General features: G+C 42.8%; 3 protein-coding genes and 1 long non-coding RNA gene across 8 annotated transcripts in view; 2 read left to right on the top strand and 2 right to left on the bottom strand.

The window, feature by feature from the left end:
- Positions 1–13696: 13696 nt before the first annotated feature.
- LOC141986715 (toll-like receptor 1) lies at positions 13697–26158 on the bottom strand. Of its 2 annotated transcripts, none has more exons than XM_074951547.1 (2): positions 26021–26158; positions 13697–16244 (listed from the first exon to the last, which is right to left on the bottom strand). In XM_074951547.1, exon 2 carries the CDS (start codon positions 16175–16177, stop codon positions 14207–14209), a length of 1971 nt encoding a protein of 656 aa, XP_074807648.1. In that variant the 5' UTR covers positions 16178–16244; positions 26021–26158; the 3' UTR covers positions 13697–14206. The 2 variants fall into 2 exon arrangements, with proteins under 2 accessions (XP_074807648.1, XP_074807647.1); XM_074951546.1 differs by lacking the exon at positions 26021–26158 and adding an exon at positions 19399–19500.
- On the top strand, positions 21317–27081 carry LOC141986719 (uncharacterized). The gene is made up of 3 exons (XR_012639352.1): positions 21317–21383; positions 22814–23023; positions 26226–27081. It is a non-coding gene; the product is annotated as an uncharacterized LOC141986719 (long non-coding RNA).
- Positions 27082–28263: 1182 nt separating this feature from the next.
- Positions 28264–101952, top strand: FAM114A1 (family with sequence similarity 114 member A1). Of its 4 annotated transcripts, none has more exons than XM_074950116.1 (15): positions 28264–28528; positions 30116–30289; positions 34596–34945; positions 39687–39771; positions 66594–66716; positions 66885–66991; positions 69296–69430; positions 71932–72084; positions 74882–75005; positions 84872–84954; positions 86476–86637; positions 90419–90558; positions 91859–91931; positions 95252–95305; positions 98734–101952. In XM_074950116.1, exons 2-15 carry the CDS (start codon positions 30262–30264, stop codon positions 98833–98835), a joined length of 1719 nt encoding a protein of 572 aa, XP_074806217.1. In that variant the 5' UTR covers positions 28264–28528; positions 30116–30261; the 3' UTR covers positions 98836–101952. The 4 variants fall into 4 exon arrangements, with proteins under 4 accessions (XP_074806217.1, XP_074806216.1, XP_074806218.1 ...); XM_074950115.1 differs by having other exon boundaries at positions 84869–84954; XM_074950117.1 differs by lacking the exon at positions 30116–30289 and having other exon boundaries at positions 84869–84954.
- Positions 101953–118730: 16778 nt separating this feature from the next.
- Positions 118731–121830, bottom strand: part of TMEM156 (transmembrane protein 156) — a 25196-nt gene continuing 22096 nt past the window's right edge. The window contains 1 exon segment of the mRNA XM_074950114.1: positions 118731–118819. Within this exon segment, the coding sequence (XP_074806215.1) occupies positions 118731–118819 (89 nt within the window).

The following is a 121830-nucleotide window of genomic DNA, read 5'->3' as shown; positions in this document are numbered from 1 at the left end:
AATTTCAGTTTCACAGTCAAGATTAGTTGAATGAATGAATAAATAATGTTTGAGGCAGATGTTTATTATAAGGTATAGGTCATCCAATCACGGAACAGAAACAAGACTATATGACATTGGGATGTATGAATTCCAAACACTGAATCACTGACTCAATAATTGCTCTGAACTGCTTGTGAGAAATCCAAGCTCAAATAAATTAGTAAAAACAATTAACAAATTCTAGTTTCACAACCAAGTCTTGATGAAAGATTTTGCACAGCTCATAAAGCAGATATCCCTTTCTCATATGGCATAGTTATAACATTCAAGCCAACTCCGTCTTTACAGCTGCCCCTGGTTTTTTGTGTGGCCCCAATGCCAAATGGCAAAAGCAACCAGCTTTTCCTCCCTGAGTTCCTTTCCCATTCTAATCCTGCTCTCATTTCATGGTCTGGCCTATATTTGTTTTCCTCCCCAAAAATTTTGCTGTGGACTCAACTGGTGGGAATGTGTGCTCTTGAAGAGTAGGATCCCTACCCCTTGCTTGAAGTTCTGAGTGGCTATGGTTTGCAACATAATGACAAATGGAGCAGCAGAGGTGGCAACAGATTTCTTACAATACTGTATATTTTATTTGTATTATAGTAGCACCTAGAAGCCCCAGACTCATTGTGCTAGACATTGTATAAACACATCATAAAAATATAGTCTCTGTCCCAAGGTGCCTACAATCAGCAGATCTATATGCAGGAGTATAATAAAGCAACTAGTAATTGCATTGAAAGGTAAATTGAATATGTTTGATATCAAAGTTTAGGGAGGGAAAGGAGATAAACCCATCCCCTAATATACTTTGCAATACACTCCATTCCAAATCCTTCAGCTATCCTCAAAGCAATGATGCTGACCCTAATTAAACCAGCAGCTTTTCTCCAACTGCTACTGCTCAGCCATGGAGAGGGGGAAAGCAGCCAATAACAGTATAGCTTCTGAAGGAGTCTTTCTGCCAAAGAGCAGCATGGTGGAGCTGAGGAGCAACACAAGTGCTGTGAATTTTGTGGGGCTAGAGGCAGAGCTCCCCCTCAGATCAATGGAGTCCATGGTTTTGAAAGCCCACACCTGTTTCCCTTGAAAACCCCCAACCTTTTTTCTTCTCTTAGGGCAGCCTGCAAAGTACAGGCTACTTCACTAAGGCCTTGTCTGTACTACAGAGTTTTGTCAACACAACTTATGCCGACACACAGCCACCACTTTAATTAAACCACTGTTGCACATCCACGCTATGCTCTTTGTGTTGGCAGAGCACAGCCACAATAGCAGCTCTTGCAGTGACACAGAGAGCAGCGTGGGTAGCTATCCCACTGTGCAACTGGCTACAGGGTGCTTTGAGAAGGGGTTGCAATGCCTCATGGGGCAGGTACAGCATCACATGATGCAGGTTTCTCAATCCTATCGTTCCATGGGCATCCTACTAGAGTGCCAGCTGCTTTTCAACTGAAGTGGAGGAGAGAGAAGTGTGTGTGTTGGGGGAGAGTGAGTATGTCAGGCATGCCATCTTTTTAAGTTCACACAGAAGCTGGATGCAACCAGTCCTGAGGAAGGGGAAGGGGGGGGTACCTCCCACACACACACATCAGCCCCTGCCTCCCTCCCTGGCTTTGCACAGCGGAGCATGAGTCTCTTATGCAGTCTCTTATGCAGCCCACAATGATAAATACATTGAGAACCACTGCTTTATGTAGACTTACTGTATAATCTGCACACCTGGATTATCAATAATTGCTGTGCACAGCAGTCAGCACAGAAGCATATGGACCAGTGGTGGGCAACCTGCAGCCCATGCGCCACGGGCGGCCCTTATGGGTAATCTGCTGACGGGCTGCCAGACAGTTTGTTTACATTTGCATGGCCGCCCACAGCTCCCAGTGGCTGCGGTTCACCGTTCCCGTCCAATAGAAGCTGCGGGAAGCGGCAGCCAGCATGTCCCTGTGGCCTACGCTGCTTCCCACAGCTCCCATTGTCTGGGAACGGTGAACCGCGGCCACTGGGAGCTGTGGGCAGCTATGCAAATGTAAACAAATTGTCTGGCAGCTCGCCAGTGGATTACCCAGACGGCCCATGTGTAGCCCGCGGGCCACAGGTTGCCCACCACTGATATAGACCCTGTAGAAGCTTTCTGCTCAACTATAAAGCATCAGCATTACAGAAACTGAGGAAACAAAGTCATTAAGTGATCACTCTCCTTACAGTGTATATGATACATTGTTCTCCCATTGTTTCATGTTCTCTGTGTATATAAATCTCCCCACTGTATTTTCCACTGAATGCATCCGAAGAAGTGAGCTGTAGCTCACGGAAGCTTATGCTCAAATAAATTTGTTAGTCTCTAAGGTACCACAAGTACTCCTTTTCTTTTTGCAAATACAGACTAACATGGCTGCTACTCTGAAAAAAGTCATTCAGATTTCAGTGCTACACTATTTACCAAAGCCCTTTAATTATGAAGAATGCAATTGTGCTACACAGAAGGATTATAGAAGGCCACAAGGAGGGTGGAATAAGCATTTGACCATTAAATCCAGAGATTTAAGTAATTTTAAGAAGTGGGTGTGGATTTTACTGTAGCCTCAGGTGGCTGTGACCTACATGTTGCTCAGTTATGCCTGTAATGTGTCCGTTTACTGTGCTTTACAGAAAGAAATACATAGTTACCACAGCAAGAGGCTGCTTCAGAGCGTTTTTCTTAAAGACAAAGGACTAGGAAATGTTTCCTGCTTGTGGCCTGATTAACCCTGTTTGTTATGTTCCAGCTGATGCGCACTCAACACAGGATGTTCTGGGCAAGGTAGGGAAATGGTGGCTTTAAGCCCTCTTTGCGCTGATCCTGGAGATGGTCTGAGATTGGTCTTTCTTACGCCCGGCTACCTGTGGCCCCAAATGGACAATCCAGCAACATTGCAACCTGATCCCATAGACTGGGGGCAAGGGGAGTAGTGTCAGATTTGCTGTGTTGTCCCAATCTCACTTTGGGATGCCCCTACACTGGGGGTATCATGAGATAGCTGGTTAAACTTGGTTTCTAGCAGTTTTGTGTCACTGGAGCAGTGTGAAGAAGCCAGAGCGAGGACCAGAAACTCATACAAAGGCTTTCATGCACGGCACTCTGAAAACAGAAACAGACTGTTTCTTGTTCTGAACCAATATTAACAGAGGCAATTAATGATTGACGTCATACACAAGTTACTTACTTTTTAAAATCCTTTATAAAATTCTTTCAACTATCTCCTGGTTGGGAAAACTAAAAAACATGAATTTAAAACCAGTAACTAGACCTGATTTTAACAAACACCGTGGGGCCTGAATCCTGCCCTGAAAGCAAGGCCCACTGAGAGTTTAAGTCAGTAAAAATCTAAGTTATTGTAACAAACCTGTGGCAAGCTAGGACTTAGCCATCATCACTCTGCTGTAGAACAGGACCATTTGCTGTAGCAGAAGGGAGAGAACTCAGAGGCACAGGTACCTATTGTTTGAGCTAAAGGAGAATCTCCTTTAGCTGTTATAAGTATTGGGCTTAAGATACACAGCTGAGCCATGATCTGCCTACACAACCAGTGGTTCTCAACCTACGGCCTGCGGGCCACTTGCAGCCCAATCAGCACCCAGATGTGGCCCATGTCACATCCTCAGGGTCATACAGGTAGTATATATATTGTGTGGATGTGGCCCACATAACACACAGAGAGCTGCATATATGGCCCATAATGGTAAATAGGTTGAGAACCCCTGCTAGACAGTTCATTTCAGTATCAGCTTCAAGCTACAGACGCTCACATTTCTGAGTTAATTATTTTTCGGGCACACTCATATTTCATTTAGTGGGGATGACAAAAGTGAGTCCTCTAGGAAACATTTTGGCATTCACTGAGCTAATAAAACAGATTGATTTTTTTCTATGCCAAGCTTAACAATCATGCCAAGTTGCTAGTCATCTAAGCTAAAAGCTGAGGAAAAAAATGAAAAAATTTTCCAGTCAAGCCTGACAGTGTAAACTGTGACATTCCCCAAGCAGGTCTGAGGCACCTTGTTGCAGTTGAAACAAGAGATAGGACAAAAACAGAGCACACTAATAAAAAGAAAAGGAGTACTTGTGGCACCTTAGAGACTAACAAATTTATTTGAGCATAAGCTTTCGTGAGCTACAGCTCACTTCATCGGATGCATCAAATAAATTTGTTAGTCTCTAAGGTGCCACAAGTACTCCTTTTCTTTTTGCGAATACAGACTAACACGGCTGCTACTCTGAAACAGAGCACACTAGTGTCACTTCATATGAAAAATATTGACATTTTATCTTCTTGGCTATACAGATGTGGATGAAGAAGCAGAATTCCAAGTGTTAATGCTTCAGGCCTCAACAATGCTGCAGGCAGCTAGCTGGTAGTGCCAGACAGATAAAATGTGGGAATGTAGCTGGCACTCAGGCTCTGGGCCTGTTTAGAAATTGCACATGTGTTACAGAGTATTTATGATGGTGAGGCACATGCCAGCTGTAATGTACTTCTCAGGACTGTTAAAGCAATTGATTTAATTGCCAAACTCCTGTCTGACAATTTGTAGAAATGGGTCACTGCATTTGCCCGGTGGATTAGTGTCCAGAATGTCCTGCAAGGGCAGCTTTCCAGGACACTGGGCAGATGCAGCTGAGAATATTGGTTGGCACTCACTTCATTGTTCTTGGGCTCTTCTTACAAATTACAGAACATTCGGTAAGGCAATCAGCTCACTCTGACAAAGACCCAGTATGAGCTACCAGGCAGTGCAGAAAAGGAAGTCTGCATTACACTGAGAAAGTTACTCCTCACCAATAAAGGATGTGAGCAACATTTATAACTGAACCAATGCTGAACATTGTTAAACTGCAAGTGTAGACAAAGACACAAACTTCACTTAGATACTCAGGCAATCTTGGAACTATGAAGGCACTCCATGAAACAGACTGTCAGGAAAGGCTGTGGAATAGCCATCTGATGAAGTGGGTTTTTTACCCACAAAAGCTAATGCCCAAATAAATCTGTTAGACTTTAAGGTGCCACCGGACTCCTCATTATTAGAGATGTCCAGGACTAGACTACACAACAGTCAGTGATGATTTGGGAACACAGAGCCGCATTGGTGTCAGGTAAGTTCATTGCAGGATCAGGGATTTTCTTAGTCTATTCAGACGTTCCCCTTTTCAAGCTGAATGGTTAGTCAAATTGTGAGGCCCTCTTCCAGTTGGAAGTAGAAATTGATGGAGTCTGGTGTTTTCATATATTCAGTGTAAATAATCAAGACTGCATCACAGTCCTGCTCCTCCAAACATAGGAGGAACCAAGAACAAAAAGGAGCAGATTCTTAACTTACAGCGCCAACCCTCTTTAGCCAACACCAGACCCAAAAGCTGCCTTGCTAGTTTTTTCCAGGGTCACACTGTGCTCACAATCTACTGCTCAGCTTTCGTGCTTTTTGCCTCTGCCTCTCCACCCTACCCCCTTTGTCTGTTCTGAGTTTGTGTGTGTTCTCCCTTCATACACATACACACACAAAATACTCAGCAAACCCCCTGAAGTAACTGGGAGAGGAGACAGGCCCAGCAAATCAAAATCATTAGCACTTACTTTATTTTCAAAAGTTGTCAAAAGTAATATGGTATTGGGTAACTATACAGAAGAAACAAATGCACTAAAATAAGTCCCTACAAACAACAATTAAAATATGAAATAAATGAGAATAAAAGCATCTGTTTAGCACCAGTTCCTAATGGTTCCCATGGAACCACCTGTTAGGGGCATACATGGTACTATTTAGTGCTTATACAATGCTGTGCATTGGCAGATCTCACAGCACTTAGCAAAAATGAGTAGATATGTGCGTTTTACAAAATGGGAAACTGAGGCACCAAGAGGTAATTGACTTTCCAAAAGGCAAGCCCCGAATCACTGGTAGATATAGCTCTCAAATCTTTGCATCTTGAGTCCCATGCTCTAAGCAGCATGTTATGTTGTTTGCTGTACATGAACCTGCACATGGGAGATGTTCCTGAATGTGTTGAACTGGATAAGCAATTCATTACCTTTCTACTGTGACATTTTATTCAGAGGAAGAGTGTGCTTTATCTATTCTAACGCAAGCTATCCTTTAAGAGATACACAGGAAATACTCAACAACGATTAAACAGCTGGCCACTGGATGTCGCCCTTACTCCATATGAATACAGATGAACACAGAAAATGACAAACTTATTAAGAAACAAGTGAATTAATTACAATTAAAAAATGTCATCAGACATTTAAAAAATTAATCAGCTAGTACATCTAGCTTTCCCCCAGAGAGTCTGATCATGCAGTCTTTGCACACCCAGATCTCCTACTGTTTTCAAGATTGTACTCCCAATCTTTGTTAAATATTTATTTTTTGTTTATAAAATACACTTACCCTGTTCTCTGGTGTTGAAATTCACCCCCATGGAGAGGGCCAGCACAAAGGTGAGGCACCACTAAAATATCATGTACCACTTAAGATCTACGACCAGTGGTGTGCTGCCTATGTATGCATTGCATGGCCCACGTCCAGCTGTGTCAGCAGGGTAATTCCGTCCGGACTCCAGATGCACATGGAGGATACCATCGTGTAGAACAAAATAGTATCTGCTACACAGTGTGACCTCGCACACACCGTATGAGCAAGGTCACAGCATGGAGGATGCCATTTTGCATGCAAGTGTAGAATTGTATGCCTGACTCAAAATGTCACAGTGCTCCACTGCCTATGACTTAGTGGGAGCTGGTTGGTGCTCAACACTTGAAAAAAATCAGGCCTCTAAAAACTTAAGGAGAGAATTTCAATGGTATGAAGGGCATTTAGACACCCAACTTCTATTGAAAAGTCAATGAGAGCTGGGTACCTACATCCCCCTTTGTGCCTTTGAAAGTCTCTCCCTAGGAGCTAATTTTAGGCAGCCATTTTTTAAAGCTTGTGGCCAGGGCACATTTCCTCACTTAACCTATAAGGAAAAGAAAATTCTTGTGGCATTTAGCCAAAGCCAAGAGGAACCAACATTTTGTGTATCCCCTGGCCAGAAGCACACTGTCCTGTTCAATTTCAGAAAAACAAACTACATTTACAACAAATTACAAGAAACATTTCCAAAAACAAATTAAAAAAAAGTTTGCTCCTTGAGAGGGACTCTGCTCTGTATTGTAAATCCCAGTAGAGCAGGGTATGATGTGTAAACAATGAAATTAGCACTTTGCCTTTGAGTTGGACTTTTGTGGGAGGAAAGGAAAAGTATAGGAGAATGTTACTGGTTAATAATCATATTTGGAGAACATCAGGAATCAAATTATCTCTTTCCCAGCTACCTGCAAATTAGAAAGAAATAAAAAATCGTGTTTCCCAACAAACTAAGTTTGAGAGCTTCAGCAAACCAGAATACCAGAAATTAGCTAACAGGAAGAAATGTCTTGTTGATTTCACTGCTTTGCATAAGTAAGGAAATCTAAGTTAAGATTTTTACTTCTTCTTTTTCACATCTTGTAAACAGGACAGAATAAGTGCTGGTAAATGTCACCTCAATATTTTCAATAAAACTAATGATAATCATTTGTTTAATTTTTTTCATTTTGTTTTAGGTCTTTGGGAACAGGCAAACGTGTTTTAAGGTACAGAAGACTACATATTTTTGACAGATTGATAGTTTTCTTTGCTGTATAATTTAGTACTTGTAAAAGTCCTATATAGGTAGAGGCAGATGGCTGGCCTATGTTATTAATAACTATTAATATATCTGTTTGCTGTGTTGCTGTAGCTGTGTGGATCCGAGGATATGAGACACACAAGGTAGATGAGGTAATATCTTTTATTGGATGTCATCTTCGGTTGGCGGAAGGGACGAGCTTTCAAGCGTACATAGAGCTCTTCCAGTCCTGCCTTGTGTTTCATTAATATATCTGACAGTTATACAGCACCTTTCATGACACTGCAGTATGTAAAGTGATCATTATAGATGTCAGTCCATCCAGTGCTGAAATGCAGCCACCTCTGGAGTTTAGCCAGGCAGCTGTTTAACAGCATATAGCAATATTACACAGCACTTTAGGACAGTAAGTTAAGAATTCTGTATCCAAATCGACATTGTAGGGATGGGGGAGAAATTAGGTAGGTAACTATCGCAGCTGGAACTTGGCAGTTACACCAGAGGTAACATTGCTATTCTTGTGAAAAATTCCATCCAGTCTTTAATAACTAGGAGCGATCAGAACATTAGTTTTATACATCTTCTCTAGTCACCTCCAGGGGCTACATTACATTCAGTAATGACTCAGAGAGAACTGTGCCACATATTGAAACACCAATATACTCACCATCAGCACTAAACTCCCTTCTGCCTATGAAAATCTCCCCCGAGTCCTAAGTGGCTTGAATTTCAAGTATTGAGCACTCAGCCCAATGAAGTATGCACGCATCTGTTCCCACTGAAGTCTTAGGGTTGAATTGGTGTGTGATGCTTAAATAGTGCATCAGCTTGGTGCTGAACAGGAGTGAATTCTACCACAAGCCATTTCATGAACAGGTCCAAGACAAACATACAATATCCTCTTTCAGGCAAGACTTGATAAAATCTGTGACCAGCATTTTCAAACCTGGGTGCCTAGAACTAGGCATCTAAATTCATACTTATGCTCCTAATTAAATGGCCTCCTTTACAAAGATGCTGTGTGCCACTGAAGTCAGTGAGTAGTGGGTTCTCAGAACCTCTGAAATCAGGCCACCTTGAATTGTCCATCCAAACCAGATGAAAGATAGGAGGCCATGGATTGGTTTAATTAGGCTACAACTTTATTCACTTATAATATCTGGAATAATAACTAACAACAAATTGTACAACACAGGGAGGAGGGGGTTGGCCTCCCCACCGATCCCGACATAAGATCCCCATACACTCTTCCTCAGCTCCCTTAAAGGGGACCAGGGAAAGGAGGGGGATCAGCTCCCCACTGACAAGATGTAGGAGCCCCAAACGCTCCTACTCAGTTCCCATAAGGGATGCCTTCCTTCAAATTCTTCCGTACCAAGTACTGTACTGGACATCGGCCACATGGAGGCACCAGCAAAATGCTTGGCTGCCTCTCCCACTCTCACCGGCTACTCAGATATCCATAGATTCCATCCTCTTTTTTTTTTTTAAACTGAGGTGAACAATATTTGCATCTAGTGTCTGTTCCCTGGCTTTCAAAGAGTGTACAAGGTGCATCGGCTGGTCCCATAGCATGTCTCTTCTTCCATGCCAGCTCAGGGTTGCCTCACTCCCCAGGCCCAGATGTGAACTGCCCAATTACTTGGAGGCCCACCTATGCACCCAGGATGCAATACTATGCCTGCAAGTCCACACTACCACATGCTTGGCCTATTTGCATGATGATCCTCAAAGTAAGAGAAGAGAATTAGCTCTGATTCTCTACCTCGGGTCTCATGTATGTCCTGTATGCACTTGTATGCTATTGCCCAATTGCCTGAATTGCTGTAGCCCCCAGTTCTAGCTCGGCTGCAGTCATAGCAGTCCCTACCTGGAAAGTATGGGAACCAGATTTCTGACTGATAACATGAACTTTGTAACTGTAACATATTGTACGTTGTATGGGGCTTTCCATCACCCTAAATAAAGAGGGTCTCCTCTCCAATGGGCACCATTACTGTATAAGTCCTTAGTGCCCTTACAGTGTAAATCCTTGCCTCACCTCCCTCCTGTAGCCATCAGCAGCACATGAACACCCACTTCAGGGAGGCTAGCCCCGCAGTCCCACCCCCTCTGCCCCCATAACCCATCAGAGCCCACACACACACACACTTGGAGAAGCCTTGGCCAAACAGCACTGGGCTGGCAACCAGCCTGCCCTATCCTTGCTGGCTGGCCCTGAGCCCCAGCCCGACCTCCAGGCTGCCGGCCAGCCCCAAGCCACCCCACACTGCCGGCCAGCCCCAAGCCAAGCCCCTGCCAGCTTCGGGGGAGAGGAGGAGAGAGGGCAAAGCCTCTGTGTGGAGCATGGGTGGGGCCATGGCCTGGGTTAGGGGAGGCTTAGAACCCCTGGCCTATGATACCCACTGCCGGTGCCTGTAGCATTATGTACTCACCTTGCCTCCCCCCATCAGTTTTCGAGATCCTCACAGTTAAGATGACTGATTTCTCTTCCCATTGTAAATCCCTCCACTCCAAACCCCTTATAGAAATATCCCTTGCTGACCCACGCACAAATTTGCTTTTTGCCAACTCTAAAAGCTCCAATAATGCTACTAGGAATGCACCCTTGAACAAGGATGCCTCCTATCTTCTTCTATATTTGATTGAGAACTTGCACTAAGTCTCTATGCATTTGAATAGTGGTGTGGTGACATGGATCCTTTCTAGGGTCCATGTCCCAAGACCACTCCACTGAAATCCTCCAAACTAAGAACCTACTACAAGGATCTGGGTAAGCCCCTCATGCTACTTGCAAATATAAGGCCCGAAGGGCAAATGGAGATGGTAGCTGCTGCAAGCCCCCAGGTTACCAGAGACACCATGTATTGAAGCATCTGGTCTGGAATCAGCAATACCATCGCCAGGCTTTCCCTCCTCCTCATATTGCACAAAATTGTTAAAATTCCTGTCATAGGCCCTAAAGTTTCATGGTGATACCTGCGGTGTGGGCGCCTATGGATTTACCCCGCATCTTCTACCATATTTTTGCTTTCCCTTAAAGCTATAGCAGTTGTGGGCTGCATAGGCCCCAAAGCACAGCTTCTAGCCATGTTTAAATTTGTAGATGTTCCAAAAATCACCCACCCTCATTAAAAGTCCAGCAAATGTTATTCAGAGCATCAAGTCTCTAGTGGACATGCTGAGTAGTAAACAGGCCATTATCAGTGTGAACACCGGGTTCCCGTGGTGTCATGCATCCCAACCACCGCATATTAATCAGGATGTCCCATCAACTCCTAGTCTGAATTGCAGCTCTCAGTCTAAATCACTCATTATAGTTAAATCAAACCATGCCTCCAAATGTATTATATGCCCTCCTGATTATATCCAGGCTTCTTCCCAGCAATTGTTCTGAAATGACACCTGTGTGGATTAAAAATCTGCTTCCCAATTTTTCCAGGTTCTAGCCACCCTTGGATGCTTGGCTTGTCCTTGCTTTGCTTGTCCTGTCCCATCTTACTGTTTGTCATAGCTTCCCGGTGGAGCAGTGCTAAAATGTCTATGTATACACCTCTCAATATTGTATCTTCTGTGTTGCAGAACTCCCACTTGGTCTGACACGTCTGCATGATCATATTCTCAACTAACCTCTATGAAACCCTTAAAGTCCTGAGGCCCCCCCCCCACTGGATCCCAGAAGAGTGATCCTATGTCATGAATCAACATTCCCAGTCTGAGCTGGGATCCAATTTTTCTCTCCAACCCCTGAATTAATGACTCTGTGACCTGGCCCAGCTTCTCCCCCTCCAACAAGGAGGTTTATTTTCTTAACAATCAGGAAAGCCTCACTGATAAGTAAGTAACTCATTACTTAGCCTCAGGCTTCAGGGCGATCCATGCCAGGCATCTCTGGCACCCCTACTCCTGGAAGCTTCCCAGTTTCAGTCTGCTCCACTCCTTTCCTGAAGCAACAGCCCTAGGGTTGCTTCCATGAGTCCGAGTCCGAGCCTGAGCCCCTTGCTCCAGGGTCCCCACCACAGGAGCTAGCTGCACTCCAGTATGGCTTTCTATCCTCAGGGCATAGCCTGTCTCCATTCCTCCCCTCCAACTGCCCATTAGCAGCCCTGTATAGGCCCAGGTGTAGCCCAGCCCTCTGGATTGGACTTGCCTGCTCTGGTCCAGGGGAGCTTCACTTGGTCTCTCCATGGGAACAGCTACCCTATGGCAGACTCCAATCCCAAAGTGTGGGGTCTGCTCCATCTGTTTTTCTCCCATATCTCAAACCTGAACCCATGTGGGGTGACTGGGACCACTTCTGCCAAACTCCCCTCTGAGCAAACCTCCAAACTCTGACACAATTGTAAGATAGCATGCAACAGAAGTGAAAAGCTGTTGACCTCTGATGTAGCCACACTAACATCAGCAACCCCAGACCCTCCCCTCAGTATTGTACCCCTTCCCTTCCAAGCCCTGTGGCTAAATCCATTGTGGGTTTCCCACACATGCAAAGAGAATAGGCTATTAGAGTTAAAATACACTGTCTGGAGCTGAAAGGAGAACTACCAAAAATGAGAAGTTTCTGCATCAAAATAGTAAACAGATTGGCTAATTCAGTATCAGTTCTGCTTATCCAAAAAATCCCGCTAACTAGAACATATGGGAATTCCCCTTTTTAATGCATATTTTGCTTTGTTATTGATGTTCTGTAAATAAAAAAGACTTTAATACAATGTATGTAATACATTTTCTAAATATGTGCAAAACTATGTGTAGTCTCTCTGTCTCTCTCTCAGCTAAAAATAATGAAGAGTAATGTAGATTGTTCATTAGTTGCTGAAGGAGATAATTGGCTATAATAAAATAAAATGTGTTTTATAAATGAACAGGCCATTTATCATTTTTCCAAGTAAGGGCAATCTGGTCAATAAAGTGGTAAATTGAAAGAGTAAAGGACTCTTTTGTTCCTGTTATATCTTTGTCAATTCCTAATAGAAAACATGTTACTTTATCAAAATATATAGTAACTTCTTTTCATCAAAAATAAGATACAAAAAAGTGAGCTGTTATGGACTGATATGATCCTTGTAGATTGTAGCAATTTTGAGCATTACCATGTAAAACATTTTTCTTCATAACTTCAGGTATTAACTAATACACAGTAACTAATTAATAGAGATTTCTGAGAAATTTTCTACCTCCTTTGTAAGCAGATCTAGGCCAACCAGAATGCTTAAGTGCAGCAAAGCAAGAAGTATTAAAAGAGGAATATAGGGCCAAATCCTGTAGGCCTTACATAGGAAAGCTTCGTAATGGATGGGGGAAAGGCTCTGATTGACAAAAATGGGCTTTGAATCAGTCCCTTTAGTATGTGCTTAGCGTTTAGCACATGAATAGTTCCATTAAATGCAACTAGTTTGTGAATACATCATGCTGTTCATCTTAGAAAGGAGATAACTAAGGGGGGATATGATAGAGACTATAAAATCATGAATGGTGTGGAGAAACTGAATAGGGAAGTGTTATTTACCCCTTCACATAACACAAAAACCAGGGGTCATCCAATGAAAATAATAATAAAACAAACACAAGGACATACTTTTTCACACAACTCCCAGTCAACCTGTGGAACTTGTTGCCTGGAGAGGTTGTGAAGGCCAAAAATATAAATGGGTTCAAAAAAGAATTAGATAAGTTCATGGAGGATAGGTCCATTAATGGCTATTGACCAAGATGGTCAGGGATGAAACCCCAGACTTTGAGTGTTCCCAACCTGCCAGAAGCGGACATAGAATGGATCACTCAATAATTGCTCTATTCTGTTCATTCCTTCTGAAGCATCTGGTACTGGCCACTGTCAGAAGACAGGATACTGGGCAAAATGGATCATTGGTCTGACTCAGTATGGCCATTATGTTATGTTCTTACTACTTAGTACAGCTAAGATTTCCTCATAACTAAAAATCCAGTGATAGTCCTAAGAAAGAACTTTCTTTTATATTTTATTTAATACAAGCAAGAAATTCTGTAAGACCATAACTCCAGAACATGCCAGGCACAAAATTATTTGTAGACATATTTCAGCCTTAAAAAGCATGATGCTACAAAACTTCATTACATCCAACCCACTCATCATTTCCATTATTTTCAATTATGACTAGTATTAAAGGGAACACAGCTCCAGAAAAAAATTCACCCGGAACATCTGAACATGAAATAATTAGAACAGTAGAATTACTATGAATATTTTCTTCTCCTGCCCTTTCATAATAGGCAAACTATATAAGAACACTTTTTACACAATGATTTCACTAATAGAAGTGGAAATAATAATTTCTACATGTATTGCATGTATTTGTGGGTACACAATCAAATACTATGAGCAAGATAGTGATTTGGTTAACACAGGGTCATTCCATAGTAAATCAGTTGAGTTTCTTACACATCTAGTTGCATTATAAGCAAAATTAACACAGATAAAATCCAAGAATTGGTAAATTATCTTGCAGTCTACACCACAATCACTTCAGTGGACACTGGCAGGTTACTGTTAATAGTTGCCTTAAGGTTAGCCCAGAAAAGGCCATGCTTGCTTTTCTCCTTTGGCCACTCCAGGTATGTTCTCTTTGCCATGAGAGCTTTCAGCTTGTGATATCTGGCAGGAATGAGATACTGCGGGATTGGTTCCAGTAAAATGAGGATTAAGCTATTGGAACTTTCACTAAATAATTTGTGATGGGCAAAGTAAAGCTCATAGTGGCACCATTCACTCTGGACAAAATTGGGAGACAAAACAAAGATTGATTTGTGGCTTTTCTCAATGCAGTTGATAATGTTCTCAATGATGCTTTTGCCAGGAATGAAGTTCCTCTCATGCAGACAGATCTGTACAGACCCATCTTCCTTCTCCAGATTTGGGATCAGATGATTCTTCACCCAGAAGGAATCCCGTTCGCTGTATGAAATAAAAGCATGAAACTGTAAAATGCTTTGCAGATCTTCGGGGTGACTGTTCCAAACCCGACGTTTTGTTTGTGTCCACTGCCACATCATCTTCAAATACCACATTATATCAAAATAAATACACAGAAAGGATGTCACAGCCACTACCACCACTGTGACAACTAGAGCTATAACAAGCAAGAGAGTTGTATTGCAAGATAGTTCAGACAACTGAAAGTCCTTTAGCTGGGTTCCCTTTAAGTCATCCGGATATTCACACACATAAGACTCTGGCCAGCCAACCAACCTTCCGCCTGATTTTTTTTCCAAATTAACAAAGTCTCGTAGTTCACAAGAACATTGGAATGGATTGTGCCCTCCTCTGAGCGCTCTGATATTTTGACAGCTGTGGAAAAAGTCAGATGATGGGCTGAGAACTGAATTCTCTTCTATATTCAGTAATTCCAGACCCCTAAAATGACTACACCCAGGCAGCTCAGTTAACCTGTTAAATGCAATGTTTAGCTCTTTCAAAGCTTTCAGTTCAGTAATGTCTTTGGGGACAGTTCTGATTTGGTTATTTTGTAGATCGAGTATTTGGACACTGATTGGCAAACATCCAAAAACTGAGTCTGTCAATTTGTTTGAGGACAAATTCAGTTTAGCTAACGTTCCAACCCAGTGGCAGTGGTTCTCATTTTCATCATAATACAACAAGTTCCTACTTATGTCCAAGTGTTTCAGTGATTTCATTTTACTCGTCATGGAGCTCACCTTGGAAAGTTTTTTTAATTGATTCCTCTGTAGAATAAGTGTTTCCAGGAGATCTAATTTATTACAGCCTTGAAAAACCATATCTGTCAAATCATTGTTTGAAAAGCTTAAAAAGCGAAATTGACTTCGTTCCGAAGGGCAAAGCATATGTATTATCTTCGAATCAGATATAGTCAAGGCTGTAATGTTCATCTCTGAAAATATGCGGTATAGGTCATCCTGTGAAAAATAGAATACTTCAATGGAAACATTCGTTATTATCAGTGCTTTCATGGAAGTACCAGTGTAGTTGAAGGATTGCTTTTTAATATCTGACAACAGTTTCATCTCGAAGATATTGAAATATTCAATGGATGTATGCCACACAATCTGAAGAATTCTAATAAAGTTTTTCCAGGACGTTGTAATATTGTTCAGAGTAAGATTTTGTAATCCTGAGGTTTTGTTGAATTTTGACAATAATTGTATTAAATCACTGATTCCATTCTCTGGGATATTTGACAGTACTAAACTGTCCGAAGTATTGTGTACCACATCCCAACTGGAATGGTTTATTCTGTTATCTGCTGATGCAAACTGAAGCCTCTTTGTGTGTGAGAGCGGCAGGCTCGTGGTTTCATAATCAGAATGGTCTTCTAGTAAGCTGCTGGAATAGTTTGCAATAAATTCATTTTCATCAGATGGCTTGATATTGTTCCAGAGAGTTATTGTGAAGACACAACTACAAAGGAGAAAGTTTGTAAAGGATCTTCTGCTTTCTGCCATGTTGTTTTGTTATTCTTTATAGATGCTCGTTGCCCTTCTTCAGCATTTCTCCATACTGGTTCTAATCCTATAAAAAATTTACATTAAATCACTATTAGTAATGACTAAGTGAGTGTCCAATATAAGAGTTAGGGTCTAATTCTGGAAGGGGCTGAGTGTCCTTCTCTCCAGCTGATTTTAACAGCAATGGAGTGCACTCTGCCATTCAGTAGAGGCAACGCACATTGATGTTCATTCATGTCTGTTTAAGGGGGAAAACACACAATTACTACTTTTTAAACTCTTACTTTTTAAAAAATTAATATAATTATTGTAAAATGTGTCCGACTGACAGTTCAGGAGACTGAAATCTACTGTTTATGCACGAGCAGGGACAATGCAAGCTTCCCCAGACCGTACAAAATGCACCTCACTTTTGAACTAAAGGGACTAACCCTAGGAATAAGAGTTTCCGTGGTCATCCAGTCCTTGGATTCTTTCCTGAGGCTGCCAACAAGGAAATTAATTAATCTCAGTAGATAGAGGTTTTGTCACATAAACTTCTGTCCAGTAGGAACTGGATTGAGACCAACAACTAATTCATTTTACATAACCTGTCAAAGAGCTATCAGAAAGCAATACCTGTCTGTCACTGCCACCCTAGGCTGGAGGGAAAAGACTAGCTGGAGGGGAAAGGTCTCAGAGGAGAATAGGCTCTATCCCATTCCCAGTCTCACAAACCCTCCTTGAAATTATAGTTTATTACAGGGGTTCTCAACCTTTTTCTTTCTGAGCCCCACATGCTATAAAAACTCCATGGCCCACCTGTGCCACAACAATTATGCCAGCATTAGGGGGCAGCAAGCAGGGCAATTGCCCGGGGCCCCATGCCACAGTGGGCCCAGAGAAGATAAGTTGCTCAGGTTTCGGCTTCAGCCCCGGGTAGTGGGGCTTGGCGCCCCGGGCCCCAGCAAGTCTAATGCCAGCCCTGCTTGGCGGACCCCCGAAGCTTGCTCGAGGACCCCCAGAGGGCCCTGGACTCCGGGTTGAGAACCACTGCTTTATTAGAAGTAACATACTGACATTCCTTGCCAAACCTTTACTTATGTTAACAATTTTTAGCAGGTCACTAAGTAACAGAGGATCAACTCATTGACTTACAACACCTTTTTAAAAAAGTATGTTGAACCAGAATGAGAAACAAATTAGAAATCTTGGGGCTAAGAGGTGCAGCATTTTCACCTCCAGAGACCTAGGTTCAGGTTTTGGCTTAGGTGTCAAATTAAATTTAGTTTGCTTTTATCATGGTAGTCCCCAGTGGATACCTGGGCCTGGGCAGAGAATGGCAGTATAAATGCAATCCTCAGCATGGCATGAGACTGCATTAGCTATCTGTTCCCATATTAGGACTTACTCCAGCTACTAGGCATGAGTAACTTGGCTGCTCTGTACTACAGCTCAACAGGACTGGGCAAAGTAGCATTCACTGCCCCAACTTTCTTACTTTGTGCTTGTATGGACAACACTCTTTCTGTGTTGTGCAGGATCAAACCTTAAGTGAAATGCCCCCCCATTCATGTAAGTGATGCTACAGCACAGCTGAATAAGGCCCTGAAATATACATTACCATCTTTCTTTCCCTGCCCTTATTGCCCACAACATAATTTCAGCCATGTTTTATAGGTAAGTACCAGCTGAAAGGAGGCTATACATTTTCCAGCTGCTTTATTAAAATAAATCCTCCTTTATTCCTGAATGTTGATCATTAGAGTCAAATTATTTACATATACATTCGTACATTCTTTGTCCACTTTCTCATGCCGAGAGTTTCTTTTCGAGTCAGAATGCTCTGTAGTACAATGAAATTGATATGAGTTAAAACATGTCTGTGATCTTTAGGGTCTATAATTAATTGAGAACTAACATTTGACAGAGCCGTGGTCAAGGCAATTTTCATTCTGAATGATCCCAAAGCACTTAAACTTGATAAGCAGAGCATCAATAAAATGCAATCACCTCCTACCTGGTAGGTGCAGCCAGATAGGCAACCCATATGTGTGGTAGTGGTGAGGAATTTAAGCCAAGTTCACAGGGGCAAATATCTACTGTGTTTAAAGTTCGATAGGATCCTTATTATACACGGAGAACAGACAAAATCTTGATTTTTAAGGTCTCATCCAAAAGACCACTCACCACCCACCCAAAGTAAATTGAATAAAACCAATGTTAACTGGTGACTGACACAGCTGACAGTAGGCAGGCAGCTAGCTAAACCCGGCGGAATGCAGGCAGAGAGAAACTAAAAGCAAACTTTGCTACTGTTTTCTGAAAGAGACAAGCTTTCAAGCTCCAAACCACACAGCTCAAAAGCTTGTCTCTTTCACCAACAGAAGTTGGTCCCATAAAAGATATTACCTCATCCACCTTATCTTGCTCAACAACAACAAGGAGTCCAGTGGCACCTTAAAGACTAACAGATTTATTTGGGCATAAGTATTCGTGGGTAAAAACCTCACTTCTTCAGATGCATGGAGAAGAAGTGGGTTTTTTACCCATGAAAGCTTATGCCCAAATAAATCTGTTAGTCTTTAAGGTGCCACCGGACTCCTCATTGTTTTTGTGGATACAGATTAACACAGCTACCCCTCTGATACTTGTCTTGCTCATATCCTGGGACCAACACAGGCACAACGCTGCAAACTGTTGTTTCCTCCACACATGAACTCCAGGCACTCCTGAAATCATGGATTCTTGTCATAATTGAAATACATTTTAAATATTTAAGATTAGAACTCTCTATTAACACACAAAATATATGGAATATATTGAAAAGTAATTTAAGCATGGCCATATATTTTGTAAGATACCATTATAAGACACAAACCTGATGTAAAAATATATAATTGATACAGGTAAAATATATTGTTGCTTTGTCTCCAATCCTGAAAACACACACATGCACAAAAATGGATTTAGTTGAATTGGTGCAAACCTCTTGGGTAGACACAGTGATACCAGTATAAAGGTGTTTATATTGCTATAATTTCTTTCAGTGAATTTACTGAACTCAAATGAGGCTACGCTTGTCATTCACACACAGACTAGAAAGCAAATAATAAACTTTAGTTCATAAACGATTTACAAAACATGTCTCATTTTCTGAATAAGATGCAGAGTACACAACACTTTAAGTTAATCAGAGGTCTATTTAAAACAAACATAAATTAATAGTTCTTTCTTACCAGGAAGTCTTGCTGCGCAAATAAGCAGAAAAATTATACAGGAAAAGACAAAAAACAAACTTCCTGTAAAACGGCTCATTTGGATAACAACATTTAACAACACTCAAACCTTCCAAAAGTTGTTTGTGCCATCTACTGACTCCTTATGAAATTACACATTTTTTCCACAAATTTATATTTTTCCAGACATTATTGATATAACTTTTTGCTCATTTAATTATATTATTGAACTGCATGGTTTCATGCTTTGCAATAGCCTAAATAGGATAAATTCCTTAATCCTCATTTCAGCTGATCCATCAATTGCTTTCCCTTTCTATTGAATTTGTTTTAAAATAAATTAAATATTTCTTCTGTTGAACAAGTTTTATATTGACACCCAAATATCTTCTCCTGCAACTAAATAATAATCTAAGTCAAAAAGCATGATTCTAATTCTGGTTTTGAGCATTTTGTCATTTTAGTTGAAATAGTTTAGTTGTAAGTTCCTGCCACTGAATGCATCCGATGAAGTGAGCTGTAGCTCACGAAAGCTCATGCTCAAATAAATTTGTTAGTCTCTAAGGCGCCACAAGTACTCCTTTTCTTTTTGCGAATACAGACTAACACGGTTGCTACTCTGAAACCTGTCATAAAATGGTTTCTAAAAGTACTTTCTGTAACTATGTCCCATTTAAATTGCATATTGGTCTGAAAGGGAGAATGATAGATCTCTTTTACTTTAAAGGCAACAGTGCTAGCTACATTGAAGTCAAGATAAAAATAGGCCTATTATTATATTGTCACCCCTCTGTCAAGTGGTACAGATGCTGAGGCCCTGCAAGTCAGAATAATCAATGACATGGAGTCTGTGTAGATTCTAAGTATAACTAGTTTATTTACATGATACACAACAGTCCGTGAACAGAGGTGGTCACAAACAGCACACAGGAAAACCCATCTTTCTGAAACCTAAGCACAAGCTCACATGCCCAGCTCCAGCGAAGCAACTCTACACAAGAAATTGACTCTGTTGGAGAGATTAAGGCAAAGAACAAACTCTCATGCTGTTTTTCACAGCTCCCACGAAGAACCTATATGGCAAAACTAATTGTAACTCTGACAACCAGGATCTGTCAGCAAGCAGGATTGAACCTGGGATCTCTGGAGCTAAATGCATGATCCTTTATCGTGTGAGGTAAAAGCCACCTGCCTTTTAATTAAGGATGTAGCAGACTCATTAATTGCTAAGTGGTCTAGGTGCCACTGCAGGGGGACAGATCACCATTCCCATCAGGCATGGATTACATAATAACACAGCTTTTCTTCAAAGATTATACACTTCTTGCATGCTAAAACCAACAACAAAAACCTGTAAGACTATGACTTGTAAGACAGTGCCACTTGATGATTTGTGATATCTTAATTTTAAAAATTCCATAACACCATCAAAAACAGTCCCTGAGAACTTTACTTTCCTTGAGATCTAATTCAGAGACTAGATCTACCACCCTAACTCATATAGACTAGCACTTACTTAGTAAGTCATCCCACTGAAATCACTGGGCTTTTTCCACATCCTTCTAGTTTAGGGTGCCACAAGACAATGACCTGACATAATGACTCATGATGCAACATTGGTATAGCCCAGGAAGTCAAAGAAACAACCTTAAAAGTGGCTGGTTTTGGCTTAAACATCATTAGTCATGTTTTATTTCTGAAATTTAAGTCAAGCCTGGTTTGATAAATGAAGGGGGAGAGCTACCTTTTATGGACACCCAGCCAGCCAGTTAGCTATAAAGTCCCTCTTGGTGGCTGCTTGCTTTACCTGTAAAGGGTTAAAAAGTCCCTCAGGTAAAGAAAAGGGAGTGGACCCCTGACCAAAAGAGCCAATAGGAAGGCTAGAACTTTTTAAAATGGGAAAAATCTTTCCCTTTGTCTCTCTGTTGTTCTCTATGGGCTGAAGAGACAGGGGCAGCTGGAAAGCTGTCTAACGTTTGGACCAGGTATGAAAATTCATCATCCATACCTAGAAGGATTCATTGGGACAGGGAATGTTTAGATAGACACGATTAGGTTTATTTCTTTTATTTTCTGTAAGGCTTGTGGACTCCTCTGTGCTAACCCCAGATGCTTTTGTTTGCTTGTAACCTTTAAGCTGAACCCCCCAAAAAGCTATTTTGGGTGCTTAATTTTTGGAATTGCTCTTTTAAAATCTAGCAAAAGCCCAAGTTCCAGATGTATAGTATTTTTTTGTTTTTGTTTTAATAAAATTTACCTTTTCTAAGAACCTAATTGGTTTTGTGTCTTAAAAGGTCTGTGCATATGTTTTTCAATTAGCTGGTGGCAACAGCTGGGTTTCCCTTTTGTTTGTTTTCTTTCTCGGCTTCCCCGAGGGAGGGGTGGCAAAGCCGAGGGGCCTCAGGGAAAACTTCCCAAGTGAGTTTTTCCAGGATTTGCAAAAGGCAGTTTTTCACTTGGGTGGTGGAAGCATTTACTGAGCCAAGGTCAGAGAAAAGCTGTAACCTTCAGGATTTAATACAAGCCCGAAGTGGCAAGTATTAATTTTTTTAAATCCTTGCGGGCCCCCACCTTCTGCATGCCATTTTAGGGGGTTCAGCTACCACTACCCCAGCCGTGTTGTTTGACTCCTTCAATGGAGATGAAGGCAACACGGAAGCAGGTTTTGGGGACGAGAAAGATGATGATGATGAGGTTGTAGATAGCTCACAAAAAGCAAGCGGAGAAACCGGTTTTCCCGACAGCCGGGAACTGTTTCTCACCCTGGACCTGGAGCCAGTACCCCCCCGAACCCACCCAAGGCTGCCTCCCGGACCCGCCAGGCAGAGAAGGGACCTCTGGTGAGTGTACCTTTTAAAATAGTATACATGGTTTAAAAGCAAGGGTGTTTAATGATTAATTTGCCCTGGCATTCATGGCTCTCCTGGATGTACTCCCAAAGCCTTTGCAAAAGGTTTCTGGGGAGGGCAGCCTTATTCTGTCCACCATGGTTGGACACTTTACCACTCCAGGCCAGTAGCACGTACTCGGGAATCGTAGAACAACGCATTGCAGTGTATGTTTGCTGGCATTCAAACAACATCCGTTCTTTATCTCTCTGTGTTATCCTCAGGAGAGTGATATCATTCATGGTCACCTGGTTGAAATAGGGTGCTTTTCTTAAGGGGACATTCAGAGGTGCCCGTTCCTGCTGGGCTGTTTGCCTGTAGCTGAACAGAAATGTTCCCCGCTGTTAGTCATGGGGAGGGATGAGGGGCTAGCCCCGCAGTGGAGGGAGGCAAAATGCGACCTTGGAACGAAAGCACATGTGCTATGTATGTAATGTTAACAGCAAGGTTTACCATGAAAGAGTGTACCCATTGTTCTATAAAATGTGTCTTTTTAAATACCACTGTCCCTTTTTTTTCTCCACCAGCTGCATGTGTTTCAAGGATCACAGGATCTTCTCCTTCCCAGAGGCTAGCAAAGATTAGAAGGCGAAAAAAACGCACTCGCAATGAAATGTTCTCTGAGCTCATGCTGTCCTCCCACACTGATAGAGCACAGACGAATGCGTGGAGGCAGGCAATGTCAGAGTGCAGGAAAGCACAAAATGACCGGGAGGAGAGGTGGCGGGCTAAAGAGAGTAAGTGGCGGGCTGAAGAGAGGGCTGAAGCTGAAAAGTGGCGGCAGCGTGATGAGAGGAGGCAGGATTCAATGCTGAGGCTGCTGGAGGATCAAACTAATTTGCTCCAGCATATGGCGTTGCAAGCTTCCACAGGGCTATTGCCACTCGCTTCTCAACTGTGAGGGCTGCTCTCATCTTGGTATTCTTGCGCCTCAGGGCAGGGGAAAGCAAGTCACAATGTTCCATGAAAGTGCCCTTACATATGTGAAAGTTTCACAGCCACTGGGAATCGTCCCAGACCTGCAACACTATGTGGTCCCACCAGTCTGTGCTTGTTTCTTGAGCCCAGAATCGGCGTTCCACCACATGAACCTGCCCCATTAGCACCATGATGCCCACATTGCCAGGGCCCGTGCTTTGAGAGAAGTCTGTGTCCATGTCCTCTTCACTCTCGTCACCGCGCTGACGTCGCCTACTCGCCCGGTTTCGCTTTGCCAGGTTCTGTTGCTGCATATACTGCTGGATAATGCGTGTGGTGATCTGAGTGGGCTCCATGCTTGCGGTGGTATGGCGTCTGCACAGAAAAAAGGCGCGGAACGATTGTCTGCCGTTGCTCTGACGGAGGGAGGGGCGACTGACGACATGGCTTACAGGGAATTAAAATCAACAAAGGGGGTAGCTTTGCGAGAAACAGAATGGCCCCCTCAAGGATAGAACTCAAAACCTCAAGGATAGAACTCAAAACTGGGTTTAGCAGGCCGTTGATTTCACAAAGGGAGGGAGGGAGGAGAAAATGAATACAAAACAAATCTGGTCTATTTCTTGTTTTGAGCCATTTCATCTATCTTTATACATCTAGCTGGCAGCAGACCGTGCAGTACGACCGCTAGCCATCGTCATCTCCTGGGTGCTCGGCAGAAGACGGTGCAGTATGACTGCTGGCCATCGTCTTCTGCTGGCTGCAGATTAAAAGACACTGCCAGTAAGACTGAATCGCCATGAAATGAAACCCTAAAAGGGAAATGACCTGGCTGAGTCACTCCCATGTTTGCCCAGGTGCCCCTGACCTCATTGAGGTCAGTTAAAAGAGCACCCTGGACTACGTCGACGATGGCTACCAATCATACTGCACTGTCTGCTGCCAAAAGGCAATAAACTGCTGCTGTGTAGCAATGCAGTATCACGTCTGCCAGCAGCCAGGAGACATACGGTGACGGTTAGCTGAGCGGGCTCCATGCTTGCCGAGGTATGGCGTCTGCACAGGTAACTCAAGAAAAAAGGCGCAAAACAATTGTCTGCCCTTGCTTTCACGGAGGGAGGGAGGGAAGGGGGGCCTGACGATATGTACCCAGAACCACCCGCAACAATGTGTTAGCCCCATCAGGCACTGGGATTTCTACCCAGAATTCAAATGGGCGGCAGAGACTGCGGGAACTGTGGGATAGCTACCCACAGTGCAATGCTCCGGAAGTCGATGCTTGCCTCGGTACTGTGGACACACTCTGCCGACTACATGCACTTAGAGCATTTGTGTGGGGACACACACAGTCGACTGTATAAAAACGCTTTCTACAGAACTGACTTCTATAAATTCGACCTAATTTCATAGTGTAGACAAGGCCTAAATGGCCTAAGAACCAGCTATATCCAAACCACATCATCATCTATCCTCTGTCATGGCAATTATGGCCATCTGTAAAGACTGTGCTCTCTGATAAACTTCAGGAGGTAGGCAACATCCAAAAGTCTTGTTATAAAATGTCTATTGCCCTAGTGAACATGGTGCATAATACACTTTACTTAATCTGAAGGGGACGGTCATATATCAGAGCGGTTACGGTGAGGTAGCCCTGTGATTATAAGGCCAAACTGGCTGGCCATTGACACTGTTTGAATTCAGTACTCATACCTATATATTATCTGATTAACATATTGTAAATAAAAGTATAAATTAGAAAAGCGAAACAAGCACATTCTCATGAGTGCTAATGCACTGTTAACCATTATACTTCACCATGCTCATACATAGGTGCAACCATTTGCTGGAGCATGAGTAGGGAGGGTATGTCCTCCCAAGCCAGAACTACCTTGTTATGTCCCACTGAGGGCAGCAGCAGCACTAATGCACCTCTTGCACCCAGTACCTTCTCAACATTTTTTTTAAAATTTTGCAGCACTGAATTCATTCATTTCTTAAAGAGCAAGTACCATTCCTAGAAACCATAAAGTGCACATTAAAGAGACACTCAGGTCAAATCTAGCCCCAAATTTAGATTTAGAACAAACTTTTATTAAACTGAGACCAAAAGAAATGTTTCCATGACTTTCTGTTTACAGTTAATTTTCTGTGTGAACTACTTTTGAAAGAACTAAATATTCCTATGCATTGTTTGCAACCCAGACATTTCAGCATTGCACTAATTCATAAGAAACAATAAGTGGAATTAACTACTGTATTTTTATCAACTAAGGTGAGAAATGCAAAATCAAAATTTAAAACCATAACTACAGAAAAATAAATTCAGTTAAAGAAATCTCTATGCTTAAGAAAATAAATCATTACACTTAACAGCAGGACATATATCATTGGCTTATTCATTTCCAATACACATTCATCCTAGCTAAAAAATTTATATGTTTGTTTGTACGTTTCTGATCCACGCACAGGCTTCTACAGAGTTTGTAAAACTGGCACTCTAAGACTAGCTTCCTTGTCAGTCCGAAACTCCACCATCCATCAAGAGTAAAATAGATCTCCAGTTACTGAGCTTCACTTATCTTCTTCAGCTCATGTCAAAAGAGTTTTTTTTTTTAATTCCACCAAATCCACTACAAAGCAGAGGACAAGCCTCTGTATTTTTCAAGATTTAATTGTCAATATATACTATATGTCAAAAATCAATAAAAACATATAAAATATGTTGGTAATAATCATTGGTCTGCACTGATTTTTCTATCCTTATTAAAAATGCCCTGGAAATATATTTACTCAATATTTATTCTGGTCTCACCTACCTTAAAATGGGAACTTCAGAGTACTTTCCTTAATAAATTTATTGAAAAGTTGTTTGGTTTTAATGGTGCTTCTATGAGCACCACAACGTATTTGGGGGTACTGAGATACTTTTCTGTTCGTAAAATTCCTTAATGAATCGTAACGTATTTCTTTATGCTCCTATAGCAACACTACACAAGAGTAACTATTTTTCTTTTTCTCCAGCAGAGGAAGAACAACAAAAGTGGCAAAAAGCTCTGATGATTCTACACACTAACTTTCCATAGAATGAAACTGAAGAGTCCTGCCCTACAATAAAATGAGGAAGGAAGTGGAGGAATAAGGAGACAAGAACCACAAGTTGTTTGGCAAGAGCCTGCAATCAACTTTCTCTTAGTCAAAAGATGATGCAGAACTTGTTTCACAACATTATTGGTACCCAAAGTGAACAGTAACTTCCTGGAAATTAGTATGAACAATTCTGAATTTTTTTTTAACATCCTGGTTCACTCAATGCAGAGATTGAAAAAAAATAACTAGGGCTCCCAGCCTTGCAAATACTCATGTATTATACTGCAAATACTCCTGCAAGTACTCAACATACTTAACTTTATGCACATAGGTAGTCACATTTATTTCACTGAAGGATCAGAAAAAGCAGAAACAAAAAGCAAGAAATTGCAATCTACCAATTTTTTTTGATACTGAAAGATGATGCATTTAGCTAATATTGTGTAATTTGTCCAGTGGTGTACAGCTGATACTGTATGAGGGTGTCATCACTGCCTCAAAAAACATATGAGAATTAATCAGTAAACACAAGGGTCTGACAGAAGCTGTTTCCCAGCTCCTACTCTGTCATAACTCCATTGTGTTGACAGCTCTACAAGGCTTCCACACATTTCTCCTCCTCACTTTGATTTCAATTTTCTACAAGGAATTTAATAATTAACTGGGGCTTAGAGGTGCTACCACAAACAAAAATATAGATAAGAATAATTGAAAATATTGGCAAGTATACATTTGGCCCTGTTGGAGAGGGGCATCGATACACATGACATTTTTGGTGCCATACCATGACCTACACAGTCCTGTCATGTAACATCTGGTGCCAGCATAAACATTAAAACATAATTACAGGTATGAAAAACAGCTTGTTAAGGCTATTTATTTATTTTTACATTTTGGTACATTTCTCAAAGTAGAAGAAATATGCACTGTGATAAATCCATTTGTTTTAACAAGGAGAACTGTGTTAGCCTGAGTCCCACTCAGTTCAAGCCTTTGCTTTTTCCTCTGAGTTACAACAAGCCTGTAACACTAGTTAAAATCAATTGAAGCTGAATGCACATATCTGAGGGGAAATCTTTGGGCTTTAAATTTTATATTGTTATGTAACAAAACCCTGACATAAATTATCATTACCTATACCTGCATTTCTGCTCATAATTCTCACCACTCTCCCTTGGACCACTTCTGCCAATGAATCCCAGCTAACCCTCCCCCCCTTCACCTTTCTCTCCATTTTATCTTCTCGCCTGCTGCTACACTGCCCTTATGTGCAGAGTTTAGGTTGTGACTCCTTCCTTCTAGATAAAAACACTCACTATAGCTATCCTTCCTCCTCAGAGGCTAATCACTTTGAAATGACTACCCCAAAGGGGACAGTCCTCTCCTCATGAAAGGAATGAGTTTTGTTTTTTTAGGTGCCTAAAGTTATAGAAATAAACCTTACAAAAAAGAGAGCTGGTGAATCGTGAAAGTGATCAAATGAGATCACAGTAATTCCAATGCATTGGGATAGCAGGGCAATAGCTCCTCCAACGTTCCTGCATTTAAGTCGCAACAGGGCTTGTCTACACTACCCGCTAGAAGGGCAGGCAGCGATCGATCCAGGCTGAGATTTTCAAAGCTGCCTCCAGGATTTGGGTGCCCAATTCCCATTACAAGGAGCCGCTTGGAAAATCTCAGCATCCATCGCTTAATAATCTCCCTCAGTCTATGGGTCAGCATTACAGGCACAGAAGAAAGACCGGGGGGGGGGGGGGCGGGGGAAATCCCTGAGGCAATTGCACAAAAAGTAGCAGGGCCAAACAAAGAGAGGGTCGTGGCGGGTTGCTTCTTTTAAGGGTTGTTCGAATACAAAGGGCTGATTTCAGCTCGGAGAAGCTTAAAGCCCGGGGGAGGGAGCACCCCGCAGCACCCCGAGGGGCGTCGCTGTGCGCGAGGCTACGCGCCCTGGGCTCGACCCGCCCCCACTCCAGCGCCTTCTTCAGCCGCTGCGAGCCACGCCGTCCTGTCCAGCCCGCGGGGTTGCGCTGGCCCGAGCGAAGCTTGGAACGCTCGAGCGAGCCCTTGGCACGAGGCAGCCGCTCCAGCGAGCCAGGGCAAGAGCCCTCCCTCCGCCGGCCAGCAGCTGTCCGGCTTCCTCCTCCTCCGCCCTGTCCCAGTGCCTGCCGACGTGGCGGGGCGGGGACGCGGAAGGAGCCGGAGGCGCTTCGGCTCAGGCACAGCTCAGCTGCGAAGCGGTAAGGAGCTAAGCGATTTCCCCTTCTTCCCCCACTTCTGAGACTGTCTTCCAGAGAGATTTCAAAGAAACTTTCCCTGCCCCGGGGGAAACTCGGTCCCACCGGCTTTCAGCGGCCCAGAGTTCTTGCCGCTCCTGTTCGTGCCCTGAGAGCCGGGCGCGGGGTTAATAATAGCAGTCCTTCCAGCAGGCTGCTTTCCCGGCTTCGTGGCACTTTGCACTGAAATGGGAGCTGCCCCCTCGCCCCCGAATATCTTTCCACCACTTCTCCCCTGCAGCCGATATTTCCCTGGGGTTCTCTAGAACCCCATCAGCGTCAAGTGTACAATTAATTAAGGACCCTAACCAAAGGGGAAACAGCTGCCGCTTAAAAACATGCCCTGACCTGACCATTTACAAAATACCCGGCGTCAGTGCCCACAGATTTATTTTGAAAGGCCGCTCTGCAGTTGTGCTTTCAGCCTTGCTTTTGAGGAAATCTGAACTATGCGCGTAAAACTGGAAACCAGCAGGGGGCAAGCTAATCCCAAAAGTGAACTTCTAAACTCCTTGCTGCTGGTACTGCAGTGTTCTTTTCAAAGTCTGGTGTGGCCTTCAGGGTGACAGCAGCTGCAAGACAACAGGAGACCTAGCATTTGGAATGCACTCAAGTGCGGAGCTATCTTTGTTTTCTTACAGCTTCGTGTCGCTTTTCCTAACTTTACACCGGATTTCAAACTGGTATAAGTGGATGCAGCTCCACTAACATCAACAGAAATGTCTGTTTGCAGCATGTGTAAACATGGCCCTGAGTCTTCCTTGAAACCTACAGAAGAATATAGTTCCATGTACTTGGTTTAGATAGAGAGGAGCTAACTGATTCAATTGCTTTTTAATGTGAATGTAGGCTACTTTTTTGTAAGATCATATGCATGACCACCTGAATTACACATTATGCTGGGTTGAAACAGGGATTTTCATTGCTTTTTGTTTCCTTTCATTCTGCAAACTATTTTTAGCCCCTGTCTGGTAGAATGCTGTATACCTACCTAGCTCATTGGGGAAGGGGTTTAACTGACCAGCTGCACTTACGATGAACTTGAGTGAGTTTCCAAATATAGGATCCAATCCTGTAAAGTCTTATGTATGCATGTATCAGTCAAATTTACAAGTGTATATAAATCTTTGCTAGATTAGGCCCATAATGAAGCTATTAGTGCTAAATTGTGCAATCAGGATATACATGCACATAATTCCACTGAATTCAATGGAAGTTGCGTGCAAATATCTCTGGATAGAATCTGTCCTTTTAACTAGAAACAAACTATTTCTCTTCATGTAATGCCACCAGAATCATCAGCCAGTGAGCACCATTAAAACCTAGACAGAATGTATCTGTACTTCAGTATTTGTGGTATTTGCCATACTCATAATGGCAAACATTGCTAACACTGTGATAAATTTACAACAGTGTGAGTTGTAAATGCGTTTTTCCAAAGATAAGTAAATTACAATATAAACAAATAATTAAAATGTCACCAAGTGCTTGTTATTTAACTGTGACTTTTATTGTTCATGTACTGTCAATGGTATCCATGGAACTGTACAGACACAGAGGAAGACTCAGTCCCTGCCTCAAGGATGCAACATTGAAAATTGGATAAACAATACAGTTCAAACTCCTAAATTTACTGAACAGGATTTGAATTCTCACCTCCAGTATTGCTGTGGCTGCAGCTTTGAATACAAACTTTAATGAACCACACCATTTTCAAGAAACAAGGTGGGTGAGGTATTATCTTTTATTGCACCAAGTTCTGCTGGTGAAAGTGACAAGCTTTGAGCTACACAGAGCTCTTCTTCAGGTCTGGAAAAGGTTCTCAGAGTGTCACAGCTGAATATACGGTGGAACAGATTGTGTAGCATAAATAATTAATGCACATTCTAAGTGTATGTCTATATTGCAATTAAAAACTAATGGCTGGTCTGTGCCAGCTGACTTGGGCTCATGGGGCTTTGTCTCATGGGGCTGTTTAATTGCAGAATAGACATTGAGGTTCAGAGACCTTGCGATGGGGGGAATGTCCCCCCAAATGTATACATCACAATTAAACAGCCCCTTAGCCTGAGTCCTGCAAGCCTGAATCAGCTGACACAGGCCAGCCATGGGTGTTTAATTGCAGTATAGACACCCTAAGCGACCATTCAAGGTGAAGACTAAAAGCTCCTGGGAACAGGGATTGTGTCTTCCATGTGCAGTGCCAGGCATACTGTTGGTGCTCAACCAATAGATAGCTGTGATCCCTGTACAGTACACCCTTTGGACTCTGCCATTGCCACTCTTTCCTCAGCTGCAGTAATTGCTGAACAGTCACTCCTTTCCCCTCGTGGATTTTCATTATACAATCTGCACAGCATTCATAGGACTTCTCTACATGGGATGGTTTGTTTTCTTTTAAATTTCCATCCTAACTCTTGTGTAGTTCCTGTTCAGACCAGGAGTAGATGTCATGGCCATTAAAATGCTGCTAGTCACTCTGCCCCAGCACTCTATTGCTCCACCTGTGGAAGGAATAATGTGAAATTTTAAGAAGAGGTCCAATGTATACACGGCCGTAATCTTTTCTGGATGAGTCAGAGAGACCAGATTCAGGAATTGATAACTTTCTCTGTTTACAATGAACCATGGTCAGAAATGTTAATTGTCACCCATGTTACTCTCTTTTAAGTAAGAAGTGCAAGTTAAAAGCTGCATTACACAGCAAGTCAAGTGCTACTGAAAACAACTATACCCGTTGTTTTTTTCAGCATGAGCACAATTGGAGGAGGAAAGTAATTCAGTGAGGTGAAGGGGAAGTGGGAAAAATAAATACTATTTAAATGTATAACAAAAAATGACAATCCTGCCCCCAAACAAGCATACTGCACCCTCAATAAAAACCAACAAACCTGGGCTCTGCCCAGCCATCTGGAGATGTGAGTTACAGAACAGAGAGCTTCTAGAACCACTTGGAATTCTAGGAGCAAACAAGGAGCCCCAAAACACCATTCAAATAGCAATGATCTTGAACAAATCATGGAGAAGTCATCTCAGTAATGAATGCCCGCTGAAACCATGCCCTGACCTGCCCTCCAGTTCTCTCCCAACCCAATGCACTAACATCACCGCTATTTCATTAAGATTAAGCTTCTGACAGCACCCTCTGATCCAATTCTTAATCAGCTGGCCAGGCTCTGGAAACTATATTATCTGGGACTGATGAAAATGAAACCCAGAGCCTGTATGTCCCCTGCATGCCAATGGCACTGCAGCCCAAATCCTCTCTCCCCCCCAATGGCCTTACATTTGCCTCTTTGGGACAAATGAAAGTAAATCTCTGTGGTAGCTCTCACATGAGATCCTTCAGGACAAATGAACAATTCCCCCCAAAATACTCTCTGGGGCCTTTTGGAGAGAGAAGAATGGAACCACTTGTATGATGTCCTCTGTACTTCTCAGGATGTGATCTTTCAAGCTGCTTAGAGCTTAGGATCAGACTCCAATCTATCTACATTTTTTTTTTTGCATACATGCAATTTCATTAATTTACAATCATCACATGATTTTAACTTCAAATGTTGCTATTTCCTATTAGACTATAAAGGACTGAAAATGAGCTAACGTTAACAAGAATTAACTGAAAAGTGAAGGAAAAAGTTTTAATTTCAGATATATAGGGAATAACTCTCCTCTCTCTTTTTCTACCAGTTTAACTCTTCAGTTAAGCTACTCCTAATTTACATGAGTGTAAGCAAGATCAGAATCCAGCCGGTTCTGCTTAAATCATATCAATCAGATTCTTTGTACAGTCTTAATCATTACAAATATATCTATATAGAACTCAAGTAGCCAAAACCCAAAGTGTGAATTACCAACAGTTAAAACGAATTACATTCCTAAATTATATGACCAACTTCATATACCAGAAAAAGCTTGAATGGGGGGTTCACTTATTTATTGCATGTAAAATTTTCTATCAGTTTAATTACTGGTATTAGAAATGTCAAATGAAAAAACAATCATTAAAAACATGAGAGAGCACCATATTTGTGTGGGACAGAAGTACATTTGGGTTTAAAATGAGGAATGTACCTACTAAAACTATACACTTGATAGGTATGTATTCATATTTGAAAACTCACTGTCGTAAATCTGAAGTAACTCCATGGGAGTTAAAGATCCTACATTTGTGTAAAAATGGTAGGAGAGAAGAATCAAGCCCAGTATATCTGAAAAGCAGTTCTCCTTCATTAGTCTTCCAAGACCTACATTCAGGTAAATTCTCTGCAGCAGCTGATGGTATTACAAACTGCTACATTTCAATAGTGTTCACTTATGTAATAAAGAAGAACAGCTCCCTTCACTACCAAAATTACTGGGTGAAGTTTTCTGGACTGAGTTATACATACAGTCAGACTGGATGATCAGAATATTCCCATCTGTCCTTAAAATCTATTAATTATTTTCCAGTGCTCTCTCCCCTGTTGTGCTTCATATGGTTGTGTTCTCAGCAACCTTGCATGTAAAACAGACTTCTGAACTGTCAAGTCATGTCACCTGTGGCTGTAGATAATTAGTAAAGAGCTGAGTTTTAATAAATACATCTATACTCTCTCTCTCTCATATATCCTGCTCTAAGTTCTGAATAGTTTCTCAGTTTTTCTTTAAACGCTTTCCCCTCAATTTTTCTGTGTGCATCAGATGCTTACGCTCATTATGCCTGATTCTGAGAGGCTCGATGAGATGAGATCAGGAGGTGCAGCAGAGAAAGTGCAGTCCAGGAGGAATATCACGCAAAGATGGCTTTATACCATCTTTTTGTCTCTTGGACTCCAGGCTACTTTGGGAACCAGAGCAGTCCCCAGTATAAGTTACAGAGCAGCCCCAGTGTCTGCTTTTACCAAGCATTACCCAGGCTAGCCAACCAGACCCGTCTGGGAAGTCTCTGGCCCAGGTCTGCCCACAGTATGCTCCTGTGGGGGGCTTTAGGGCTCAACTGATGACTTTTCAGAGAAATTCCCCCAGGGCCCATTGCAGGGTCCCTTTACACCATACAGTGTAAAGGGGCCATGAGCTGGAATCAGCCCATTGACTTCAGTAGGGTTACTCCTAGTTTTCATCAGTACAAGTGAAATCAGAATCAGACCCACTGTAAGTGGGATTTGCTAGAGCTGGAAGAGTCACAAAATACACTTGTAAGAATGGACTGCGTGCACCCCCACAGCTATTGAACAGCACAATTTTATACATCAGAATGCATGTTTTACAGCAGTTTTCATACAAATAGTACTTGAAAATGCTTTACAGAGTTAAACTTTGAATCAGAACTGCATTATTTAAAAAATGGCTGTAGAAAAGAAAAATTCAGTTTTCACATGAGATTAGAATATGAAATGGCATGTAGGACGGATACTAGAAACATTGTTCCAGATGTCAAGGTTTACAGAGAGGCTGCTCTTCTTGCACTTGCATTGGTGAGATAATGGGTGGGACCTAGTGGAAGCCAATGCTAAACAAGCAAAGAGAATTTCAGTAACTCAGCCAGAGGCTATGGACCTACTACAGGAGTGTGGGTGAGGTTTTTTGGCCGGCAATGTGCAAGAGGTCAGACTCGATGATCATGATGGTCCATCTGGCCTTAGAGTCTATTACTCTATAATGTGAAGAAAAGAAAAAGTCTGGGGCAAATCTATGTAGGGTTTTAAATCTGCAAGATTTCTTTAGATGAAGCAATCAGTGTTCATTACATGGACTATATGTCCTCTCCTTGATCGCCACCTGAGTCTCTCATTGACATCAATGGGAGTTCCTACAAGATCAAGGGCTATAACTAGCCTTCCCAAATGGACCCTGATGATTTCTGTAGATGAAACACTGCAAATTTACAATGCAGACTTCTGTAGTCTTCTGTATCATTATTAGCATGCTGTGGATGGCGAGGAAGGCTATATATTTCAGTGCCTTTGTGTCATTTAAGAGTTTATGGGATTTGAAATTACTTTGATTAGCTAATATAAATATACTAATTTCTTTGCTTTTTTTTAAGCAGAAATAAAAATGTCTGATGGCGCAAGTGATGCAATACCCGTTGAAGGAAAACCTGAAGTAATGGCAATGCTTAGCAGTTATGTGTTGTCCAATGATGCAGCAGAACACAGTGAAACAGCTGGGATCTTGCGTGGGTCTTTCCAAGATGAACAGAGACAAGTTTCTCATAATACTAGTAATGAACAGGAAGGGAACATGGTTATCAATGAAAATCCTTTGACTGCAGAAGTAATTGCAAATCAGCCTTCCAGTGGAGAGGTGACTGAAAACATACCTACTGACTGCAGTGAGTCTGTGAGCCTTGATCCAGAACCTGGATCAGAAGTGACACCAAAAGAACAAAGCAGTCCTGTAAGTAATCATAGAATAGAATCATAGAATATCAGAGTTGGAAGAGACCTCTGGAGGTCATCTAGTCCAACCCCCTGCCCAGAGCAGGACTAATCCCCAACTCAATCATCCCAGCCAGGGCTTTGTCAAGCCTGACCTTAAAAACTTCTAAGGAAGGGGATTCCACCACCTCCCTAGGTAACGCATTCCAGTGTTTCACCACCCTCCTAGTGAAAAAGTTTTTCCTAATATCCAACCTAAATCTCCCCCACTGCAACTTGAGACCATTACTCCTTGTCCTGTCATCTGCTATCACTGAGAATAGTCTAGATCCATCCTCTTTGGATCCACCTTTCAGGTAGTGGAAAGCAGCTATCAAATCCCCCCTCATTCTTCTCTTCCGCAAACTAAATAATCCCAGTTCCCTCAGCCTCTCCTCATAAGTCATGTGTTCCAGACCCCTAATCATTTTTGTTGCCCTTCGCTGGACGCTCTCCAATTTCTCCACATCCTTCTTGTAGTGCGGGGCCCAAAACTGGACACAGTACTCCAGATGAGGCCTCACCAGTGTCGAATAGAGGGGAACGATCACGTCCCTCGATCTGCTGGCAATGCCCCTACTTATACATCCCAAAATGCCATTGGCCTTCTTGGCAACAAGGGCACACTGTTGACTCATATCCAGCTTCTCGTCCACTGTCACCCCTAGGTCCTTCTCTGCAGCACTGCTGCCTAGCCATTCGGTCCCTAGTCTGTAGCGGTGCATTGGATTCTTCCGTCCTAAGTGCAGGACTCTGCACTTGTCCTTGTTGAACCTCATCAGATTTCTTTTGGCCCAATCCTCTAATTTGTCTAGGTCCCTCTGTATCCTATCCCTACCCTCCAGCGTATCTACCGCTCCTCCCAGTTTAGTGTCATCCGCAAACTTGCTGAGGGTGCAATCCACACCATCCTCCAGATCATTAAAGAAGATATTGAACAAAACCGGCCCCAGGACTGACCCTTGGGGCACTCCGCTAGATACCGGCTGCCAACTAGACATGGAGTCATTGATCACTATCCGTTGAGCCCAACAATCTAGCCAACTTTCTACCCACCTTGTAGTGCATCCATCCAGCCCATACTTCTTTAACTTGCTGACAAGAATACTGTGGAAGACCGTGTCAAAAGCTTTGCTAAAGTCAAGGAATAACACGTCCACTGCTTTCCCTTCATCCACAGAGCCAGTTATCTCATCATAGAAGGCAATTAGATTAGTCAGGCATGACTTTTTCCCTTGGTGAATCCATGCTGACTGTTCCTGATCACTTTCCTCTCGTCTAAGTGCTTCAGAATTGATTCCTTGAGGACATGCTCCATGATTTTTCTGGGGACTGAGGTGAGGCTGACTGGCCTGTAGTTCCCAGGATCATCCTCCTTCCCTTTTTTAAAGATTGGCACTACATTAGCCTTTTTCCAGTCTTCCGGGACTTCCCCTGATCACCATGAGTTTTCAAAGATAATGGCCAATGGCTCTGCAATCACATCCGCCAGTTCCTTTAGCACTCTCGGATACAACGCATCCAGCCCCGTGGACTTGTGCACATCCAGCTTTTCTAAATAGTCCCGAACCACTTCTTTCTTCACAGAGGGCTGTCCGCCTCCTCCCCATGCTATGCTGCCCAGTGCAGTAGTCTGGGAGCTGACCTTGTTCGTGAAGACAGAGGCAAAAAAAGCATTGAGTACATTAGCTTTTTCCACATCCTCTGTCACTAGGTTGCCTCCCTCATTCAGTAAGGGGCCCACACTTTCCTTGGCTTTCTTCTTGTTGCCAACATACCTGAAGAAACCCTTCTTATTACTCTTAACATCTCTCGCTAGCTGCAACTTCAGGTGTGATTTTAGCCTTCCTGATTTCACTCCTACATGCCCGAGCAATATTTTTTTATACTCATCCCTGGTCATTTGTCCGATCTTCTACTTCTTGTAAGCCTCTTTTTTGTGTTTAAGATCAGCAAGATTTTCACTGTTAAGCCAAGCTGGTCGCCTGCCATATTTACTATTCTTTCTTCACATCGGGATGGTTTGTCCCTGTAACCACAATAAGAATTCTTTAAAATACAGCCAGCTCTCCTGGACTCCTTTTCCCCCTCATGTTATTCTTCCACGGGATCCTGCCCATCAGTTCCCGGAGGGAGTCAAAGTCTGCTTTTCTGAAGTCCAGGGTCCGTATTCTGCTGCTTTCCTTTCTTCCTTGTGTCAGGATCCTGAACTCGACCATCTCATGGTCGCTGCCTCCCAGGTTCCCATCCACTTTTGCTTTCCCTACTAATTCTTCCCGGTTTGTGAGCAGCAGGTCAAGAAGAGCTCCGCCCCTAGTTGGTTCCTCCAGCACTTGCACCAGGAAATTGTCCCCTACAGTTTCCAAAAACTTCCTGGATTGTCTGTGCACTGATGTATTGCTCTCCCAGCAGATATCAGGATGATTGAAGTTGCCCATGAGAACCAGGACGTGCGATCTAGTAACTTCTGCGAGTTGCCGGAAGAAAGCCTCGTCCACCTCATCCCCCTGGTCCGGTGGTCTATAGCAGACTCCCACCACGACATCACCCTTGTTGCTCACGCTTCTAAACTTAATCCAGAGACTCTCAGGTTTTTCTGCAGTTTCATACTTGAGCTCTGAGCAGTCATACTGCTCCCTTACATACAGTGCAACTCCCCCACCTTTTCTGGCCTCCCTGTCCTTCCTGAACAGTTTATACCCATCCATGACAGTACTCCAGTCTCTTTCTTCCAAAACATCTTTCCCTGATGGTAATTATCTTTCTGTATGACAGAATCATGAACATGTTTCCCCTCTTTGTGCGAAGGACAGGATTCTGTAAAAATAATATATATTTATTGCATTAGCATTTTGCTATGAAATAATCATGGTCAATTTTCTACAAAAACCTAGGAAATTTAAAAAAAAAAAAAAGCTGTGTTAAAATACTATTTAGGTTGCAGTGAAGCACTCCAAAGTTAGGAAGAGTCAGATTTGCCCATGTAACATAAATTTGACCCCCTTTTGCGTATGCACTATGATTCATTCAGTGCACAGGATGGACCAAAAAGTGGGCAGAATTGGGTCACACGTACAATCATAAATTTGGTGCTTCCTTATTTCTGAGTTCTTGACTTTGCAACCTATACAGTGTCCTAGGGATGTGTTTGTTTTACATTGTGATAGCACCTGGAGGCCTCAATCGGATTTGGGTCACATTGTAGAACTGTACAAACATGATAATGACAATCCCTGCCCCAAAGAGATGACAGTCTAAGGCCAGGCATTTAGGTATGTGCTTAATCCCTTTTGAGTTCAGTGAGACTTAAGCACAGTTTTAAATGCTTTGCTGAATAGGGCCCTTTAAAGATAAGACCTGACAGATGGACAAACACGTGAGCTCAAAAGCAAGAGGATGTTTTCCTAAACTAGCTGTATTTGTTGTTCTTAGCTAATTGGTAGTCATAGCCACAATTCACCATCTGTCTAACCATTATCAGATGGCATTTCTATTATATGTTCCATATAGCTCATTTACAAAATCTTGAAATATTTCAGTTATTATTACTATTGTTTTATTTATATTACCCACTACTTTGAAAATTATAGTTAATTAGCCATAATAAAACAGTGAGACATCCCTGAAATTAAAGTGTACCTGGTTGTTGCAGGTTCTTTTCTACTTCAACTGAGTGCACAGAACTGCTTACGTTAGTAGCAATATTGCTATTGCTTGTGGATACAGTGTTTGTTACACCTGTAAAAGCAAAAGTTGTTTGTTTTTTCATGTCAGCAGAATAGAATCCATGTCCAATCAGGACACACTCAGCAGCTTCTTCATGTTCTATTGTAAACTAAGAGGATGTCTGCTCAAATTACAAACAAGGAATTGTAGGTCAAGGACTGGAGGAAAGAGATTATTTACTCTGTCCCTTTGAAGATGCATGAAGAGGTTCAAGCACATAAGACATGTACCTTTTCTAATGAACCAGTTTTCCTGGCCGAAGGTCTAATACATATTGAAGCTAGGTTACAAAGAAGTAGTGTAGAGGTTCTAACAAGGCCATTGGTTTCTTAGCCTTATTAAAATGTGAATTACTGAAAATAGTCTAATACTATAATCTTAGCTGTTACAACTTATTTTCTTGAGAAAGGGAATGTAGCACTGTGCACCAGAACTATTCTCTTCTCCACACCTGCCACAGAAGCTTAAGCTTTCATCAGAAACCTCAATTTAAAGTATCATTCAATGGGCAGTACATAAAATACTGTAGCACTGCAACATCACCATTGCATAGAAGCCAGTATCTTCTCTTGGGTTTATCTTCCCACAGATTCCCTGATGGCATTACTATTGAATCACAAACCTAATTATATTAAGAAAAGGAGTACTTGTGGCACCTTATTGACTAACCAGTTTATTTGAGCATAAGCTTTCGTGAGCTACAGCTCACCTCATCGGATGCATCCACTGAATGCATCCAATGAAGTGAGCTGTAGCTCACGAAAGCTTATGCTCAAATAAATTGGTTAGTCTCTAAGGTGCCACAAGTACTCCTTTTCTTTTTGCAAATACAGACTAACACGGCTGCTACTCTGAAACCGATAATTATATTATATTTTTTCTGCCTGGTGTCATCATTTATTACATGCTGGATTCTGTTTTCTAGTGTTGGTGGTTTTTCCTCCTGTCTTTGGGTAACAAATTTCTGACAGTGGACTGAATATTTTCTACTGTAGGATTTGGACTCTCCAAAAGGAAGTGGATGGGGAGCTTGGGGATCGTGGGGCAAATCTCTGCTGTCAACAGCATCTGCCACAGTTGGTAAGTGTTCAACCATTGAAGGTTGTGGCATCACTGAAAAGTACTTTTAAATCAGCGTTTTAATGCAGGTTGGCATGGTTAAATGTCAAAGTGGTTGCTTACATTTTGTAAGATTTATAGGCAATCTTATCCTGATTTGAATGACAAAATTACTGGGCTATCATGACTTCTGTAATATGGAAGAAAGATGGATTTTCTTCTTGTAAATCATTTTGGCTTTCCAAGGTACCCCATTGGGTTTCAGCGCGTAAGGAGATCCTGAATCTTTTTTTTTTTTTTTTTTAATTGTAAGCCTCTTTTAACTTCTAATGTGCCTTCTAACTTCAAATCCAACCTAAGTCACCAGTGACCAAAATATGTTACATTATCAATTTCTTATGTGGCATGAGTTTGTGGTTTCAGGTAGCCATATTACAAAGACACCAGTCTAATTTTCATCCTTACTGGAAGTCTCAAAAGAGAGGCTAAGAGCTGAGTGGGTTTGAAGACTGAATTAACTCTTCAAGATGGTATCCGAGTTGAAGCAAATTGAGAGGACCGTGTTGGAGAAGCTTTTACTGCTGTTGCCCATTCATATCCTTCATTTTCTTTGGGCTGTCTGGCCAACATCTTTCACAAACAGTGAAGGGTTAAAAAGTTACCTTTTACCCATGCTGACCATAGAGTCATAGATGAGAAATCATGGTATTTTCATTTGATTATGTTCACACAAATCACCATTTAAATCCTGGATTCTTGGGAGTGGGCTCTACTAACATCCAAATGTACTATCTTTCTTTGAATTAATGTAGGTTTGATAAAATGAATAAAACATAAGCTATGTAAAGTAATAGGCATTACACATTGAGAATTTTCTATGTAATAGTAAGCTCATGGCACAAGCAGGGACTTTGTATGTTATGATTTAGATTATAACTAATAGGCATCTCAAGGAATTTAAGAAATGCATGCAGTGAGTTTAGTCATGTTAGATTAAAACAAAAATGTGTATGCTTTGAACAGAAAGGAAACACAATATTCCTCTGTTTATACTTTACATACATATATAGCATTGCTGTTACAAATAACACATGAGCAAAGTCTTTCATATAAGTACTGTTGACCTATGATTGTAATCCTCTAATACAGTGATTCTCAAACTTTTGTACTGGTGACCCCTTTCACATAGCAAGCCTCTGAGTGCAACCTCCCTTATAAATTAAAAACACTTTTTTATACATTTAACACCATTATAAATGCTGGAGGCAAAGCGGGGTTTGGAATGGAGGCTGATAGCTTGCAACCCCCCTACATAATAACCTCACAACGCCCTGAGGGCTCCCAACCCCCAGTTTGAGAACCCCTGCCCTAATAGGTAGTTTCTTGCATGGGGAAACAAATAAGTAATAATCTTCAATCTAATAGAGAAAGGTATAAAATGATACCATTGCTGGAAGTTGCAGCTAGACAAATTCAGACAGGTATACATTTTTGACAGTAAGAGTAATTAAGCATTGGAACAATTTTTCAAGAGTCATTGTGGATTCTCCATCACTGACTATTTCTAAGTAAAGACTGGATGTTTTCCTAAAAGATCTGCTCTAGGAATTATTTTGGGGAAGTTCTTTGTTAAACAGGAGGTCAGATTAGATGTTCACAATGATCCCTTCTGTCTTGGAATCTATGAATCTCTTAATATAACCAAGGAATATGCAAGAGATCTGTGGGTACTGAAATACAAAACATGCTTTCAAGCAAGTAAGATGTGCCATTCAATAGTCTTCTTATTTCAATTACCCAATTTGCTTACTATTATTATATCAGTATTGTCACACAGTGTTCAGAAAGTTTCTGTATTTGATGACATAATGGCTAGCATGCATCTGTATCACTGTCTGTCTTTTTACTAAATGAAATACAGTAACTCCTCACTTAACATCCTCCCAGTTAACGTTGTTTCGCTATTAGGTTGCTGACCTATTAGAGAACATACTCCTTTAAAGTCCTGCAATGTTCCCTTACAACGTTGTTTGGCTCCCCTCGCTCCGCCCACACAGCGCTCCTGTTGGGGAGCGGGGTTGCGGTGCGGGGGCTTGACCTGCTCCGCCTGCCCAGCATTCCAGCTGGGGAGTGGGCAAGCCCCCACAGTGCTCCCTGGCAGGAGCCCTGGGCAAGCGGGTGGAATGGGACAAGCCCCCACACCCACTCCCTGGCAGGAGCCCCGGGCGGGCAGAACGGGGCAAGCCCCCGCATCCCCACACCCACTCCCTGGCAGGAGCCCCGGGCGGGCAGAACGGGGCAAGCCCCCGCATCCCCACACCCACTCCCTGGCAGGAGCCCCGGGCGGGCAGAACGGGGCAAGCCCCCGCATCCCCACACCCACTCCCTGGCAGGAGCCCCGGGCAGGCAGAATAGGGCAAGCCCCCGCATCCCCACCCCACTCCCCGGCAGGAGCCCCAGGCAGGCGGAACAGGGCAAGCCCCCGCATCCCCACCCCACTCCCTGGCAGGAGCCCCGGGCGGGCAGAACGGGGCAAGTCCCACGCCATGACCCCGCTCCCCAGCTGGAACGCCCAGCAGGCGGAGCAGGGCAAGCTTCCACGCCCCGATCCCGCTATGCCCCTGCCTCAACCAAGCTTCACAATCCTCACTGGTGAGTACAGTATTAAATTGTTTGTTTAAAATTATTTAAAACTTATACTGTATAGGTATATAATGTCTTTTGTCTGGCGAAAAAAATTTCCCTGGAACCTAACTCCTCCTATTTACATTAATTCTTATGGGGAAATTGGATTAGCTTAACATCCTTTCACTTAAAGTTGCATTCTTCAAGAACGTAACTAACACGTTAAGAGAGGAGTTACTGTATTTACTCCACTATGTGATCAGGTTATTGTCTAATGCAGATGTGGGCAAACTCCGGGTCACATCTGGCCAGCGGGACCGTCCTGCCTGGCCCCTGAGCTCCCAGCCCCCTTCCCTCCCCCGCTGTCCCCTGCAGCCACACCACTGCGCGGGTAGCGCTCTGGCCCACCGCTCCTGTCGGGCACGCAGCGGCGTGGCTGGCTCCAGCATGGTAAGGGAGCAGGGGGGTTGGATAAGGGGCAGGGGATCCCGAGGGGCGGACAGGGAGCAGGGGGCGGTTTGATGGGGTGGAAGTTCTGCGGGGGGGGCAGTCAGGGGACGAGGCACAGGGGGTGTGGATAGGGTCGTGGCAGTCAGGGGACAGGGAGCAGGGAGGGAGTTGGATGGGGGTGAGGTCCCAGGGGGCAGTTAGGGGCGGGGGTCCTGTGAGGGGGCAGTCGGGGTTAAGGAGCAGGGGGAGTTGGATGGGTAGGAGGTACTGACGGGGGTGGGAAGTGGGAGGGGGTGGATGGGGGCAGGGGCCAGGCTGTTTGGGGAGGCAGTCTTCCCTATCCGGCCCTCCATACAGTTGCGCATCCCCCGATGTGGCCCTTGGGCCAAAAAGTTCGCTCACCCCTGGTCTAATGTTTCTTTTGCACTGGCTGTAAATCTTATCACTACTGCAGCTCAGTTCAATTCCCTTGTGTGTATGCATTATGATACAGTCTTTAATTACAAGATCACATACTATTTTTTCCACAGGACCCCTGCCTCATTCAGTGCACAGGATGGACCTACTCTAGGGATGAATCAGGGTTGTTAGTGAAGGAGGCTGCTGTCTGTAGGACCCCTCCTTCATTTGTTTCTGAAGTTGAATGTGTGTAATGAATGAGGCAGGGGATTGCAAGAAGAGAAGGGATAGTCTCATGCTTAAGGCAGTTGAATGCTGCCCTGGAGAATCGGATTCTAATCCTACTTCTTCTGCCCCAGAGTTCCTGTGTAATGTTAAACCTAACAATTCACGTGTGGTCACTAATTGTATTTCCTAATTTTCTGGGTGCTTGATTTGAGACCCTGGGGCCTGATTTGCAAAAGTGCTGAGCACTCACCACTGCAGCTGAAGAACTGGGAACTGTGCTTTGAATATATAAAGTGCAATACAATGCTCCATATTCTGAAAAATCAAGTGTTAGGCATCTCAGATTGGATACCCGAAACTAGTAGATACTTTTGATTTTAATCTCTCTGTGCAACAGTTCTCCATCTATAAAGTGGGGTTAATACCACACCCTAATCTTACAGGGTATTGTGAAAATAAATGAATTAATAATATTAATAAAGCACTCAGTTACTATAGTGAAGAGAACTACAGAAAAGCCCATTAGGAAATTAATGTGTCTTCAGAGCAGGGTATGAATAGTGTATAGTAACTAAGACATGGGGCCACACTTTGAAGAATGAGGAGAAAACAAAATATTGAATAACTGATCATTAAGAGAGCACCATCCATCCCATGCACTGAATGAAGCAGGGATCCCATGGAAAAAATAGCATGTAATAAAGACAGTATCATAATCCAATTTCCTAGAGTGCTGAAATAAGGTTACACAGGCAACCTGTCTTGTGGTATTTCCTAATGTAAGTGTGCTTGACTTTGCAACTTTAATAATGTTCTTTTAACATAGGTTTTGTGTGTGTGTGTATGATAAATATATCTAATTAAAAATGTCTCCCTCTTTGTATATGAAAGGCAGCTGGGACTGGATGACCTCTAGCCTTTCTTATTGTGTACCGCTGTCTCTGAATTGTATGCTGAAATTATCTAAGTAGGGCCAAATCCAATCCTTTGTTATATATTGGAAATAACTGAGGTTGCAGGCATGTAACTGAGAGCAGAATTTAACTTGCAAAACAGAATTCTGGCCTCAGTTGCACATGTACATTTCTCATTAAGGTAATTAAGAGAGACACCTTTATCTGATGGTAAAATGTGGCCCTTCATACCATACATCATGTCTCTTTTTTAGTCCTGAAGAGACATTAAAAAGAATGGCATTGTTCAGAGAGAAGATGGGTATGCGGGATATGGTAAAGTATATAAAATAATTAATGGTATAGAGAATATCATACTGTTAGATTATTAGATTAGGTGGTTATTCTATATGTCCCTTGCAGTCCCTTCTAATCCTATGATTTTATACTTACCCTCATAGTTACCTTTTCTCATAGTAGAAGAACAAGGGGACAGTCAATAAAATTGAAAGTAAGCACATTTAAAACTAGTAAAAGGAAATTTTTTTTTTTAAACACATAATTGACCTGTCTAACTCACTGCCACAAGATATAATTGGGGCCAAGAGCTTCGTATTGAAGGGTTTAGAAAAGGATTAGACATTTTTATGGATGAATACTCACGGTTACCTCAGATAAAATTGAAACATTGTTATATGAGATATAAGCCCCCATGCTTCCAGGCGTAAGCCAGACTCTGCCTACTTGGGGTTAGAAAGAAATTCCCCCTACAGACAGGCTATTTCTTAATTGTCCATTATAGGAATTTTTGTTCCCAACTCTAAAGTATTTATTGTTGTCCACTGTCAGACAGGGTATTTATTGGACTAGATGGACCACAGGTCTGAGCAGTATTATAATTCCTGTATAGAGAGGAAATGGAGCAAAGCTTTTTCTACTATCAGTAAGGAATCCTTGCAATGTAGCTTCCTTTTATTGAATATTTATTATTCTCAAAAATATTCTGTTGAGTAGCTGAGTAATTCATCCCATACTTCCTCTTTCATCTGTTCCAATATAACAGAAAACAGACATCACATGATTCAATCCACTTGAATGTTGCTCATTCCCTTAATGTAGCAAGTACTAGAAACAAAGCCACTTTTCTCATACTAAAACTAGCAGCAACACCTTAGATTTGGACTTTTATTTCTTAGTAATCTCATTTCTGTAACAGGCTTGCTTGTTCCCAGTCAAGCATGACAAATCATAGAATCATAGAATATCAGGGTTGGAAGGGACCCCAGAAGGTCATCTAGTCCAACCCCCTGCTCGAAGCAGGACCAATTCCCAGTTAAATCATCCCAGCCAGGGCTTTGTCAAGCCTGACCTTAAAAACCTCTAAGGAAGGAGATTCTACCACCTCCCTAGGTAACGCATTCCAGTGTTTCACCACCCTCTTAGTGAAAAAGTTTTTCCTAATATCCAATCTAAACCTCCCCCATTGCAACTTGAGACCATTACTCCTCGTTCTGTCATCTGCTACCATTGAGAACAGTCTAGATCCATCCTCTTTGGAACCCCCTTTCAGGTAGTTGAAAGCAGCTATCAAATCCCCCCTCATTCTTCTCTTCCGCAAACTAAATAATCCCAGTTCCCTCAGCCTCTCCTCATAAGTCATGTGTTCCAGACCCCTAATCATTTTTGTTGCCCTTCGCTGGACTCTCTCCAATTTATCCACATCCTTCTTGTAGTGTGGGGCCCAAAACTGGACACAGTACTCCAGATGAGGCCTCACCAGTGTCGAATAGAGGGGAACGATCACGTCCCTCGATCTGCTCGCTATGCCCCTACTTATACATCCCAAAATGCCATTGGCCTTCTTGGCAACAAGGGCACACTGTTGACTCATATCCAGCTTCTCGTCCACTGTCACCCCTAGGTCCTTTTCTGCAGAACTGCTGCCTAGCCATTCGGTCCCTAGTCTGTAGCGGTGCATTGGATTCTTCCATCCTAAGTGCAGGACCCTGCACTTATCCTTATTGAACCTCATCAGATTTCTTTTGGCCCAATCCTCCAATTTGTCTAGGTCCTTCTGTATCCTATCCCTCCCCTCCAGCGTATCTACCACTCCTCCCAGTTTAGTATCATCCGCAAATTTGCTGAGAGTGCAATCCACACCATCCTCCAGATCATTTATGAAGATATTTGAACAAAACCGGCCCCAGGACCGACCCCTGGGGCACACCACTTGACACCGGCTGCCAACTAGACATGGAGCCATTGATCACTACCCGTTGAGCCCGACAATCTAGCCAGCTTTCTACCCACCTTATAGTGCATTCATCCAGCCCATACTTCCTTAACTTGCTGACAAGAATACTGTGGGAGACCGTGTCAAAAGCTTTGCTAAAGTCAAGAAACAATACATCCACTGCTTTCCCTTCATCCACAGAACCAGTAATCTCATCATAAAAGGCGATTAGATTAGTCAGGCATGACCTTCCCTTGGTGAACCCATGCTGACTGTTCCTGATCACTTTCCTCTCATGTAAGTGCTTCAGGATTGATTCTTTGAGGACCTGCTCCATGATTTTTCCAGGGACTGAGGTGAGGCTGACTGGCCTGTAGTTCCCAGGATCATCCTTCTTCCCTTTTTTAAAGATTGGCACTACATTAGCCTTTTTCCAGTCATCCGGGACTTCCCCCGTTCGCCACGAGTTTTCAAAGATAATGGCCAAGGGCTCTGCAATCACAGCCGCCAATTCCTTCAGCACTCTCGGATGCTGAATGCTGAATGTTTACTGTCCTATGCTTTTTGTTATAAATTGTTCTTTGCAAAAATAGCTGAAATGGTTGCACAGTTGTGATTGACCAGTTAACATTTTAAAGGGCTAACAGCTCTCTTCAAGGCTGAATGAAATGGATGTTCATCCCTGGCGGTTTCATTATCCTTCAAGCCCTGATTTAGCACTTCCAAATGGATTAGCATTTTTACAGTATGGCAGTAATTTGCTTAGCGTTGTTGTTGGTGTCTAGCAGCATTTTCAGTGTGGATTCAATCTTCTTTCTCTACTTAATTATTTCTACATATTGTGACGGGGCAAGGCCAGATGGCTATAGAAAAGTAGTGGGAGATAGATATATTAGCTCTGGGCTAAACAAATCCCTGGTACCAGATTAAGTGAAATGGAAGCTGCTCCAGGTCAATTAAGACACCTGGGGCCAATTAAGAACTTTCCAGAAGGCAGGGAGAATGCTAGGTTGATTGGGACACCTGAAGCCAATCGGGCTGGCTGAAACTAGTTAAAAGCCTCCCAGTCAGTCAGGTGGGTGTGCATGTCAGGAGCTGTAGGAGGAAGTTGCGCTGTTGGAGAGGCTGAGTAGTACACACCATATCAGGCACAAGGAAGGAGGCCCTGAGGTAAGGGTGAAGTGGAGCTTGAGGAAGTGAGGGCTGCTGTGGGGGAAGTAGCCCAGGGAATTGTACATGTCATGTTTCTAAAAGGTCAGCTACCATAGCTGATACTATTAGGGTCCCTGGGCTGGAGCCCGGAGTAGAGGGTGGGCCCGGGCTTCCCCCCCCACCACCACCTTTGCCCCCTGATTAATCACTGAGACTGGGAGACAACAGAGACTGTGCAAGGAAGGATAACTTCTCCTCACCTCCCTTGCTGTCTTATGATGAAAATGGCTCAGTAGACTGTGACCCTTGTCTCTAGAGAGAGAAGGGTTATGTGGAGGGTCACAGTGAGCCTCTGAGGCTAGCAAAATCCTCCAGGAAACGCGGGACCCACGGAGGCAAGGACAGAGCTTTGTCACAACTGGTGTCAGGAGTGGGACTTCATTCACAGTGTGGCAGAAGAAAGAGGTTTAAAAAAAAAGTGCACTGGGGTTTTGGATTTCTTTTTTGTTAGTTTGCTTTGTACCACAATGGAGGAGGTGGTCAGAGCTCTGGTGCAAGCCACAGCAGCCCAGCAAGAGGCCACCTGGGTTCAGGCAATGGCACAACAGGAGTCTATGCGGCTACAGCAGGAAACCAATCAATTATTGATGAGCCAGGCGACCCAAGATCATGCCCTCTTGAGAAAGAGGTGGTGGACCAGCTGAAGATCCTCACCACCCAGGCCTGGGGGTCCGATGGGACGCGAACCCTGAGGGCCACTGGTTGTCTGCCAAAGATGACATCAGGAGGTGACGTAGAGGCATATCTCCTCTCATTCGAAAGGACTGCTCAGCGTGAGGCATGACCCCAGGAGCAGTGGGCCAGCATTCTTGCCCCTTTTTTGTGTGGAGAGGCCCAGAAGGCCTACTTTGACTTGCCTGCCACGGATGCCACTGACTATACCTGTCTGAAGGCAGAGATCCTAGCACGATCAGGGGTAACAGCAGCGGTAAGGGCCCAGAGGTTCCATGAGTGGAAATACCAGGAGAACAAACCCCCGAGGTCCCAGCTATTCGACCTCATACACAAGTGGTTACAGCCCGAGGTGTGCAGGCCGGAGGAGATTTTGGAGTTGCTGGTCATCGACCATTACATGCGGGGACTGCTGCCGGATCTCCGCAAATGGGTAGGCCAGAATGATCCATCCACGTACGACGAGATGGTCACACTGGTAGAAAGACGGATGACAGCCAGGGAACTGACCCGACTACCCAAGGAAGGCCCCTTTCGAAGTAAGCACCCGACCCCGACCCTGGAAGGTTGGGCAGCCAAACCCCTGGGGAGTCCTAGGTGGAAGAAGGGGGGGCCAAAAACCAGCGGGGACCCCAGAAGGAAGGGATTGGCCTGAGTGTGGGGAACTCCGGGACTAAACCCTCTAACCCCCAGGATAGGGGAGTGATTAAAAGCAATTTATAGATGTTATGCATGTGGGGACACATAGCAGCACAGTGTCCCAGCACCGAGGAGCCTATGCAATGTAATTTGGGGGATTGGGAGGTCCCATGCTCCCTTATCCACCTCGTGGGGATCGCATTAGCCCCACATAATTACACCAGGCCAGTGAGGATAAATGTAGCAGAGACTACAGCGCTTGTGGACTCTGGGAGTGCTATCACCCTCATATCAGGTAAGCTAGTAAAAAAAATAGTCAGCTGCTACAAGCCAAATGCGTAGCAGTGACATGTGTGCATGGGGCCGTGAGCCATTACCCCACCATCCCAGTGGAGATAGAGGTTCAGGGAAACCCCACTGAGATGACCGTGGGCATAGTTCCTAAACTTCCATATCCTGTAGTCATTGGGAGGGACTATCCAGGGTTTGATAATTTACTCCCCCCGGAGAGGCTGGAGGGAGGTGGGGACCCTGAGGACAGCGACTCTTCACTGGGGGAATGTCAACCCCCAATGTTCACTGAGATTTCTCAGGATCTGTTCTCAGCCCCCTGAAAGACCCAGAAGACAAAAAAAGAGAGGAAGGCTGCGAAGGCCTTGGACCCCGGATCCTGACCCAGGGCCAGAAGATCTCCCTAGTAGGCAGATGGACGTGAGCAGCCAACAAAGAGAAACTTCCACCACAGAAGGTGAGCCAGAAGCTGCCCCCAGCCATGACGGCGGTGAGCCGTTGGAAGAAGCAGAAGCCGGCCCCTGGGAGCTTGGGCAGGTTAGTCCAGGGAGAGAGACTTTTGGGTGGGACCAGGTGGAGGACCCCAGATATGATAACGCCAGGAAAGAGGTGGCCGAGATCGATGGGATACCCGTGGATGGGAAGGTCCGGCGTCCCGGACCTTACTTTATAGTGAAGAAAGATCTCCTGTACCGCATGGTGCAAATGCAGGAGCAAGAGATACAATAAGTTCTGGTGCCACGAAAACATCAAAAAGCCATATTGAGTCTCGCCCACAGTTGCCTGTTTGGAGGACACCTAGGGGTAGAGAAAACCCAGGCATGGATCCTGTGGAGATTCTTCTGGCCAGGAGTACATGAAGATGTCCGGCGATACTGCACCTCTTGTCCGGAGTGTCAGTTACATAGCTCTAGCCCACACTTGCAGGCTCCTTTGATACTGCTTCCAATAATAGAGGTTCCTTTCGAACGGATAGCCATGGATCTGGTAGGGTCCCTAGAGAAGACAGCTCGGGGCCACCAACATGTGCTTGTTGTACTGGACTATGCAACCCGGTACCCGGAAGCTGTTCCCCTGCGCAACACAGCTTCCAAGACAATAGCTAAGGAGCTAGTACAGATCTTTGCCCAGGTTGGGCTACCCAAGGAGATACTGACTGATCAAGGGATACCTTTCATGTCCAAGTTGAACAAAGATCTTTCATCATTGCTCTATGTACAAGCCCTACAGACCTCTGTATACCACCTGCAAACAGATGGCCTTGTGGAAAGGTTCAATAGGACCCTCAAGGCCATGATCAGGAAAGTGGTGAGCAGGGATGGGAAAGATTGGGATACCCTCTTGCCTTACCTCATGTTCACCATCCGGGAGGTTCCGCAAGCCTCCACGGGTTTCTCTCCATTTGAACTACTATATGTGCGCCACCCTCGGGGCATATTGGATATAGCCAGAGAAGCCTGGGAAGAGGAGCCAAATCCCAGAAGGAACATAGTTGAGCATGTACTGCAGATGAGAGATCGGATAGCCCGAGTTACGCCCATTGTACGGGAGCACTTGGAGAGAGCACAGGAGACCCAACAAACCCATTATAACCACCAACCGAAGCTTCGACGGTTCCAACCAGGGAATCGGGTGATGGTACTGGTGCCCACAGCAGAAAGTAAACTGTTGGCCTAGTGGCAGGGACCCTACGAAATAATGGAAGCCGTGGGAGAGGTGAACTATAAGGTGCGGCAGCCAGGCCACCGGAAATCGGAGCAAATTTACCACATCAATCTTCTAAAACCTTGGCACGATCGAGAGGCATGTTTAGTCATGCAGGAGACCCTTCCCCAGGAGGATAACTTACACGAGCAAGTGAGGATATCATCCGACTTGACGCCGATCCAAAAGATCGAGGCAGCTGACATGATTAATCGCAACAGAGATGTGTTCTCTACAAAACCAGGGTGGACGACTGAGACCTATCACCATATCTGCACGATCCCCGGGGCCAGGGTAACATTGAGACCCTACCGAATCCCAGCAGCCAAAAGAGAAGAAATCAAGGCCGAAGTAAAGAAAATGTTAGAATTAGGGGTTATTGAAGAATCTTACAGTCAGTGGTCCAGTCCAATTGTTCTAGTGCCTAAACGTGATGGTACCATGAGATTCTGTAATGACTTTCGCTGACTGAATGAAATATCCCAGTTTGATGCATACCCCATACCACACATTGACGAACTGGTTGACCGACTGGGTAGTGCCCAATTCTTGACTACACTGGATCTGACAAAAGGGTACTGGCAGATTCCTCTGACCAAAGAAGCTAAAGAAAAGACAGCATTCTCCACCCCGGATGGGCTATTCCGGTACACCGTCCTCCCTTTTGGGCTACATGGGGCCGCAGCCAGATTCCAGCGCCTCATGGATAAGCTGCTGCACCCCCATACTAGTTATGCAGCTGCATACCTAGATGTCATCATCTATACGCCAGACTGGGGAACCCACTTGGAGAAAGTTGAGGCAGTAATGCGCACCTTAAGGCGGGCTTGCCTCACTGCTAATCCCGCTAAATGCGCCATAGGGCTAGCAGAGGCTAGGTACCTGGGATATATTGTGGGAAGGGGCATAGTGAAGCCCCAAACGAATAAGCTAGAAGCAATTCAAAGCTGGCCCCTGCCAACCTGAAAGAAGTAGGTCCGTGCGTTCCTAGGTGTGGTAGGCTACTACCGATGTTTTATTCCCCACTTCGCCACTAGGGCAAGTCCCCTAACAGACCTGGTGCAGGCCCAAGGTCTAGACATGGTAAAGTGGACCGACGCAGCAGAGGGGGCATTTACAGACCTTCGGACGGCCCTCTGTAATGACCCTGTACTCATAGCCCCGGACTTTAACAGGGAATTTATTTTACAAACAGACGCTTCCGAGGTGGGGTTGGGAGCAGTTCTGTTGCAAATGGTGGGAGAAGAGGAACAAACGATCCTCTACCTACGCAGAAATCTTCTCCCAAGAGAACAGGAATATGCAATAGTCGAGAGAGAATGCCTTGCTGTCAAATGGGCTATGGAGACACTGCGTTATTACCTCTTAGGCCGGCGATTTACTCTTGTGACGGACCATGCACCCCTCCAGTGGATGCAGCGGAATAAGGAAAAGAATGCAAGGGTCACCAGGTGGTTCTCATCCCTCCAACCATTCCAGTTCTGCATATGGCACAGGGCTGGATGCCACCATGGCAACGCTGATGGTCTGTCACGAGCATACTGCCTGGCGTCCCAAGTTGCCCAACTTTATGGTGTTGGGCGGGGGGAATATGTGAGGGGGCAAGACCAGATGGCTATAAAAAAGTAGTGGGAGATAGATATATTAGCTCCAGGCTAAACAAATCCCTGGTACCAGGTTAAGTGAGATGGAAGCTGCCCCAGGTCAATTAAGACACCTGGGGCCAATTAAGAACTTTCCAGAAGGCAGGGAGAATGCTAGATTGATTGGGACACCTGAAGCCAATCAGGGGCTGGCTGAAACTAGTTAAAAGCCTCCCAGTCAGGTGGGTGTGCATGTCAGGAGCTGTGGGAGGAAGTTGCGCTGTTGGAGAGGCTGAGTAGTACACACCACACAATATCAGGCACAAGGAAGGAGGCCCTGAGGTAAGGGTGAAATGGAGCTTGAGGAAGTGAGGGCTGCTGTGGGGGAAGTAGCCCAGGGAATTGTACATGTCATGTTTCTAAAAGGTCAGCTACCATAGCTGATACTATTGGGGTCCATGGGCTGGAGCCCGGAGTAGAGGGTGGGCCTGGGCTCCCCCCCCACCCCACCTTGCCCCAATTAATCACTGAGACTGGGAGACAACAGAGACTGTGCAAGGAAGGATAACTTCTCCTCACCTCCCTTGCTGTCTTATGATGAAAATGGCTCAGTAGACTGTGCCCCTTGTCTCTAGAGAAAGAAGGGTTACGTGGAGGGTCACAGTGAGCCTCTGAGGCTAGCAGAATCCTCCAGGAAACGCGGGACCCACGGAGGCAAGGACAGAGCTTTGTCACAATATACAAACAATATATAATTTTTTTTTTTAAGAAAATGTCCTTCATCTCCAAAGTAACCTTGACATTTAACTGGTCTTGTTGGGCTCCCCCTCTTCTCAGCACCCCCACTAGCATTGTTGTCGGTGAAAGAACACTGTGACACAGTGCTAAACAAAAAGCTTTCGTAATGCCTTTTGATTGGTAACACATACAACCTGAACCATGGTCAGTATTTGACACTAGATGTCATACTAATTAAATGTTTTAGGCTGTGGGAGAAAGAATGAAGTAGGTTGCCATTTAATGAGGTAAGAAGATTTTTGTTTAAAAGCGTGCTGGTTGTGAGTCTCTCCTCGCTGGCACCAGCATAAATTGAGAGTAGCTCTGTTGAAGTCACTGGAGTTGAACTGGTGTAAATGAGAAGAGAATCAGTCCCACTATGGCGTGAACAGCATAACTGCATTGTGTCATAAAAAGAACCATTTTCTTTGCCCTTTTCCCCTCCCTCTCTAAAATGGTCGTGTTTTTAATGAATCCACAATAGTGTACCCAGACGTTTTATTGCTTTATATTAGTGCATTACATAAGTTACATATTTGCTTCACTTATGATGTTGGACTGGTTGCCTATCCTACCAAAGCCTATTCCCTAATTTATGGCATATATGCACAACACACCACATAAGTTGTAAAAATCAGATGCCCACGTTTAAACTTACATATCCGTTAATATGCCATAATACAGTGAAAAAATATTTGGGTTTCTATTCTGCCACTGTTTAACTTGAAATATCAATTAATTGATATTAGAGAGCTGCATAAGGTGTCTCTTTACACATTGCTCATATTCAGTATTCTGCTATCTTGATTATTTTGTCCATATCTGTATTCCTCTTCCAGTTCTTTATCCTGCATAACAGTACACTGAAATATCAACCACCATAAACCTTTTCTTTGTGCTTCCTGATGTCTCTCTGTCATTTGGTATGACAAAATGAAATGTAGCTTGCTGATGTCACGGTATGCATGAGTGGTTCGTAGGTATGTGTAGTAATCAGTGTTAAATTTCATTATGTGTGGAACAGAAGTGGAAATGCCTGAGAAGATGTGAAACTGAAACACTGAGATTCTGTGAAAAGCTGTACCTTCCCCTAAATACATTATTCCCTTCGTGCAGAATAAGAAATAACATCAACTGCGAAGGCTGGATGTTATGATCATACCTTATCTGGTCATAAAAAAGACAACTTAATCTCTTCAGAAAATATCTCTTTCATTACAGACATTAGAGCTGATTGGACATGATATGTTTAAGACTGAAATAACATGGATGTTAAAAACCGCTTTGGAAATAACACACAGATGATTAAGCTGCTGTAAAAAGAATACATTTTTTACAGTTCTTACATTATAAAGATATTTAATAAAGTTCATGCTTTGCAACCTGTTAGTCCTGAACAGATTTCAGGGGGCTGCAGCCATCTTCCCTTTCTTTGTTGCTACATGGAGCATGAAATATTTTTTTCTCTTATAACATGGAGTCGTGACATGGAAAAGGTTGAGAATCACTGATACAGTTTACAGTCCTTCATGTCAGTTAAGAACATAAGAACGGCCTTACTGAGTCAGACCAGTGGTCCGTTTAGCCCAATATCCTGTCTGTTAGGGGGCTTATTCCTTCACCCACTTACTTCCCTGGTCCTTCTCGCATGAACAGAGAGCAACAATACCCAAAGTCCAAAGGTGCAAACAATTCGATGTTTATTGGGGTGAACTTCCAGCAAGCGTGATTCCAGTTTCCTTCCTTAGTGTCCCCCTTCCCAGCTTTGACACCACAGAGCCTTACACCTGTGTCCCTGTTCCCATTCCTGCCCTTAGCCAAACATGATTCCAATTTCCCCACCCCCATTCCCTGTTCCCATTTCCCCCCACACACTCCCACTCACTTCCTGATTGACTGCAGACTATATAGTAAAACTTGAGTTTGCTTAGCTATACCTTAACCAATCATTTTCCTGAAATTTAACTAACCGATCCTAACATATTGTAACATGATTATGTAACCAATTATATCCCACCACCTTAATTAGTTTACACCCAGCAAAATTAATTATACAGCAGACAGAAACAATCACAGAACCAGACAGAGATTATACAGACAAACAATAGCAAAGTGGGAACTATAATGACAAAACAATACAGAAGTGAGGATTTCACATCCCAGCTATTGATAAATGAGTTCTTGCCAGACAGGATGCTATCAAACTAAGTTTCCTTTTACATTTTCTAGGCACTTCCCTTTCTCTGGAGGTGATAGGCACTATCAGGAGAGAATTGTATTCCTAACAGCCCAATAGCACCTTATTTCAATGTGACTAGTTTGGAATGTGAGGATGTGACCGGTTGCTTCCCAGCTTATGGCTGCCTCTGGTGCTTAGCCAAAGGCCTTAGCCTAAGAACAGGGCCTCAGACTGTCACAGTAAGAGAAGGCCCTTACACCGGCAGACAGTGATTTTGATTCTTTCTTTTATATCTCTATAACTAGCCAAGTGATAAGACTACATCTAAATTCTTAGAGTATAGGCCTTTACAGACAGGCCTGAATATCTGTATCCTAACACTGTCTTCCAACAGTGGCCAATGCCAGGTGCTTCAGAGGGAATGAACAGAACAAATAATCATCAAGTGATCTATCCCCTGTCACCCATTCCGAACTTCTGGCAAACAAAGGCTAGCAGCACTTCAGAGCATGGTTTTGCATCCCTGCCCATCCTGGCTAAAAGCCAGTGATGGACCTATCCTCCATGAACCTATCCAGTTCTTTTTTGAACCCTGTTATAAGCTTGGCCTTCATAACATCCTCTAGCAAAGAGTTCCACAGGTTAACTGTGCATTTTGTAAAGAAATACTTCCTTTTGTTTGTTTTAAATCTGCTGCCTACTAATTTCATTTGGTGACCTGTAGTTCTTGTCTTATGAGAAGGAGGAAACAACACTTCCTTATTTACCTTCTCCACACCATTCATGATTTTATAGAGCTCTTTCATGTCCCCTCTTAGGCCCCATCTACACTGGCAAGTTTCTGTGCAGTAATGCAGCTTTCTGCACTGTAACTCCTGAGGTGTACACACTGCCAAGCCACTTAGTGCACAGAAACTGCGCAGTTGTAGCGCTCTAAAAAAAGCACCCCGACGAGAGGCGTAGAGCTTTCTGCACCGGGGCTACAGTGCTGCGGTGCCAGTGTAGACACCGGTGATTACAGCGCTGTGATTGGCCTCCGGGAGGTGTCCCACAATGCTTGTTCTCGCCTCTCTGGTCATCGGTTTGAACTGTACTGCCCTGCCTTTAGGTGAACAACCATCATCCCCACCTCGTACATTCCTTTGCAAATTTGAAAGTCCCCTTCCTGTTTGCTCAGTGATGCGTACAGTGGTCTCAGCGCACCTTTCCAGGTGGCCATGCCTGGTCCACGCACTAGGTGATCCCCCTCTTGAAGCAATGCTGAGCTGCTAGACCTCATCAGCATTTGGGGAGAGGAAGCTGTGCAGTCCCAGCTGCGCTCCAGCCATAGGAATTATGATACCTATGAACAGATTTCACAATGCGTGATAGAAAGGGACCAAGACCGGGACTTGTAGTCCTTGTAGTGTAGGGTAAAAGTGAAGGAGCTGCGGAACGCCTACCACAAGGCGCAGGAGGCAGACCTCTGCTCCGGTGCTGTGCCCACGAGCTGCTGGTTCTACAAAGAGCTGGACACAATACTCGGTGGCGACCCCACCTCCACTGCGTAGGCCCCTGTGGATACTTCTTTGGCTCATGTGCCAGTCGAGAGTGGACCAAGCCAGGAGGAGGAAATCTTGGATGAAGATGGGGAGGGGGACCCAGAGGCAGAGGATAGCTCGGAGACCAGAGATGCATGCAGACAGGAGCTCTTTTCTACCCTGGAGGAACCTAGCCAGTCATAGCAATCAGATCTTGCTGAAGCGCATACAGGAGAGGAGGCCCTTGGTAAGTGGATCTGATTTTGGGAATTGCTGAAGTGATTTGTTGGGAGCAGGAGGGTTGCAGAAATCAGGCTTGTCTCCTACCGCATGCCTAATCTGAGCGGCGGAACAGGCTGTTGATAGACTCCCTCACTTCACGGGAATCTCCCTCACAGATCTCCAGGAAACTCATGGAGATACTGGGCAATCTGCTGCCGCAGGTTCCTTGGCAGAGGTGCTTTGTTTCATGCCCCATTAACGGTAACTCACAATTTTGGGGGGTCTTGTGGCTCACGTGTGTTTGCCTGGGGTCAGCCGGTTAGTGACAGGTGTGTGAGGACTGTCTGTATTTTAAAGCACTGAATCAGTGTTGTCTGTGTTGCAAACAATACAGCTTCTGTAAAATGTTGCATTTAAACTTCACAGAGATGACCTTGGGAGGCCAGCCTCCCTTATCGGCAGGAGAATGGCTGTGCAAAATTAGAAAGCGGCCACAAAGAACTAAGGTGGACTTTCTCCGTGAGGTTATGATGCACTCCGCCACTGAGAAACAGGAATTGAAGGAGTGGCGGGACAGCGAGAAGAGGGACTCAAAGGAGAATGCGGCACACCAGAAAGAAGCCACCGAGTGGCTCTTAAATGTTATAGAGCGCCAAGTGGACACGCGCCAGGTGATGCTAGTATACTAATATAAAGTCACAAAACTCTTTCCCATGCCCCTCCCGCACACCGTCAACACACTGTAATCAACCTCCTGACTCCACTCTCTACCCGCAGCATTCCACTCCTCCCTCCTCACAGTCCAGCAGTGTGGGCTCCCACTATCCACTGCACTCAACACCCATTCCTCTGGGTTTGGCCCTGCTGAAGTACAGCACCCACTGCATTGTACTCCAAAGGAGAAAGTTGGGTATGATCCCTGGACATACACAAATCTGTAGCCATCTTGGGACCCCTCCTCCTCTTGATACCTTCCCATCCCCCTCCCTGCTGATGAATTTTTTCATTTGACTCTCTCCTCGGGTTGTTGTCTTTTAATAAAGAATTGTTTGTTTGAAAGCAATCTTTATTCTATTAAGTGAAAGCAAAAAGAGCACTGCAAAGCAACATACAATTATATTAAGGCCCCCTCTTGCAGCATGTGCACCAATCACCTCCTAGCATTACAAGCACTGTAGTCCCAAGCATAGTAACAAATATTAGGGATTTTCAGCCTCAAATTGTTGCCTCAAGGCATCCCTGATCCTTATGTTCCCACACTGTACCCTTCTGATAGCCCTGGTCTCTGGCTGTTCAAACACAGCCCCCAGGTGCTGAGCCTCTGTGGTCCAGCCCTGAGTGAAGCTTTCACCCTTCCCTTCACAAATATTATGGAGCATAGAGCACGCAGCTATAAACATAGGAATATTGTCATCAGCCATGTCCAGCTTAACATACAGGCATTGCCAGCGGGCTTTTAAATGGACAAATGCACACTCCACAGTCATTCTGCACTTGCTCAGCCTGTTGTTGAACCGCTTCTTGCTGCTGTCAAGTTGCCGCATGTACGGTTTCATAAGCCACAGCCTTAAGGGGTAGGCAGGGTCTCCAAGGATCACAATGGGCATTTCGACTTTTCCCTATGGTGATCTTCTGGTCTGGGAAGAAAGTCCCCCGCTTGCAGCTTCTTGAACAGGCCAGTGTTCCGAAACATGCATGCGTCATACACCTTTCTGGACCAGCCTGCGTTAATGTCCGTGAAACGTCTACGGTGATCCACAAATGCATGGAAAACCAGTGAGAAATACCCCTTGCAATTAATGTACTTGGTGTCTAGGTGGTCTAGTGCCAGAATTGGAATGTACGTGCCATCTATTGCCCCTCCATAGTTAGGGAAGCCCATTTGTGCAAAGCCATCCACAATATCACGCACGTTGCCCAGAGTCACGGTCTTTCGGAGCAGGATGCGATTAATGGCCCTGCACACTTCCGTCAACACGAGTCCAACAGTTGACTTTCCCACTCCAAACTGGTTAGCGACCGATCGGTAGCAGTCTGGAGTAGCCAGCTTCCACAGTGCAATCGCCACGTGCTTCTCCAACGACAGGGCAGCTTTCATTCTCGTGTCCTTACACCGCAGGGCTGGGGCAAGCTCATCACACAGTCCCATGAATGTTGCTTTCCTCATGCAGTAGTTCTGCAGCCACTGCTCGTCATCCCAGACGTGCATCATGATGTGATCTCACCACTCAGTGCTTGTTTCCTGAGCCCAAAAGCAGCGTTCCACTGTGGTCAGCACCTCCGTGAAAGCCACAAGCAATCTTATGTCATAGCTACTACGTGTGGTGAGATCAACATCACACTCCTCTTGACTTTGTAGTTTAAGGAATAACTCCCCTGCCACTCGTGACGTGTTGGTCAGAGTGAACAGCATACTGGTCAGCAGTTCGGGATCCATTCCTACAGCTTGAAAGAAGTGGAGCATGCAGTACACAAACTGTTGAAAGACGGCGCCAAATGCGGACGGAAGCACAGGGATTGCTGGAATGCGAAACAATGCATCACTGGGCATTGGAACTGGACCCAGGATGCCCCGCAACCCCTTCCACCTTCCCACAAGTCTTAGCGGCAAAAGAGAAAAAGGTGCTCTGTGGGATAGCTGCCCAGAGTGCACCACTCCAAATAGCGCTGCAAGTGCCACAAGTGTGAACACCCTATTGTGCAGGCAACTGTCAAAGTGACCACACAACAGTGGTTTTCCTTCTGCGCTCTCTGAGTGGCATTGTAACTGCCAGTGCTGTAACTTTGCCAGTGTAGACATGCCCTAAGTCTTCTCTTCTCTTTTCCAAGCTGAAAAGTTCCAGTCTTATTAATCTGTCCTCATATGGAAGCTGTTCCAGACCTCAGTAATTTTTGTGGCCCTTTTCTTTACCTTTTCCAATGTCAGTGTGTCTTTTTTGAGATGGGACAACCAGATCTGCATGCAGTATTCAAGATGTGGGCCTACCACAGAGGCAATATAATATTTTCTGTTTTATTATCTGTCCCTTTCCTAATGATTCTCAGCATTCTGTTAGCTTTTTTGACTGCCGCTGCACATTGAGTGGGTGTTTTCAGAGAACTATCCCCAATGACTCCAAGACCTCTATCTTGAGTGGTAACAGCTAATTTAGACCCTATCATTTTATATGTATAGTTAGGATTATGTTTTCCAATGTACATTACTTTGCATTTATCAACACTGAGTTTCCTCTGCCATTTTGTTGCTGTGTTATAAAAACATATACATATAAATACCTTTTGGAATTTGAACATACATGGGGCCTGAATCTGATCTCACTTACTGTTTTAAATGGACTTACTCCTGATTTACATAATGGTGTAACTGTGATCAGAATCTAGCCCAGGTGTGTGTCCTTAGAGAGCTTTAAAAACACAGAGGGCAGTTTTGACCTGGACCCTAAAATCCATGGGGAACTAGTAGCGTTGAGGGTGAGCATGCTGTGATGCCATGTATTTCTAGATATGAACCGGGGGCAGCACTGTTCTGCATATGCTGTCTTCTTCTGTGGTTGAGGTTGCTATGAGCACATCAGGCCATGCTCAACTCCCTCTGCTGGCTCCCAGCCAGTTTCAGATGCCAGTTTTAGGCCTTGGGCCTAAGCTTTGACATATTAAATGGATCATGCCCCAGCTATCGTAAAGATCAGAATTCAGCATATGAATCTCTGCAACAGTTGCACTCCTCTGCAGTGCTTAATTTGTAATGAAAGAGTTGCTGGGGCTCAAGCAATTTTTTTGTATTCATAATTGACACAGCAAGCCCAGAGGTGCCTGGGTTCTGAACTGCCAAGCCCAGAAGTGTCGGGGCTCAGCCCTGGCAAGCCCTGGCACAAATTAAGCACTACTCCTCTGGGACCGTGAAGATCATAAAGCCCATGATGAAGAGTCAGAGTTGGGGACAAAGTGTTCCTGATTTAGGGGATCTGACTTTGGTACAAATTTCCAGAGGTGATCAGTCAAATGCGGAGCTGACTCTCTTTAGGATTTGTTGCAAAACCTTCCTCTTTGAAAAAGCCTTTCCACCGTAGCAAAAATGACAGTGACAACATTCTACACAAACACCTTCTCCCACTAATCAAAACTCTCTAACCTTGTAACAAACAAGTCAACCAACAAAAAAACAAAACAAGAAAAAGTACCCCAAGCAGAGTTTTTCTCCAAAATGACAGGGGTACTGAAAGATTCTCCTCTCACCCTAGAGAAGCTCCTTTGTCTTTGAGACAGTTAGGTGAAGGAAGTGGAGACAAAGCCACAAATTTAATTAGGGAAGAGATGGAGAGAGGGTAGACAGAAAAGAGTCACTAATTTTGTGAGAAGATACTGTATTTGCAATATCTGCGTAAATATGACACCACTTTGTAAAACAAAATCAGTAAGTCTTCGTCTCTAAAACACAGAACCACCGAGAACCCTCCCATTTCCATGTTGTTAAAGTAACAAATAATTTTTCATTTGAATGTCTGTCACTCTCACATTCTAAAACAATTTGTATTTCCACAATGTTTGTGCATTTCCTCATCCATGTACATCCTCAACAATGATGACATGCCCCAGCTGCACTACTCTGAGCTAATCAGTTTCTTGTGTTATAATCAAAGGTGCTTAGCTCAGAGCTTAGTTCAGCAAAACCGCATCCAGTTTCCCTGAATTATTGGCTCACAGTTCTGTGGTGCATGAAAGTTAGATGTATAGTTCTGCAAATGCTGAATTCTCATATGTAAATATCAATACAGCAACAAAGATATGAATGCTTGTTCTCTTGAAGGTGTGAACATAGCTGAAAAGCTACAAGCATATTTTTCAGGTCAGCATTTCAGAATGTAAGAATAACAAAACGTCATTTTTATGTAAGGAAACTGGAAAATAAACCTAAATAAAACCCGGCACACCCTTCCTATGTGCAGTTAAGATTTTTAAAAATTATGTATTGATTTGTCTGCAATATTTTGTCACAATCTCAAAAAAAGATTAATTCAATTTTATGACTCAGTAGAAAAAAAAGTAATTGAAATTTCTTTTGGATTTCCCTTTTGTAAAAATATAAATAATAGAAATGCTAACAAATGCAACATATAGAGTATCTAGCTATATTAGTTTACAAGCACAAATTAACGATTACATAAACAAGTCCCAGAAAGTTGGTCAATAAAAATAATGAATCATGAATTTACTAATGCTAATAATATTTTCATTGAACCAATTAAAATGCACAGCAGGCTAGGGAAAGATAAAGTAGAACTCCACTCTGCAATAACTCTGTTCACTCACAGTTTTATTGCAGGTAGCCTAACTAACCATGCAGTTTGACATACAACCACAGTTTGTGAGATAGGAAAAAGGAGGCAAAGATTACTTCAGCCATCTTGTTCTGACAAATGAAAATTCTAAGCTGTGAAGTCTCATTGTTTCGATGTAAAATGCAAGAGTCCCATGTAGACTAAACTATAAAATAGTAAATCAGTTATTTCACATAGTCAGCACAATCTGCTGGTCTGTTCTGTAAGAGAACAGGAGGACTTGTGGCACCTTAGAGACTAACAAATTTATTTGAGCATAAGCTTTCGTGAGCTACGATGAAGTGAGCTGTAGCTCATGAAAGCTTTATGCTCAAATACATTTGTTAGTCTCTAAGGTGCCACAAGTACTCCTGTTCTTTTTGCGGATACAGACTGACACGGCTGCTACTCTGAAACCTGTACTTTGGAACTTTGTGTTTTCCCCCAGATACTCTGCTGTTCTTGCATGTGATCTCTCAAATGTGCTGCTTCAGAATGTGGAGTTATTTTATGTAATTTTATGGTTCCCAGGCGATACTTATTGAATTCATAGGGCATCTCATGAGTAATCCATCTGGCGATCACAGAATCATGCAGCAAAACTTTCCTCCTCTCCACCTTCAATCAAAATGGTTTGTTGCATCTCTCTCTAATTTGATACTCCAGATGCATATAAATACTGTACTGTACTCTAGCTAATGATGAACTGTTTTGCAGCAATCAAAATAACTCCGGGAAGACTCATTTTTTAATTTATAAAATGCATGCCGTTCCCAATCTTAGGGAGTATGGACAATATTTAATAAACACCTGCAATTGTGTTTGTTTTAGATTTCTAGAAATGTCTTTGATTTGTTTTCTATATTGATTTTTCACATCACAGCTTTTTAACTCATGACAACTTAGCTGATGGCAGAGAAGCATAAGTGTGCAGAAGTATCGTTAATACCTCCTTATACATACTTAGGCTCCAAATCCGCAGGATATATGCAAAAGGATTTTCAGAAGCTCTCAGCATTGTCCTAACCCTGGTCCCGTTGACTCCAGTAGGAGCAGAGTTTGGCAAACACTGCATGCTTTTGAAAGAACAACCTTTACCTAAGCCTGCCTTGAGGTTGTAAATAGTCCCATTGACTTCAATGGGACCGCCTACCAAATACCGTCCTAAATGGTAGTGTAATGCTTGTTTTTCTGCCACCTTATCCAACCAGAGCTTCTCCTATCCAAAGGTCAAATGTCCAGGTAACATGTACAATGAAAGCTGGTTAGTATTGTTGGGAACACTGGGGCATGGCCACTAGGTAACTCGGGGGGATAAAAGACTACGAGTGTCAATGAAGCCCCCTTGCACTAGGCCCAAGTGTCCTTGGCCCCCCCTCCTGCCTGGAGGCACTCGCAGCAGCTATGCGTACTAGGCCCAAGTGTCCTTGGACCCCCCGCCTGGAGGCACTCGCAGCAGTTATGCTGAGGATCTGCAACAATATGTTGCAGAGTCAGACTGCCTGAAACTAAACAAGGCCAAACAGGGAAAATATAAAAAAAACAATGCTAAATAAAGCAGCTTTATGTATAGTTTAACAAATAATACAAAAAACAAGGAAACTAGCTGGTAACTGGATTGGCTGGCTATATGGATACTTAGGGCAGCTTGCTATTAAATAAGTATGCTAAAAAAAAATGTATAAAAGCCTGTGTAACTTCCTGCTCTGTGTGCAGGATTTGAGATTCTATTCTCCCTGTACCTTTTTGCAGCTGCAAATAAAAACTTTTCTGCTTCTCCACCCCGTTGTGATTATTGGGTGACGCACACCGGGTAACGAACCCCCGCTGTTGTTTTGCCTCTCGGCACTGGGTGCTGGCAACAGCATTATGGGGGAAGATGATTTGAAGGTTAAAATTAGAGCCACAAGATAACCCAGGAGAGTGGGATGATTGATTGTTTAGAGAGCAAAGGTTCATAAGGGAAAGCCCTGCATCTGTGTTCAGAGCCTAGTCCTGTAAGGTCCTGAGCATCCTCAACTCTCCTTTGTATCACCTCTCAGGGCTTTTAGGGAAAGTGTTCCTAAAATGCCAATCCAAGTAACACACTTGAGAACAAATCCAATAGCCCCAAAAATGTTGGGGAAAAAAGATGAATTGCATGAATTGTATTCTTTGAGGGTATCAGAAGGCAGGTGGGCAAGGGAGACCCAGTGGATACAGTGTACTTGGACTTTCAGAAAGCCTTTGACAAGGTCCCACACCAAAAGCTCTTAAAGTAAGCAATCAAGGGTTAAGAGGAAAGTATATGGTTAAAAGATAGGAAACAAAGGGTAGGAATAAATGGATAGTTTTCACAGTGGAGAGAGGTAAATAGCAGGGTCCCCCCAGGATCTATACTGGCACCTGTGCCATTCAACATATTCATTAATGATCTGGAAAAGGGGGTAAACAGTGAGGTGGGAAAGTTTACAGACAATACTAAATTGCTCAAGATAGTTAAGTCCAAAATTCACTGCAAAGAGTTACAGAGGAATCTCCCAAAAGTGGGTGACTGGGCAACAAAATGGCAGATAAACTTCAATGTTGATAAGTGCAAAGTAATGCACACTGGAAAAAATAATCCCAATGATACATACAAAATGATGGGGTATAAATTAAGTGTTTTCCCTCAAAAAGGAGATCTTTGAGTCACTGTGGATAGTTTGATGAAAACATCTGCTCAGAGTGCAGCAGCAGTCAAAAAAGCTAACAATGTTAGGAACCATAAAGAACAGGATAGATAATAAGACAGAAAATATCGTAATGCCACTGTGTAAATCTTTCATATGCTCACACCTTGAATACTGCATGCAGTTTTGGTCACCTCATCTCAGAAAGATAATTAGAATTGGAAAAGATACAGAAAGGGCCAACAAAAATGATTGGGGTATGGTACAGCTTCCATATGAGGAGAGATTAAAAAGACGGGGACTTTTCAATGCAGAAAAGAGATGACTAAGGGGGGATATGATAGAGGTCTATAAAATCATGACTGGTGTGGAGAAAGTGAATAATGAAGTGTTATTTACCCCTTCACATAACTCAAGAACCAGGGGTCAACCAATGAAATTAATAGGCAGCAAGTTTAAAACAAGCACAAGGAAGTACTTCTTCACACAACGAACAGTCAATCTGTGGAACTCATTGCCAGGGGATATAGTAAAGGCCAAGACTATTAACAGAGTTCAAAAAAGAACTGGATAAGTTCCTGGTGGATGGGTCTGTCAATGGGTATTAGCCAAGATGGTTAGGGATACAACCCCATACACCAGGTGTCCCTAAACCTCTGATAGCCAGAAACTGGGACTGGATGACAGTGGATATATCACTCAATAACTGTCCTGTTCTGGTCATTCCACTTGCCACTGTCGGAAGACAGGATACTGGGCTAGATGGACCATTGGTCTGACCCAGTATGGCCATCCATTCTTATGAAACATCTGAATTCCACTTAAGCTCCAGCCCTGGGAGGCACAGAGCACCCTCAATTCCCATATCAATTCATCAGAGCTGAAGGCACTCAGTACTGTGAAAGATTGGGCACTACATTTACCTCTCTCTCTCTCTCTCACAGTAACAAGATTTACAATGATCTATATCCTGTATCATTTGTATTGTATTTCAGTTTCATCATTTCTGCTCAATTAACATACAGGACACGAGTTTGAAATGTGTTAATATAACTAGTGAGTAAATGAAGGTCTAGCTGGCTTTTCTGACCTAGAAAATAAGTTAAGCAGATGTAGTAGGCTTCATATTTTGTGATTTTCACCTAATTCTTAATTAATGTATTTACTAAGCATTAAATATTATGCCTTGTTAGTAGTAATAAGAGTGTTTCCAAATCACAGACACATGCATAATTGCATTTAAACAGGTCATGGATTAACTGCAGTAAAGGAAAAAGCAGGGGCCACTCTAAGAATTCATAATGCGAGTTCAACATCTTCAGAAGGCGCACAACCTGCCACAACTGAGAGCGAAACACCAGGGATCATCAGTAAGTAGCTTATTAGTCCAAGTTGAACGGAACTTTCTGACAAATTGTCAAATGTATACAATTTAGGAAATACAAAGATTTTGGTGACAGAATCCAGTTCATTGTGATTTGTTGAAGATAACACAGTGTTGAAGATGCATTGTGCCTGGCTCTTTTTCATTTTATTAGATTCCAACGATGTCCCAGACCAGAGCTCTGTTGGGGTTTCACCCTCTTCTCCTTCATCTGGATCTCGTGGGATGCTGTCAACAATCACTAATGCTGTCCAGAACACAGTGAGTAACTCAAATGTGTCTTGTCTTCTCAAGTTCTCCTTCGTGCCCTCTAATTGCAAGTCATATTTGAAGACGAGGGTTTGGGAGTTGTGTGACTGAAAAACAGTGTTTGAACCACAGATCTACAATGACACTTTTATGCAAAAATAATTAGCTCAATATAAAATTTCAAGTAGATCAAAGAAAGTAACCAGTTTAGGCTACACCTACACTGCGAGCTAGGGGTGTGATTCCCAGCTTGCCTGCACATACTCATGCTAGCTCGATGAGAGCTAGTGCACCTATAAACAGTAGCGTAGCTGTAGTAGAACGGGCAGTAACAGCAGAGGCTCGGCTTAGCAATGCTGAGACATACCCATGAAGTTTGTATTCAGCCTGGTTTTGAACCATGCCACTGCATCTTGCTGCCCATGCTACTATGGCTCCACTACTGTTTATACTCGCGCTGGCTCTCATTGAGCTAGCGCGAGTATGTGTATGTGAGCTGGGAATCACATAGCTAGCTCAAAGTGTAGACATGGCCTTTGAGTGAACATTTGGGACTAGACTTAGTTTTAAAAAAATTCTGGCAGCTGCACTGTGTATGTCTATGCAAAGCCTTGGGAGTCAGGTGGAGGTGTGGTGCTCTCATGTGATTTTTATTAAAATCAAGTCCTTCGTGATTAACTTTGAGAGGAGGGTTTCTGATATTTTCCTGGCAAATAAAACAAAACAATCCTACATTTGCTTGGTTCAAGACTTTTACTAAATGATTCCTTTTCTTCTCTACCCTGGCCTCCACTCTTTGCCTAGTCTCACATCTGAAACTGTTTCTTTGACACTGCTCTCTGGATATCTTGGTGCCATCTCAAACTCAACATGGCAAAATTTGAGCTATCTATTCATCTTTCCTCCCTTATCCATTATTACTATTGTTCTCTCCATATTCCTTGTCATCCAGGCTCAAAACCTAAGCATTGCGTTTCACTCTCTTCTTCCCTCTCCTCCCCTGTATCCCCGCTTTTGCCTAATCCTGTTGCTTCTTCCATTTTACCATCTCCAGTATCCATCCACATCTTGCCTTGTTCCTTTCAGTGTGTATAAAATGCTACCACTACAGTCATTTCCCTTTGAACTCTTTTGCATGGTGCTCTAACATGGGATTGCAGAAAATTGCAGGCAGCATCTAGGGAGCATGGGTGGCAGGGTTTCCCTTATGAAAAACTGGTGAGGGTGATGTTCCATTACAATGACTGTCCAGCTCATTCGAAGCATAGCTTTGCTCTAATGTCAAGGATTCTGGAAACCTGGGAAGACTTCCATTGACCACTCCTTGAGGGCTGCAATGAGAGTCACAGAGTCAGTGAGGTTGTAGCTACCCACGATTTGCTGGTGGTGGGTTTGGGTGAGACTGCCTGAGCTCTGTGGGGAGACCAGTCTGCATGTGGGAGAATTAGGAGGGTGAGCTGGAAAGTGAGAGCTGTCCACGTGGGTGGTGAAGGCCATCATATCAAGGTAACAAACGGTATCAAGAAGAAAAAGAAGAGTTCAGGTTCCTCATGGTAATGTAGTGACTCCTGCCTGTTGTTGAAGAAAGTTTCCTTCAGTGTTCTAATATGGAGAACAAAGGCAGTCTTGACTGCTGAGACCTCTGTAAAGTTTTCCATGTTCAGCTCCTCATTTGAGAAGCTGCCAAACATAGAGTCTAGGCTAAAGACAGAACAGTTAGCCAGTGTAGGTTCTTCTTCCATGTAGCTGAACCAATGAGAGAGGTGGATAAAGCTGATGAGAGGACAGAGGATCAATGGTTTTATGTGAGAGAATCTCCCATGTAGCAGTTCTTTGCAGCTGTCAAATGAAAAAAAAAAATCAGTTCCACGAGTAAGGTGAGCTCCTCTCATAAGGGTCCTTAACTTCAGAGGAACCTTTTGTACCTAAGATGTGCACTGACCCACTGCATGTTGTTACAGGAAAAGATGAGTCATCCATGTATACAAAGCAAATATGGCTTTATTTTCTGATTATTATTATTTAATTTATTAAGAGAATTGCTATTGGGCATATTTCTTATTGACATCAAGCTATGAAATATCATTCAAAATAAGTTAATTATAAAACCTTTGTATAGTACTTTTTCTCCAGGAACATGGATTCAAAGCAAAGTGAGATGATTGATGAAGTCATAAATCCTATTATTAGTAAGGGTGGAGAAACTTTAGGAAATTAAAAATTCAAAGTCCGCATCAGCAGTATCAATGTTTTTTACAATTTCTTATTAACTTAAAGTGTAAAGAAAATAACCACACTGCATTGTTTTATGTGCAGGGAAAAAGTGTTTTGACTGGCGGTCTAGATGCTTTGGAATTTATCGGCAAGAAAACCATGAATGTCCTGGCAGAAAGTGATCCTGGATTTAAGAGAACCAAAATACTGATGGAAAGAACAGTTTCCTTATCTCAGGTTAGACTGCTTCAAACCTGTTTTGTTAGTGCAGTTGCAGATTACTGAGCCAGAATTTCATTCACATCAGTAGTAGGGTTAATTTAGGATAGTTAAATCTATGCAAATAAAAATTATGCATTGTGTCAGCTCCGCTTTGTTCTCTGCAGGACTGCAAAGTAACGTATTTTGTAAAATCAGCACTTGCATATAAGCAAGGATGTACAATTACTGATTTTCATAAGATACTGTGTCAGGTGATAAACACTGTACTCTGGATGAGTGATCAAATGTTTTCATAATAGTTATAAATCTTGCATTCACACCAATACATACATAGTTGTAGTGGTTTCCTGGGGAATGAGTAATAGTGGAATGTAACATTCATTTTATTGGGAAAAAAATTAAAGCAGTAAAAAATTATTACTTTTATTCTTTTAAATTAATGCTGTCATCTAGGGAAACAGCATACTCAACAGCAATGCACCATGCCCTCACCATATGAGTCAAAGACACATGATTTGTTTCTTCAAAGATTCAGAGACCTTGTAACAGTATAATCTGAATATAATCATTGCAAGTACCAGTTACTTTAGCTCTCCAGGTACAGATGTTCAGTAACTGCTTACTACTTTTGCTAACTGCAATAGAATTTCATCAGTAAACAGTGTATGTGTGTGTATTAATAAACACAGACCTAGGTAGCATAAAATCTCTAGTGTATGTAGTAAGGTTAAGGGAAATCCTATAGCAGTAGACATTAAAAGGAAGCCTTTATATTACCACAGTATTTTCCTGTTTGTAGAATGTAATATTGCAGTGAGATATTTTTCTCTCAGTAAAATGTTTCATTTTTAACATCTACCACTTTAAGCAGAAACAGAATGATACTGTTAGAGCAGATCAAAAGCAAACTAATTCGTACTAAGCAAATTACATAATTATACACTTTACCTATATCTACTTGAGCAGTGCTCCAAATGGCCATTACTGTTAAACAAGAAATATGTATAGCCATAAAATACTACAGCCCCAATACTGCAGTTGAAGTTTCTAAGTGGATCTGATTGCAAGATCACCGCTTAGTTTTGGGTAATGTGTTTCTTGTAAAGCATTCCAAGGCACTTCACAATCTAATATTGCAACTCTGGTAATAAAGGGGACTCTCTCAAGTAGTGTAGACTCAATATTTGATCTGACTGAAAATTTCTGATCTGAAGAAAGTCATCTAAATTGTAAGAACCAATTTTTCAAACGCTGGACTACAGCTGCGTCTGCAAAAAATAAACATCTACATGAAGCCAGCTAATTGCATGAGCAGGTATATGTTAATACATTCAGTTAAGTGATGGCATGTCCATCCTATTCTGGACTGCACTTAAGCAGATACTTAAAGTTAAGCATGTGCTTAAGTGTGGTCCTGAACTGGGGCCTAAATAGGCAAGGGAGAAAGGAAGTGTTAAATGGAGGTTATAAGAGGTGGGGAAATGTGGGAGAGAAAGGTAAAGTGATTGCCTAGGTTCACACGGAAAGTTGTAGAATAACTGAACCCAGTTCTCCTGAGTCCCAGTCCACTGCTTCCTTTTAATCTAATTTGTGCATGCAAAATTTAAGTATGAAGAATTGTGTATGCAGTATTGAAAATGGGGCTCATTTGAAAATCCGACCCAATATACTTCGTATGTCTAATGAATACTTGAATGCCATGTCATACCAAATTGAAATAGGAAATAGTGCAAACATGGTAGAGCTAGATATTTCATTCTTGTGCAGAGGAACAGGAGAAGGCCAAAGTGCCACATAAGCGTTAAATGTCAAAATAGGCTTAAGTGGTGCATAGGCTTTGGATAGGTTGAAATTTAACTCATAAATACAGTGGAAAATGTGTACAAAAGGCCATTTCTTCTTACACAACCTTCTGTATTAAGAGAGCACTCCATAATATCTCCGAGTGTATGGAGTACAGTTTTGATCCTCTTTTATTACAAAAGCCTACCTTCATTAAGCAAATGATCTTTGTGGGTCCAAAGGTCATTTACGGCAGGTTTCACTATATATTGAAAATACTTCATGTGGGTAGGAACCCTGGAAACAGCATTCTGCAGAGATTGTGTTCTATGTATACGTACCATAGGACCTGTATCAGATGAATCACTAGATGAAGTAAAGACTTTTTAATTTTTCTTCCCTTGCAAATGATAGCTAAATTTATAAGGTATTACCTGTAGCCGACACTGCATTTGAGGATATGAGCAATGTTATTTGTTGTTGGTTTTTAAAGACAGTTAATAATTACCATAGAGAAAACCACATATAGAACGCTACTTAAATATTTTATTAGAGAGGTTTTTCAAAAAAATTATGAGGGATATCTGAGGCTGACTAAAATTTCAGCTCTGCAGGTGTGATATCGTCCCAAATTTTATTATTATTGCCTAGAAGAGATGAGGCTGAGAGTAATAAAAACTGCCAAATCTGCAGTGCAGTCAGTAAATTAACAGGAATGATGTATATTTTTTCAGCTGTTGCGAGAAGCGAAAGAGAAAGAGAAGCAGAGATTGGCCCAGCAAGTTACAGTTGAAAGGACAGTACATTATGGGCTGCTTTTTGATGAGTTTCAAGGTTTGTCCCATCTTGAAGCTCTGGAAATTCTGTCAAATGAAAGTGAAGCCAAGGTACAGTATACAAGCTGCATAAATAACAAACACAATGTTTAGTGAAATACTTTTTGTAAGCATTAATCTCCTCATACAAGTCCCATTAAAGTCAATAAGAGTTTTTTCATTGACTTCAGTGGGCTTTGATTTGGTCCCAAGGGTCAATCCCTTATATCATGAAGTCAGTGAGCGTTTTCCCAGTGACTTCAGGAGGACCAGGATTTAGCACAAAGAAGCAAGAAAATCTGCTATTGAAAGTTCTAGTTGTTAAGACATTATGTGTTCTGCATTTTTAAACCTGTTACACGGTGCTAATGCCCTTTCAAGCTTTATCAGAAGACTCAAGTGTAATGTTTTTATTAAAGGTGTTACCATTTATATTCAGGAACCTTGCACCAACTACACCAAGCAATTAATAAAATATAATGCATTCTAGATTATTTATTTAACTTCTAAATATTCTTTATTGCATTGTGTTATTATCCTGTTGTTGACCAACCCAAGATATAAATAGAGATGTAAGCAGTCTCTGTGGCTAGGTTTACACAGCAATGTAACCTAGGGTAATTGGGACTTGAGTCAGCTGACCCACATCAGGGAAACCTGGGCTTGAGCATCTACATTGCATTTTAACCCTAGGTTAAGAATTTTCTGACCCGTGCTCAAACCTAGGACTCTAATATCCACACTGCAGTGCACTGACCCAAGTCAAAAGTAACCATATTCCAGAGTGCCTAGTGCCCCCCACCAATGTCAACATTCTAGCCCTAGGAACACGGTGAACTGTGGGAAAACTCTACTGCCCACTCTGTTTCCTAACAGTGGTGGTGCTGTTGATGGGACTTGTGCCCATAGTTGGCCCTCCTCAAGGAGCATATGAGTGCATAAACTGCAAAGGGTATTACTCCATTGTTATGCAGGCACTAGTGGACCCCAGAGGCAGATTTATGAATGTCAGTGTGGGCTATAAAGGAACAGTTAATGATGCCAGAGTGTTTTGCTGCTCTCGAGTCTAGATTCATGGACAGGCTGGGACACTGTTCCTACCAAATGACATTGATATAAGTGGTGTTACTGTCCCCACTGTTGTTATGGGGGAACCTGCGTACCCTCTTTTGCCTTGGCTTATGAAACCATACCCTGATTTCAGAGGCCCAGGCAAAAAAAAGTTTAATTACACTCTAAGCAGGTGTAGAATGATTGTTGAATGTGCTTTTGCCAGATTAATATCCTGTTGGAGGTGTTTACAAACCCATTAGATGCCAGTGTAATTACTGCTGTCTGTGTTACTGTGGCTTGCTGTGCTCTTCACAACCTTTGTGAAGCCAGAAGTGAGCCATTTCCCTCTAAAAGGACCTATGACAGCAAGGGGACACTGGATTGGTATGCTCAGCCAGAAAGTGAAGCTAGCGTGGCGGGAGCTGATTGCACCCGAGCAGCGGAAGTAAGGGGTACTTTGTGTGCTCACATTACAGATTTGCATGGCCCAATGGGAGAGGGAGAATAGTACCTGTAGGAATGTGCTTTGAGGGGAGGGGAAAACTGGCTCATTTTTGGTGAGGGGGCAGTGTTTGGGAGGGGGTGGTCTTGATTGCCATGCAATGTAAGTCAAAATGACATGATAAAAAATAAATTCGTTGTGGTTGATAGTGTGCTTGTGCAAACTGCAGATCACTCACCCTGCAGAAGGAACACTCCGAGGGGGTCATACACTGTACCAGAGTCACCACCCCTGTCTAAAGTCTTCTGACCCTGGCCCAGCTGAAGACTGGTGCAGAAGCAGCCTCCAGTGTTCAGCTTTTTTAAAAGGGTCTCACTTCAGCCTCCTGTTTTTCTTGCACAAATAATTGCAGGCCCATTTCAATAATACTTTTGACACCTAATGTCCCTGTAGTTGTAGCATTGCACCTATTTCTAGGTGTAGAATTGTAAATACAAAAATCACAGTCAGATCCTATAAAAACAAAGAAACAAGTAAAAACACCTTCACATTCATCATAGCCCAAACTTAGCTTGAGTCCATGTAAATTCAAGTTAACCAGAGCTCAGACTTCTTTATAATGAAATGAGGTTCATCTCTTGTAAGCAAGAGTGTTCAGTGCTTGGGTATCAACTGCAGATCAAGCAGCCTACATGCAGGGGAAAACTGACAGCAGTTTGGGGACTTTGGAAGGATATTCCTAGTTGAAGAAGAAAACAGACTGGTGAGTGTCCACGAAAGACAGCCTATGCGAATTTGCTGGGACTAAGGCGGCTTGTGAGGAGAGCAGACTACTAACAGTCATTCCCTAGGTTCATAGCCTTAATTTTCAAAACTCTCAGTGGGCTAGAACCAGACTTTCTCCAGCACAATGATCTGCCATGACCACTGCATTCTTCAGAACAGTTGGACTGTCAGTAATGTGGATAAGCTCTGTGGGAGTAGGGAACAGGGCCACTACTCTGGAATTCCCTGCCACAGCTGTTCAGGCTGACAGGGAGTCTTCCCCTCTGCTCTTCCTACCCACTCTCTTCACCAGAGCCTTCCCAGAATAATTATAAGATGTTAAAGTAAATTGGTTTTAATCCAAAAAAGTGTGCTCAAATATCTTGTAAGGCTTGTGTAATATTTGTAAGAAATTCGGATACCAAGTGGATGAACACATAATTAATCCTTAGATAAGTTAGGTAGATAGATTAGATAAAGGACCTGATCTTCTAATGGGAGTTCTTGTCTACTGCTCAACACACCTTGGGGTCAGGAACAAAATTTGTAATTTCAGTAAAGAGAGGGGTGATTTGGGTTAGTAGTGATCACTGTCATTTCCTTTTTCAGATTCAGTCATTTTTAACATCACTTAATGGAGAGGAATTGGAAACTGTGAAAAATGACTTAATTGCTATTAAAGAGATCTTCATTCCAAAGGACTCAAATAATGAAGAGGATCAAGAAAAAAAAGGTAATTAAAAAAATACTGGCATATCCCAGGTGAGACCTGTTAAATCTATGTTTAATTAAAAAAAAACTTTAATCCAAACTAGCATGCTTTAATTAATTGAGAGTTGACAGCAGACAGACAATTTGGAGTGCATTTCTCTATAATACCCTAACATTCTTCAAAAGAAGTAAATACAATGGAGACTAGGGAAGCTTGGATCGTTAGATGTTCATTTCAAACTCAATTGATTCACATTCTGGTTTATAGACTCTACTTGTAAAATTGTGCATGCACCACAGGCTAGAAGTTTAGGGGAGTTCAGCAATGATTTTGTACCATAATGGCTGTATCCAGTACACAGTGGGTGAGATCCTTACCCCTGCTGCAGCAACTTTACACCAGATAAAAGGGCTGGTGTGGCATAAAAGGGTCCTAAAAGCCCCAGTTCCTGCTGAGGGAGGATTCCCCTCACACAGGCACTGTTGAAGAAAGCCATAGGGCTGCCTCCAAGGCTTCTCTTTGCAAGTCCTGACTTAGGAGGTGTGCTGGGGGGCAGCCAGGGCATGTTACAGGCCAGGCTGCAGTATACAGCACTGAGGGGATTCCAGACCATGCTGTGGTTGAGAGGGCAGCCTAGGGAGGTTTCCATAGAGAGACCCTTAGGGCTGCCTATGTTATGCCAGGGGCCTCTGCAGCCTCTGAAACAGGACAGAATCAGAAGGTTGAATAGGTAGCTTAAAGCCACCGTAGTCCCCTCTCCTCCTGGGGTGTACACTCTGAATTGATCTCTTGAAATCAATGGAAATGGACTCTATCCTCAGTAACTTAGAAGACCATGTTTTACATATAAGGGTCTTCTCCGAATCTCAGGGATGCAGGCCTATACGACCTTACATTTTGCAAAATACTGAGAGATGTGTGACCAAGAATCTGAAATTAAGAATCACTGAAATAAAACCTTATTTAAAAGAAGTGTCTAGAGATATTTCATTGTTGACACTACCTGGGGCAGCAGCAACTTCTATTCTGTTCTACTCTACATATTTCCCTCATCACTGTAGTCTCCTAGCACCTTCCAATAGTTTATTAAGCAAAAAGGGACTAACATCTGTCTCATGTGGTTTGTTCTTTCATCCTCTCCTCAAGGGAAAGCTGTGTGTGCAGTAAAGTGTTTTAGTTTGGTATGGTTTTTTTTTAATGTAAACACTGCTTTGAGTTTGTACTAGAGAGAGCACGTCAAAGAAATATGGCTTGCATTTGGAGTGGAAAGTGGTGAGGTCCGTGATGGTCCTTAATGCCTGAAGAATTCATTCCACAGCCTCTCAACGGCCCCCAAGAATGCTCTGTCTCCAGCACACATGAGCTTTACCCTTAAGGTGGAAAGTTCCCTTGTGCCTGAGGAGGGGAGTTGTCAACCAATGTCTTCATTCTCAAGCTCTAAGCAATCTTTTAGATATGCTAAGCCTAAGCCATATAGCTCCTTGAAGATAAAGACTGAAGCAAAAAGCATTGCAGATTTTGCTTTGCAAAAGCAAATCAGTAGGAAGACCAAAATACATCCTCCCTTGTGACAGAGGAAATAATAACCACAGACAAGTTCAATGCAGCTTGGAGCGAGAGAATGGTCTTCAGAAAGTGCAACAGTTATTTTAGGCTGCAGTAGGATCAACTACTGTTCAAGATGACTCATTTCCTTTAACCACAATAAGTGCACATTGGGCAACATTCACCCCGGTGCAGAAAGCCAGGCAATTCCTATGCACCAAAGGCAGTATAATACAGTATGTTGTGTATCCCTTTGTGATCAGCTCCTTAGTGGTGGACAGGATTTGCCCTCTCCTTCTGCACAGAGGCAAGTGTCACCTATACTGCATAAGCAGCAATCCGACAAGGGAACTTTCATATCTTGTACACATCTCATGATGTCTGTCCACAGATATTTACAAACAATTAAGGGGACGATGTCAACTTGCATTTTTTTTAATACGAGAGGCTAAAGGAGACTATAAAAATATTAAATATTTAAATGTTTAATATCTGGCCATACACAGAATTACTAAAGGAGATGGAAAGAGAAATCTGGCCTTTGAGAAATGGAGAGGAGACCCATTTTCTTTTCAGATATTTGTAACATGCTTACAGGCAGCTGTGTTGAATCTCTTGAGGACAAAGTTGCCAGCTATTTGGTTTATATATCCCAGTGTTTTGCTGCTCAGCTAGAAAACTTTCATATAGATGAACTAGATTTTTTGCTACAACTCAGTCTCCTGAGGGCTGAAATACTTTAGTCTAACCCTAGTTGTGCTCAATATGAGGGTAACTAAATGAAGTTAATGGCCTGTGATATACTGGACATAAGACTAATGATCCCTTCTGGCCTTAAACTCTATGAAACGATGAACAAGATAAACCCTTGTGGGAAAGTCCTATATAATTTAAGAGGGATGAAATCAATAGGGTTCTGTAGAAATTACTCTAAAATCTAATAGAAATTCACAGAGCATCTAATCCTTTCTATGGGCTTGCTCCAGAGCCCACTGAGCTGAGAGGGAGTCTTTCCACAGACTTCAGTGAGCTTTGGAGCAGGCCTTAAAGACTTTTTTTTTTAACTATTGTGACAAAGCTCTGTCCTTGCCTCCATGGGTCCTGCGTTTCCTGGTGGATTTCGCTAGCCTCAGAGGCTCACTGTGACCCTCCACGTAACCCTTCTTTCTCTAGAGACAAGGGTCAGTCTACTGAGCCATTTTCCTCATAAGCCAGCAAGGGAGGTGAGGAGAAGTTATCCTTCCTTGCACAATCTCTGTTGTCTCCCAATCTCAGTGATTAATCAGAATCAGGGGGCAAAGCGGGGGGAGCCCTCTACTCCGGGCTCCAGCCCAGGGACCCTAATAGTATCAGCTATGGTAGCTGACCTTTTAGAAACATGACATGTACAATTCCCTGGGCTACTTCCCCCACAGCAGCCCTCACTTCCTCAAGCTCCACTTCACCCTTACCTCAGGGCCTTCTTTCTTGTGCCTGATATGGTGTGTACTACTCAGCCTCTCCAACAGCGCAACTTCCTCCCACAACTCCTGACATGCACACCCACCTGACTGACTGGGAGGCTTTTAACTAGTTTCAGCCAGCCCCTGATTGGCTTCAGGTGTCCCAATCAACCTAGCATTTTCCCTGCCCTCTGGAAAGTTCTTAATTGGCCCCAGGTGTCTTAATTGACCTGGAACAGCTGCCATTTCACTTATCCTGGTACCAGGGATTTGTTTAGCCTGGAGCTAATATAGCCATCTGGCCTTGCCCCATCACACTATCCTATAGAATTATATACAGTAGTAAGGATATAATTTTGTATTACATTTTATAGGATGGTTTGAAAACTATGGAAAAATGATAATTTTCTATAGGACCTTTCCATGAGGGTTGGGCTGGCATCTCTGTGGTGAGGACACCCACATGAGACACTTGAGTTTCAGTGCTTGCTGCTGCCTTTCCCTTGTGATTGGCCACGCAAGGAGCATTGCAAAGACACTGTGCACATCTCCTTACATTGCCCTGCAACGTCCTCACTAGACAACATCTTTGAGGGTGCCTAAGAGAATCCTACTTATCTTTTCTCAGCCAGACTGAAATGTGGGATCTTCAGGAAGGGTGTAAAAACTAGGATAATGGGAGAAGGGGTTTCCCGTGACCCTTGGGAGGCCTGTGTGACAGGAACACCAAGCCATTCCCTGAATTTAACACATGCATTCCCAAGTGTCTTTATTGAGTGCAGCCAATGCATAAAGGCCCCATAAAACTTAAAGAATTCAGTTAATAGGCCCATAAAGGGCAATAATCTGTCATTTTAAAATGAATATGATATCCAGCATCTTTAAATTTAATTCTGTTAATGATGTAAATGTTTGTTCCCCCGACAGAGCACAGTTTTATTAACTGTTGCAGGTTTCTAATTCAGACAGCCTTCGTTTGCCAACGGCTATATAATTTAAGCTACGTTTCTATTCTCCACTTACTGTGGTTCATGTTTCTGATCCTATTTACAAAACCAAATGTAGCTTTCCAGGTTGCACTGAGGTGTGTCCTTCCCAGAGCAGATTCTTGGTCTTTTTTCTTTTTTTCTTTGATTTATTTACCTAAAATGATTTGTTTAGGGCCCTTCTGCGTATTGCCATGATATAGTCCTTATCTACATTGGGGAAAATGCGGTGTGCTTAGTACTATTTAACATGTTTTTCAATACCACTGAGCACCTCGTGTGAACAAAGACAGTGCTGTTTAATTATGAGTTAGCTGGTCATGGTCAAACCCAGGGCATGTCTTCACTGCAAATAAGAGGTGTGTTCTTAACTTGAGTTAGATAACTCAGGTTAAAATCCCAGCAAAGACAAGGTAGTTATAGTTTTATCATTAGTTAGCAAGTAGAGTTAAACCACAATTCCCCTATTGTCTTTAACTCAACTCACTAACTTGTGACTAACTAAACTCACTAACTAAAACTACAACTGCTTTGTCGTCAGTGGGATTTTAATTAGAACCTTTTTTCTCCCCAGTGAAGACATTGTCCTAGACAAGATGTTTTTGATCATGTTAAGTTCTGTCTAGGTGCTCAGCAGTACCTAAAAACATGTTAAGTGACATCATGTTGGCTAACTGTCTTGCTAAAGACACCGTGTTTTCCCATTGTAGACAAGGTAATTTTGTAGACAACAGTATTTTATAGCGCTACGGTATCATTTGGCTGTGCTCTACATATACAAAAGATAAGAGATTTAGCTGGAAGAAAAATACTTCCTTACCTTCAAATAAACTCTCTTGAGGGTTTGTTTCTTTGCTGTAACCTTGAGGATCCATCCTGGACCATTTCTCACCTTCTGCTGCTGCTCCAAGGATGTTACTAGAGTTTTTCAGCTGCAGTTATCTCTGTGGAGACAGCACAAGAGAAAGATATAGGAAGATCTCTGGAGGGCACTTTTGGGAAAGCTCATTTGCATAAATCTCATTCTTGGCAACTTTGGGATTGGGTGTGTAGCCTGTTTCCATGCCATCTTTAGGATCAGTCAGACAGGTACAATCAGCATCCACAGGCGTAAGGGGAAAGGGCACTTCTTGCTTCCAGAGGGCCAAATGTGTTTTTGCAGTAGTTTTCTGTTTCCTTTCAAACTGTGTTAATATTCATGCCCAACGAAAGATGAGGATACCTGAAAAGTGGCTGTACTTAATTCTTAAAGCTACGTTAATATCAGTGACTTCACATGTCACTACCTGACATTAAGGGACAAGGTAACTGAACTGGGTATCAAATTTTATATGCCACAAGTTATCAGAAGTTCTGGTACTTGTGCAATGTGTCAGTGAACAGCTTCTCTAGTTTCAGTAGGCTGCAAATAATGACACAGTTCAACATAGACTTTTAAAAATAAATGAAGTGAACATTGAAATAATAACCCTGAATACAAGAAAACTTGCTCAACACTGTCAAAAGATCAGCCATATTGGGTCAGACCAACGATCCATCCAGCCCAGCATCCTGTTTTCTGTTCATGCTCTCTGAAGCATCTGGCACTGGCCATTGTCAGAACAGGGCAATTTCAAGTGATTCATCTCCTGTCTTTCAGTCCCAGCTTCTGGCAGTTGGAGGTTTAGGGACTCCTGGAGCATAGGGTTGCATCCCTGACCATCTTGGTTAGTAGCGACTGATGGACCTATTCTCCATGAACTTGTCAAATTCTTTTTTGAACCCAGTTACACTTCTGGCCTTCAGAACATCCCAAGGCAACGAGTTCCACAGATTGACTGTGTGCTGTGAAGAAGTACTTTCCTGTGTTTGTTTTAAACCTGCTGCCTATTAATTTCTTCAGGTGACCCCTAGTTCTTGTGTTTTGTGAAAGGGTAAATAAGACTTCCCTATTCACTTTCTCCACATCATTCATGGTTGTACTGACCTCTGTCATATCTTCTCTTTATTCATCTCTTTTCTAAGCTGAACATTCCCAGTCTTTGTAATCTCTTCTCTTATGGAAGCTGTTCCATACCGTTAATCGTTTTTGTTGCCATATCTTTTCCATTTCTAATTTCATCTTTTATGAGATGGGGCAATCAGAACTGCACACCGTATTCAAGGTGTGCGCATACCATGGATTAATATAGGGCGTTATGATATTTCTGTTTTATTGTCTATTCTTTTCCCAGTGGTTCTTAACATTACTAGCTTTTCTGACTGCCGCTGCACATTGAGTGGATGGTGTCAGAGAATTATCCATGATGATTCCAAGATTTCTTTCTTGAGTGGTAACAGCTAATTTAGACCCCATCATTTTGTATGTCCATTACTTTGCATTTATCAACATTGAATTTTATCTGCCTTTTTGTTGCCCAGTCACCCAGTTTTGTAAAATCCCTTTGTAATTCTTTGCAGTCAGCTTTGGACTTAACTTTGACTAACTTTGCATTATCTACAAATTTTCCCACCTCCCTGTTCACCCCTTTTCCAGATCATTAATGAACATGTTGAGCAGCACTGGTCCCAGTTCAGATCTTTAGGGGGGATCCTGCCATTTACCTCTCTCCATTATGAAAACTGACCATTTATTTCTATGCATTGTTTTCTAGCTTTTAATCAATTACTGATCCATAAGAGGATCTTCCCCTTCTTATTCCATGACTGCTTAGTGTGCTTAAGAGCCTTTGGTGAGGGACCTGGTCAAAGGCTTTGTGAAAGCCCAAGTCACTGTATTGTTTGGCTCACCCTTGTCCACATGTTTGTTGACACTCTCAAAGAATTGTAATAGATTGGTGAGACGTGATTTCCCTTTACAAAAGCTGTGTTGACTCCTCCACAAGATATTGTTTTTATGTGTCTGATAATTCTGTTCTTTACTATAGTTTCAACCAATTTGATAGATACTGAAGTGAGGTTTACCGGCCTGTAAAAGCCAAGGTCACCATTGGAGTCTTTTATAAAATCAGCATTATGTTAGCTATCCTCCAGTCATCTGGTACAGAGGCTTATTTAAGCGATAGGTTACATACCTTAGTAAATAATTCTGAAATTTCATATTTGAATCTCTTCAAAAATTCTTAGGTGAATACCACCTTGTTCTGGTGATTTATTACTGTTAAATTTATCAGTTAATTCCAAAACCTCCTCAACCTGGGACAGTTCCTCAGATTTGTCACCTAAAAAGAATGGCTCAGATGTGGGGATCTCCTCCACATCCTCTGCCATGAAGATCGATGCAAAGAATTTAGTTAGCATCTCCATGACAGCCTTGTCTTCCTTGAGTGCTCTTTTAGCAACTCGCTCGCTTAGTGGCACAACTGATTGTTTGGCAGGATTCCTGCTTCTGATGTACTTAAAAACAATGTTGCTTTTGTTTTTCTCTCTTTAGCTAATGGCGCCTCAAAGTCTGTCTTGTCCTGCCTAATTATACTTTTACACTTGACTTGCCAGAGTTTGTGCTCCTTTCTATTTTCCTCACTAAGATTTGACTTCCAATTTTTTAAGGATGCTTTTTCACCTCTAACAGCCTCTTTTACTCTGCTGTTTACCATTGGGGAATTTTTGTGGCTCTTCCTTTTTTTTTTTTTCTTTTTTTTTTGGCATATACATTTTGTTTGAGCCTAAACTAGTCTCATTGTTGACCTGGTGGGATCACCTCTAAGCGAGACAGGATAGTTCAGTCTCTAGGCCAGGTCAGTTAAAGAGTTGGTGTTATCAATTATTCATATTTACTTATATGGCACTGAGATGCGTGTGGTTCTTTACACGTAAGGAGATGGGTTCCTGCCTCAAACAGATTATAATGTCAGGTTCTGCCAGCTTTACTCATGCTGAGTAGTACCTTATTTTGTAAATCATCCTATCAAAATCAGTTAAACTAATTGCAGAGTATGGTACGGTACTTCTGAAATGGAGTGGGGTTGGAATCACCCTGTGCAGAGGGTTAGCATAGCAATGTCTTAGTCCCATTAAACCCTATTTTGAGGAGGGTAAGGATGGAAAATGTATCCCTAGCTAATAAATGAATAGATAAAAATGGAGACAAAACAAATCTTGATGTGCTTATCCGTAGCATGATCAGGGCTAGAAAGCTGTTTCTAACAGAACTGTGTTTAGTCATATTTCCCCAGAAGGGTGCTAATGTGGATTCCGACACATGGTAGATCCAACCAACCAAACTAAGATACTTTTAGGAGATTACATAGATAAAATGGTAGAATTGCATGGCAGAAATTGTCATCATGGAAAGCATTATCTGTGAAGCCAAAGATAAACTAAAAGATAGTAAAATATATGCATCTTGGGAAGCCCCACAGAAACAACACAATAGGCCCTGGGCAAACAGTGATTGTAGTTTGAGCTGTCACAGGCAAACAAAAGGAATCTATATGACCAAGATGGAGTTCAAGCACAGAGAATCTGTGGTTTACTCACAAACATTCTACAGTGAGAGAAAGTCCTGCCCCTTAGACCAGTGGTTCTCAAACTTTTTTTCATGGACCACTTGAAATTGCTGAGGGTCTCAGCAGACCACTTAATGATCTTGCCAAATGTTGTTTGTACCGTTAGCTAACTATTGTAAAGCACTTTGGACAAAAGAGCTATATTAAAAAAAACCTTAAAAATAATTAACTTTTTTTGTTCTACAAATAAAAGCACACAACTCATATTTTAATATCAGTTACCTTTCTAATGCAATGGATGTGTCCTCTCTCTCCCACCGTGGCAGCCCCCGAGTTGGGGCTGGTAAGGAGGGGTCTCTCTCTCTCTCCCCCGCTGCAGCAGTCCTTGAGCTGGGACTGAGAAGGAGGGGGGTCTGTCCCTCTCTCCCCCGCCACAGAAGCCACAGAGCTCAACCTGGGAAGGAGGGCCATCTCTCCCCGGCAGCCGCAGCCCTGGAGCTGGAGAAAGTCACCTCTTTCTCTGGCCACCGCAGCCCTGCACATTCCAAATTCCCCCCACCTCCTCTTCTCACTCCACTGCACCCTCCCACCTACCCTTATTTCCCCCCAAGGCCACCACCTCACCTTACATGTGTATCTTCTCCAGGGTCCAGGCAACCTAATTAGTGGAGCCACACCTGCGCAGCTCCACTGATTAGGTGGGTGGCCCTTCATTCTTTCATGTGTGGCCGCCCAGGCGCACACCTTAGAGGGAGCTATCCGTGGACCAGCTGAATGGAGCTCACGGACCACAGTTTGAGAACCTCTGCCATAGACTAAACCACAAAAATGAAAGTTTTGCTTAACCAGAGTTAAGGAAATTACCCTTTTTAGCTGTAGTCCCCACAGTGTGAAAGGAATTATTTTGGGGAAGTTTTGTGGTCTGTGTTATACAGGAGGTCAGACTAGATGATCACAGTGATCACGTCTGTCCTTGGAACCTATGAATAAGCAGGAAATACCCTTTACCTTATGTTCTCTGGTTATGCTGCTCTGTTGTGTATATATATTCTCATTTGAGAAAAGGGGCTTATCTGTTGGGGGTTGTATGTGTTCTTCCCTGGTGATTCTGCTGACCCGCTGCAATTCTGGGCAGATAAGCCACGACCTGTGACTTATACAGAATCATAGAAATGAAGGGCTGGAAGGGACTTCAAGAGGTCATCTAGTCCATCCTTCTATGCTGAGGCAGAACCAAATATACCTAGACCATCCCTTACAGGTGATTGTCTAACCTGTTCTTAAAAATATACACCTAGTTCTTGCCTCTGCTGTCTCCCTGTTTTCCTTTGATGGAACAAAGAGTGGAGACATGCACATTTTGTTAGACTAACCAATGCTGGTTCTATAGTGCTAGAAATATGTGGGGATATGATCTTTGATTTGATTTTTGGCTGCTACAACAAAAACAACACTCTCAGAAATAATCTTATTTCCTTTTGCAGCAGACATGGAAGAAGAGTTTGTTAGCATGCTTACTGAGCTACTGTTTGAATTGCACGTTGCTGCCACTCCTGACAAACTTAATAAGGTTGGTGCAAGTTACAGAACCTGCCTCCACTCCGTAGTATAAAGAAGAGCTAGTGGGCACTGCTCTGAAATTTGATGTAGAGCAGCATCTACGGTGGCAGATCAGAGCGCAAATGCTGGATGGCACAGAGATGTTAAATAGAGAGAGCTGTGGTAGAAGAGATTAGGTGAGTCAGACCAGAACCAGGGGGCCAGACTAGCTAGCTACTCTCTCACTGACAAGCCAGAATGATGGGCCGCACAAAAAAATCTCAAAGTGGGGAAAGCTTTAGTAGATAGATCTTTACATGAGGGTTTGGTTTGGTGTATTATGGTCCATCTACACAGACCGCAGCAGGTCTACAGACTCAGGGTAGCGGGGCTCGTGTTAGCACTGTCAAAATAGCTGTGTAGAGAGCGCATTGAAGTTGCAGCTTGGGCTCTGAAGCCCAACCCCCTCCAAAGGCTTCAGCGCCTGAACTCCAGCCTGGGATGCAACTTCATCCCCAGCACTGGCTACCCCACTATTTTGAGAGCACTATCACAAGTACCACTAGCCTCAGTCCATCAACCCAGGCTGGAAGGCTCGCTCCCATGGCCTGGGTAGATGTATCGTTAGGTACATCTACACCACAGTTGAAAACCCATGGTTGGCCCATGACAGTTGGCGTGGGCTTGGGCTAAGGGGCTGTTTAATTGCAATGTAGACATTCAGGCTCAGGCTGCACCCCGAGCTCTGAGACCGTCCCACCTCACAGGATCCTAGAACCTGGGCTTCGGCCAAAACCTAAACATCTACGTTGCAGTTAAACAGCGCCTTAGCCCGAGTCAGCTGGTATGGGCCAGCCCTGAGTTTTTAAACTGTGGTGTAGGTGTATCCTTACTGGCCAGCGACACAGTTCAGCATCAGAATTAAATTTATCATTGGTCATGTTCATTTTTCTGGGGGAGTATTCCAAACATTCTAAGCTTGAAACAAAATGTTATCACTTCTAATTAGACTTGGCATTTTTTAAAAAAGTGATAAATGCCACATTAATTGTCTGGAAAGACATCACTGATGCTGTTTCTGCTTTGATCCACTTATCGGCTTGGTACTAAGCAGTTCAAAATCCAGTCGCTTTCTTTCTAATTTCCTTTCTGAACTTGGACTTGTTTTAGCTTATTCAAAGAATTTGCTTATTTTTTCTTTCTTTATAAAAATTCTGCTTCACTTTTCCACTCAGATCTTAGTTTTCTTCTTCTTTTATTTCTTAGATACATCCTGCATAAAACTGAGGTTTTGGTAATCTTAGTCTTAATGATAGCTCTATATGCAGATTAAGGGCAGTATAATATAGTTCAGTATACGGCCATAGGTGAGCAATGCTTCAGTGGACAAAAAGATTTTCTCCTATGTACATGCCTGATGTAAATAAGAATTTTGAGTGGAACAGTAAAACTAGGTAAAGAAAAATGTATTGTTAACTTGTGTTTCAGCAACATTATTTGATCTTCCACACTTGAGTAATAGGAGTTTTTTTTTATGGGGTTTGTTTGGCAGGCTAGGAAAAAAGCTCATGACAAGCTGGAAGAAACCAACTTCTCCACATCACTAGACTTGGAAGAGAAGCCAGGGGAAAACAAACAGGAGGAACAAAAGACTGAACAAGGAGGAGGAGATGGTGGTGATAAAACAGAAGAAAAGAAAAATAAAACTGTGGAGGTAAAATAGTCCTAGAAGGAGAAATTTCATAAACAAAATCATAATCTCTTTGGTTGGATTCTCTAAACAACCAGCATTGGTGCTTCATCCTTATGTGTGGTACTGTTGTTTTTAATATCTCCAGGGGGAGAAGTTATTTAGTTTTATAAAGGAACTTAAAAGAGATTGTAATCAATAGCTATGAGCCCAATTCTGCAAACCTTACTTATATATGTATTTTTCACTATTAGATGATTGTTATGAGTAAATAATCAACAGGATCAGGCCCTCTGCCAATAGTAACTTTTTAAGCTTTAAAAAAATTAAAAGCCTCAAATATACCTTTTACACAAAAGATTAAATTCAGGGAGATGGGAAAATCCTATGGTGTTTTGTCTGTAGCAATGTGCCATATTTAAAGTAATGTCTCAGAATTTGGTAGTGGCTCTTAGTTCAGGTGTCAATAAATGAAAAAAAATATGATCAACTTATATTTAAAATTATGGATAAACAGATGGGCGAAGTAGCAATATTATTTACTAGTCAAACCAAAAGGTTATGATTTTTTTTTTATGAAAGGTCTTTCTTAATGCTAAATATACCCAGTGGTGCTATTGCCTTCTTTGGATATAGAAGAGTACCCAGAAGTCACCTACTACAGGAGAGGCCCAACAAAGAAAATAACAGAACGCCACTAGCTGTCACCTTCAGCCCCCAACTAAAACCTCTCCAAGATCTGCAACCTATCCTGAAAAATGATCCCTCACTCCCACAGATCTTGGGAGACAGACCAGTCCTCGCTTAGAGACAGCCCCCCAACCTGAAGCAAATACTCTCCAGCAACCACACAACAAAAACACTAACCTAGGAACCTATCCTTGCAACAAAGCCCGATGCCAAATCTGTCCACATATTTATTCAAGTGACACCATCATAGGACCTAATCACAGCCACTCCACTCGTGCACCTGCACATCAACCAATGTGATATATGCTGTCATGTGCTAGCAAAACCCCTCTGCCATGTACATTGGCCAGACCGCACAGTCTCTATGCAAAAGACTAAATGGACATAAATCTGACATCAGAAATCATAACATTCAAAAACCAGTAGGAGAACACTTCAACCTCTCTGGCCACTCAGTAAAAGACTTAAGGGTGGCAATTCTGCAAAAGAAAAGCTTCAAAAACAGACTCCAACGAGAAACTGCTGAGCTTGAATTAATGTGCAAAGTAGGTACCATTAACTTGGGTTTGAATAGAGACTGGGAGTGGCTGGGTCATTACACATATTGAATCTATTTCCACATGTTAAGTATCCTCACACCTTCTTGTCACCTGTCTAAATGGGCCATCTTGATTATCACTACAAAAGTTTTTTTTCTCCTGCTGATAATAGCTCATCTTAATTAATTGGCCTCTTACAGTTGTATGGCAAATTCCACCTTCTCTGTATGTATATATATATCTTCTTTCTATATGTTCTATTCAGTGCATCCGATGAAGTGGGCTGTAGCCCACGAAAGCTTATGCTCTAATAAATTTGTTAGTCTCTAAGGTGCTACAAGTATTCCTGGTTTTTTTGCAGATACAGACTAACATGGCTGCTACTCTGAAACCTGTTAACTGTGGTTAAATTTCTTAATTTAAGTTATGACAGTGTTAAATTGTGTTGTTTTTAATGATATCTAATAAAAAAAATCCATTATGTGCCCTTTAAAAAAATCAGATACTTTAAAATGTAGGAAACTGAGTTGTACTATGTATATTATAGATTATGTTATTGCAGATTTTCAGATACAGGTGAGTCGCATCATACATGCATTTAACTTACGTAAATTCAACTATACACACTTGACAAAAAAAAAAAGAAAAATAACAAGATACCGGTAAGTAGTGCGGGCAGTTCCGCCCACCATTCCACTCAATGAGCATATGCCCCGGAGTGAGCATGAGATGGGAGACGTGAATCTGCTGTTCCCTCAGTCGGTCTCAGTTCCTGCGTGCCTCTCATAGTGTGAGCATCTCACCACGCTGAGTGTGATTCTAGTGTTTAAAGATACTGTACGTATTTTTCGTACAACATGGCCCCTAAACGCAAGCCAACTACTTCATCTGGTGCTCAACTGAAGAAACAGCGATCTGTTCCAACGCTGAAGGAAAAACTGGCTGTGCTGGACTTATTGAGAGGCGGTACGTCAGTCTCCGACGTGGTGCATAAATATGGCTGCAACAAATCTAGCATCCATGCCATCAAGATTCGAGACAGAGAAATTCGTCAAGCCATGGCAGCAAGTGTTCCAATAGCTGCTAAGGTGACGAGCCAAGTGCATGATAAGACTTTAGTGAAAACTGAAAAGGCATTAAACTTATGGCTGGAAGACATGAACCATAAACTTGTGCCTACCAATGGTAACACATTGCAAGAAAAGGCTCTTAGCCTCTACGTGCTGTTCAAACCTCCTACCGAAGAGGGACAGCCTTCTGGTGAAAAGGAATTCAAAGCCAGCCAAGGTTGGCTTAACAGTTTTAGGAACCGCTTCAACCTCAAAAACGTGCAGACTACTGGTGAAGCTGCATCTGCCAATGAAGAGGCAGCAAAAGCCTACCTCGAACAATTAAAGAAAATCACAGAAGAAAAGGGCTATCTTCCGGAACCAGTTTTTAATGCTGGCGAGACTGGGCTCTTCTGGGAAAAAATGCCTAACCACACTTACACTTTGAAATCAGAAAGACAAGCCCAATTTCCTGAAGTGTTCCAAGCAACGAAACACTTGAATGATTTAATTTCTGTTTACGATCCCTCTATGGAATGAAGCCTCAAAATCACACATAGTATTATGGACGATTTGAGACCATATCAAGAAACATTTGAGCAGCTCAAGAGACAACAGCGACAGTTGCCGATTACTGTGTTTTTGAAGGAAAAACAACCAGCAGGAGATGAGCCTACGCAATCAACTTCTCGAGCTGAACCAGAGCCAACCACTTCATCTACGACTCGCTCTCCGTCACCCAAGCTCTCCGTCACCTCTGTCTCCTGGATCGACATCAAGCCCTGACAACCCCCTGTAATTACCTCCCTGTAATTAAAAATACAGTACTCTAAAATTATATTTTGCATATGTACTCTTTATTATATACTGTACACATGGTACATTTATATGTATTACTGTACAGGGTTGTATACACAAAACCATGTACAGTATACTGTACTTTATGGGCAATTTAAGGGATTTTCAAGGGTAATTTTGACTATACGCGATTTTAGCCTTACGCACTGACTTTAGAAACTAACCCCCGCGTAAGATGCGACTCCACTGTACTGCCAAACCACTGAGAATTGAGATTAGAAAGAGTTTTATGTAGTCACTTTGTTGCTAGCAAAATGAATTTTTTATCCAGAGTATAATTCATTTTCACTATGGAATTGTGCTTTGGAAGTGGCATGATCCTCTCAACTCCCTATGAAATCAATGTAAATTCCATGAGCGTTAAGGGCTCAATTTTAGCATCTATCAGGACCAGAACCAAAAACTCCACCATAGAAATTCCTGAGGCTCGATACTGCTCCCATTGAAATGAATGGCAGTTTTGCTTTTTCACTTCTCAGAGATAAGCAAGCATGAGGTCCTTACATTGGCATCTGTAGAGATCCCCTTTCCCTCAGGGATAAGTAACAGCTGATATTCCTTGGCTTTGCATGCACTGATATCCCCCAGTTTGTACTCTGCCCTAGTTTACAAAGCCTCTTTTTTAGTCTATAGAAATTATATTACTGTTTTTTTTTTGTTTCATTTAAGGAAGTCTACATGCTATCTATTGAAAGCCTTGCTGAGGTAACAGCTCGTTGTATCGAACAGCTTCATAAAGTAGCAGAGTTAATTCTTCATGGGCAAGAAGTGGAAAAGACAGCCCAGGACCAAGCAAAAGTTATGACAAAGTGAATATAATTTTTTTTATTTCTTATTTTTGTCACGAGTATGAGCTTGCTTAACATTCGCAGTTTTATTGAGTCCAGAGCTTTTGCAGACACCATAACACACCATCGATCAACAAACAGGACTGACTTTAGAGTTCCTGCCACTCTGTTTTCAAAAGCAATCAAATCACAGACTGCCTGTGATTTGCTGACATGTACATCAGATACATTTTTACAAAAAACACAACGGATGCACAAGCTGATGACTTTTTGTTGCTATATTAGTGATGAAATGTGCGCACACATTTTAGGTGCACTTTTCACCAGCACTACCACAGATAGTATACCAACATGCACAGAATTTGCTTTTGCACCCCACAATAGGGTCTCATCATTTGTACTCTGCCAAAAGGGCACAAAAATCTATTTCTAAGCAATTATGCCATATTCATCACCAACTCATTGCCAACCCACAGGTGTGGGCACCTAACTTCAGGAATCCCAGGTTCAAAACTGGGACCTAAGGATCCAATCCAAAGCCCACTGAAGACAGTACAAAAACTCCCACTGTCTTCAGTGGTCTTTGGATTAACCCCTAAACACATGACCCCAACAAGGTGGTGAACATTCTGGTCCCGATCTAGCAAAGTACTTATGCACATACTTAATTTTAAGCATGTGACTAATCCCGTTAAAGTCAGTGGAGGCATTTTTGTTTAAAATTCAGTACTTACTTAAATTGTCTGCTGGATTAGAGCCAGAATGTTCTGCTCCTTGCAGGATTGAGCCCCAACTGAGTTACAGTTATGCAACAAGTCAGTGACAGAGCTGGGACTAGATCCAGATCTCCTCACTCACAACCCTGTGCTTTAACCACTAGACAATGCTTTTTCTATTAATACAATCCACTGCTTTGGAGAGAAAAAAAACTTCATTACATTCGTTCTAGCTGGGGGCAGGAGTATTTATTTCCAGTGGCATTTTTAGTCATTAGATTTGTATAACCTTAAGTAAAGCAATAATTAGACTAAAAGTCTAGTGTTTTTACCAAAAACAAAAACGAAATAAAACCCTGCCATATCAAAAGAGACCAATGTTTGATCTACTCTGGTATCCTGTCTCCAGCTGTAGCCAGTGCTGGATTTTTCAAATCCAAAGCTCAAAGCCTCCATCATGATTCTTCTTACCAGTTGAGGAAATCCCAGAACACTTTAAGATAAAATTTAATTGATTAGGAACAAGATTGTCGGCAGAACTTCGACTTCTGAGAGGAAGCAGGAGTATATTTTTAATGTTTGTCTCCTTTCTTTTTTATAACCAGTTTAACAAGTGCCATGTGCAATGAAGTGTTGTCTTTATCTAAGAAGTTTTCTGATTCTTTAACTGCCACCGGGGTAAGATATGAGAGCATTTCCTTTTTATTGTTTGTTTTATTTTTATAAACATAATATCTTTAAGAGAGATTCTCATCCCCTGTGAAAACTGGCTTTATGTGCAAGACTAGAAATAGGGTGGGCTGGAGTCCTCTGCAACCCCAGCCAGATCCAGAACACAGAGCACCCTTTCAGCCGACCCACCACTGTTGCTAGATCCTGTGATATGCCCTGCCTCCGTAGGCTGGTTTTGTAGCAACTGGATCCGCAGAGTTCCTGGACCTACTAGATATCCCTCTGCCATTCCCCCAGCCCACTCCCTTTGAGTGGCCCACACACAACCAAGAACTGCAGCAGACCCTTACCCAGCTCCTTCTTTTATATGCATCTGTGTTTTAAAAAAAAACAAAAACACCCACATACAACATTGGGAGCATTATCACGGGTAGTATTTTAACAGAGGGGTTTCACATCATAAATTATCCCCATAGCGACTGATAAATCCCCTGGCGTTTGTAATGAGGAGATTGAAAGGCTAGAGAATCTATTAATTTGTCTTTCTGTTTAAACAAAATCACACTCTCGCTATAGCAAGTTAACCTACTTAGAAAACATCCTTCTGTTTAGTGCTCTGGCTGGAAACATTTATACTTTCTTCCTGAAAGATGTACAGAGGGTATTGCTCGTGTAACATAGCTTGTGTGACCGGAAATGGGGGAGGAGTGAAGACCTTTGTGGGAGTCAGGGGAGCAGAAGTGATAAACTCCACCACAAAATATTTGTGAACTTACCTGACAACCAAGTGATCTGTCACAGTCCAAAGGGAAAAAAGTTGCTCTTTAGAAATAGTTTTGTGAAGCCATCTCTGGCAGGGATTATTCAGGGAGCATGAATTCTTATCAAAGACACGAAAGTCTCCCCAGGCCTGTTGGAATTTTAAGAAGAGGCTCCTGCCTGCTACTTCAGGGCATCACTGGATATTTTTTTCTAAGTTATTTAAAAACTAACATAATTTATTGGATTGCTTTTATTTTGAATAATTTACATTGCTTCCAGTTATTTCAGATGAATCTGCCTGTTTCTGCATTTTCTAAGCATGTTTTAGCATATAAATGTATGCACACAGAAAAAATTAGCCATGAAATATTAACCAGACCCAACTCAGGCTATTGAGAGCTAAGGATTTCACAGCAACTTTATTTCTGCCCCTTGGTGCATAGGCCTTGAAGGAGGGTTTTACGTTACAGGAACACAGAATTCAGGGCTAAATTATCACTGGCATTTGTGCAGGGTATGAGAAGTTGGGCACAAGGAGCTCTCCCACCCCCAGTATGCTCCACGCAGGGGACAGCCTCAGGCCCTGTGCTTGGTGCAGCAGAACCGCTGCCCCATCCATATGTGCCTTCAGGAGCAAACGTTGTGCCTGCAGGGAAAGAGATGCTGTTGGCTCACCACCAGCACTAGGGAGAGCAGGAAGCCTCATCCAACAGGACCGTACAGGCTGTATGGATGGGAGCTCAGCAAAAAATGGTGTCACAGGGAGTCCATTCCCTCCTTGAGCTCCTCACAGGGACAGTACATCTTTACACTGCTCCCATCTCAGGATGTACAGAATGCAAATTACATGCATCTAACATGATAATTATAATGTGCACGGAGATGAGCACCTACCCAATTTTCCACATATTTGACTAACTCACATACGTAGCTGGATTGATTCTGGACAAAGGGTAACTGTCTGGGAATTGCCTTTGCAATAGTGGTTTAGAATGGAAAAGCTCTATCATCAGAATAGCAGCAGTGCTATATAATTCAGGCATATAGTCATTATAGTGTAATTGTGGCCTTGTTCCTAAAAGTCAGCAATTATTCAGAACTAGGAAGTATCTCCTTTATTTATTGCTCTAGATTTCTTTCTTCCTGCTTGCACTTAACATTGATTCTTACAATCAATAGTGTTTAATTGACACTACTTTCTCTGTGTTTAAGAGGTTTATTGATAATCAACTAAACAAGGGGATATGGAATAGCTTTTCTAGTTTCGGACAATAAAGCTACTGTTCTCCTATTTCTCTATCTACCCTCCTTCCCTCCCTCTTCCCCCACTTTCTTTTGTTCTTCCATTTCCCTCCAAACTCCCTCTACTTCTCTCCTTCCTGTTTTTTAAAGATACTATTTACAGTATATACTCATTCATAAGCCGAATATTTTTGGTAAAAAAGTGACGCATCAACGAGCGAGGGTAGGCTTATAAACAGGTCTACACCAAAATTTGATGATTTTAAACTCTATGAAATCATTGAATTGACTATCTAATACATTGTTGTTTTGTTTACCTGGAGCGCCTGCAGGCATGGAGCCCCTCAGTTCCCTGTGGCCGCGGTTCACCGTTCTCAGCCAATGGGAGCTGTGGGAAGTGGCGCGCCACTTCCCGCAGCTCCCATTGGCTGGGAACGGCAAACTGCGGCCACTGGGAGCTGCGGGGCTCCGTGCCTGTGAATGCTCCAGGTAAACAAAACGTCCCGACCACCAGCAACTTACCCTGATGGGCTGGGAGCCAAAGTTTGCCAACCCCTGAAATATAGGGTCAGCTTATGAAAGGGTCATACAGTTTTTACTATTTTTACCTATCCATCTTGGGGGGTCAGCTTATAAACGAAGGGGCTAATGAACGAGTATATATGGTACCTCTTCATAAACACACTTCAGTGCTTAAACTGCTTACAAGGTGCGACAATATTTGTCCTGTTTCTTTAACTCTGTTACAGAAACCAAGCAGAACGGGGGCGTGCGAAAGTTCTAAGCAGAAGCTCTGCAGTGAATTGAAAAAATACTGTGTTTTATTTGTTCTAATAAAGTTCCCTATTCAGTGTTAGATGAAAGCAATTCTTTCTGCAAGTGTCTGCCATCATTATGTGACAAGGCAAAGTGCAGAGAGAGAAGAGGATCTGACCACATCTACTATTTAAAAAAATGCTCTCCACTGACCAGTCCTAAATTCTTACAGATGGCCTCAAATTCTGTGGCATTTGACATTGCCAAAGAATCAGATAAAACAATGAGCCCATCTTGTACACTGTGATACCAGTACGAGGCAAATAGAGAAGTATAGACAGATGAGTGTTAAATGTTATCAAAAGTAGTATGCCATAGTATTAAAATTATCTTGAATATGTGTATTTCCTTGAAAACCTTATTTTCATCAAATAGAATCAAGCTGAGCCAAGGCCTTCACAAAATTCATACAGCCAAAACTGATCCATTACTAAGCAAATATATTACTGTTAAATATCTGTGTTTAGCCCTGGCATTACATCGTGTCAATATTTGTCTTTCTACAGAGCAACATAAAGGCAGAGCTCCTTAACCCAATGGTCAATAGTGTGCTATTAGAGGTAAGCTTTCAGTTTCTTCGCAGTAGGAAAAACTTTGATAAACTCATTTTGAAGTGAAGCACACACATTTATGTCCCTATAAAGAACCATAAAAATGTAATGGCATTGTAATTCTGTGCCATCTCATAAACAACTCCATTTTGTGTTCAGCAGTCATCCACAAATGCTGGACCAGAGCAGTAATACTAAATTTTGTCAGGATTCCTAAGAACACTGGCAGAAGTGAAATTTTTTTTTTACTGTGTGTTGTAACGTATTGACTAAGCTGGGTGAACAATTAACAATGTGCAATTTATTCAGTAAGTTTAGCCTTTTTCCCTGCTCAGATATTGCCTATGAACAGACTATGGTTATTAATCTATTCATTATTTGTGATTGTTCACATAAAACATTTGTCAAACAAATAATTTCAGCTCATGGTTAGCTTGAACCAGTTTACTGTGAGTATGCCTTCCAGGATTCAGTATTCACAGTTTGAGCTGCAAGGATACTCAAGTATAGTAGTTTTGGTCTTCCTTCATTGGTTGACCTAATCGTCAAACACTACAATGATCTAAAACAAGTTTTATTTTGTGATTAAATTAATCTTGCCCATGATTCCACACACATACAACCACACTAAATTGCACTTGTACAAATGTTCACAAGTGCATAAAAATAAGAGCAATCTTGGTCAAACCAAAAGTCTGTTGAAGTCAAAATGTTGGGGAATATTTTTTCTCATTCTTCACCCAGTTCTAGTTTTGACCAAGAAAGGCTCAGTAAGTTTTAGAAAGTCCCTGCATTTTACTCAGTTTTACACTCAGGTTGAGACAGAGGGAGTTCAAGAGACCATAATATCAACAGACACTGATTGGCTCATATAGGATTAAAGTTTAATATATCTGTGGCACTCACTCTTTTGCTTTGCCAACTAGCCACATATTCTCTTTAAACATAAAAATCTATACAGTACAGAATGCATATTGTTACTATGTAGCTTTAACCTAACACTGGGGACCCATTTACAAAAAAAAGCTATTATCTGAATATTCAATAGCAAATAGACTATTTTGTATTAAATGAGCAATATATTTTAAAACTCTGTTGTAAAGATTCCTAGCTTTAGAGTAAAGATTATTTTTATATTTCCTCTTACTGTAGTGTAGAGATTAAAGTTGCTGGTACCTAAGTTGGCACATTTTACTGTACCATACCTCTTGGATAAATTCCTAACAAAGCTTGAGCCATAACATTTGGATCTGAAGTTGAGGCTCACTCCATACCACAAAGTTTGGGGAATCCAGGTCTTGTATACCCATACGAAGATTTGCCATTAGTCAGCCCAGAATTACAGCATACTAAAGAAATGTGAGCAGCTGTTCTACATTGTATTAGAAATTCAGAAAATCATATACTTGTGCATTTATTCTGCAATATATGAATAATTTTAAACTCACTGATTTCAGCAGTGCTACATCCCCATGCAGTAGGTCTGAAATTAGCTCTGTGGGTGGAACGATTTTCATAGATTCATAGATATTAAGGTCAGAAGGGACCATTATGATCATCTAGTCCGACCTCCTGCACAACGCAGGCCACAGAATCTCACCCACCCACTCCTACGAAAAACCTCTCACCTATGTCTGAGCTATTGAAGTCCTCAAATCATGGTTTAAAGACTTCAAGGAGCAGAGACTCCTCCAGCAAGTGACCCATGCCCCAGGCTACAGAGGAAGGCGAAAAACCTCCAGGGCCTCTTCCAATCTGCCCTGGAGGAAAATTCCTTCCCGACCCCAAATATGGCGATCAGCTAAACCCTGAGCATGTGGGCAAGATTCACTCGTTTTTGATGCTTTTTGTTGAGGAAGTTGATTCTGCTCCTGACCACACAGAGGTGTATTCCACCTACATTACACACACAACTCTCTCTAGAAGGTGATGCACAGTCAAACAGAGGGGATGGCATACCTCTGTATATAATTATGCTTGCTTGCTATAAACTATTTACAAACAAGAAAAGAGTTATTATCTAAATATGTACTTGAACTTTCAGAAAGCCTTGGATAAGGTCGTTCAGCTCTTAAACTCACTAAGCAGTCATGGGATAAGAGGGAAGGTCCTTTCATGGATTAGTAGTTGATTAAAAGCTAGGAAACAAAGATAGGAATAAATGGTCTGTTTTCACAATGGAAACAGGTAAATAGCAGGTTCCCCCAAGGATGTGTACTGAGGCCTCAGTGGTTCAGCATATTCATTAATGATCTGGAAAGGGGAATGAACAGTGTGGTGGCAAAATTTGCAGACAATAACTATCTTAATTTTATAAGTCCAAAGCTGACCGCAGAGAGTTACAAAGGGATCGCACAAAACTGAGTGACTTGCAGATGACAAGATGGCAGATGAAATTCAGTGTTGATAAGTACAAAGTAATACACATTGAAAAACAATCCCAACTATATGCACAAAATGATGGGGTCTAAATGAGCTGTTACCACTCAAAGATTTTGGAATCATTATGGTTAGTTCTCGGAAAACATCCATTCAATGTGTAACAGCAGTCAGAAAAGCTAACAGAATGTTAGGAACCATTAGGAAAAGGATATATGATAAAACAGTAAATATCATAATGCTACTATAGAAATCCATGGTATGCCCACACCTTGAATACTGCATGCAATTCTGGTCACCCCATCTCAAAAGAGATATAAGAATTCGAAAAGGTACATAGAATGGCGACAAAAATGATTCGGAGTATGGAACATCTTCCATAGAAGGAGAGATTAAAAGGACTGAGACTGTTCATCTGAGAAAAGAGACTAGGAACGGGGGACTGAAAGAGGTCTATAAAATCATGAATGTTATGCAGAAAACATAAAGTATTATTTACCACCTTTGCATATCACAAGAACTAGGGGTCACTCAATGAAATTAATAGGCATCAGGTTTAATACAAACGCAAGGAAATACTTCTTCACACAATGCACATTCAAAATGTGAAACTCATTACCAGAGGATGTTGTGAAAGCCAAAAGTACAACCAGCGTTCAAAAAGGAATTTGATAAATTCACAGAAGATAAGTCCATCAATGGCTACTAGCCAAGATGGTCAAGGATGCAACCCCATGCTCTGGGTGTCCCTAAACCTCCAGCTGCCAGAAGTTGGGACTGGAGGACAGGGGATAGATCACTTGTAATTGCCCTCTTCTGTTCATTCACTCTAAAGCATCTGGCACTCGCCCCTGTCGGAGACAGGATAGTGGGCTAGATGGCCCAATGGTCTGACTCTGTATGGCTGTTCTTGTTGTGATTTCCAGTGTACTTGGATAGAGCTTTTACAATCTCACATGAATTTGTATCCTGATGTAGCACCAACCAGACTGAGTATGAATAGAGTCACTGAGATACATGAAAAATATGTTACTGAATCACATCTTTTCTCTCATTAGGGCTGCAACAGCACTACTTATATTCAGGATGCTTTCCAGCTATTGCTTCCGGTTCTTCAGATTTCACATATCCAGACCAATTGTTTGAAAGCACAAGAGTGACAGTTTCCCAGCAGTTGTCATCACTGTGTGTAAAAGAAACCACAAACCTAATCTCTTTAATGTATGCAATTTGAAGAGATGGCACAAAAGATGTCTGGCCACTGAGGGGCCTTTTGAGGACACTAAAAGCCATTTTGCACATGCAGTACTGAAAAACATTTGAGAAAAATCAAATAGAAGTTCTTTAACTAGATGTAGTTACTAGAATAGGTAATTTCTTTTCAAGTTAGTATATATTCTTCACATTAATTTAAACTGATGAAGTGTTTAGTGAAGTTAGTATCGACTTCAATATGAAGGAGGTAATTAATGTTGACACTTTCAATTCTAAACAGTGATGTCTGAAGGAAATTTGAAAACAATGTTTTTTAAACATTTTGGACCTGATGCACCATTTCAAAATTCCCCATTTTAATTCTCAGTTTAAAATGTTTACTTTTGAAAGTTAGTTTCTGTATTTAACCTTCATTAACTCTCAAGTTAACTTAAGCAAATGAACTCCGTTTTGAGCATTCCAGTATTATTTCTTCAGTGACAGTCTGATAGTAATCCTTAGCACTCATACCGTGCTTTGGTGTTCAAAGAGCTGTACAACATTAAGCAAACTTAAGCTAATGAAAATTATGAAAAATATGCATATCAGACAATATACTGAAGTGAAATTGTCTGAGTCAGTTAGAGCATAGGCAAAACTGTACACATGCTAACCCATAATTGTATATGTACTGTATTTATGCCAGTCCCTTCACTCTGGCCGAAAGACATTATAGACCAGAGTAGAGGGCTTTGTAGAGTAATCATGTAGTTATTTCACAACTACACAGTAAATCAGAAAATACCTTCACTTTGGTTGACAGAACTCCCAATCTGTGTGCCCATAACAAACAAATTGCCTCATCTTCTCAGCCTTCTCCCCAATCTATCATTTCACCTAAATCTGGACTTTAAATACAGGTTTTTTCTAATAAAATGGATTACTGCTATGGAGGGATTGGAACTAAGTTTTCCTATAAGGGTCAAAGAGGAGGAGAAGGAGTTATGAGAAGGTTGAGCTGGGTGGAGTGACAAGGTGGGGAGATCACAAGTTGAAGCATGTTGTGGGAATATGGAAGAGGAATTCTGTGCACAGAGCCAACCTGAGAGGGTGGAAAGCACATTTCAGTATAACAGTAATTTAAGGGTTCTTGTGTTAAACTTGGTGATATCCATATTTGGGCTTAATAAATTCGCAGTCTTCAGCCTCAGGGTTTATTTTGCCCAAGTTAAAATTATCTCATGACAATACAAACCTTCAATTATTTAAGTAGCCGGTTCTCCTGAATTGTCCGTGTTTATTACATTTTTCTAATGTAATTAGAATTTAACTAATGTAACTGTAATTCATATTGATATAGTGATGCGCTCTATTTAAATATTGTAAAATTGTAGCTAACATCTGAATGTATTTAATCGTTGAAGCAATGTGTTCACACATCATAAACATAATCCGAATAGAATACTAGGAAATGTTATAATTGTATTTGTTAGAAATGAGAAGTCATCTATCTGCGTAGGCATGGTAACTGTAGGGAGCCTAAATAAGAGATGACAGAAAGCAGGTCTGTGTCTCTGCCTTACATAATGAGGTCCATGTTCTGCTGTTATCTGTGTAGTGACTGTGTTTAATATTTCATCATTTAGATGGGAGATACTCATTATGTAGTTCTGTGGTTTGTTATGCACAATTTCTGTTCTGCCTGTGCAGCTGAACTTGGTAAGCTAAACCTGACATTCATTGTTACTTACACCATCTTGAAATAATAGCCCAATATGAAACAGAGGAGCACTTGGGAAAGTGTAGAAAAGCTACTGTAAACTGGTAGGCAAATTTACTGGCTGGGAAGGTAGAATAAAGCTCTCAACACTAGCCCTCTTTCCTCAAGGCTTGTTTTATTTCCAAATACTAGTCCCAAAACAAAAGCAAATAAATTCAAAATATTAGGTATTAACTGCCCAAATTTTTCCCAGCCTCAACCAGTTGGGAAGGGAGAGGACACATCCTTCCCCTTTGATAGCCCCACGTAGCTACTACAGAGAGACCCACACTAAGACTTCCTAGAACCTAGGTTTCTCCTTTTTGTTCCCCTGCCCTAGAGAGAAGAAGCTTTGTACTTCATTTCCATATACCAGGTCACATGTTTTCTTCTAGTCATGTGCCCTGCACCTGCAGCTCCCAGTTTTAAAGGGCACAAGTTCACAAGGGGTGCACTGGGATATGCGCATGCCTCCAAGGCCTAGTGCCTTGCTAGAGGTACCTCGTTATTTACAGTAATATTTTTGTTTAATCACAATGTTGTCAAACCAGTATACAGTGCATGATTAAAACCCTGTTTTTATTTGAAAGAGAGAGTATCACAAAAGGAAAAGTGCCTTTATTTATCAGTTATTATGTCTTAGATGTTATTGACTTCAGATTAGTTTGACCATTAATTATAGTTGAGAAAAGCCTTTCAGTCCAAACCAGACATATCAGAATTGTGCATTCGGTATGGGTAAGTGTGATATTGCTGCCAAATGAATCGTTTCTAAGGAATAGTTATGGCAGTTTCATATTACCCCTATGCAGATGTTAATCTTTTTGGATTTAAAATTGGGCAAGTGTCTCAGGTTTCCTCTGGGGTCCAGAGCAAGATACATATAGTTGAACCTGACAAGGAAACACTGAAGGGGACAGCAAAAATCGGTTGTCTAATAATAATAAAAATGTTCTTTTAACTAAAGGTTGAACAGAATTGTATGGGAAACCCTAGGGGATACTGTAAGGAGCTGTTGAGGGAAATTATTTGAGACGGGATTTCTTATTTAAGGTGGTTTTTAGAACAGGTTTCACTGTACTACTTAAATTATGCATGTAGTGTATCAGTGCTTTGACCTTAAGTGAAAATAATTTTTTTTAAAAAGAAAACTATATATGAAATTCCTTGTAAAATCTGCACAAGGAAAATCTCAAACTACTAAACCCTAAATACTTAATTTAAAAAAATCGTGTTTATGAAAGTCACTTATACTCATGGACAAACCAATTTTTCATATTGTGGAACATGATATTTAGTTGTTGAGTAATGATTCACTTTTACTATCCAGAGATGAAGGCTTCAGAATAAGCTAGGCTTTTACATGCACTAGATTGAAATAGTGTTTGGGCTGGAATGTCTGCACATTTGCAAACCTGCAAATAATCCCAACTATTTCAGGTGACTGCTTCTAGCTCATATTTTAGTTGGGTTTCAAACTATTTGGCAGGGCATTTTTTGTATGTCTGTATCAAAAGTATTTGCATTTTTTTTCCAAAATGGAAAAAAGAAAGGTATAATTTATTTGTTGCTGCTATTTGCTGTTCAATTATAAATGGCTTTTCTCAGTGACTGACTCCTGCATGCACATCCACTGCCTAACACAGCTGAACAAAGGAATTGCCGCTGCCACTTTTTTGAAGTCCCTTAGATTAGCCACTGATTATCTTTTTCTAAATTGTAAAACATACCTCTTTCTTTTTTACTTGTAATAGATGATTGCAGCCAGCAGCATTTCAGATGTTTTATTAATGATGCCAGTGTCATCAGCAGGTCAGGCTTCATAACCGCTTTAATGAGTCTGAAAGGTAGACGAGTCCTGTTTTGACACATTAGAGAACTTTTACCTTTGTCTGACTCACAGAAGCACTTTTTATCACATGAACAGTCACCCACTAGTAGTAGTATTTATCAGCCATTCTATTTTTAATTCAAAATGACAGCCCTGTCTCTTCTGTTAGTCTCAAAGGAATGGAAAGACTGGGTAAGGACTTTTCTGAGATCTTTTTAAAGCCATCTCAGAGCAAGGCTTAAAGTGACACTGTCAACTAATTTGACCTACTTGGAAATTGTTGCGATCTGACTGGAAAGCCCTCTGGACTTTAAACAAGTATATTTCTTTTACCTAAAAATCAAATTCTGCTACTGAGAATATGAGGACTAAAATAGCCACTCTTATCATAGGCCCTATATATTTGCATTATTTTGATACCTGACTCAGCATATCAACAATATTGCTGTAACTGTCATGGTTGTTGATGATTGTGCATAAATGTGGAATTAAAATGCAAATAGTCATTATTTCGGCTGTATTCACAAGCCAGGCAGGGAGAAAAAAGGACATGATCTGTGGCAAAGGGGAGATTTATTTATTTTTTTAAGGTCTGATGACAGTACCAGAAGAGACTTTTTTTTAAGTGCTGAACATTGTTCAAAATAATGAAGAGATGATATCTAATTAGTTCCAGCAGGATCTGAGTCACAGTCTTTCTGAAGTAAAACAAAAATTAAGCATGAAGAAGATGAGGCAAAGATCAGAACATTCAAAGAAATAAAACACAAAGGAATGAGGGCAGTTACTTTGAAAGAACTGATCAAACTCGATCTGCAGTGCTCACTTCCCCCTATTGTATTTACTTCCAACCCTTCACTCTGAAGTGCAGACCTGCTAAAAAATCAGCAATAGAGGAGTTTCCCCACTTTGATTGTGTCCCATTACCATCGTTGGAGAAGATTCACTAATGGAGTTGAGGTCTGTTCATTCCAGTTCTTAATTGTTTCCCCCCAGCCCAGAACTTAATGAGACTATTCCCTATGTAACATCATAGTAAAGTGCATAAACTGTAGAAAACAAAACAAACCCCTTAATAAGGGCTAACTGTAACTCTATGAATGAAAGCTGCTGCTGTTGAAAAGGGGAAGCATGAGGACACTACGCCCAAGTAAATGACAGGTCTTTCTCTTGTGCATGACAGAGTGGAGGCACATTTGGCTCATAGGTTTCAGAGTAGCAGCCGCGTTAGTCTGTATTTGCAAAAGGAAAAGGAGTACTTGTGGCACCTTAGAGACGAACCAATTTATTTGAGCATAAGCTTTCGTGAGCTACAGCTCACTTCATCGGATGGAATTAAGTTCTCATTAAGTTCTGGGCTCATAGATTCCAAAGCCAGAAGGGACCACTGAGATCATCTAGCCTGACCTGTATAACACAGGCCATAGAACTTTCCCAAAATAACTCTTAAAGCAGATCTCCTGGAAAAACCATCCAGTCTTGATTTTAACATTGCCTGTGATAGAGAATCCACCACAACCCTTGGTACATTGTTCAAGTGGTTAATTACCCTCACTGTTAGAAATTTACATCTTATTTCCAAGCTGAATGTGTCTAGTTTTGACTTCCCGCCATTGGAGTGTTCTGTACCTTTCTCTGCTAGATAGAAAAGCCCATTATCCCATATTTGTTTCCCATGTAGGTACTTAACAGACTAATCAAGTTACCCCTTCACTGCCTCTTTGTTAAGGTAAATAGATTGAGCTCCTTGAGTCTGTCACTAGAAAACTGGTTTTCTAATCCTTTAACCAGTCTCATGGCTCTTCTCTGAACGCTGTCCAATTTATCAACATCCTTCTTGAATTGTTGACACCAGAACTGGACACAGTATTCCAGCAGCAGCCACACCAATGCCAAATACAGAGGTAAAATGACCTCTCTACTATTACTTGAGAATCCCGTTTATGATTGCAAGAACCTTTCAGTCACAGAGTCACACTGGAAGCTCATGTTCAGCTGATTATCCACCATGACCCCAAAACCTTTTCAGAGTCTCTGCTTCCCAAGATACAGTCCCCCACCATGTAAGTGTTGTCTACATTCTTTGTTCTACATGTACACCTTTACACTTAGCCATATTAAAACACATATTGTTTGCTTGTGCCCAGTTTACCAAGTGATCCAGATGGCTCTGTATCAATTGCCTGTCCTCTGTTATTTAGCACTCCTCCAATTTGTTTGTCATCTGCAAACTTTTATCAGTGATGATTTTATGTTTTCTGCCAGGTCATTGATAAAATTGTTAAATGGCATCAGGCCAAAAACCAGTCCCTTTGAAACCCCACTAGAAACAAACCTGCTCAGTGATAATATATTTGTAAACGGAATTACGAGACCTATTGGTTAGCCAGATCTTTATCCATTTATTATGTGCCCATAACGTGGTGCATTCACCTCTCATGAGCACCTCGTATCAGTTGGGTATGATCCCGTGCTCTCTCTGGTGTCCCCTGTAGTTTGTTACCCTCATCAGGCAGGTCTTCAGTGGCTAAGCTCTCCAGTTAAGTCACACATCATCTAAATGGATGACCCCTTTCCAGGATAACAAAGGTCCAAAAAAGGACTATCACTGTGCCCTTGTTGGTATCTGCAGCCCTGTCTCTGGGCTCAGTTCTCAGCCTCTTCTGTGCTAGCTTTAAGTCCATCTCTGCCCTGTTATAGAGCAGTGCCACCAGGGTTTTCTCCCTGGAGACTCTTTGTCCTCAGTGGTTCTCTGGTGTCCCAGCAATCCAGCCAGCTCACTCCTTAAGTTCAGTCCTCTTCCCTCTGACTGTTCCCTGTTTGAGCAGGGTCTCACCCAAGCAACCTTGCCTGAAGAGACTCTGTCCTGTCTCTGTTTGAGCAACGTCTCTCCCATACGTCCTTGCCTTGAGAGTTCCTCTCTCCTATCCCTGCTGGTCCCACCCATGAACTGACATGTGTGATGAAGTGGGACTGTTCTTAATGTTTCCTCTGAATACCGTAGGGGTGCCTCAGTTTCCCCTATGCATTTCTTAAGTCTCTAGGTGGTGGGATAAGGGGGTGTAATTGTTGCAGAGCAAAGGGCCAGTGTACATAAATGGCCGACACTCTGTCTCCTGGTAACTGATGGCCTGGGCCCTTCCCCCCTGCAAGGTGAGAGCTAAAGGGTTGGAGAACAAAGGAATCAGGTGACCTCCTGGCCCGGGAAAGGGACAAAGCCGAGAAGAGGAGGGGGTGGAGGATGAGTCAGTTTGGGCTGGCTTGGGACGTGGCGTGAAGTGCAGACGTGGTTGTCTGGCTCACTGCCCCGCAAAATGGACCCGGTTGAGAGGTCCTGTTCTCTGTACCTAAAGCTCTGTTTTAGACCATGTTCCTGTCATTTAATAAACCTCTGTTTTACTGGCTGGCTGAGAGTCACGTCTGACTGCGAAGTTGGGGTACAGGACCCTCTGGCTTCCCAGGACCCTGCCTGGGTGGACTTGCTGTGGGAAGCGCACCGAGGGGCAGAGGATACTGAATGCTCAGAGGTCAGACCCAGGAAGGTGGAAGCTGTGAGCTTTTTGCCCTGAAGACAGTCTGCTCACAGAGAGGAGACTTCACCAGAGTCCTGACTGGCTTCGTAGGGAGCAGTTCCAGAGCATCGCCCGGGGACTCCGTGACAACCTGCTCAGGCCCTGCAACTCCTTTTAACTAAGCCTGCTGCACTCTGACTGGCTGCTTCCCTGCTGTTTTCCTGGGGTAGGGTGTGATAGGACCTCCATCCGGGGTCCACAAAGGACTGATACATCCCATCATAGTGCCATGTTAATTTTATATCATTCTAGTTTTTTTAATCAAAATGTGAGGTACAAAGTCAAACAACTTACAGAAGCCTAAGTCTTTTACATCAACACTGTTACATTTATCAACCAAACTTGTAATCGTTAAAAAAAAATCATATTAATTTGATAGGATCTATTTTGCATAAACAGATGTTGATTGGCATTAATATTACCCTCCTTTAATTCTTTATTAATTGAGTCCCGTATCAGCCACTCCATTATCTTGCCAGGAATTGATGTCAGACTGACAGGCCTATAATTACCAGGGTCATCCCATTTACCCCTTTTAAATATTGGCACACCATAAGCTTTCTTCCAGTCTTCTGGACCTTCCTCAGTGTTCCAAGATTTATTGAAAATCAGCATTAATGGTCCAGTGAGCTCCTCAGCCAGATTTTTGAAAACTCTTGCTTGCAAGCTTTCTAGGCCTTCTGGTTTAAAAATGTCTGTCTACCTTTAGTAGCTGCTGTTTAACATCCTCCTGAAATACTAGTGGAATAGAAACAGTGTTATCATCCTATGATTAAACTACATCATTGTTTTTTTTTTTCCCAGATACAGAACAGAAATATTTATTGGACACTTCTGCCTTTTCTGCACTATTGATAATTCTATCATTCCCATCTAGTAACGGATCAGTACCTTAGTTAAGAAGTTTTTTGTTCCTAATATACTTTAAAAACTCCTTATTGTCCTTAACTCTGCTGGCCATAGATTTCTCCTTGTATCCCTTTGCATCTCTTATCAGTTTTCTACAGTTCTTCTTCAAGTGCTTGCTCATGTCCATCCAACTTAGGTGTGTGTGCTCGCCAGTGCCAGAAGTTTTCAGCAGTATCTGTAGTGGACCAGCTCCAGTGCCCCCTGGAGTAGCACACACTTGCCGCGGTATATAGGGCACCGCCGGTTCCCCGCACCCTCAGTTCCTTTTTGCCACCAGTGATGGTGCTGGAACTGTTGCTGCTTCAGCTAGTGTTGTTGCTGCTCGTTCATATGAACTAGTTATCTCTTGTATTATAGTGTATATAGTTTTCTGTAGTGTTTATAAATCCCTTAGCTATAGTTAGAGACTTGGTTCATCCCAAACGTGACTTTGCCTTGGGACGGGGCATACCCTGGTCCCCAGGCTTTAAGCCCTGTTATCGCTGCAAGAGGCCCATGCCCGTTAGTGATCCACGCAGCAGTTGTCTGCATTGCTTGGGCGAAGGACACGTTAGTGAAAAGTGCAAAATTTGCAAGTCCTTCAAGCCAAGGACTAAAAAAGAGTGCAATATTCATTTAAGAGCGCTCCTTATGGAGTCGGCCCTCACCCCGGCACCAGATTAATGCTCCAACTTGGCACTGAGTACCTGTACTCAGAGCTCCACCAGGAGCGTCCACTGGCCGGCATTGGTCCCCATCCGTGGCTCCAACCAAGAAGCCCAAGAAGGCGGTGCAAGGCCAGTCTCCAACCTCCCATAAGGGAAAGGATAACACTGGGTTTGAGCAAGGTCTCATGCCGGGCAACTCTTCACCCACGTCGGGATCTTGGGCCCAAGCTCCCTTGGAGCGATGTAGCCCAACCCACTCCCCGCCAGCTACCCCGAATAGCAGCAGAAGCCTCCATCAGCTCCTGGTGCCAGCCACGCCAGAGACTCTGCAGGCGGCACAGATCATGTCCCTCCCGGTTCCGCCCACACCAGCTCCTGCAGTTCTGTGGTCACAGGGTAAACCCACGTTTGGACTGCTTCGGTCCCCATCTCAGCAGCATCATTCCCCGTCGCAGGGAATGTCCCGCCAGCACTCGCCCTCCCGTAGCATCTGATTGTGAAAGGAAGATAAGGCACAGCCCCATTCAGTCCCCGGACCTTGGGCACAGGCAGAGAGGCTCGAGGTGCAGCTCACCGGCCACTGGTCGCAGACCTTTGGAGACACGCAGCCCCCAGCAGGAGTACCAGTCCCAGCACCTGGTATTTCCGAGATCTCAGTACCACTCCAGGGACCTGTCAAGGGATCAATGTCACCATTCCTCAGACCGTCGCCGATCCCCTATGTCAGCATCACCGCATGCGGGCGCTTCCCCGCACTGGGCTCATTCTGACTCCCGATCATGCTCCTCATCCTGATACCATTCGTCAAGCACGAGACGTAGATCACCGGCTCCAAGCTGTCACAGATCCGTCGAGCACCACCGGTCCCTAAAACCCCACTCCAGATCGGACTCCAGGCGGAGTGACCAGCACCGGTTGGGACAGAGCCACCATTCTGCTCTGTCCTAGTCACCTGGGAGCGACCGCTCAGGATCCAGCCCTGGTTCGGAGCGAGGTTCCCTGACAGCAGGACAAGCTCCAATACCGGCGGTACCGGCTACATTGTCAGCACTGAAACCAGCCTCAGGCCCAGTGGCTGGCGCCGTGGTACCCATGGAACCCGTGGAGGTTCACCCAGCCCTCACAGGCTGCCCGCTCGGTGTCCGGAGCCTCAGAGAGACCAGCTGCCTCTCTCTCCCGCCCTCCTATGGTGCACAAAGCCTTGGACGCAAGGACCCCGCAGGTCCAAGAGGGGGCAGGGGAACAAGCCACTGGACCACCTATGTTTGTGGAGGACGCTATGGCACTGGCATTTTCCTCCTCCTCATCAAACGAGGCTATAATGGGGCCCCCTCCCCCGGTTCCTCCGGATGATGCTAAAGCACACCAAGAACTACTGAAGTGTGTCACTGCCAACCTGGGTCTTCAGGCAGAGGAGCTAGAGGAGCCTTCAGACTCTCTCCTCAATGTCCTCTGCTCCACAGCACTGTCCAGGGTGGCTCTGCTGCTTCATGAAGGGGTCTCAAAGATTACCAATGCCCTGTGGCCAACTCCCTCCTCCCTGCCATCCATCTCCAAGAGGGCTGAGCGCAAGTACTTTGTGCCATCCAAAGGCCACGAGTACCTGTACACCCATCCTGCTCCCAACTCCCTAGTGGTAGAAGTGGTTAACCACAGGGAGTGACAAGGTTAACCCGGAGCTACCCCTAGGAACAAAGACTCCAAGAGACTAGACTTGTTTGGGCATAAGGTTTATTCATCCTCTAGTCTCCAGTTGATGGTGGCCAACCATCAAGCCCTGCTGGGACGCTATGATTTTAACATGGCAAGCCATAGCCAAGTTTGAGGAGTCTCTTCCTGAGGCCTCTAGGAAAGAGTTCTGAGCTATTATGGAGGGAGGAGAGCACGACTGCAGCCAGGGCGACACTCCAAGCGGCGTCAGATGCAGTGGACACTGCCGCCCGAACCATGGCCTCAGCTGTTGCCATGTGCCGGGCTTCCTGGCTGCTTCTCTCTGGCTTCTCCATGGAGGCTCAGTGGTCGATGCAAGATGTCCCTTCTGTTTGCAGAACAGACGGACAATAATCTCCATGGCCTAAAGGACTCCTGCACGACCCTTAGAACACTGGGCCTGTATGTTCCCGGCCCTGCCCGCAAGTGGTTTGAGCCGCAGCAGCCTCAGGGCCAGGGGAGCCACCCTTGCCAAGAGCCTCCCCATAAGAAATCCGGAGGCTACAAGAGGCATCCTAGCCAACAACCTTCGCAGGCCCTTCAGTCAAGCTCAACCAGCAATAAGCAGGCAGGCAAGTGCTCATTTTGAGGGTACGCCCAAGGGCGACCTTCCGGACTGTTCCCAAGATCCTCCCTCTCCTATTTTTGCCAACCACCTTTCTCCTTTCCTCCCTGCACGGGCATGTATAACATCGAACCAATGGGTCCTCAGTACGGTGGCGTGGGGTTACACCCTTCAGTTACTTTCTACCCGTCCTTCCCATCCATTCTCCCCATCTCTCTTCAGGGACCCTTCTCACAAGAGTCTCCTCACACAGGAGGTAGAGGGGTTACTGCATCTAAGTGTAGTGAAGGTCATTCCTCCAGAGTACAGGAACAAGGGGTTCTATTCCCGCTACTTTTTAATCCCAAAGGCCAAGGGCATTCTGCGACCTATCCTGGACCTCTGAGACCTGAACCGCTTCCTAGCGAAGCTGAAGTTCTGCATGGTGCCCTTGGCCTCCATCATCCCCTTCCTGGATCCGGGAAACTGGTACACCACCCTCAATCAGAAAGATGTGTACTTTCACATCGCCATCATTGAGGGACACAGACGCTTCCTCTGCTTTATGGTAAGTCCCAACCACTATCAGTTTGCGATCCTCCTGTTTGGCCTAGTGACCGCACCGCAGGTATTTACCAAGTGCATGTTGGTGGTGGCTATATTTACCAAGTGCATGTCAGATGTCAAGGGCAGCTCCAGGTCCCAGGTCCAAAGGCATGTCGCGATGCTGTTAGCCACCTACCATTGCCTCAGCCTGTTGGTAAACAACAAAAAAATCCATGTTAGTTCTGGTACAGAGGATAGAGTTGAACACCACTCCGATGAACTCTATCTATCACTGGAGAGATTCAGGGCACTGAAAGACCTCATTGCGGAAGTCTCCACATTTCCCCTGACCATGGCCAGGGTTTGCCTGCACCTACTAGGTCACATGGCAATGCCAGGCTCTGGATGCAACCCCTGCAGCCATGGCTGGCGACTGTCTACTCCCAGTCCAGGGACCATCTGGAAAAGGTCGTTACCATCCCTGCAACTATACTTACCTCACTGCGATGGTGGACCAACCCCAAGAAAGTCCTGAAGGAGTCCCCTTCCACAGCAGTCCTCACTCAGTCGAGTTGGTTTCGGACACCTCGGACCTCAGCTAGGGGGCACACCTCGGCACCCTCCAGACCCAAGGTATGTGGTCCCCAGAGGAAATGACGCTACACATAAATGTCAAAGAGCTCAGGGCGGTGCGCAAAGCGTGCACGGTCTTCCGACCTTACCTGTTGGGCAAAGTGATCAGAGTCCTGATGGGCAACACAGCCTCGATGTTCTGCATCAACAGACAAGTAGGAGTGCGATCCTCCGCCCTCTGCCAAGAGGCAATCTGTCCTTGGGACTTTTGCATTGACCATGGAATCCACCTAGAAGCATGTCACCTTCCGGGTGCCAAGAACACGCTAGCAGATCACCTAAGCAGGGACTTCTCTCACCACGAGTGGGTGCTCCACCCGGAGGTAGCTGGCATGATCTTCCAGCGGTGGGAAACTCCCCAAGTGGATTTCTTCACCACCAGGCAGAACAGGAAGTGCCACAGGTTTTGCTCCAGACGGGGTCTGGACAAGGGCTCCCTCTCCGACGCCTTCCTCCTGCCATAGGCGGAAAGTCTGATGTACGCGTTCCCTTCAATTCCGCTCATCAGCAAAGTCCTAGCGAAAATCAAAAGAGACAAGGCTCAGGTTATCATGATCACCCCGGCGTGGCCTCGCCAGCACCAGTTTGGGATGCTATTAAGCCTGTCGACAATCCTTCTGTGGCCCCTGCCAAACCGACCAGACCTGCTGTCACAGGATCACTGTCAACTATTGCACCCCAATCTCGCATCCCTCCACCTCATGGCATGGATGTTGTGTGGCTGAACCCTGAGGAATGGGCCTGTTCGGAAGAGGTCCAGAAGGTCCTCCTCAAGAGTAGAAAGCCCTCGACTAGACAGACTTACCTGGCAAAGTGAATGAGGTTCTCCCACTGGGCGGCCAAACGGGGCATCTCCCCTTTGCATTCTTCGGGGCACTCAATCTTAGACTACCTGCTTCAGTTGAGGAACCAGGGCCTGACGCACTCCTCTATCAGGGTACATCTGGCGGCTATTTCTGCCTTTCATCCACCCATCTAGGGGCAGATGGTGTTCTCCCATGTCATGACAGTCAGGTTCCTCAGAGGTCTCGAGAGACTTTTTCCTCAAGTTCAGTCCCTTGTCCCTCAGTGGGACCTCAACTTGGTTCTGTCTAGGCTCACAGGCCCGCCCTTTGAGCCTTTGGCCTCATGCTCTCTGTCTCACCTATCGTGGAAGGTAGCTTTCCTGGTGGCAGTGACATCGGTGAGGCAAGTCTCCGATCTGTGAGTCCTGACCTCAGAACCGCCATACATGGCCTTCTATAAGGACAAGGTCCAGCTCTGGCCCCACCCAGCTTCCTTCCCAATGTGGTGTCTACTTTCCACATGAGCCAGTACATCTTCCTTCCGGTCTTCTGCCCTAAGCCCCATGAGACTAGTGAAGAGAGGTGCTTTCATGCTTTGGACGCAAGAAGGGCCCTGACTTTCTACCTAGATTGGACAAAGCCGTTCCATAGGTCGACTCAGCTTTTCATCTCTACAGTTGATAGGATGAAGGGCCTCCTGGTGTCCACGCAGAGGATTTCTAACTGTCCGAATGCAGAGGATTTCCTCTTGCATTCGGACCTGCTATGAGTTGCATAGCACCTGCATGAGTTGCCACCAATCGTCAGAGCCCACTCAACCAGAGCGCAGGCATCTTCGGCAGCCTTCCTGGCACACTTCCCGATCCAGGACATCTGTCGAGCCGCGACATGGTCCTCGGTGCACATGTTCACAGCCCACTTAGCAGGCCAGGGATGATGCTGGGTTCGGCAGAGCAGTGTTTCAATATACACATCTGTGAACTCCTACCCACCTTCCAGGGGTACTGCTTGGGAGTCACCTAAGTTGAATGGACACATAACTGGTGTTCTTTGAGATGTGTTGCTCATGTCCATTCCACAACCTGCCCTCCTTCCCCACTATTGGAATTTCCGGCAAGAAGGAACTGTGGGTGGAGGGAATGGGTGGTGCCCTATTTACTGCAGCATATGTGCACCACTCCAGGGGGTGCGGGAGCCGGTTCCCTACAGATACTGCTGAGGGAAAAACTTCCGGCACCAGTGCATGTGGTGAGCACACACACCTAAGTTGAATGGACATGAACAACACATCTTGAAGAACACCAGTTAAGGAAAGGTAACTGTCTTTTCCTAGCTTCTGATTTGTTGTCATTACTATCAACTTTCCCTTTATTCCATTTGTTTCATAGATAGACTTCTAAACCAGGTCATTTTTTTAAAATTGATACAGCCTTCTTCCTCGATTGTGGCTTTTGGGGCATTTGGTAAAGTATTCTTTATCATTCACATTTTTCTAATTAAATTCTTTCTCCCAGCAGAATTGGCTCATAATTGTTTTCAGCTTTTTGAAGTTAGCCCTTTTAAAGCAGAGAGAGAGAGAGAGTGTGAGTGTGTGTGTGACCATCACTAGTCTGGACTTTATTCTCTTTGCACATCATAAATGTGATAAAGTCATGATCATTTGTACCTAAGCTACCATTAATTTTAGTTCTGTGATCAGTTCTTCTTTATCTGTCAAGATTAGGTCAACGAAAGGAATCTAACTATGGGGCTAAACTCAAGCACCCAAGAGTGGGGCACTGTGTAATTCAACAAGAATTTTTAAACATTTGTGGAGACATCTCAATCCCATTTTTGAGCATGTAACTTCACAACCCTACTCATGGTGCTTCTGATCACTTTGGACGCTGTTCATCAACAGCTCAGATGCAAAGGGTGGCATAGGAAGCATTAGCACTCAGGAATTGGTTGGTTACATTGAATAGAGCTGGGCAAAAAATTTTGGACAACACTTTTTTTCACCAAACCATTCAGGTTGACTGAAACATTCTGTCAAGTATCAGAGGGGTAGCCGTGTTAGTCTGGATCTGTAAAAGCGGCAAAGAGTCCTGTCGCACCTTAGACTAACAGACGTATTGGAGCATAAGCTTTTGTGGGTCCGACGAAGTGGGCATTCACGCACGAAAGCTTATGCTCCAATACGTCTGTTAGTCTATAGGGTGCCACAGGACTCTTTGCCGCTGAAACATACTGAGAATTCATTTTGAACTAACTGAATTGTATTGGTCAAAACCAAAAAAGTTTGGAAAAAATTTAAATGTTTTGATTTTCAGTTGGAAATGACTATTCCTTTCAAAATTTACTTCTGTCTAATTTTTGTTTTAATTTTAAAAGGGTAAAAAAAGTCAAACAAAATGAAACACTTCATTTCAGTTTGAATGAAATGTTTCATTCACCTGAAACATTTTTCCCAACTTTTTCAGTTTGCTGAAAAATTTTAAAAATTCCATTTCAGGTCAACCCAAAACATTTTTTTTTCATTTTTTCAGTTCATCCGGTGAACTGGAAAACCTGCTATTTGCACAACTCTAATGAGAGCTGGTCCTAGCTATTTTCATGAGATCACATGTGGCTTCTTCCCCTTAATGACTAGAGTATTGGAGCTCAGACCAACAGCAATAGAGACAAATGTTATTTTTTAAATTTGAAGATGAAAAAGTGAAAGGAGCAGGAAGGAGACTCGTGGGAAGGAGACTGAGCAGGCGGCACCTCCTGTCAAGAAGAGGGGACTGAAGAAATTCATGCACACACCCCTTCATTGCGTTTCCTTAAGAATATGTCATATGTGTTCTGAGATAACTGCCTCATTGCATTCTTTTCTTGCTATTTTCTTGTGCTGCATCTGATACCCTGCTGCCTCTCCATCCTCCCACTGGTGTCCTTACCCACAGTTGGGCACACATGAAAGGGGAATTTTCACGTGCCAGGATGAAAAAAAGTAAATTTCAGACACTGGAAGATGAAGTCCTGGGACAGAAAGATACTAGATCTTCTCAGTTTCTATTTGATATTGGTGTTTTGAAAAGAATTCTTAACACACAGAAATAATATTAGCCTGCATATTATATATGCATTTGCAATGTGATATGGATTTTGAGCTGTATACACAGAGGCATCAGAGAGTAAGGTGGTAAGAGTCATCCTCATCACAAGCCAGGTAACAGCACACATGAAATAATGTGCTCAAGTATGGGCACCTCAGAACCAGAATGATACAGACAATTTGGAGGAGAGCAACACAAAGGTATGGATGGATTGACGAGGAGGAAATCAAATAGCTACATAAGTTATAGTTTAGCCCAATGACATCTAAGGAGTGAGAAAGAGGAATTGTATCGGTTGGTATAATGGGGTCTGAGCAGAAGTAATGGAATTAAATTAAGGGAAAAATAGGCTTATGTGAAGAAAAAATTCCTGACAGTGAGATCTCTTTCGATTATTGAGTAATCTCTTATAGAAAGCAGTGAAAGTGCCATCCCTTGAAGCATTTAAACCTTCACTAGAAAAGCACTAGCAATCTGTCATTGATTTAAGATAACCTAACATCACTCTTCCATCTGTAAGTTTCAATAAAGAAAACCAAACTAAATAGAGGCAAAAGTTTATTTTATATACTATATTTAAGAGGCCATTTCTGGAAGGTTTGAAGTTATTATTACAACTAACCATATCAGCCCCAAAGACACAACAAAATCAAGGTTTTTCCTGGATTTTTTGTAATATGATGACACAAGCAGTAGAAATAAATATTTCAAGTTTATCCAACTAGATATAAAAATTTCAAAGAGGCTCAGCCATTCAAAAACTAATGCTCACAATTGTTCCTATTAAATCTGAACTGCTCAGTACAGTATAATGACTAGAGAGGCAATTTCAGAAAGCTTCTGGAGGGAAGAGCCATATAAATGTAAGAGATGGAGGTTATTCAGTATTAACATGATGCTAAATTACTGCATATCATATTTGCAATAGGCAGTTTACAATCTGTTCATCCTGATGGATTTAGCACAAGGGAGTTAGAAGCCCTGGCTCTGCAATTTCAGTCTCTTGCTGGTAATTTATGGCTAAATTGTACCCACAAATAATGTGTAAGCACAGAATGAGTTTGGGACCCTGATAAGCCCAAACAGCTCCACTACACTCAAAGGATCAGTAATAAATGGAAAATTAGGAAAAGTTGCAGGAGATAATGAGTCTGAATTCTAATGACCTAAGCTGGTGCAAAAATAGGATTGCAATTATCAAGTAGTACCAAATCCATTTGGTGCTGCTAATGAGTTGTTTAAAAAAATTGGTTTCATAGTTTGAAGCCAAATCTGCACTATTTATCCACATTTTCCCCTTAACCCATTAAGATCCTGCAGTCTTTGTACATGCAAAACTCTCATTGACTTCACTGCAAAAGTTCCATTGTTTTCACATTGAACTTCAAGATTTAGCCCATGATATGTGACCCTTCTTGCTTCTTCAGCAGCAGCCAGAGACTACACCTTTAAGGATCATTGTCACCTATGACATTCACATTTCACAAACTAACATCCATGGTCCATCAAAATTTTCCATTTAAAACAGTCTCATTTTTTCACAGAGAATACAAATTGATTTCTTCTCAGCTGGAAAGAAAAATTATAGCAAGGATAATCTCTCAACTTTGTGAGTAAGTATAAATCCTGAATGAACCCAAAATAGGTATGAAATCTATAGTCTTCCACTGAGGTTGATGCTACAGCACCATATCAGTTTATCCATTGTTCATATTTTAATAGAGTGGTTTTGATTAATACAAAATCCTGTTAACTGAGGTTCCTGGCATTCTCAGGAATAAAAGGTGGCTAAGGAAGGACGTTTTGGAAATGAAGATGACTTCTTTCATGGTGTATCGATTATGTTTCATACTGGAATGCCTGAAACTGAAGAAGAAACTATTATCAGATAAAAGGAATGTGGGAGAAAAAAGAGAGCCATTTCTCATTTACTTTAAGTTTAGTGGATCCCCTCATAAAGTATTTAATAAATGTAGTTTTCTTATAACTTTCACTGTACTGAGTTTTCCTTTTTATCACCAAGGGAAAAAAAGTCTAATGAAAAAACAGTCAAAATGAAGGATAAGATTATGCTCCAGTACGTCTGTTAGTCGATAAGGTGCCACAGGACTCTTTGCCACTTTTACAGATGCAGACTAACACAGCTACCCCTCAAAATGAAGGACATGCTTCAGACAGGAGCAAAATCAATAGCCAGGGAATTCTGAAGCCCGATAACCCAGGAGACCTAATGTAAAGGGGATACAGTGGTCTTTACCCACCAACAGGCCTGTCCCTAACTGCTCTTTCCTGGCTATCGAGATTCTGCACATTAAAATTTCCCCTACCCAAATAATGAAAAAAGATTTCTGTGTGTCTGCTCAGTTGTGGTTTTATGAATCAAGTGAACCCCAGAATCCTTTATGTTGACTGTCAAGATAGCTCTTCAATGCCTCACTGCTGCTGGTGCAGAGGATGCTGGGGGTATTTTTGAGAAATAATAGGTGCCTACTGGAGGTGAGTGAGCACAACCAGGGACACCCTTTTGAAAGAGAAAATGATAGAAAAATGGGACCAAATCAACTGGTGAGAGGAAAGGAGCAGCAAACAAGTGAGAGATTGAAGCAAGATTTAAATCCCATTCTCATCTAGGATGCCAGCATACCAAGGCACAGGCTTGTCAATAATTAAGTGAGGGCAGCCATTTCCTCATTCGCAAATGAATGAAAGTCTAATATTCAATGAGTGAGGTGTCACAGACAGACTTTGGGAAGCTGGGCTGTGGAAAATGATCCAGACCTGATAGCTCGTCCTTATCTCTAATGGGGCAAAGGAGAACCCCATACCTGAGCAATACCAAACTCTGACAGTGTCCATATATATATCCAAAACCAAATAGGCAAGCAGAACTCAAAGTACTATCTCAGGCAAAACTCCATTGACCCTCATACTCCTAACACACCTGAACTATTGAAGTCAAACTGTATTTTAGCAAATATGATTTTTTTTGGAAAATTTACGATTAAACCAAAAGTATATCCTTTCTGTAAGCCTGCAGACTTAATGTACGTAAATAATGAAGGATTTTCTTAAGCTTTTAACTTAAGTAATTTTTCATATACAATGACAATTCTGTGGAAGTATCTGTAGGCCCCTGTCTTCTATGTAGCTTTGTTTTGTTTGTTTCAAATATGATCTATTTCATTTTCAGACATTAAAACACCTTTCAGTATGTATGTCTTTTCAGACTTGTCTGTCTCCATGTCTGTTGAGATTAGAACTGACACCTATATCCAGATGCTTCTGAATTTTGAGGAAGTTTGAAAGTGAATCTGAACTCCACAGTTGGGCCCACCTCTGATTGAAACCCACATCTTCAGTCATTTCTGCTGACTGCTGTAATGTGGTCAGAGTGGACTGATGGTGGAATTCTATGCTGTTTGCATTTGGTCAGCAAATTATTTATTATTTCAGGACTCGTTAGCAAATTGTTTCCCCTGCTGCTTTCTCTGGTTCCCGTAGCCTCACTCCTTGTCAGAAACAACTGTCAGCTTGCTTCTGAAATCCAGGACACACTACTCCACGTGCCAAGGTTTCTGCTAAAGTCTTCAGGGGCACACAATCTTTTAACAGACTAAAATATTAGTTTACTGATCAGTCTTGGTGCTAAAAGAAAAATTGATTTTGTTTTCCTGCCATCTAGCTCTTGTGAAATGTATTTTCAGGTTCACCACCTTCTGCATCTTGGCCAGAAGTACGATGTAATTTATTTAGAGTACATATTGCATGTGGTTAATTTGTTGATTTTAACAATAGATGGGAAAGCCGAATCATCTGAGAGGTTTAAGGTATTTGTTTACCTCCTACGCCTGCTGAAAATGCTCATGTTCAGGAATTGCAGGCAATATCTCTGCTGTTTGTGGGATAGCTGTGGGTCTTCGTTGGCTGGGCTCTGTGAAAAGAGAAAATAATTTTAGTCCACATTAATAAATAGCAAAAACATCTGAGGAATGTTACACTTCAGGCACCTAACTTCCATTTGATTTCAATGAAAGTTAGGCACCTAATCTGTTCAAGCACATTTTTAAAAAATCCCACTATCAGGAGTCTAAGTCCCATTGAAAGTCAGCTGGATTTAGGTGCCTAAGTCACTTAGAAACTTTTGAAAATTTTACTCAGTGAAAATACAGAAACATGTTTCGTAAGAGCAAATTCAGGGCTAAATCAAGCCCTCCTACATATAAAGCTGTAGATTTGCTAGCAGGAAGCAGAAAACGCAATCTGTGGACTTTCCAGAGCATCATCCATATGGAAGGGCTGAACAACCACCCCTCAGAGGTAAGGGGGCATGATGTTCAAAGGCTATTGTGGCTACAGGGGGAGCATGGAGTGCTCCCGGGAATCACACAGTTACCGACATACATCTGCAAGTGGTGGAGGCAGTGTAGGGGTACAAGGACACCCCAACAGGCTGGCATTGGAGCTGCCCTATAGACAAGACACCTTAGTGGGGCCCACGTAAGGAGTCTGAGCCATTAGGAAATGAAGGAATTGGAGCTTGCTGGGAGCTCTTCATAAGCTACCATTCAAGAAATCAGCATTATCTGATATGATACATTTTATGCAGATCTGAAATGGGATGATGTTGTAGCTAGTATCTTAACTCCAGATCCACCTGCTCCCTGCACAGCCACAACCCCTCCAAACTTGCAAAGGAACTTCTATATTTCCAAGGAGGAGGACAAATTATGCTGCTTAGATTAAGACACACCCTGTCCAAACATGCCTCTAATTTATGCCTCCCCTTTTTGTAAATATAATTCGAAAGTACAATTCAGCTCTCAACATTTAAGTAATTAAATTTGAAAAACAAGGTTAAAATAGAATCGTGAATGTATCCATTCTCCTGTCAGAATCTAAGCGTAACTCCCACTGTTATGCCTGCATATCAAATGGAGAAATGACCCAGACATATATTGGACCATTGTTCTGGTCCTGTTGTCTGTGGCTATGACTGTGGACCTGGGCAGCTGAAATCACATACAGACTATGAGATAGTTGCTCTGAGACTGCCTTGGACCCATATATTTTTTTATCCTCCCTTGTAAAACACAGTAAAAAACCCAAATTAGTCGCTAGATTTCATACTTTTCTGCCTAAATTTCATGCCTTTTGAAGCTGGGAGGTCTGTTGTAAATATTGTGACAAGATTTGCTTTTTTCTCTGCATTACTCACCTAAGGTGTAGAAGAAGAGACAACAGTTCACCTATGTCAAATATTAACTGAGGAAGAACAGAATCAAATATGTGATGCTCTACTTGGCCAAGATTAAAACAAGAAAATTCCTTCTTAACTAGTCTTCACATCTATTTAACATTGCTGAAGATGCATCCTGCCTGCCTTCTTCAACAAGAAGGAATGCTGCAGAATAGGTAGGAGAGGTGGGCCTGGGCTTAGAGTTCCCTGGAATGCCAACACTGTTCTATAAATTGAGCCTAATTCTGCTCTTATTTACACCACATTGACTTAAATGAGGTTACACAGGTATAGTTGAGGGAAGATAGTGAACTATTTTCTCTTATGTCAGAGACAAGGGACTATCCTTTTAATAGGACAATAAGGGAAACAATGCAGTAATTCGAATGATTTGAGGTAATGTGTCTTGTTCACTTATTTACACACACTGTAGCCACTGAGCCCCTTTACTCTCTTTCATGAGCTACCCACATCTTCGAAGTCTACATGTTGTAAGAGCGCAACCACAGCCAGCTGCTACTTCTATTCCCACACAGATGGGCAGGGATGGACAGACACAGTGGGGAACGGGCAGGATCTGCTCCTCAACACGTTGGCCAGTGCCCCAAAGCCAGCACAGAAGGGGAGGTACCAAGTTTTGATTCTCAGAGCTTTGGTTCCTGACCAGATTGTGCAGGGCAGTGACATCCTTCCCCTTATTCAGGCTAGATGGTAAAGTTACAATCCAGCCCTTCATTATTAGAGGTCACTGTCAATATAAACCCCAGATACCAAACAAACCATTTCATTTACCATGTTACTAATGTCAGAGGTTGTTAAAATTAAAATGGAAAGAGTTTTAAATATTCCAGTTTCCTTTCCATCATTTATATTGCTTGCTTGCTTTTGCAGTGTCCTCCTGCCTGAACAAAGAAAGTCAATTAAATCACTTTTACTTTTATCTTATATCAGGGGTGGCCAACCTGTGGCTCCAGAGCCACATGTGGCTCTTCAGAAGTTAATATGCAGCTCCTTGTATATGCACCGACTCCAGGGCTGGAGCTACAGATGCCAACTTTCCAGTGTGCCAGGGGGTGCTCACTGCTCAACCCCTGGCTCTGCCACAGGCTCTTCCCCCCACTCTACCCCTTCCCACGCCCTCCCCTGAGCCTGCCTTGCCCTCACTCCTCCTTCTCACTCCCAGAGCCTCCTGCACACCACAAACCAGCTGATCAGGAGGTGCAGGGAGGCGCTGATCAGCGGGGCTGCCGGTGAGTGGGAGGCACTGAGAGCGGGCAGGGGGGACCTAATGGGGGGGCTGCTGATGTATTACTGTGGTTCTTTGGCAATATACATTGGTAAATTCTGTCTCCTTCTCAGGCTCAGGTTGGCCACCCCTGTCTTGTATAATCATTTTCAGTTTCAATTTCTTAATGTGGTACTGCTTGGCTTGCAAACACATCAGGTTAATGTTTATTTGTTTACAATAACTGCTACCACTGGAATTTAAAAAACAAAATCACAGGGAAAATTTCTATTGGCCTTAGATTTGCAGAATTTGGGATTTTGAATTAATAGTATCTCTATTGTTTCAATGTACAGTTCTATCTTTTATATTTTTAAGGGCTAGGATTTCATTGATTTGCCTGGTTACTGTGTGTACTTTCCTATTCCTGGGCTACATTCATTTTCATAAAAGAATTACATAGGTAGCCCTAAAACTTCAG

This window comes from Natator depressus, chromosome 4 (assembly GCF_965152275.1).
Source record: "Natator depressus isolate rNatDep1 chromosome 4, rNatDep2.hap1, whole genome shotgun sequence".
NCBI classification, from domain to species: domain Eukaryota; kingdom Metazoa; phylum Chordata; order Testudines; family Cheloniidae; genus Natator; species Natator depressus.
This window is presented reverse-complemented; position numbering and strand designations above follow the sequence as displayed.

What these genes read in the sequence shown, in the direction of transcription:
- FAM114A1 (XM_074950115.1), top strand. Translation starts at nt 30,262, where the DNA reads ATGAACCACACCATTTTCAAGAAACAAG. An exon ending in CTCCTGACAAACTTAATAAG is followed by an intron (nt 84,955 to 86,475) that starts GTTGGTGCAAGT and finishes TTTGTTTGGCAG; the next exon opens with GCTAGGAAAAAAGCTCATGA. An exon ending in CAAGCAAAAGTTATGACAAA is followed by an intron (nt 90,559 to 91,858) that starts GTGAATATAATT and finishes TTTTATAACCAG; the next exon opens with TTTAACAAGTGCCATGTGCA.
- LOC141986715 (XM_074951547.1), bottom strand. Translation starts at nt 16,177, where the DNA reads ATGGCAGAAAGCAGAAGATCCTTTACAAACTTTCTCCTTTGTAGTTGT.